General features: G+C 40.8%; 5 protein-coding genes and 2 long non-coding RNA genes across 23 annotated transcripts; 5 read left to right on the top strand and 2 right to left on the bottom strand.

Annotated features, from left to right (window-relative positions):
• The first annotated feature begins 26905 nt into the window (after positions 1–26905).
• Positions 26906–38960, top strand: taf5l (TAF5-like RNA polymerase II, p300/CBP-associated factor (PCAF)-associated factor). Of its 4 annotated transcripts, none has more exons than XM_064321525.1 (5): positions 26906–27117; positions 30151–30292; positions 33024–33128; positions 35337–36103; positions 36621–38960. In XM_064321525.1, exons 2-5 carry the CDS (start codon positions 30154–30156, stop codon positions 37419–37421), a joined length of 1812 nt encoding a protein of 603 aa, XP_064177595.1. In that variant the 5' UTR covers positions 26906–27117; positions 30151–30153; the 3' UTR covers positions 37422–38960. The 4 variants fall into 4 exon arrangements, with proteins under 4 accessions (XP_064177595.1, XP_064177596.1, XP_064177597.1 ...); XM_064321526.1 differs by lacking the exon at positions 26906–27117 and adding an exon at positions 27140–27873; XM_064321527.1 differs by lacking the exon at positions 26906–27117 and adding an exon at positions 27976–29138.
• A 12870-nt stretch (positions 38961–51830) lies between these two features.
• LOC135247735 (uncharacterized) lies at positions 51831–56680 on the bottom strand. Of its 4 annotated transcripts, none has more exons than XR_010328288.1 (8): positions 56241–56680; positions 54255–54354; positions 53566–53702; positions 53331–53478; positions 53055–53155; positions 52394–52849; positions 52184–52232; positions 51831–52064 (listed from the first exon to the last, which is right to left on the bottom strand). It is a non-coding gene; the product is annotated as an uncharacterized LOC135247735 (long non-coding RNA). The 4 variants fall into 4 exon arrangements; XR_010328289.1 differs by having other exon boundaries at positions 54266–54354; XR_010328287.1 differs by lacking the exon at positions 54255–54354 and having other exon boundaries at positions 53055–53158; positions 56241–56678.
• Positions 56681–56740: 60 nt separating this feature from the next.
• Positions 56741–84667, top strand: nup133 (nucleoporin 133). Its single transcript, XM_064321516.1, has 26 exons — positions 56741–57011; positions 57607–57722; positions 58273–58376; positions 58743–58847; positions 59240–59371; positions 60397–60567; positions 60733–60888; positions 62618–62688; positions 64166–64313; positions 64927–65077; positions 65844–66001; positions 67746–67840; positions 71341–71504; positions 73463–73557; positions 74884–75108; positions 75364–75486; positions 75855–75954; positions 77175–77426; positions 77971–78104; positions 80594–80752; positions 81662–81797; positions 82380–82498; positions 82921–83001; positions 83391–83455; positions 83784–83872; positions 84209–84667. Exons 1-26 carry the CDS (start codon positions 56881–56883, stop codon positions 84337–84339), a joined length of 3411 nt encoding a protein of 1136 aa, XP_064177586.1. The 5' UTR covers positions 56741–56880; the 3' UTR covers positions 84340–84667.
• Positions 84668–86988: 2321 nt separating this feature from the next.
• LOC135247733 (actin, alpha cardiac muscle) lies at positions 86989–91286 on the top strand. Its single transcript, XM_064321517.1, has 7 exons — positions 86989–87134; positions 88310–88449; positions 88751–89075; positions 89192–89353; positions 89636–89827; positions 89925–90106; positions 90750–91286. The coding sequence occupies exons 2-7, from the start codon at positions 88321–88323 to the stop codon at positions 90891–90893; spliced, it is 1134 nt and encodes a 377-aa protein (XP_064177587.1). The 5' UTR covers positions 86989–87134; positions 88310–88320; the 3' UTR covers positions 90894–91286.
• A 2231-nt stretch (positions 91287–93517) lies between these two features.
• Positions 93518–102347, top strand: LOC135247734 (centriole, cilia and spindle-associated protein-like). 10 transcript variants are annotated; one of them, XR_010328285.1, is made up of 7 exons: positions 93518–93599; positions 94401–94832; positions 95204–95502; positions 96257–96432; positions 98553–98645; positions 100894–100933; positions 101417–102347. XR_010328285.1 is itself a non-coding variant. In XM_064321523.1 (6 exons), the coding sequence occupies exons 2-5, from the start codon at positions 94454–94456 to the stop codon at positions 100898–100900; spliced, it is 861 nt and encodes a 286-aa protein (XP_064177593.1). In that variant the 5' UTR covers positions 93518–93599; positions 94401–94453; the 3' UTR covers positions 100901–100933; positions 101417–102347. The 10 variants fall into 10 exon arrangements, 5 of the variants coding, with proteins under 5 accessions (XP_064177593.1, XP_064177592.1, XP_064177589.1 ...); XR_010328284.1 differs by having other exon boundaries at positions 101342–102347; XR_010328281.1 differs by having other exon boundaries at positions 100894–102347.
• Positions 102348–109464: 7117 nt separating this feature from the next.
• On the bottom strand, positions 109465–119777 carry rab4a (RAB4a, member RAS oncogene family). 2 transcript variants are annotated; one of them, XM_064321514.1, is made up of 8 exons: positions 119643–119777; positions 118315–118395; positions 117999–118113; positions 117448–117510; positions 115746–115900; positions 114559–114654; positions 113940–114085; positions 109465–110061 (listed from the first exon to the last, which is right to left on the bottom strand). In XM_064321514.1, the coding sequence occupies exons 1-7, from the start codon at positions 119656–119658 to the stop codon at positions 113970–113972; spliced, it is 642 nt and encodes a 213-aa protein (XP_064177584.1). In that variant the 5' UTR covers positions 119659–119777; the 3' UTR covers positions 109465–110061; positions 113940–113969. The 2 variants fall into 2 exon arrangements, with proteins under 2 accessions (XP_064177584.1, XP_064177585.1); XM_064321515.1 differs by having other exon boundaries at positions 113940–114082.
• LOC135247731 (uncharacterized) lies at positions 111401–118930 on the top strand. Its single transcript, XR_010328280.1, has 2 exons — positions 111401–111710; positions 117712–118930. It is a non-coding gene; the product is annotated as an uncharacterized LOC135247731 (long non-coding RNA).
• Positions 119778–142528: the final 22751 nt, after the last annotated feature.

The raw sequence follows: 142528 nt of genomic DNA, 5'->3' as shown, positions 1-142528 counted from the left end.
CAGAGGATCATCAGACCCTACACACCAGCCAGACCTCTCCGTTCTGCCACCTCTGGACGCTTGGCACCTCCCCCTCTTCGTGTCTGTACTTCCTGCTCCCGTCTGCTGTCTGTCCTGGCCCCTCGCTAGTGGAATGACCTCCCCGTGGTGGTCAGAACAGCAGAGAATCTGACTACCTTCAAACGCAGACTAAAGACTCATCTCTTCAGGCTGCACCTCTTCCCACCCCTCCCTAGCCTATAGTTTAGCTCAATATACCTAGTTAGGCTAATACGATCACGTTAGTTTTTATTTGGCAGGATTGTTTTTGTCTGATTCTGATTAGGCAAATGTGATTTCAGTACTAGTTTGTACTTGGCAGGATTGTTGTTTGTTTGCTGAACAGGTTACTCTACAGGACTGGAGTCCTGATCTATATGGTCACTTCTGGCACTACGATCTTTACTTCACTCTAGTGTGTTTCTTTTGCACCTCTGCACCTTGAACTAATGCACTTGTTGTACGTCGCTCTGGATAAGAGCGTCTGCTAAATGCCTGTAATGTAATGTAATGTAATGCTATTTTCTCCTATTTTGCTATTTTTTAATTGCTCACATATTAATTAGGACTGCCCTTTTACAGACTTAATTGAAATTAAAATCTTCTAAATTTGCATATATATTGAATCTAAATTGTTCAGTCAAAATACTGAATTTTATCATTGTAGGCCTTTTCTTGTAGTATACAACTATCATTGTGTCTGTTGACAGAGTAAGACCCTCTAGTTGCATGTCCAGAGAAATTATAGCCATCTTAATGTGTGATTTGTGGCCAATTTGGGTTTTAAAATAGGCCACAGTGCTGATGCATCCATACCTTTGGAGGCTAGATGTGAGGCAACCAGAGAGTGAGGCAGCCAGTGCCTTCTGGTTGACTCAAAGCAGTCTTTGAAAGAAATCAGATGGCGTAACAGCGATGAGCGAAATGATTAGTGCATGGCACTCAAGGGGAGAATCCAAAGCAAGATGTTTGAGAAAAAACTGTTAAACAAAATTTACTGCCCATAATGTTACATATTTTTGTTGTTGTTGTTTTTTTTTTGTTTTTTTTTACAATTTCTTAGCTATCCTGGAAAGACATTATGGCCTCAATTCATTTCAAGATAAATCAGGTCTCCCTTTAGGGAAACAGGGTCACCAAGCTGCAGTATCCAAGACCTGTGCTCTGCTGTGTCTGAGGTAATTTGTGATTGGAAATATTAAGCTTCTCCTGTTTGTGCAAATTCACATATTTTCCTCAAAGCCAGACACACCCAGTGTTCACTCAAATTTGTAAAAAAAAACAAAAAAAAAAAACCAATCTAAATTAATTGGAATATAATAAGGATGTAAGTTCCCACTTATATTTATCATGGGCTATTCATCAGAACTGACATCATTACACTGCATTCATGCAGTAAATATGTTTTGGCCATGTCTCTGATTGATTTATTCTGATTTTTGATACTCATGATGGTCTGCTTTACCAGCATTTACACTTCTTTGGTTCACATGTTAAGAGACAACAGTAACCCCAAATGCAAATGCCACACCTAGAATCAACCTTAGACATTTTGTTAACTTTCTTGTGCATGAACTAATTATGCAATGACACACAGCTGGCCAAGAAACACCTGAGCAGCCAATTGTCCAATTTCTGTGGATCCCATTACTATATATAACTATGGAGAAATCATGTAGAAAAAGAGCTGTAATTCCTACAGAGTTCACTTAATATGGATGTAAATACCCCCAAATTAATGCTGATAGTCAGCACTTTAATCTTACGTTCCCAATTTCATTTCAAATCCAATGTGCTGGAGTACAGAGCTAAAATAACAAAAATTATGTCACTGCTCAATACTTGCACTGTATATTAATATTATTATATACATTCAATCGAACTTGTATTCATGCATCAGAGATTCAGTGTTTGTAGATAAACATACCATACTTTAAGCACAATTGATTAAACATCAATATTCAAATTGGCTGAAACGTACACTGCTTCAAAAATTACAGTACCATTGTAACAACATTAATGTCATTATATTCACAAGAAACAATCACTCAATTTTTTTATGATCTTCAACTACAAATTTTGCCAGGAAATTAAAACAACTAGGAAAATGTAGAAATTTTGAAAATAATCTTGTTCAGACAAATTCTTTCTGTACTTCTGAGTTAGCAACACATTTTGGAATTTTGGAAATTAATAATTTGTTATAGAATGTCAACATGGCTGGTACTGTATACACCTAGAGGCTTATACAGACTTTAGATATAGTAAGTATGTACAAATCAATAATCCAGCTTAATTCACTTCAAATCATGCACTTTGGCAGTTTAAGCAAATTTAGAGTTTGCTTAAACCAAAGTACAAAGTACATTGGTTTTTTTAATTTTTTAGGTTCAAGCTGTCATCCTCTTGATGTATGTCATCTCTAAAACACAATGCATTCATAAATGTATTACTCAAATGGACAAAGCACAATGTGGTCTGATAATATCTAAGATAAAACTGTATTTCCTGTTGGACCCCATTTTGACCTTCCCCATTCTGTTTCTGTTGCATTAAATCATCTGATGTATTGTGATGTATAGTACATGCTGTTGTTCAAGTAGCTAATTAAATTCCTTTGAGGAATACAGACATAAAGGGATATGTACAAAATTTATAGGTATGTCACAGTGTTCATTTAAAAAATGGCATCATGACAATGGGTCATCTTATTATAAGGAAAGTGAGATGGCTCTGTAAAAAAAATATCAGTGTAGGATGATAACCTTAACCAATATTTGGTCCTTTGTGACAAGTTGTACTTTTTAAGTGCATAGTATGTGGGCATGTTTCTGGCAGGGTTTAAAACATTTTTCAGTAAGCAGCAATATAATTAGGGACAGAGTCTGAAACAACTCCAACATATAAATGTGCCTCAAGGACATGATTTTGATGTGATGCACTTTTGATTTGGTGACCATTTTTTCAGCCAATAGAAAAGTAGTTGTACCCTCCACCCAAGCCAAACTCTATTTACATTACATCATAGCTGCAATAATTAAAAGCCTTATCCAGGGTGACTTAAACAACTCATAGAATATATTATATACATAGGTATTGTGGCAGACGGCAGGGAGAGGTGAGGGGAGTAGTAATTGAGGGCAGATACGTTGCCGCCCGCTGGCTCCACCCCCGAGCCTTATATGGACTTCCTGCCCCAACGAGGCAAGCCTGGGCCTAATTAAGCCATTAAGGGCAGAGGGATAAAAGGGGAAGCGAAGTGAACAAACGGCGCAAAGTACCGTGAGGGAAACGCGTGTTGTGGAGAGTAAGAGAGAGCGAAAAATATCTGTGTGATTACCTGTTTTGACCCGGACTGTTTGACTAACCCCGCTGTGTACCGAACTGTTTTGGCTGAGGACCTGGTTTTTGGATATCCCTGGATTACGGAAAAGGACAACGAGAACGGATTGTGGACTTTGGATTGGTTGCTGAATTTCCCCTTCCCCTCCTTGTGTAAATTTTCCCTAAATAAATCCCCCAATTTCACTCCAGTCGTGTTTCGTGTGATTGTTTGGTTATTGAATTGGTGACGTGGAAACCCCACACCCGTGAGCCTGCCACATATGGTGGAGAATGCGGGCACTACCCAAGCTCAATAACTAAACAGACACGGAGCATAATGGAAGCCTTAGTGAAGCAACTAGTGGAGACCAACATAGCGCAGCAGGCTATGCATCAGGAGTTGCTGGAGGAACAGCGTCAGCAGACCGCTCTCCTGCGAGCTGAACTCAGCCAGCTAACCGCCGCCCATGCTGCCGTGGCTGCAGGCGCAGCAGTCTCCCATCCTAAACCCAGTATGTTTCTGCTGAAACTAACAGAAGCTGATGACATCGAGGCTTACCTCCAAGCCTTTGAGAGGACGGCGGCTAGGGAGAAATGGCCCCAGGCGCAATGGGCCAGCCTGCTAGCACCCTTCCTGTTAGGCGCGGCACAGAAGACCTATCAGGATCTGACGGCTGAACAGGCGACGCATTATGAGGGGCTGAAAAAGGAGATCCTGCGCCGGTATGGTTACACACTGATCGGCCGGGCGCAACGGTTCCATGATTGGACGTATGATGCCACAGCGTCCCCCCGATCACAAATGCATGATCTGATTAGGCTGACCAAGAGCTGGCTAATGGCGGAACCACTGACGACCACGCCCCTCGAGAAAGTGGTCATAGATAAATTTCTACGCTCTCTCCCATTTGAAGCTAAGAAGTTGGCAAGCCAAGCTAACCCACAGAGCGCGGATCAGCTGGTGGAACTGGTGGAAGGTCAACAGGTGGCTTTGGAGGTCCTGCGCAGCGGACGACCACTGAAGGCGGAACCCTCCGCTCGCCCGAAAGAGCGGAAAAGGACGGAGGACCATGCCTGGACCACGACCAGGGATGGAGGGACCCGATGGTCAGCTCCCCGAGACGACGCCCCTTCCTGAACACAGACGGCAGGAAGTGCTACGAGTGTGGTGAGCCGGGACACATCGCCTGGAGCTGTCCAAACCGTGATGTCCAGATGCCTTCGGCCTCAGCCAGTGAGGTAGCCACCGGACGTCCCTGCGGGTTGCTGATGACATGCTGGGCGGAGAAAAGTAGTCCTACCCCTGTTACCCCGGTAAGGGCCAATGGAAAGGACACCACAGCACTTTTGGACTCCGGGAGTATGGTGACCCTGATCCGCCCCGACTACGCCCAGTCCCCGAACCTGACTGACACCGTGGCCATCACATGTATACACGGTGAAACTAAAAACTACCCTACCACACTCCTCCACCTACAGACCACAAAGGGACAACACACGGGACCAGCGGGAGTCGTCCCAAACCTACCGGTGCCGGTCCTTATCGGGAGAGATTCCCCGATGTTCCGTCCACTGTGGGCCAGTATGTCCGGAGACGTGGGGAGACGGGGGAACCAAAAGGGAGGAGGAAGCCGGAGAGGCGGGAGGGACACCAGAAGGGGTGATAGCCAGATGTGTGGATTCCAGGAAGTGGACCCCCAGGCGTCAACAGAACCCCTCTCGGAGGACGATGCAGATGATGCAAGACTGGAGGAGGGTGAGGCGAGTCTGGACAGCATATTCCCAATGGATCACGAGGTGGCACCAGAGCCCGCCTCTCTAATGGGCCGGTTTGGGACGGCCCAGTTGGAGGATTCCAACCTGGCCAGCGCTCTCCAGCAGGTGACAGTGGTGGATGGAAAGCCTATCGAGGGGGTAAGTCAGATCACATACCCTCATTTTTCGATAAAGAAGAAATTGTTGTATCAGGTGGTGAAGAAAAACGACGAATGTTTGGAATTGTTGTTGGTGCCCCGACCCTTTGTACAAACTGTCCTGCAGTTGGCGCACTCCCACCTTCTTGGGGCCCACCTAGGGGTGGAGAAGACCTTAGACCGGATCAAGGCACGATTTTACTGGCCTGGTGTGAAAAGGGCAGTGGAAGATTACTGCCGCAGTTGCCCGGAGTGCCAACAGGTGGCACCAAAACCACACTTTCGTAGCCCCTTAATTCCCCTACCCATCCTTTCAGTCCCTTTCAGCAGGATCGCAATGGACCTGATAGGACCTCTACCCAAGAGCAGCCGAGGTCACCAATACATCCTGGTGATTTTGGATTATGCCACCAGGTACCCAGAAGCCATCCCCCTGCGCACCATGGCTACCAAGGGAATCGCACGGGAGCTAGTCATGCTGTTCTCCCGAGTCGGCATCCCAGACGAGATATTAACCGACCAGGGAACCCCGTTCATGTCGCGAATCATGAAGGATCTCTGCAAGCTAATGAAATAACCCAGTTGCGCACCTCAGTGTACCACCCGCAGACCGATGGATTGGTGGAAAGATTCAATCGAACCCTAAAGCAGATGCTGAAGAAGGTGATGGAGGCGGACGGGAGGAATTGGGACCAGCTACTACCCTACCTGATGTTCTCGATCCGAGAAGTGCCCCAAGCTTCAACAGGTTTCTCTCCCTTTGAACTCCTGTACGGGAGACGACCCCGAGGACTACTGGACGTGGCTAAAGAAGCCTGGGAACAGCAACCGTCGCCCCATCGAACCATGGTGGAACACGTGGAAGACATGAGAGACCGGATGGCAACCCTGTGGCCCCTGGTACGAGAACACATGCAGGAGGCACAGGAGGCCCAAGCACGGGTGTACAACAGAGGGGCGCAACGAAGAGACTTCCAGCCAGGCGACAAAGTGTTGGTGTTGGTCCCCACCACAGAATGTAAGTTTTTGGCCCGATGGAACGGGCCATATGAGGTCCTTGAGAAGGTGGGTGAAGTTAATTATAGGGTCAGACAGCCAGGGCGTAGGCATCTGACCCAGATTTACCATGTGAATTTGTTGAAAAAATGGAATGCACGTGAGGTACTATACTCTATTCCCCCGAAGAAGGCTACTACAGAGACCAAGCCTGTGGAGGTGCCACTGGGGGAGCAGCTGAGCCAAGCACAGAAGCAAGAGCTGAGGGAGTTGGTCGGCCAGAACCAGGATGTGTTCTCCAGTGAACCGGGACACACCGATCTGGTACAGCACCGCATCATCACTGAACCTGGGAAAATGGTGAAATTGAGACCCTACCGCATACCAGAAGCGAGGAGAGACGCCATAAGGGAAGAGGTAAAAATGATGTTGGAAGCAGGAATCATCGAAGAGTCGAATAGTGAGTGGTGCAGCCCCATAGTGTTGGTGCCGAAACCAGACGGCACCATTCGCTTCTGCAATGATTTTAGAAAATTAAATGAAATCTCAAAGTTCGATGCCTACCCGATGCCCCGAATTGATGAACTAATAGAACGGCTGGGGACCGCCCGGTTTATCAGCACGCTTGACCTGACAAAGGGTTATTGGCAGGTGTCCTTAGCTCCCGAGGCGCGGGAGAAAACTGCTTTTGCCACCCCTGACGGGCTGTTCCACTACAGGAAGCTGCCCTTTGGATTGCACGGGGCCCCACCCACCTTCCAGAGGTTGATGGACCAGGTTCTCCGTCCCCATCGTGAGTATGCCGCAGCCTACCTTGACGATATTGTAATCCACGGGAACGAGTGGAGATCCACCTAAACCAGGTGAATGCAGTTTTAAGGCCTTAAGGGGGGCGGGGCTAACAGCTAACCAAAAAAATGTTGACTCGGCCTACGGAGGCTGAGTACTGGGTACACGATCGGGAGGGATGTGTAAAACCCCAGGTGAAGAAAGTGGAGGCGATTCGGGACTGGCCACGCCCCGCACCAAGAAGCAAGTACGCACGTTTGTGGGGTTGACGAGCTACTACAGGAGATTTGTTCCCAACTTTGCCTCCCGAGCCAGCCCCTGACGGATCTGACCAGGAGCCATCTGCCCGCCCAGGTGATATGGACCGAGGAGGCGGAGAAAGCCTTTCCCAGGACTTAAGGGAGCACTGTGTTCTGGACCCGTGCTGGTGACTCCAAACTTCTCCAAACCACTGGTGGTGCAGACCGATGCGTCCGAAACAGGGGTGGGGGCCGTCCTATCACAGCTACAAGAAGGTGAGGACACCCAGTCGTATACATTAGCCGGAAGCTGTTACCACGGGAGCAAAGATATTCCACTGTGGAGAAAGAATGTCTAGCGATCAAGTGGGCCCTAGAAACGCTGAAGTATTACTTATTGGGACGGCACTTCACCTCGTAACGGACCATGCACCACTGGTCTGGATGTCGCGTAATAAGGACAGTAACGCCGGGTCACCCGCTGGTTCCTGTCCTTACAGCCCTTTGCGTTCTCTGTCATCCACAGATCGGGTGCAGCCCATGGAAATGCCGATGCCCTCTCCAGGAGGGATGCTCTAGGGAGCTGGACCGCCCCTCCCTCCCGGTCGGAGCTGAGGGGGGGGGTGTGTGGCAGACGGCAGGGAGAGGTGAGGGGAGTAGTAATTGAGGGCAGATACGTTGCCGCCCGCTGGCTCCACCCCCGAGCCTTATAGGACTTCCTGCCCCAACGAGGCAAGCCTGGCCTAATTAAGCCATTAGGGCAGAGGGATAAAAGGGAAGCGAAGTGAACAACGGCGCAAAGTACCGTGAGGGAAACGCGTGTTGTGGAGAGTAAGAGAGAGCGAAAAATATCTGTGTGATTACCTGTTTTGACCCGGACTGTTTGACTAACCCCGCTGTGTACCGAACTGTTTTGGCTGAGGACCTGGTTTTTTGGGTATCCCTGGATTACGGAAAAGGACAACGAGAACGGATTGTGGACTTTGGATTGGTTGCTGAATTTCCCCTTCCCCTCCTTGTGTAAATTTTCCCTAAATAAATCCCCCAATTTCACTCCAGTCGTGTTTCGTGTGATTGTTTGGTTATTGAATTGGTGCGTGGAAACCCCACACCCGTGAGCCTGCCACAGTATTTAAAGTGGAACTTCAGGTTAAATTGCATGTTTGGAATGTATAACAGTAATTCATTTTCCATAAAGAATTTAACATTCAATATTCTGTCTCTGTCTAATCTCCTAAAAACCTTGGCTCTCATTTTCAGAATCTCTTAATCTGGAAAGATTCCCAGCTCTCCACCTAGGGGAGGGATGGCATTGTGAAATTCCAGTGTATGTTTCTGTCAGACATATTACACCAACAATTTAAAATTGTGCATTCTATATACAAATGTGAATGTATCATGGCTAGTGTAGACCAGAAATCAAGAAATAAGCTCATATGAATATTTATAAATTCATATGGTGTACCAAAGCAAGAGTAGGTATAAAATTATTAAATGAATAAAAGTTCAAGCCAATGTAAATACACCAACAAAGACAAATAACAATGAATTCCTTGATTCCAGTACTGTACGAATTCCAGTGTCAATACAACCATGAATAATAGCAAATCGAAAAAGACCAGAAATTCAATGCACTGTATTTTTGGGGAATGTGATCATGACGGCTGAACAGGCGACGCATTATGAGGGGCTGAAAAGGAGATCCTGCGCCGGTATGGTTACACACTGATCGGCCGGGCGCAACGGTTCCATGATTGGACGTATGATGCCACAGCGTCCCCCGATCACAAATGCATGATCTGATTAGGCTGACCAAGAGCTGGCTAATGGCGGAACCACTGACGACCACGCCCCTCGAGAAAGTGGTCATAGATAAATTTCTACGCTCTCTCCCATTTGAAGCTAAGAAGTTGGCAAGCCAAGCTAACCCACAGAGCGCGGATCAGCTGGTGGAACTGGTGGAAGGTCAACAGGTGGCTTTGGAGGTCCTGCGCAGCGGACGACCACTGAAGGCGGAACCCTCCGCTCGCCCGAAAGAGCGGAAAAGGACGGAGGACCATGCCTGGACCACGACCAGGGATGGAGGGACCCCGATGGTCAGCTCCCCGAGACGACGCCCCTTCCTGAACACAGACGGCAGGAAGTGCTACGAGTGTGGTGAGCCGGGACACATCGCCTGGAGCTGTCCAAACCGTGATGTCCAGATGCCTTCGGCCTCAGCCAGTGAGGTAGCCACCGGACGTCCCTGCGGGTTGCTGATGACATGCTGGGCGGAGGAAAGTAGTCCTACCCCTGTTACCCCGGTAAGGGCCAATGGAAAGGACACCACAGCACTTTTGGACTCCGGGAGTATGGTGACCCTGATCCGCCCCGACTACGCCCAGTCCCCGAACCTGACTGACACCGTGGCCATCACATGTATACACGGTGAAACTAAGAACTACCCTACCACACTCCTCCACCTACAGACCACAAAGGGACAACACACGGGACCAGCGGAAGTCGTCCCAAACCTACCGGTGCCGGTCCTTATCGGGAGAGATTCCCCGATGTTCCGTCCACTGTGGGCCAGTATGTCCGGAGACGTGGGGAGACGGGGGAACCAAAAGGGAGGAGGAAGCCGGAGAGGCGGGAGGGACACCAGAAGGGGTGATAGCCAGATGTGTGGATACCAGGAAGTGGACCCCCAGGCGTCAACAGAACCCCTCTCGGAGGACGATGCAGATGATGCAAGACTGGAGGAGAGTGAGGCGAGTCTGGACAGCATATTCCCAATGGATCACGAGGTGGCACCAGAGCCCGCCTCTCTAATGGGCCGGTTTGGGACGGCCCAGTTGGAGGATTCCAACCTGGCCAGCGCTCTCCAGCAGGTGACAGTGGTGGATGGAAAGCCTATCGAGGGGGTAAGTCAGATCACATACCCTCATTTTTCGATAAAGAAGAAATTGTTGTATCAGGTGGTGAAGAAAAACGACGAATGTTTGGAATTGTTGTTGGTGCCCCGACCTTTGTACAAACTGTCCTGCAGTTGGCGCACTCCCACCTTCTTGGGGCCCACCTAGGGTGGAGAAGACCTTAGACCGGATCAAGGCACGATTTTACTGGCCTGGTGTGAAAAGGGCAGTGGAAGATTACTGCCGCAGTTGCCCGGAGTGCCAACAGGTGGCACCAAAACCACACTTTCGTAGCCCCTTAATTCCCCTACCCATCCTTTCAGTCCCTTTCAGCAGGATCGCAATGGACCTGATAGGACCTCTACCCAAGAGCAGCCGAGGTCACCAATACATCCTGGTGATTTTGGATTATGCCACCAGGTACCCAGAAGCCATCCCCCTGCGCACCATGGCTACCAAGGGAATCGCACGGGAGCTAGTCATGCTGTTCTCCCGAGTCGGCATCCCAGACGAGATATTAACCGACCAGGGAACCCCGTTCATGTCGCGAATCATGAAGGATCTCTGCAAGCTAATGAAGATAACCCAGTTGCGCACCTCAGTGTACCACCCGCAGACCGATGGATTGGTGGAAAGATTCAATCGAACCCTAAAGCAGATGCTGAAGAAGGTGATGGAGGCGGACGGGAGGAATTGGGACCAGCTACTACCCTACCTGATGTTCTCGATCCGAGAAGTGCCCCAAGCTTCAACAGGTTTCTCTCCCTTTGAACTCCTGTACGGGAGACGACCCCGAGGACTACTGGACGTGGCTAAAGAAGCCTGGGAACCGCAACCGTCGCCCCATCGAACCATGGTGGAACACGTGGAAGACATGAGAGACCGGATGGCAACCCTGTGGCCCCTGGTACGAGAACACATGCAGGAGGCACAGGAGGCCCAAGCGCGGGTGTACAACAGAGGGGCGCAACGGAGAGACTTCCAGCCAGGCGACAAAGTGTTGGTGTTGGTCCCCACCACAGAATGTAAGTTTTTGGCCCGATGGAACGGGCCATATGAGGTCCTTGAGAAGGTGGGTGAAGTTAATTATAGGGTCAGACAGCCAGGGCGTAGGCATCTGACCCAGATTTACCATGTGAATTTGTTGAAAAAATGGAATGCACGTGAGGTACTATACTCTATTCCCCCGAAGAAGGCTACTACAGAGACCAAGCCTGTGGAGGTGCCACTGGGGGAGCAGCTGAGCCAAGCACAGAAGCAAGAGCTGAGGGAGTTGGTCGGCCAGAACCAGGATGTGTTCTCCAGTGAACCGGGACACACCGATCTGGTACAGCACCGCATCATCACTGAACCTGGGAAAAAGGTGAAATTGAGACCCTACCGCATACCAGAAGCGAGGAGAGACTCCATAAGGGAAGAGGTAAAAATGATGTTGGAAGCAGGAATCATCGAAGAGTCGAATAGTGAGTGGTGCAGCCCCATAGTGTTGGTGCCGAAACCAGACGGCACCATTCGCTTCTGCAATGATTTTAGAAAATTAAATGAAATCTCAAAGTTCGATGCCTACCCTAAGCCCCGAATTGATGAACTAATAGAACGGCTGGGGACCGCCCGGTTTATCAGCACGCTTGACCTGACAAAGGGTTATTGGCAGGTGTCCTTAGCTCCCGAGGCGCGGGAGAAAACTGCTTTTGCCACCCCTGACGGGCTGTTCCACTACAGGAAGCTGCCCTTTGGATTGCACGGGGCCCCACCCACCTTCCAGAGGTTGATGGACCAGGTTCTCCGTCCCCATCGTGAGTATGCCGCAGCCTACCTTGACGATATTGTAATCCACGGGAACGAGTGGGAGATCCACCTAAACCAGGTGAATGCAGTTTTACAGGCCTTAAGGGGGGCGGGGCTAACAGCTAACCCAAAAAAATGTTGACTCGGCCTACGGGAGGCTGAGTACCTGGGGTACACGATCGGGAGGGGATGTGTAAAACCCCAGGTGAAGAAAGTGGAGGCGATTCGGGACTGGCCACGCCCCCGCACCAAGAAGCAAGTACGCACGTTTGTGGGGTTGACGAGCTACTACAGGAGATTTGTTCCCAACTTTGCCTCCCGAGCCAGCCCCTGACGGATCTGACCAGGAGCCATCTGCCCGCCCAGGTGATATGGACCGAGGAGGCGGAGAAAGCCTTCCAGGACTTAAAGGGAGCACTGTGTTCTGGACCCGTGCTGGTGACTCCAAACTTCTCCAAACCACTGGTGGTGCAGACCGATGCGTCCGAAACAGGGGTGGGGGCCGTCCTATCACAGCTACAAGAAGGTGAGGAACACCCAGTCGTATACATTAGCCGGAAGCTGTTACCACGGGAGCAAAGATATTCCACTGTGGAGAAAGAATGTCTAGCGATCAAGTGGGCCCTAGAAACGCTGAAGTATTACTTATTGGGACGGCACTTCACCCTCGTAACGGACCATGCACCACTGGTCTGGATGTCGCGTAATAAGGACAGTAACGCCCGGGTCACCCGCTGGTTCCTGTCCTTACAGCCCTTTGCGTTCTCTGTCATCCACAGATCGGGTGCAGCCCATGGAAATGCCGATGCCCTCTCCAGGAGGGATGCTCTAGGGAGCTGGACCGCCCCTCCCTCCCGGTCGGAGCTGAGGGGGGGGGTGTGTGGCAGACGGCAGGGAGAGGTGAGGGGAGTAGTAATTGAGGGCAGATACGTTGCCGCCCGCTGGCTCCACCCCCGAGCCTTATATGGACTTCCTGCCCCAACGAGGCAAGCCTGGGCCTAATTAAGCCATTAAGGGCAGAGGGATAAAAGGGGAAGCGAAGTGAACAAACGGCGCAAAGTACCGTGAGGGAAACGCGTGTTGTGGAGAGTAAGAGAGAGCGAAAAATATCTGTGTGATTACCTGTTTTGACCCGGACTGTTTGACTAACCCCGCTGTGTACCGAACTGTTTTGGCTGAGGACCTGGTTTTTGGATATCCCTGGATTACGGAAAAGGACAACGAGAACGGATTGTGGACTTTGGATTGGTTGCTGAATTTCCCCTTCCCCTCCTTGTGTAAATTTTCCCTAAATAAATCCCCCAATTTCACTCCAGTCGTGTTTCGTGTGATTGTTTGGTTATTGAATTGGTGACGTGGAAACCCCACACCCGTGAGCCTGCCACAGTATTTAAAGTGGAACTTCAGGTTAAATTGCATGTTTGAATGTATAACAGTAATTCATTTTCCATAAAGAATTTAACATTCAATATTCTGTCTCTGTCTAATCTCCTAAAAACCTTGGCTCTCATTTTCAGAATCTCTTAATCTGGAAAGATCCCAGCTCTCCACCTAGGGGAGGGATGGCATTGTGAAATTCCAGTGTATGTTTCTGTCAGACATATTACACCAACAATTTAAAATTGTGCATTCTATATACAAATGTGAATGTATCATGGCTAGTGTAAGACCAGAAATCAAGAAATAAGCTCATATGAATATTCATAAATTCATACTGGTGTACCAAAGCAAGAGTAGGTATAAAATTATTAAATGAATAAAAGTTCAAGCCAATGTAAGATACACCAACAAAGACAAATAACAATGACATTCCTTGATTCCAGTACTGTACTGGAATTCCAGTGTCAATAGCAACCATGAAATAATAGCAAATCAGAAAAAGACCAGAAGATTCAATGCACTGTATTATTGCAGGAATGTGATCATTATTTTTACAGTGCCTTCGAAAAGTATTCAAACCCCTTCACTTTTTCCACATTTTGTTATGTTACAGCCTTATTATAAAATGGATGAAATTCATTTTTATTCTCATCAATCTACACACAATACCCCATAATGACAAAGCGAAAATCTTTGCAAATATATTAAAAATAATAAACTGAAATATCATATTTAAGTATAAGTATTCAGACCCTTTACTCAGTGCTTTGTTGAGGCACCTTTGGCAGTGATTACAGCCTTGAGTCTTCTTTGGTATGACGCTACAAACTTGGCACTCCTGTATTTCCCCCATTCTTCTCTGCAGGTCCTCTCAAGCTATCTCGGGTTGGATGGGGAGCACTGCTGCACAGTTATTTTCAGGTCTCTCCAGAGATGTTCGATCAGGTTCATGTCCAGGCTCTGGCTGGGCCAGTCAAGGACATTCACAGACTGAGGTCCTGAGCGCTCTGGTGCAGGTTTTCATCAAGGATGTCTCTGTACTTTGCTCCATTCATCTTTCCCTCGATCCTAACTAGTCTCTCAAGCCGCGTTTCCACCGCAGGAACTATACCCCGGAACTAGGAACCTTTTGAGGAACTCAGTGCGTTTCCACCGCAGGAACTAGGGTCTAAATTTAGTTCTGGGGGCTGTGTTTTACCCCCCAAAACGTTCCTGCTCGGGGGGTAGTACTTTCCGAAAGTACAGGAACCTTTTGGGTGGAGCTTGCAGCGCTGACCATTTCTGATTGGTCGAGTACTCGTAGCATTTGTGTTGTATTTATTTTCCGCCATTACCCGCCATGTTTGAAAATATGCAGCGGCAAACCAATTTATTTTCATAATAACAAATCAAACTTGTATGTTATGCGGCGCAGTAGCCTACTTTTGGTTATAGCCTGTCAACGTCTTGGAATTATAACGTGTGCTCTTCTGTTCTTTTCTTGCTTTAGTATTCGTTTTATAAAATGCTAAGCATTCGTGCTGGGACAGCATATTACGTAGGCTACCAAAACATTCAAACGGATTAATTCGGTTGCTGAATATTTTCTTCCGGATTTTCTTTGTTAGCCCGTTGTAATTGACTCAAAACGTTTGATACAGTTATGTGAGGTATGCGGTAGTTCTGCATAATTAACATTGGTGATACAGTACAAGCAAACTGGAAATCACCTTCCGCACTTTTTATCCGGGTAAAATAACAGGTTAATTCTAGTAATCTTCCCTTTAGCTTTTTCAGACTGCCGTAATTTTACTCAATTTTACTGCCATTTTTCAATTCCACGAAAAGACCAGGAAGACTATGGACTCATTTATGGTGCATGGTTCGCATCTGGAGGGCACACTTCGCTGCTCGGCTAGCAGTAACTTCGAAGGAAAGCAAACGGTGGCTGTACCACTACTAATCTACATTTTCACGCAAGTCCGAGTTTTCGTTCTGTTCTTGTCATTTTGCGATTAGCCTATATGGAATTGACGACGAGAAAGTAATAAAACAGCAAATTGTTTACAACGTGTGCATGTTTTCTGCTGTTAATGAATGTGTTTGAGAGGATATATGAAAATCAATAAATACAAAAGTAACCATATATAGTCATTGTTGGTAACCCGTTGTATATAAGTGGAATAAACCCCTCCGGGCTGTCCCGGTTATTAGAAAATAATGTAGGCTACTTCGGTGGTATTATGGGGTTACAGAAGAAATCATATGACAGATGGACCGACGACAACGTCAGTGGGCTAATTTGCCTAATCTTCGCGGTACTTTAGACCCCGGTGGAAACGCAGACAACCATTGGCTGAAGGAACCTTTTAGTTCCTGGTAAAGTAGTTCCTGGGACTGAAAGTTCCGGGTAATTTTGGTGGAAACGCGGCTTCAGTTCCTGCCACTGAAAAACATTCCACAGCATGATTCTGCTTCACCATAGGCCAGGTGACGAGTGGTGCCTGGTTTCCTCCAGACGTGACACTTAGCATTGTGGCCAAAGAGTTCAATCATGATCTGAGATTCCTTTAGGTGCCTTTTGGCAAACTCCAAGCGGGCTGTCATGTGCCTTTTACTGTGGAGTGGCTTCTGTCTGGCCACTCTACCATAAAGGCCTGATTGGTGGAGTGCTGCAGATATGGTTGTCCTTCTGGAAGGTTCTCCCATCTCCACAGAGGAACACTGGAGCTCTGTCAGAGTAGCCGGGTGGCCAGCTCTAGGAAGAGTCCTGGTGGTTCCAAACTTCTTCCATTTAAGAATGATGGAGGCCACTGTGTTCTTCGGGACCTTCAATGCTGCAGAAAGTTTTGTACCCTTCTCCACATCTAAACCTGTTTTTGCTTTGTCATGGAGTAATGTGTCTAGATTGATGAGAATAAAAATGAATTTAATCGATTTTAGAATAAGGCTGTAACGTAACAAAATGTGGAAAAAGTGAAGGGGTCTGAATACTTTCCGAAGGCATTGTATGCTATGTAAGTTATTTAGAAAATGTTATTTTATTTACTGTAGTTTCGCAATTACTCAGCTACTAAGCGCTAGGTATGTTTTTGTGGGCATAGAAAGGAATCGTGAATGACGCAACTTAAATGCTATGTAGGAAACATTGGGTAGCATTGATTAGGAATACAGCTTGCTTAATTTGTGTGAGCTAAGATAGCCAATATTGTTTAATGTAACTTGGCGCAATTTTAATATCAATACTTAGGTATGAGTGTGCGAGTGAATGGTGTGTGTGCCCTGCGATAGATTGGCAGCCTGTCCAGGGTGTATTCTTGCTTCTCACGCAATGCACGCTGGGATATGCTCCAGCAGCCCCTGCAACCCTGCCCAGGATAAGTGGGTATAGATAATGGATGGATGGATGGATGGATGTAGGCTATGACAGACATGCATGAACATAAATGCATGCCTACATTCTAAAAAAACACACAGGCATTGTTTTTTGTAACTTGGTGCAATTTTGATATCAATACTTTAAATGGCAGGCTGGATTTGAATGAATGACTTATACACAGTGCTTTGTATATGTGAGTAACTTGGCATTTTTGTACGTGGAAAACGTGTTGTTCAACAGATATTTCTTTTTGTAATGTGTTTGTTATGAGTAAGTGATAATAGTAATCCATATAAATGTAGGCTATGAGAAACACGCATACACATAAATGCATGCAAACACACAGCCTATATTCTAGTTGAAAGAAACACAGGCATAAATTCAATCATTATTCCTTTATGATGAATGACAAATAAATGGAAGTGTATGTCATATTTTTAAATGGAATTGTTTTTAATGGGCTATTGTACACAAGAGACATAGTAATTGTTTGTATGTTGGTAGGGGATCTGTAGGGCTATCTAACATTAATTTAGAAATGTGGCGTTGCAGGGTAGCTACAGTAGCCTAGTTAAAAGTAGTTATCGGTTAACAGGCGCAGCAGTGAATATGAACTGTTTTGACTTAAAGAAAATCAATATAGGCTATCTGGCATGAAAAAGTCATTACCTTGAGGCAGTTTCTATACAACTAATAACGATACCTACCGGAGCAGACCGAATTTGGAATGCAGATGTTGCTGCTTTATTTTGGATGGCATCTGTACTAATGTTATACAGGGAAAAATACTGAAAGCGGAATTGCATAAATGTGGGTGTATTTTATTTGGAGTTTCCCATAAAGATTGTACAGATTCAAAAACAATAGTTTAAATGTTTTATTTTTCATTAGCTAGCAAGCCAATGTAATGAGTCAGAGGTTCGCTTGAGTCCAAGCAGGATTTGAACCCGGGTCTGTCACTCATCCAAAAAGTGCACTTGCATATATACTATATGTCCATTTTATGTGTGTATCCAATGTTTTTTATTGGCTGATGTACCTAAATGTCCAATGGGGAGACATATTCTTTGTTAGGCCTGGAGCATTTATGATGATATGATGATAATTAGGCAGGAAAAAGAAGATGAAGGAAAAAACACAAAATCCCCTAGGTTTGGAGCTTTATTGTGTGGACGTGTGAAGTTGTTTGTAAATTCAAAACAAAACAGCACAAAATAGAAAAAGTAGTTAAAGAACTACAGAGTGCGGTATTTTTCTTTTTAAAGTAGTCATTTCTTTAGTCACAGACTGCACACAAATTGATTACATTTCATCCAGTTTTCATGTAGCCTATTCAGTTTATTCAACTTATCAATTTTAGAGAAAAACTAAATATATTGTTAATGGTTTTGCTTTGTGTTACATCAGACTTCTGAGGCCCACTCTTCGTAATATAGTATTTTTTGTTACGATAGCTTTGAACTTCAAGTGCACTTCGAACATCATATGGATTGTGATATTATTATGTTATAAATACACTTGCTACCATCAAATAACCTGGAATAGTGTTTAGTATAAAAATCTTAAAGAACATAAAGAATTTAAAGAACATCGTAGTGATTAATTAAAATTGTACCAAAACTGTATCTCCAATACCTACAAATCGCCCTTTCAATTAGTATTGTTAATATACTTTCATTTTGTAAAAAGTAGCCCAGTTTAGTACACTTAAGTACAACTAGTTGTAGAAAGGTTGTACAAAAGTACAACTTTAGTGTATTTATATTTAATATTTACATAATAATATGGGGCGACATAGCTCAGGAGGTAAGACCGATTGTCTGGCAGTCGGAGGGTTGCCGGTTCAAACCCCACCCTGGGTGTGTCAAAGTGTCCTTGAGCAAGACACCTAACCCCTAACTGCTCTGGCGAATGAGAGGCATCAATTGTAAAGCGCTTTGGATAAAAGCGCTATATAAATGCAGTCCATAATAATATATAATATGTTTATATTTAAGTGTGGCCAATTTAATATAAAATCTGTACAGTTAGTACACAGGTAATAAAAGTATACTTTAAGTGCAAGTTATCTGTGCTAACCAAGAACAAATGTACAAATTTAAGACTACATCCATAACAAGCCCAAAAAAGAGAAAGATAAAATCAGATATTTCTGACCTAAAACAATTAAATACCATAACTTAAATTAGTATAGAAGGTGGGCGTACTATGGAGTGAAAATCGGAGGGGAGGTGGGTCTTCACTTTGTGTCAGAAGATGGCCAGTTACTCTGCTGTCTCAACCATTTAAGGAAGTTAGTTCCACTTCAGTTGGGTCAGTACAGACAGGCATCGTCACTGGGAGAAGCAACCATGCAGGGAGGGACGAGGTTGTGGAATCAAGAGATCTGGCTGGAGTGTAGGATTTGAACACTGATTGGAAGATTGGTGAAGCTATTACATTCACTGCCCTGTAGGCTAATACCAAGGTTTTAAATTTCATGCAGGCTCTAACAGGTAGCCATTGAAATGAGATGAGGAGTGGTGGGACATGATTGAGAGGACTGCAGCTGTGTTCTGTATTAGCTGCAGGGGTTTAGAGGTTAAGCAAGGAGACTGGTGAGAAGGGGAATGCAATGGTCCAGGCGTGATAATATCAGGGCCGGGACTACGAGCTGTATGGAGCAGGTGGCAATGAAGAGGAGATTCTTCCCCCCTTCTATATGTAATAAATTTGCTGAGTGTGAACTACTGGTATTGTTTTTTTTCTTTTGCCTCAAATTATTAGGACTGTCAATGTTAATAGGTCAAGTTAATGTGTCAAAAATCTTTCATGTCTAACGTGTCAAACTTTTTTAATGCAATGAATCCCATTTTCTTATTTAGGCTTAGTTGAACAAGTTAATGAGTTAATGTTGACAGCCATAATTAAAATACATATTTTTCCAGGTCTTACATCCAAGACCAGTTCACAAAAAGTCCCTGAGTTCTGGAAGGTTCCTGTGGTAGAAAAGGGAAAAGGAGCTATAGGCAGTCGCTTAGGGCACTATCCATCTTGAGGGGCATCAAACAAAGGGGTTGGGGGGAGGGAGGACCCACCTGTGGTGTTCATGATAAGCCGCGTTTCCACCGCAGGAACTTTACTTTACTTTTTTTGGGGGGGGCTTTATTTTACCCCCAAAAAAGTTCCTGCTCGGGGGGTAGTACTGTCATGTTTAAAGATTTGCAGCCGCAAACCAATTTATTTTCATAATAACTTCAAATCAAACTTGTATGTTATGCGGCGCAGTAGCCTAGTTTTGGTTATAGCCTGCCAACGTCTTGGAATTATAACGTGTGCTCTTCTGTTCTTTTCTTGCTTTAGTATTTGTTTTATAAAATGCTAAGCATTCGTGCTGGGACAGCATATTACGTACCAAAACATTCAAACGGATTAATTCGGTTGCTGAATATTTTCTTCCGGATTTTCTTTGTTAGCCCGTTGTAATTGACTCAGAACGTTTGATACAGTTATGTGAGGTATGCGGTAGTTCTGCGTAATTCACATTGGTGATACAGTAAAAGCAAACTGGAAATCACCTTCCGCACTTTTTGTCAGGGTAAAATAACAGGTTAATTCTAGTAATTGTCCCTTTAGCTTTTTCAGACTGCCGTAATTTTACTCTGCCATTCCAATTCAATTCAATACTCTGCCACTTCAATTCCACAAAAAGACCAGGAAGACTATGGACTAATTTATGGTGCATGGTTCACATCTGGAGGGCACACTTCGCTGCTCGGCTAGCAGTAACTTCGAAGCGGTGGCTGTACCACTGCTAATTTAAATTTTCACGCAAGTCCGAGTTTTCGTTCTATTCTTGTCATTTTGCGATTAGCCTATATGTAATTGACGATGAGAAAGTAATCAAACAGCAAATTGTTTACAACGTGTGCATGTTTTCTGCTGTTGTTGCCAGTTATATTGGAAATGTGAATGCATTCTGTCGCCTCGGATGTCAAGACATGAAAGTGAATGTTCGCATAAAAACATAATTAAAGTGTTTGAGAGGATATATAAAACAGTTACAATCTGACTATTGGCCTGTTATATCCTATTTGTTGCATAACAACGGTCCAAGTTCAACTACCAACGACAGTTTTGCTTGACAACGGTAAAATATGCCCAAACGGCTGCAGAAGAATATTTCAATTCCAGGTGATTAAATCTATAAAAATCAACAAATACAAAAGTAAGCATATATAGTCATTGTTGGTAACCCGTTGTATATAAGTGGAATAAACCCCTCCGGGCTGTCCCAGTTATTAGAAAATAATGTAGGCTACTTCGGTGGTAGTATGGGGTTACAGAAGAAATCATAGGACAGATGGACCGACGACAACGTTGCTTTTTCATACGTCAGTGGGCTAATTTGCCTAATCTTCGCGGGACTTTAGACGGCGGTGGAAACGCAGACAACAATGGGCTGAAGGAACCTTTTAGTTCCTTGAAAAGTAGTTCCTGGGACTAAAAGTTCCGGGTATTTTGGTGAAAATGCGGCTATAGTCAGAACCCCTACCATCTGCTCCCTCCCCCCTCTTCGTGATCCCAAACGGATTTAAAGGAAATACCCTCAAATTGGTTGTTGTTGAACGTTTCCCTATTTCAATCTACATACTGTATCATTTTATTCAAAATGGATAAAAGTGAATCAAAAGGAGGACAAAAGAGAAAACTGGTAGATTAAGCTTTTGTGTAAAAACAATTTCTCAGCATCCATCAGCAAAAGGGTCCTTGGTTTCGAATCCGGCCTGGGCCTTTCTGTGTGCAAACAAATACTGAGCTCAAGCAAACACACAGAGAATGAGAAACGTAAATACAGGTGAGCTTAATAAACCAATAAAACACAGGTGCAACCGATGATTAAAGCAATATTGACTAAGTGGTGACCAAACAGACAAAATAACTGTCATTACCTTGCAGCAGTTTCTATATGACTAGTAACGATATTAACTACAAGAATGTGTTATACATATTTTAGTAATTACAGTAATGTGAAAAAATGCACACCTTCTTTAAATTATATGGCTTTACATATTAGAACATACAGTAACTAACCCTAACCTAGTCCTTGCCAAGTTCTAACAGTAGATAAATCTAACCTCATGTGACTCATAACACACAAACATTTTACTTCGTCATTATTTATTCAACCAAAAATAAGCCAACATGTAGAAAATGATCCGAAGCACACAAAGAAATCTGCAAATAAATGGCTAGAAATTGTAAACCAGCTGTAACAAATTGTTATTATTAACAGAATATTTGTGTACCCAGGACCATAGTTGTTGACAGGGATGTTGATGGGAATCCTGGGCCTCTTGAAAATATATCACACTGGGTTGCTTAAAAAATATATTCATGACATAAATAATATTCCAAGATAAGAATGGTGTTTGTGGCAATAAATTTGTGAAAGCCCCTTGTCTGCCCTAGGGTGCTCTGATTCTGGCCTACCAATATGGTTAAATCCCTCCCTCTTGTGGCTGTTTAGCAGCCCTGCACAATTTTGGCTCTGACTGACAGCACACAGAAGCTGCCTGACTCAGTAAATGTGCCAGCACAAACAAAACTGTTAAACAGAAATACTGTACATGTAAAGAAAGAAGACAACTTAAGGATTCAAACAAACTAATCCATCACAACAGGACTTGAACTGAGCAACAATAAAATCTATGCCTATAAATGTCTTGGGATGGCAGGTATGCCATCCGCCAAGTTATGCCTTGGCAGGGAATGGCCCATACCTATATAGCACCAAGAGTTTGGCACTTTTCAGGGTTTCCTACAGAAATAACCACAATGACCACAAACTCTCAACCCTTAAGAACATAAACTTCTATACCTTCTGACCTCATGTAAACACACAGAATTCAGATATAATTTCACACGTCCACACAGTAAAGCCCCTAACTTGGGTTGTTTTGTGTTTTTTTTCTGTTTTTTTTTTTTTTTGTCTTTTCCCTGTGATTTCATCATCACAAATGCTACATCTGTCAATAACAGCATCTGATCAAAGTCCTCTGTTAACGATTGACTGTTAGCAAGTTATGATTGACACTGCAGCCCACCGATCACTACTTAGACACTTCTAGGTCTTCAGCATCATTATAGCTGATAGTGGAACAAAAATCTTTTGTTACAAGTTACTAAGCTTCTTCTGGAGATGTTGTTGGGGAACCTGCAAAACAGACACATTCTGAATGTCTGGGGGGAAGGGAGGTGCTATTTTTATTCCATTCCCAAAGCCGAAGACAAACTAGGAAAAGTGTCTGTTGTGGATACAAATCTGTGGACGACCACATTCACAGCTGAATGCCAATACCATAATCTAGACAGACACACATACATTTGCTCAAAGGTAAGCTATAATTCTGCCTATTAATAACATCAGACAACATATACTCTTAACCAAGTTAGCCAAGTGATTAAAACAAGTTTATTTGTCAAATGCTCTGTTAACAATACATCTAAATAAATAGGCAGTTGTTAACTGGCAACGAAGTATTAATGCTTTATTGTCAGCTAACAAATAATTAATGTTAGCGTGTGAGTGTCCTTGTCTTTTCGAAGGGAAAACATAATAAAACAATATAAGAAAAAATAAACTAAAATAATAAAAGATAAGAAAGTAAATAAAAATAGAGCTGGTAGATATTGCACAAAATTAGGCAAAGTAAGTTCAATCTCCCACATCCGTGTATCATAATTGGGGCATAGCCATATAGGTAGCAAAAGTTAGACCAACATTAGGTCAATCTAGCTCTAGAAGCATAGCAAATATTAGCATGCACTTCTTGAACTACATTTTTGGCAAACCTTTTCATAGTATTGTTATTCCGACCACTATTGGGTAGCTAATAGAAGATAATATTTTCCAGAACTTTATTATTGGAAGTCCAGAAGTTACCTTCCCCTACCATGTGGATGTAAGGTGTATGACTGAGACACCATAAAAAAAACTTAACCCTGCTAAAAAGGTGCATAATCATTTTCCGTTTGCACAGTTTCATGTTTTCCCTATTTAGACATTATTTAGACTGTAACAAGCCAAACTACTTTTTGAAGATACTTTCGAGATCTTATAATTAACTTTCTAAACTTTCTTACACCTTGTCAGTTATCTGTGATATTCAACAATTTTGCCATGACTGCTCCACAGCTTCAGCCAATATTGTCAGTAACAAACACCTAGCTTTACAGATCAGTAATCTGTCATATTTTTTTCTGCCCTAATCCAGACCAGCATCTGAAAGACTTGGATTCAGTATTGCCAAGCTACAAAGAGTAAACCTCACATCAAATTAAAGAAATGTAATTTCTGTAACAGCAAAATAAACTTCCTGGGCCATGTAATTTCAAGAAAAGAAGTTGAAATTGACCCTGTGAAGCAGTGACAGAGTATCCAACACCAACTGAGCTCAAGATTTGCTGTGACTCTTCCCTCTAAGGGGATAAGTGAACTCAAACCATGCCAGGAAAACGTCATCCACAGCATAACAGAGCCACCGGAAGCCCTCACTGTAGAGGTCAAGCATTCAGGTTCTCTTGGTGTATGCCATACATGCAATTGCCCACTTGTCGAGAATATGGTGAAGGATGACTCATCTGACCGTATCACTTTTTTCCATGTCTCTGTAGACCAGTGACTATAGTTTTGCATCATTGAACTCTCAAATATGCATTTGCCTTTATAACAAGGATTTTATGCACTGCAACCCTACTATAATATCCCTCTCTATGCAGTTGTCGACTGACTGTTCTTGCTGACACAGTCTGATCACATCCTGCATTGACTTTCTCAGTCTTCTGCGTACATACACTAATGCATGAGCATCAGTCATCAAACCACAATTTCGACCACAATTTCCAAACTTATTAAAGGTTAAGTTTTACTTATCTCACAAAGGAGAATTGTCTTGTATCAGAGAGATCCTACTGCATAAAAGAAAAGCTAGACATCTCACATTTCACATTCACAGTTCATACATTAATATAAACAGCTCTCATTTGTCCGTGTCGCCAGCTGAGCAGCGCCACTTGCTTAACAGAAATTCCCAAATTAAGTTTAGAATGTCACTTGAACAGGGGTACACATCTGAAATCTCTTTACAAGTGCACATCTGAAATCTCTGACATTCCTCTGACTTTCATTCAGTTAGTCATGGAGTAGGCTTCTGTTGGGGCATGACTTAAATAAGTAGCTTATCAAAATATTAAACCCTTAAATAAGCTATGTTTATTATTTATTAATATAGTGCAGTTTATTATTAGTAGGCTATTCATTACCTATCTGGGTCTCTGGGGAAGCTGAAAAGAGACCTGAAGCCTTTTTGAAGCAGCCCATGGCTACTCAATTGTAGAAAAGTGAGGAGTGATGATTAGGTTGCTTGCTTGATTTGGTGGTAAAGTGATGGTAAATGACTTAACACAGAAAGCATTACAGCCATTAGGATTCCTTAGCAATTAACAAATTGTTCACTTAAAAGTATAGACTACTTAATAGTATACAATAGGTGTCTGAGAAATAAGGGACAGCACATGCATTTTGATCTGATAAAATATGTAGTACTCTTTTAAATTATAGTCTCACCCAGTCATTTATAAGGTGCTGTACTTACTGGTGGTAGGTGGTGCCTAACAAGATGTGGGGTGGCACATCTTCTCTCTTGTATCGTTGCTCTCACATTGAAGGACACAGAGGGCAAATCTGGTATATCATCAGCAATTATATACAATTTAGAGGCCTGAATTCTCTACTACATGTCCTTTTGATACTATTAATCTCCCTGTGAAGCTGGCTACATTTCATAATCAATATTTGTTGTTCTGGTCACTAATATAATAAAATAGCACATTTTTTCCCAACTTTTTATGGAACAATAAATACATCAAGGACAGACATATTTTTTTTTTGTTTTTTTTTTGTTGAAAAAGCAGTATCAGCATTAAATCCTGCTAGTTAGTCCACTGATGAAATGGTCAGCAATATTCCTACAATGAATTTGTACATAAATATTCTCTGCCGATTTCTCATAGATAATATAATATAATATAATATAATATAATATAATATAATATAATATAATATAATAATATAATAATATAATATAATATAATATAATATAATATAATATAATATAATATAATATAATATGGTCTTTGGCTGTATACCAGATGGGATGTGGATTTTGGTGTGGTTCCCTGATTCTCCCAAGCAATATTGCAGTCCCAAATATATGGCTATGGCAGTTGTTAATGGAATCCCAGTCATAATAAGAAATTCACACATTATTTTATTAGAAACTCTTAGCACATGAAAGCATTGCAAGCAGTAACACCTAAATGGTCCAGAGTTTATCAAATTGGAAGCTTGTCTGGTCTGTGCCCTATATGTAGGCCTATATTATTATGAACAAAGTAAAAGAATATTCTGCAAAACCATATACCAGTACAATTCATGTGATAAGCAAATTGCAAGATATATTCCTGGTGTAAATGTTAGCTGTGTCTTGTGCTACGTGTTCAGGAATCCATTGAACATTTATTTGTCTCTTGCAATTATACAATAGTATTTTGGAATGATTTTTCCTTATTTCTTAGCAGAAAATTTTATGAACCAATTATATGTGACCATCATATTTTATTGTAATACATGGTACAACAAACATGAAAATGTTTGCACTTATATCCCATTTATGATTCATTTGTTGATATTACTGGGCAAATACCACATTCACAAAATTAAATTCCTGAAAAAGAAGCCACACTAACGTGTTCCTTTCCTAATTGAACTAAATACTTGTCCCACCTCTATAATTGGCAGTCAAAATAGTAAAAACTGTTTCTATTCTTAAGCAATTTGACCTTTTGAAAAATATTTAACCTTCTAGACTTTTCTTTATTTTTTCCTATTTATATTATGTTGTAAATTATATATGCATTTAGTTTAGACATTTTCTTCCTTTGTGATTTTGGACACTTGCTTTCATTTGGATTTTCTGTTATCCTCTGTAGTAAATGATTGTGTCAAGTGACTGCTCTTGTTTTTTGTACATATTGTGTTTTCTATCAACATTAATTTAATTAATTAATTAATTAATTAAAAATACAAATAAAAACCTAAATTTAAAATAAGAACGACGCACGATGTGTTGCTGGAGCAATAAACTTTGACCCCAACCTCCAGACAGCACTAATCTACACACAAACGCTGTCGATTGGTTAATCTTGTTAGAGCAGGTCTGTCAGAATGGAAACGAATGATGGAGTTCGAACAGAAGGGAAGAAACAAGCTGCAAAAAATCTTCAGTATTTTTGTGAATTTCTGACTTTTTAAAATTGATTCTATCAACGGGAGTGAGTTGACAACCCGATATGCAGTAAGTGGGGACGCAGCTACATTATTTCATAATTTAAAAACGTGCTTTTATTTTTAAACGTGATGCAAAAATATATATTAGATTGTAGAGCGCCAAGATGTTAGCTAGCTAGGCACGTAGCTAGCCAGTTAAGAGAGGCCTATGGTATTTTCATATGATGAACGGAGGCTTGAGGGAAAGTTAGCTATGCAGCGGTTTAAATACGAGCAGTTTCTTCATTGTGATAATATATGCTTATTTGCTGAGTCTGATAGTGTAGTACATCCCCCTTTATTTGTGTATATTACTAACTAGCTAATACGACCGCTTAGCCACGTTACCGAACTATGAATTCATTGGCTAACTCTAGTTTCCTTGGCACATTTCTGGAAGCGGGCCTAGACCAACGTTACGTTTCTGATAGTTAGCTAGCACTTGCTAGCCAGATGATGGTAGAGCAGTAACATAATTATTTTAGTTAACGTTATCTTGATTCAGTCTAGCCAGCATTGAAATTCTTGTTAGCTGTGAAACGGAAACGTGAGAACGGTCAAAAAGATAACGTTCGGTGAAGTAACTTTAGTTTCCCCATTGGCTTGTTAGCTGGATGTCATTCCAACAGATGCTACTCAACTAGCAACCTAATTTACATTATCATTGGGCGGTTAACTAATGTCGTATGGTACTTTCTTGCTACGTTGCTCCGCTTTTATTCTTGGTTTGGTCATTGATTTATCTTTTCTGTAAGAGGACCTGCCATCCAGTGAGCCAGCCTAAGTGAGTAAGCTTGCAAGTTAGCTAGCTCTTTTAGCTTTTGAATTTCTACCCTACTCTCCCTACCTACCTACCCTGATCCTGGTGTTGGTACCTTAGTGAAATTAAGTTATTTTGTTTCTGAAAGTTAACAAAGAGACTATACTTTTTTGTATGAGCACAAAATCAAAAATCAAAACACGTTTCAACATAAACAAGTTACTCACGCCAAGCTCCGTCTATTAATTAATCATTAAAACTTGCGAAATCTAGGCCTGCCTTTGAAAGTATTTGATACCAAACTGAGGGCAATTTACAACACACAGTATTGGCTGTCTTAGCGCACACAAATTAAACGAGCTTTATCCCAAAGCAGTGCTACCCAATGTTTCCTAAATTATTTTATGTAACATGGCCCTGTGTTTTTTCATTTTATCATCTGAGAAAATGTCAAAAGTCTATCATTTATTGTGCAAATAATCTGCAATTCTGCTTTGTCGCACCCAAAAATGTGTAAAATGACTATAGTATATGTTTGCATCCACAATTGTCTGCATCCAGTGCATTAGGTATATGAAAAGCACATCATGAATGAAATGAATTATTGTTAGTATGTTTACAACTAAGTTTAAACATATTGATTCTTTAATGTAAGTTTGTCTCAGCTGTTTAAAGCATTCATTTAAATGATGTCTTCCATGAGACCATTTTTTGTTATTTGACACTTTGATGTGACACAAATGTTGAATGACCAGATTCTCTTCACACGGTAAAATGGAAAAAACACAGGGCCAAGTTACTTAAAATAATTTTGGAGACATAGGGTGGCATTGCTTTGGAATTGAGCTTGTTTGATTTGTGTGAGCTAAGATAGACAATATTGTTTGTTGAAACTTGGCCTCATTTTGAAATCAGAACTTTTGTTGATGTGCCTAAATTTTGCAAGTTTTTATTAATGACTTGTAGCCAGTCATGTATTTGTTGCCTTCATCATGAGGGATCAGCAATCAATACTCCTAGAGCTGATTTTTTGACTATTAAATATAATTGTATATTATATATGCATATGAATGAAAAAAGGAAAAACAGCATGTCACCACAGGGTGCTGATCTGACAAGATACAAATAACGTGAACCGCACACTTGGAGTAAAAGGAGATTGTATGGCATTAAAGACCTGTATTGTTTAATGGCTTAGGATGCAAACGGCGTGTTTTGATCATCGCAAAAATGAGGCCGATGCATGCTAAGTTTTTAGATCTCACTATTGAGCAGTAGACCAGTAGCCTGTAAGTAACCAGTGTTACCTAGGCCAGTGGTTCTCAAATTCGGTCCTGGGGGACTCCTGTGTATGCTGGTTTTCATTCCAACCTCAACAGCAATCCCAGAATTTTAACAAGCTGCTAATTTTTCTTAATTGGGGGCTTTTCATGTTTAAGAGCTGGGGTTCCAGAAAGGGCCAGTGTGGGTGCACACACGTGATTCTACTAATCAATCACTAGAGTCAGTGCTAAGCACCTTGATTAGTAGAATCAGGATCAGGTGTGTGCACCCACACTGGCCCTTTCTGGATAAGACTGGGGACCCCAGCTCTAAAACATGAAAAGCACTTGATTACGAAAAATTAACAGCTTGTTAAAATTCTGGGATTGCTGTTGAGGTTGGAATGAAAACCAGCATACACAGGGGTCCCCCAGGACCGAGTTTGAGAACCACTGACCTAGGCTACAGCTCTAAATTAGTAATAGAGGGGGTGGGCGGGGCTTGTTGTAATTTGCTTTAACGTTACCTACTGTCAGTTGAAAAGATGGCCAGCTTGCAGAAGAGTGCCATGTGTAGAATGATTTTGAAAAGCTCAATGAAAACACTGTTTAAAGAGACAGTCAGCTTGGTGTATGTAAACTTTTGACCCACTGGAATTCTGATTTCTGGAAAGCTGAAATAAATCTGTCTCTAATCGATTGTTTTAAAATTACCTCTCATGTGAACAAAGTAGATTCCCTAATTGACTTGCCAAAAGAAATGTATGGTAAGATTGGTAACATGAATTGTGCAGAGTTGTAAAAAACTAAGTTTGAATATCTTTAGCCTAGGTGTATGTAAACATTTGGCCTCAAATGTATGTTGGCAGTACTCAATGAATTGAACGATTTAACTGAATAAAAACATGAATTAAGGGCAGACTAATGCATTTTATTTCATTTTATTACTTTAGCACTATTTTAAAATTAATAGTAAGTCATCACACAACCATCAGCTTTGACAACGCTTGTCTGTGTGTCTGTGTGTGTGTGCGAGAAGGCAATGAAGAGGGTGCGGACTGAGCAGATCCAGTATACAGTGGCTCAGTACCTGAAAAGGCGGCAGTATGTGGACACTGAAAGTTCCCTGAAGGGGGCCAAGCTTTCCCAGTCTGCCGAGGAGATGGCAGCTAACCTCACAGGTATGTGCCCACCCGCAACTTTGCATTCTACCCTTAGTCATAGTCCTGGAGATTGGTTGGCTTCATCATCAATTCCTTTCCTTGATTAGGTTTGTTTCTTCTGAGTGTTTCTAACTTCCAGTGTGGAGCACTGAACTCTATGGTATGGAACGGACATAACCGCTGACTTCTATTGCCAAAGTTGCAGCAACCAATATAGCATCCAGTGCACCGCACCTCTCAATTTTCGCATAGACTGCCATTTTATACCAAACTAAGGGGTCATTATTTCACCCCAGTTATACACATAATCCATTTAGGAATAGAAATCATTGCATGATTGTTCTTGACAGTCAGTGGGTTTACATGATGTTTGAAAAAGTCGATTTATTGTTTTAGTCTGGCTAAAACTGGACTTCTAAAAATCATGTAAACACTGTAGTCCGACTGAAATCGCACAAATTTTTTCAAAAGTCGGACTAACATGCCTAGATAATGTGGTTGGGGGTCGATTTACTACGGCATGTATACGCTTCAATAGGCTTCAAATTGGCCTAGGCGTTCTGCACATGTTCCGTAATTTACATAGCAACTATACGCTCACGGTGGCCAAGCGGAATCGATAACGTTTCAGAAAATATATAACTTTAAAAGATTTAATTCAATCTTCTACTGGGTCTTTTGCTGTTTATTGAGGGTGTGATGGAAAATTTTGGTGCTGCTGACTATAATGGAATGTTTTTCACATTTACTGTTCGATTGAGCAAGTACCATTCAACGTACATTGTCATGGGTTAGTGCTGTACGATTGTGCTAGCTACTTCACATTTACCTTACGGCGATCAATAAAGGCTAACAGCACAGTATTACTTTTATTGTCACTTCTATCACCACTGTAATGAACTAAAAAAAGGCGTCAAACAACCTTTTCTGTGAGAAATGCGTTGTCGAGCTCACGCGCATACACTGCTGGCGACATTCTAAAGCTCCGTTTTGCCCTCCCTAGTATCATGGCGAAAAAACACATTTCTGGACGGACGAGGAGACCAACTTCATGCTATCGCATCTAAAGTTAAATATCCTAAAATACATGGATGTAAGAAAAACGCGGAATGGCGAACTATTCAAAAAAGTTGCGACAAAATTGGAGGAAGAAGGATTTATAAGAAGCCTTCGTCAGACACACGTCAGTCAATAATTAGATTCTTTCCGAGTCATGTATATTGGCAATAATCCAATTAAATCTCATCTTTGGCCAAATTGAGCTATTAATGTAGATCGATTTCAACTGTGCATGTAAAGGCACTGAGTGTGAAGAGCACTGATTCTCTTTTCATTAGTGTCTGTGAATCCAATCTGTTCAGCTCTGTATTTTTGTCTGAGGTCAGTGAAGTAAAGTTAATAAATATCAAATTCATGGGCAGTGTATTCTGTGAAATGTCACTCCCAATGTGTCTTTCGTATACTTTTGGGTTTGAATGAGGTACGTATGCAAACCTGTAATAAAACAATTGTAATAAAACCTAGCATGGTGGATACACGTATAAACCTAGTGGTTTTTCATTAAACCCCAAAAGCAAGCTAGAAGGCGAGGTATTAGCTTGCTATCTGGGGAAAGTGCCTACTTTGCTATCTCCGCATCCATTCATCTTTAGCTAACTGCTTATCTTGAAGTGCAATAACTTAAGTGGCAGGGCAAACTAGTAACCGCAATAATTATGAGAATATGTATACTTTACAATGACGATGGAACTGGAATTAGAGGCTCAGTGATGGTTCAGGGGGAGCCAACGGTGTACTTTACATACCCCTAGTCCAAGTCCCACTCTTTAGTTACTGTTGGTAATTCCATCAAGCTTTCGCTTTGGAAAGTAAGTTTCCAAAGAAACCCCATTGAGGGGATCTGTCAGTTATATTTGATTTGTATTTGTAGATAAGTTATCAAATTGAATGCACAATACCTTCTTGTCAAGCAGCTCTGGTATTTTACAGTGCACTGCATTCATTTCACGATAATCTTAAAAAACAAAAAACAAGAAAAAACAACAGCAGCTTTATTTTCCTAAGTAACGGAGGCTCCAGTTACTGTATTCAGCCAATAGTTAATTTATTTGCTGAGTTTGACCAGTTGACACTATGCAACCAAAAATGCATCCAGGTAATCAAATGAAATAAGTTGTAGTGTCATGTTTATCTCCTTAGAGGTCAGACTTGTGTAGGCTACTTTTCTCCCGGTACTAGTCATGTTAAGTAGGCTAGCCTAAGTTTACGGTGCTCCATAGGCAAGATTGCCAGGTGCCTCTTTCTCCTATCATTGACTCAAAATCCCATAATCAGGCATATGTTGAGTGATATGTTGGCTAATCAGTGTCTATTGTTTGCACACAATGAATAAAACAACTCGCCTGTAACTTTGTTAACATATTGTGTCAAGTAAAATCATGCATTTATTCTTGGTCTATAGGTATTATGGGTATAACTGGGTTGAAAATATGACTGTAAACCCCTTACTTTGATGGGAAAAGGCAGGAGTTTTTCTATTATAGCCTATGGGGAAATTGGGAGGTTGTGGTGCATTGGACGCCATATTGGTTTCTGAAACTCCTGGCTCCTGCCTCTCTAGTTCCTATATACGCTCTATGGTGTGGAGTGATCTAGCCCACCGCAGACATGCTGCCTCTCATAAAGACTAAGGATGTTTCCATACTCTGTACATCCGCCCTAATTCTAGTCCTTCTCTTCCTCCTTGCAGTTCAGACGGAGTCTGGCTGTGCCAACGTGGTCTCTGCAGCTCCGTGTCAGGCAGACCCGCAGCAGTACGAAATGCAGTTTGCCAGACTGCGCAACTTCCTGTCCGGTGAGTGCCATTTTGCAGTAAAAATGAGACCCCCTGTCTCCATGGTGTTTTTCAGTGTATAAAATGCATGCATTAAAGTTCCCTTTTTGTTACTACAGTAATTATGGGTACAGTGCTGTGTCATACATTCTTAATTGGAAATTTACTTTAAACACAGTGCAGTCTTGGAGGGTACTACAGAGTTCAGGTTTATGTTTTGTTTTTTTGTGGGGGTTTTTTTCAGTGCATCCATTCTTCAGTCCAAATTCCTTTAATTTATCACCTGCAGTTTCTTACACATATATAATGAGTAAAAATAAAAACAGAAAACAAGATCTTAGTTTTAGAGGCAGCTAAATTCAGAACTATAATTGACAGATAACCATGTATCCATCCACTGGGCGCAGTGATTAGTAACTCCACTGCATGGTCTGAAGAGTTTGGGGTGGCCAGATATCAGGGATGGGTATGAGTAATGGATTGATCAATTACTCATCGGATATGTGCCTTCAGTCTTTTTTTTATTTTTTCATAAATGCTATGCATGTAACTATGTGTTGGAACTTGGCCACATGTATTGATTCGTCATACAGGAGCCTAAGTAAAAAAAAAAAATGAAAAAAAAGAAGTAGAGCATTAAAATAGAGGATATTTCTTCATCTAATATGAAAAAAATAAAGCTGATATATATTTTGAATTGCATATTTTGTTTGCAATTCTGCTTTTTGTTTGTAAGCCATATAAGGATAATGTCCCGTGCAGCATTATGCAGTTTTAATGCCCTGCGCTGAGGGAAATTATCTGAGGCAAATTTACTACTTCCATCAACTGTAAATGAAACATGCGTTTCAAAGAGATTCCATTGCAAAGGAAACATTACTTAGGCCTAAGTATTTAAGCTAATATCCCATACCCTATAGGCTATCACTTAACAACGAACACCACACCTTTGTAGTACCTCAACCGGGTTACCTAATATTAAAATTCAGTTTTGGTTTTAAGTCAGAATGGTTTCACAGCATATTTGTTATCATGGATTGCTAGCTAGCCAACTGCTGAATTGTATTCAAAACGGGGGCTAAACTATAAACTCAGTCAAGCTATAACTAGACAAGCTACTCCAAGATGACTTGTAAAAGAAATACTCACAAAAAAAATGTGGGGGCTTTTAGTTAGGGAACCACGATAGTATTGAGATCATGTCAAATAAAATGTGTATTTTTTTCTTCTTGAGTTGACATCTGAGCTCATCTACTTCTTCTATGAATGTGGAAACTTGGTCACAAATTGCATTTGTTCTGTAATTTTAAAACGAGCATCAGCATCGGCCAATATGTCCAGGCAAATATCGGCACCAGAATTTCCACAGCGCGCATCCCTAGCTTTAGTGTATTGTGTGGACAGCACTCAGAGATTGTGTTACTTATTCTCAGTTATGGCCCACATATAATATTGAATCTTACTAGACCGGTAAACATGTGGATTGCAGCATATGACCCCCTTTATTTGTGCCTTAAACAGTGCCTACAAACAGTCTTTAAATGCAGTCTTTAGCATATTAACTCATTGGCATTGAAACTAGAAAAGTAACCATGTGATAATTGGACTGAATGGTGCTGTATATAGTTTCATGATCTGAAATTGAATATTTACGGCTAGATTCTTCCTCAAACTTTAGTTGGCATATAGGTCACAAAGCAAGGGACTAGTTTCCAGTTATAGAAATTAAGTCTTATTCTTGAGGAATGTCATGATCCTACATCCTGCTTAACATTCTTTTTTGATGCATGACTGATGAATGGATGTTTGGTACAACTGTAAACCATGTACATTACTCGTTGACATTTCTTGAGATTCTATGAGGAAGTGATTTAATGCTTTTTCCCTTGGGCACAAATTGGTGAGGATCCTCTGTATAATATGAAACTATCTACGCATGGTGTATGTGGTTACCAATCATCTGAAATGCATGTAAAGTAGAAGTTTACACAGACACAATCCAGCTTCCTGTGGGAAGCTTAGACAACGGAGATACAAACTGAGCTGTGTCCTCATTGTACGCGGTTTAAAAAAAAAACGTGCTGGAAGGGTCACAAAGGGGTTTAAAGTCTGTGCCCCAGGAGCATAATTAAATGTGAGATCTTAAAGGTCATTACACTGCAGATGGCACCCCAGTATTTGTGGCTTGTGTTGTGACCGTGGTGCTGAGTGGCCCGTTTGCTCCCTCAGAAGCGGAGGTGCCGTGGAGCCGGGAGGTGAGCGGCGTGCTGTACCCGCTGTTCGTCTACCTGCACCTGGACATGGCGCGCTGCGGACTGAAGAGCGCGGTGGACAGCTTCTACGGCCGCTTCCACGGGCTCTTCCTGCAGGACGCCGAGCAGCGGGACACGGTGGAGCAGCTGCGCCACGTCCTGTCCTCGCCGGACGTCTCGTCCAACGCCAAGCTCTGCGCCTTCCTGGACCACAAGTACGTGGTGCGCCTGAGCGACCCGGCCTACAGCTACCTCCTGCGCTACCTCCAGAGCGCCGACAACGCCGCCCTCTGCCGGGTGCTCAGCGCCCACGTGCAGGTGGAAGTGACGGCCGTCCGGCGGACTGACTACCAGCTGTACGGGCCGGGCGCCTGGGGCTCCTCGTCGTCCTGCGGCCCCGCGTCCTCCCAGAGGGGGGCGGACCCCGGAGAGGGCCTCCTGGACCCGGGCGGCGCGGCGCCGGGCCTCCCGCCGAACGAGGCGGCGGCCGAGGCGCTGCAAGACTGCATCAAGCGGGTGAAGGACGGCCCGCCCTCGCTCACTACCGTCTGCTTCTACGCCTTCCATCACACCGACCAGCTGCTGAATGCGGCCGAGATCTCGGCTGACAGCAAGCTCCTGGCCGCCGGCTTCGACAACTCGGCGGTGAAGCTGTGGAGCCTGCGGGCGCGCAAGCTCAAGGCGGAGCCGCACCGCGTGGACGTGTCGCGCATCCGCCTGGCCTGTGACGTTTTGGACGAGGAGGTGAGGTGCTTTGGCCACCAGGGGGCCTCATGCTGTTTGCAAAAATGATAACCTGAAATTACATTACATTAGACATTTAGCAGACGCTCTTATCCAGCGACACAACATTTTACACAGCATTTACATTGTATCCAATTATACAGCTGGATGTATACTGAAGCAATGTGGGTTAAGTGCCTTGCTCAAGGGTACAACGGCAGTGTCCTAGCAGGGAATCAAACTTACAACCTTTAAGTTACAACTCCTTACCCATTATGCCACACTGCCACCCGAAATAAAGCTTTTAAATTGTTTTTTTTATGGAGTATACACCTCAAACAACTGTTGCTACAATTATTTTAATGGTGAATTTTAGCGATTGATCAATTTATTTAGAAAATGTATATTTGTCTTAACTATATAGAAATTTTTCTGTTTTCCTGGACTTTGGTATTTGGTGTCTGACTGCATATTTGTAACTATCGAGTCTACGGAGCCGATGTTGAACGCAGTGACGGTGTCTTTCTCTCCCCTCCAGGCTGACGACGAGGACAGCGCCGGCAGCGAGATGAAGATCCTGCGGGGCCACTGCGGACCGGTCTACCGCACCACCTTCCTGACGGACTGCTCGGGTCTCCTCTCCTGCTCGGAGGACACCACCATCCGCTACTGGAACCTGGGCAGCTTCACCAACACTGTGCTCTACCAGGGCCACGCCTACCCGGTGTGGGACGTAGACATCAGCCCCTGCAGCCTGTACTTTGCGAGCGGGTCCCACGACCGGACGGCGCGCCTCTGGACCTTCGCCCGGACGTACCCGCTGCGCCTGTATGCCGGCCACCTGGCCGACGTGGACTGCGTCAAGTTCCACCCCAACTCGAACTACCTGGCGACCGGCTCGGCCGACAAGACCGTGCGACTGTGGAGCACCCAGCAGGGGAGCTCGGTGCGCCTCTTCACGGGCCACCGGGGCCCCGTCCTGGCCTTGGCCTTCTCCCCCAACGGCAAGTACCTGGCGTCGGCCAGCGAGGACCAGCGACTGAAACTCTGGGACCTGGCCTCGGGGTCCCTGTTCAAGGACCTGCGAGGCCACACGGACACCGTCACTGGCCTGTCCTTCAGCCCCGACAGCAGCCTGGTGGCCTCCTCCTCCATGGACAACTCCGTACGGGTGTGGGACATCCGCAACTCCCACGGGGGGAGCGCCCCCACGGATGGCTCCTCCAGCGAGCTGGTGGGCCTGTACACCGGCAGCACCAGCAACATCCTGAGCGTTCAGTTCATGGCGTGCAACCTGCTCCTGGTGACAGGCACCGCCCAGGAGAAACAGGAGCATTAGGGCTGTGTTTTTGTGGGCTTCCTGGGGTGTGGGGGTGGATGGGAGGATCCCTGCGGTCAGGTAGGGCAGAAACCTTCCTCTGCACTCTGTGTCACAGCTAGTGGTCCGACCTGGTGGTCATATTTCAAGGTTAACCTGATGGCAAGTCACATCCATGTGGTAACTTGAACTTCATCACTCGCTCAGTCACAGACATTCGCGTTTATAGGGCTGGCCCCACTGTTGCGGTCCAGCCAAATATAGTATGCTTTGTTAATAACATGACTTCAAGAGAAAATGTAATTATCATGATTAAAAGAATTTAAGTGAAGATCCTAGAGATAAAAGGTTTATTTAACAGTCACAGAAATAGCTTTTTCATAATGGTCGCATCACTCCCTGTTGAACATTAGTGACGGTGGTCTTGAAGTGGACAGCCTGTAAAAACACTGGCAGGTCTTGTGACCTCGGGAAATGCCTAGAATAACCAGGAAGGCCGACACCAAGGGCAGATCAGCCAGGCCATTTGGTGTCATCTGTGGAAACCTCGCCAGCAGAGCCATTACATGAGCCTGACAAAGGGACAGCTACCCCCCATCCAGCACACACAAACCACAGAGCAAGGTCATATTTCCATTTAAAACTGAATGAGGTGCCAAGCCTAAGCATTGTTTGTCTGTTTTATTAGGGAATTTTTGGTTGATTTGGAAGAATGTTCAATATACAAACTATTTTACCTTGTGGACATTTGTTTATTTTTTTTGTTTTGTGTTGACACATCCCTTGCTTGTGATTTCAAAAAGAGCTACAATTTCAGGGGCATGTCACTAGACTAATGTAATATTGTAGGGTTATATGGAAAATGGGTCTGAATACAAATCTTAAACATGCATATAGCACGATTAATGAAGCTACACGCCTACAGCTGAAGGGATAATTCCCACAAAAACTGAATGTTGTTCGTTTTCTTACCTAGAGAAATATAATTTGACTCAACGGTGTCAGCTCACTACATTGTTTTATTTCATTTTTTTCAAGATACTCCATGAAAAGGGTTTGCAAATGAGTCTATGGATGAGTAAGATCCATTGGGTTGGGTGGCAGTCCCATTTTCAATTCACTCTATTCATAAAATTAATTGAAAATCAAATCACGCACTGAAAAATTGCCATGGAACTTCTTTTCTTCCGAGTCCTTAATTAAATTTCAATTATTTTTGTGAATTGACCGATGTAAAGTAGAATTAGCCCCCAACCCAGCAGCTTAGGATTTGATGTAAAAATCGAATTAAAAATTAAAATGACAACAAAAAAAATGTTCTTGGAGATTTTAAAGCATAACTGTTGCTGGATCTTCCTCATCCATTGTAAATTTTTTGTAGAGGCTGTTGTATGAACTAAAAAAAAAAAAAGGGTGAAAGCTGTCAAGCAAGGTGTTTCTCAAGCATTCGCTGTCAACCTGAACATTCCCCTTTAGTAGTTAATCAGAATCCAAACTGAGTTCGACTGTACTTTTTGTTTGCTTACAAAATAAAATAAAGCTTAGCAATGTTTAGCCTCATTAAGCTAGTCTATTTGATTTTGCAGACGACTTTCATCTTTAAGGAATCGGTGCATACACAAAACGAGTTTGAGAGAAGTAATGCACTTATAAAGGGGCTCAGATGTGATTGGGTTAGGTCAGAAAATGCACGTTTGGTTGAAGTGCACTTGTATATACGCCAAGTTTTTTTCCATAAAAAGGACAAGTAGGAAGTATAAAAGAATATTTTTGTTTTGATACAAAATTTAGTTCTAAAGTATAGGCTAAGTATAATGTATGAGATGTTGAAGAAATGGCTTCTGTTTTTTTCAGCTGATATGGAATTACTGATGGAACTTTTAGTGGGTTACATGAGTTAATGGTGAATGTGGCACTCGAATTAGGCCTTACACTGCCTAAGGAACTCCTAAAAGTTAGTCTAGAGGAGTGGTTCCCTAACTCCTGGGGAGCCCCTGTGTATTCTGGTTTTTGTTTCTAGTCTCAATCCCAGAATTTTAACAAGCTGTTATTTTTGCTTAATTTGGTATGTTTCATGTTTAGAGGGATTATTTACCCTCTTAAGCCACATTATGTAAGAAATAGCTGCACATGCCATAAATAATAAAATTTCCATGTTCATATTGTGCTTATTGTATTGCAGACAATTACATAAAAAGTAAGACTTCAAATTAAAGGCTGGGGTGAATCTGTAAGCTCCTAAAAAGTGTGGACACCTGGCCAGTAAAACTAACCATCTGGAAGATAATGAACAATTCAACGACAAAGCAAATGATAATGAGTTAAGTTTAAGGGAAAATAATGAAATCAAACAGATGTTCAGCAAAATTATTAGGAGGCTATTGATTTACAATGCAAAGCTATTTCAGACACAATATGGCTTAAGAGGGTAAATAATCCCTCTAAACAGGAAAAGCACCTAATTGCAAAACATTTTCAGTTTAAAATTAAAGTTAAAATTATGGGATTGAAATTGTGCTTTGAATGCAGCATACACAGGGGGCCCCAGGACCAAGTTTGGGAACCTCAGGTCAAGAGCAAGCTTTTCCATGGGACTGCACTTGGGACTTCAGCTGTTTCTCGTACTATATTAAAGCATTACTCACGAGCATAGTTCACATCAGCTTTTGCAATGGCCGCTGTTTCGAAGTGTTATATTAGTATGTAATTTAAGTCCTCCTTGTTCATTGTTATTATATTGCTCAATGAATAATTTTTAATGAGCAGATCATCTCAGGAGATAGGAACCATGTGTGGGGATATGGTAGAATAGTATTAGTATGCACAAAGCCATGCCATGCAAGTTGTATAAAGAACAGACAAACAAAAACCAAATTAATATCTGTCAGATATACCAAACTTTGTGAAAACTTTTCCACCATCTTGAACAAATTGTTGTTCGAGACTGATAATTGTAAATATATTTTTGACTATTTGACTCCTTTTTCTGTAGTCCTTTTTTAACATACCCTATTCCATGTCTTGATGGTAAAAAGAGGTTTTGGTGTACGGTTTCAAAAACCTGTTTTAGTGTCAGTGGCAGTTATTCTTAAAGTTCAAATTGGTTTTGCTTGTTTTAATTGAGGATGTTTTGTAATGGCGTGGAATGTCGACTTGTTTCTCTACACAAATTTGAACGCTACAATTTTATTTTGATAAATTGCAAGAAAAGTGGATGTCACAAACAGGTGTTGAACAGATTGTGAAAAAAACTTCAAATAAGGGTCTCTTGGTTTTTACATTGGGGGAAAAAAATATATTTTAGTGATTTTCTTTAATGACATCTCATCAGTCCAAATCATACATCATTTTCTCTTGAAGGTCTCTTGAACTCAGTGTTATAGGAATTAAGAAGAGCATTGTGTACTTGTTCAGAATAAATGTAATTGTAAAATAATGTCTTAAAGGTCAGATGTATATGTAAAGGTCAGGTATTTCTCTTAAGAAAACATAACTACAATTGTAATTTAACATATCTAATGAGTCTGCAAGCACTTGAAGATTAAGCCCAGAGTAAATGGTTGGCTGTGCTAAGCACACACCAAATAGCTAATTCATAAATCATTGGTACTGCCAGCCGATTTACATGAATTGTTTCTGTTGAAAGTTATCAACACGAAAAACTTTTCCAGTGATGGCTAAGCAAAATAAAATTCCTGTTCTACATATATTCTAAATATGCATGCTTTTAGTGTCTTTCATGCATTGCAAAGGAAAGTGAATTGGCTTTTGTTGAAGAAACAACCTTCAGAACATTGCAGTGAACTATTCCATAGCGCTTCCTGTATCTCAACCGTTCTGAATGAGTAGATTTGGTTTGCCTAGTTTAGTGTTGGCACATTACCCATTTGGACACTGACTGAAACAATCAGGCAACAATTATGGAAATCAGTCATGTTTCTCAACCACCTCTCCATGCCTATTGACCAATAGTATAGGGTGAAAATGAGCTGTGCTTCTTTCTACTATATAAATGCACTATTGAACATCAACGAATGTAGGATAGTATGACCTTTCCTTCTATGAAGACAACTCTAGTACTGCGTTGGTGGTTTTTTCTGAAAATGAAATGAGTGTTATCACTGTATAGAACCTGACTGAAATGAACATGTCTCCTGGCATTTATCAAACTGTTCCACTCTCAAATCAATTTAGTTTGAAATCACCAGGATTGTTGGAACACTGTTGCTATTTTATTGCTGTTAGCTATGCTGTCTACTTAGAACTTGTGTTTTGAAACAGGAATTTGTTATGGTATGCACAGGCATGAAATGGCGGCTGTTTTCTAAGAGATGCTGAATATGGGTCAGCTGAACTTCTTCGCTAGTTGAGACAAATGGATTTTGCACCATAGCTGCATGTTATTTGAATGTCAGCTCAACCATTTTGTGGACATTAAAAATGGGCATGTTTGGTGTACAGAGCAATATTTTTGGGGATTGTTCAAATGCTACTTTCTTACAGCTGGTTGTGTATTTTTTCTAAAGCTTTTCATTCAAAAGTTTTTGTTTTGTATCAAAGTTTATATTAAAATATCTGTGTTTCAAATGAAATAATGTGTGGCCATTATTTAAGAGGGTTGCATTGCTAATGGGCAAACTGAAAAATTGATCAATCAAAGTCCATGTTGCTGATAAGATCATGTATTTCTTTCTCCAGTTTTATCATTTGAATGCCTTCGCATCACCATTGGAAAGTGTGGTTGGTTGCAGGGATTTAGAAGTTTGAATTTCAACATGAGTTAACATATTTATGCTTTTGTGTCATCCTTACTCCAATGTAGTCAACCATTTTCAAATGGATGTGTAACCTTGTGTATTTTGTGGGTACAGAATCGGCCAAGGGCTTTTGTCTTCGCTCTAAGCTGCTCATGGTTTTCTTAAGATGTGAAGATATTGCCTGTGGTTGTGAACACCACTGCCTGGAAGGCATCGAAGGAATCATCTGTGAGGTCAAAGTATACATTGCACAAAGGAATAATTGCTCCAAAAGGTTGCAGTGACATCAAACTTCCTCAGATGATTGTTGAGAATACGGTATGCTAAAACAAATGTAACTCCCTACTGCACATAAAATTAAAAATAAATAATCAGGATTCGGTGCATTCCATGGGCAGAGATGGCAGACTGGCAAACTTCCTTTCAAGAGTTCAGTTGTTGACAATGTCAAGTGCTAGCTCTACCGGGGACTTTAAAATACAATTGGCCAGATTTACTAAGCCTTTTGCAACTAGTTTCAGGCACAGATATGACTCATTCTGGCCCAGAAAGATGCGTATTATGTATCGAACAGGCACATGGAGCTGGAAGTTCAGTACGCGCATCACCTATGCGAGTCATCGCAAGGTGCGCTTTTCTCTTTAATGCATATCCATTTAAGTTGGATTGTTTAAATAAAGGGCAGAGATATAAGTGTGATTGATTATGTATTCTATTGAATTTACTAAAGTTCGCAAAATTAACGATTTTTTGTGAAATTTCTCCGCAGGCGTAAATCAAGGCACAAGCAAGACAGAGAGGTAGCTATAGTCCTTGAATATGCACTGAGAGAATCTTTGCAACTACAATCACTAAACTTCTCGAGCAAGAAATCATCAAATGGTACAAATGAATATTATGAATTATTTATTAATTATTGCAGCCAAACAATAAAGGCTGGCTGTTTGTCACAAAAAATATTGGCTGCTCACAGAGCATCATGGCAAAGTTGTTAAAAATCATGGAAAACTGAGAAAAACTGCAGCAATAGGCCTACAAAGTTGATCGGAATTATAACTGCCGTACTCCCAATTTTTCAAACAGAAGCGCAACTGAATCTTCACTGCATTCAAACTGTAAACATTAGCCTACAGAAGTAGCCTACAACATTAAATTTAACGTAGCTTTATCACTCACAAGTTAGCAGCTACTGTACAGAGCCTTGCTAGCTAGCTTCATAGCGAATACAGCATACAGCCACAATGGCTACGTAGCTATCACAAGCTAGTATAAAATATTGTAATGGCACACTGCCAATCTTTTAAAAAAGTGCAACCAAATGATGGTGACCAGCAATATTGATTATGTAGCACTTTTTTCCCATCAGAAGACATCCAAATACTTAGAAATAAATGAATCAGTTATCATTTGGTGGTCCTGCCTTAATTTTCTATTATACTCATGCTTTCTTGAGAGGGCACTATTTTGGACAACAGATCAATAAGGATTCTACTCTTAAGCCATCTGTTGCAAAAACAAACCTTATAATAACAATGTTGAAACATTGAATATTGTATATAGAGTATTGTATAATATCACAACTACAGTTGTATAAGTTATTGAATAAAACATGAAGTTGTCTATTATTGTTTTTTGATACTACAAAGCTTCGGATTCAGTCAACAGATTTTATGCACAGAGGTACATTTTTTCCAAATTTATCGCAAGGCAGGCGGATTACAGAAGCGAATGAGAATTTGTAACTTCATTGTTTGATTAGTGTTTCCAATATTGTAGTTTTGACATCCATACAGGCTTAACATTACCTCAAGAAAGTAAGGTACAGTATATCTGAAGAAAAAAATTCCAATTCCAATCCATCACAATAAACAATATTGGCTATCTTAGCTAACACAAATTAAGCATGATGTATTCCAAAGCTATGCTGCTATCCAGTGTTTCCTAAATTATTTCAAGTTGGCTCTGTGTCTTTTCTTTGTACCATCTGAAGAGAATGTGGTCATTCAAAGCATATGTCACATCAAAGTGTCAAATGCCAATAATGTATAGTATGAATAATGTTGCTGAACAATTTAAGCTGTTTTACAACCTTTTTTACATGTTTTTTAATGAGTACACAATATGTTTTAACAATTGCTTGCATCCAGTGCTTTGGGTGTATGAGAAGCACATGTTGAATAAAATGCATGAATAAAATAGTTTTGTTTTGGAAATTATATTCAGAAATAAGATATTTTATTCTTTTACATTGTAGAAGAAATTATACTATTGTACTTATTTGGCGAAACTTCATTGGAATATCAAGCCTATAGTACATTATTGGGGCAAACATGTCTGGATAGTTTGTAAGATTCAATATTTATTTCATAGGCCTACATATTTCAAATTTGTATATGTATATATAATCTCGGCTTGGGGCCTTTCTATGTGGAGTTTGCATGTTCTCCCAGCATCCACGTGGGTTTCCTCCAGGTAGTCTGGTTTCCTCCCACAGTCCAAAGACATGCAGGGAGGCTAATTGGAGACTCAAAATTGCTCATAGGTATGAGCATGTGAGTGAATGGTGTGTGTGCCCTGCAATAGATTGGCGGGCTGTCCAGGGTGTACTCCTGCCTCTCGCCCAGTGCATGCAGGGATAGGCTCCAGCACCCCCCGCGACCCTGCTCAGGACAAATGGGTATAGATAATGGATAGATGGATGGATATGTATTTATGTTTTCCCTAGCCCCCCCCCCCCCCCCAAGTCTATACGTTCAGTGAATACAGTCTATACATTCCCTGAAAAACCAGCTAGATTTGGTCCACAAGGATCCAGAATAATTGTACAGTTGCAAAAGCAATAGTTTAAAAGTAATACACAAGTATTATTTAGCAAATAAGCATGCATAAGATCTACCTGAGCCTTAGGTGGGATTCAATTCTCAGCCTCAACGGTCTCACGGTAATGACATTAGCAGTGAGCCACCAACAAAGTAGCTGTGAATTTTCTTGGTGAAAAATATATATGCCCATTTTGTATGTGATGTTTTAATTGGCTGGCGTAGCTGAAGGTCCAATGGGGAGACACATTGTTTGCGGGCTTGGAGCATTTGTGATGATGTAACCAGGCAGGACAAAGAAGAAGGAAAAAACACAAAATCCCCTAAGTTTGGGGCTTTATTGTGTGAATGTTTGAAGTTGTTTGTGAATTCTTTTGAAATGGGGTCAGAAGGTACAGAAATTCATGTTTTTAGGGGCTGAGAGTCTGTGGTCATTGTGGTTATTTCTGTAGGGAACCCTGAAAAATGGCAAACTCTTGGTGCTGTATAGGTATGGGGCATGCCTCCCCGCCAATTTGTAACTTGGCAGGATGGCATACCTGCCATCCAAAGAATAATCCTGAATAACGTCCTTACTTCATTCAATCCCATGCTCTCAAAGCATCAATTTTATTTTTATACAGTTCAGTGAACCAAAGCTTGTGAAGATCTGAAAGTAAGCATGCACTGCGCATGCTGAGGGCGAAACATTGGAGCTACCATTAAAATGAATGGGGAATATCTTACATTTACATTGCAGTTATTTGGCAGACACTTTTATCCAAAACGACGTACAATAAGTGCATACCGATGGTCATTGAAGCAACTACAAAGCATGTCCCATAAGGTACAATACTCATTTTGTACAGTTATTCATAAGCCATGAACACATTAAGTCCAGTTTACATAGTAAACGCAAACATCACTCTGACATACCTATGATAAATCAGACTAGGAGGCACAGCAAGCTGCAACATCAAGATAATGATACAAGGTAGCTACAATAGGTAAGATAATGTTATATGTTCTATATATATAGTCGATAATGTTATATGTTTCAAATATTGTTTGGGTCTTTGTTGCTTTTCTGTTTTTCAGCTTGACTAGAGAATCAGTCATGAGAAGCAGAAGTGTTATAAAGTGCAATTCCCCTTTAATATCAATTAGAAATAAGGTGAAGTTTGGTTTTCTATTGGTCCATTTCATTTTATGTATATGGAATTTGCCAAAAATTATAAACAGTTGGATTAAAAAGCTAACATTTTTGTCAATTGAGTTATTTTCAAAATAAATTTAAATATCACTACCATAAAGCATGACCATTTGACCTGTTTTTCTAGATAGAAAGTTTTGCATATCAATCCAAAATATTTTGGAATACATACAATGGAAAAATAAGGGAAATCGTTTCTTTGTTTAGACCACAGAGATCACAAAAATAATTAATATTCAGTTTAAATCTTTCCAGAATGTGCTTTACAGAATATATTCTATGTAAAATTTTAAATGACACCTCTTTCATTTTATTGTTAATATTTGTCTGATATTCTCCATGCCTTTTTCCAATTCAAGTGACCATAAATAGAAGACCAGAACATTTGCATTGGGGGAATATTATTCTCTACAAGGGTATTCTGGATTTGTTTATTACTACATTTTTTATTTAGGACATCTAAATCACCAATGAAGATATTCCTTCTCCAATCTGATGACTGAGTTCAGGCCATCACGCATATGTTTGGCCTGTCCAGGTACTGCATGCTTATACACACAGGGCCAAGTGACTTGAAAGAATTGAGGAAATATTGGGTAGCATTGCTTTGGAATGCATCTTATTTAATTTCGGTGAGACAAGATAGGCTATATTGTTTGTAGTACCGTAACTTGGCGTCATTTTGATATCAATACTTTTAATGCCCTGGATTTTGGCAGTCTGAATGAAAGAGTTATAGACGGTGTATGTCTTGTATGTGTGAGTAACTTGGCATTTTTGTTTGTTGAAAACGTGTTTTTTATGAGATATCATTTCTTTTTGCAAAGCGTTTTATTATGAGAGTGAGAAATGCGAAGTGACCCTGTAAGAAACGGTTGTGGATTATGGCTATCCTTGTGTGAATTTGTACAGTGTGATGAGCGTGTACCGTTTAGCAGTTTTGGTTTGCTATATATGTAAAACAGTGGTTGTGACAAAGGGTGCGGTGGCGTAAGTGTAAACGCATCAGAAACGCAGGTGAAATATGGCCAGTGTATGTACTCACGGATTTGACGGCCATCCAACGAGCCTTGATTGACAAAAGAATCAGCAAGCCCGTAGAATTAGAGCTCCCTAGGTCGCAAGTTGTGTACCCTTCTGTCCTGCTCCGTTGTCTGTTATTTTGTGGAGATGCACTTTTAGTGTTTGTAAGCTTTATAAGGCATTTTGATAGGCTTATCTGCAGGTAGGAATCCTCTTCACTGTTTTGCTAAGCTAGAACCGGAAAACTTGATAGTGGAGAATAGGAGCAGACGCATATGTCCCAGCAGGCTTTGCATATGAGAAAATAACAACAGTGTGAGAGAAATTAGGAGAAGTGATGAAATAGCGTTGTTGAAACAGTATGTTTTTAGCAGAATGGGCATGTAGGTGAAGGTTGACATGATCATAGTCTATAGTGCGAAGTAAATGAAGTGACCATGAGTGAGCTTAGTTTCCTTATCGAACGGTATATATAACCGTCTGTATAAAGCATTAGTTGTTAAAGTGGAGGGTTAAGTAACGTGTGGAATGTATTGCACTGATATGCTCTTCTCACGTTCAGTACTAGTAGTTATAATTATGAGTGAGTCATGATTTTAAATGCAATGTTTTAATGGGGAGTTGCAGAATGTACATACGTAGTAGTTGTTTCTATGTGGCTAGATAGAGAACAGGGCAAGGTAACATGAATGTAGAAACGTGGCGTTTGCTGATAAGAAGGTTTTGTACGGTAGCCAAGTGAAGAAATATAGTTAGTAGAAATGGCACAGTGGTGAACTGGTGTAACTTTTTAACAAAAGGAACACATTTGCTGCCATGAAATGCATATGGGTGGCTGTGAGTGAGTTTTGGTAAAGCAAATATAAGCGTAAGAAAACGTTAGTGTGGAAGAGGAAATTATCTGCCTGAGGGCGAGGCGGGATTCAATCCTTCAACCGGAGGTTTACCAGTCTGTGACTTTGTTAGTGCAGCACCATGATATAGCTATGCAATGCGTGAAATATCATTAGCAAACCTGTCCGTGGTTTTAAAGAAGAGCACAGGCCAGTAAGCACAGAAGAGCTCCTGTTGAATCCATATGGCTTTGCAATATTGTAGCCGGTTAATAACTGAACATGCAGACGGTACGTCATAATGCAGTGTATACGTTCGGTGAACAGCAGGTAGATATGGTGTAAAAGCAATAATTGAGAAGTAGTAGACAATTATTAGTGAGGTTGAGAGATTGAACCTACGAACCCATGTTCCCAAGACTGTAACCTTGCCCACTAGGCCACAGGCTATTAAAGCTGTTCAAACTGGAAATGTTTCAGAATAAAAAGGTATGGGTATTTTGCGTGTGTATGCGAGTTTTTGATTGGGTCGTGTAGGTGAAGATTTGGCTGGTGTCAGTAAAATGTCCAATGGGGAGACATGTTGTTAGTGGGATAGGTGGCAGGAAAAATAAGAAGAAGAAGAAGAAGAAGGAGAAAACGCAAAATCCCCTTAGTTTGGGGCTTTATTGTGTGGACATGTGAAGTTGTTTATGAAATCTGTCTGTTGAAATGGGGTGAGAATGTACAGGATTTAATGTTTTTAAGGGCTGTTGTGGTTATTTCTGTGGGGAACCCTGAAAAGTCCCAAACTCTCGGTGCTGTAAAGGTATGGGGCATGCCCCCGCCATCCCAATAAGGACAAACTGAGTTTGTGAAATGTCCACAAGCAAAATAATCCACCTTCCTTCATCAACCTCATGATTTAGAATGTGACCTTTGAAATTACCTAGAAGTACAGCGACCCCTGCTGACCGACTGCTACCATAAGAAAACCAAATCTCTTTTGCCAAAATTTCACATCTTCCGAAATAGAATGTGTTTCTTGAACAAAATAAAAATCTGCATTTTTCCCTGCACAATATAAAAAGATAGATTTCCTCTTCAACACATTACGTAATCCCCTGGCATTGAATGAAAACACTGAAACTGACATTGATTGTTTACCTTGTTTTGTTTTGTTAAAACGGGTTCTTCACACAACAAATATTAGTGTTGCAATCAAAGTTTTCCAAAAAAAAAATTTATGTAATCTTAGGAGGTCATTTCAAATATCCTGGAGCAAAAACAAAAAAAAGTTAATAATAGGCTGCTGTCAGATTTCAGAAGTCAGAAGTCCAAAACAAAAAAACCAAACAAAAACAAAGACCCCCTGTTCATGCGTCCTTGTCCTTTCTTTGAATAAAATGTAAAAATGTAAATGTAAAAAAAATTAACGGCATGTCCTCACGTTTCAAGGTTGACGTTACTCTTTACACCAGTTACCCCTAGTCTGCTCCTTGGAGCAGAGATGACGATCAGAAGAGCACAGAATCCATATCAGTCAGCGAATACTTCCTGCTTGTCTACGAAGGCTCGATTCCCGAGGAAGAAGGCAAACTTGCCCTCCTTTCTTGCTTTATCCACAATTGGCCATAGATGGCTCTGAGTGGCCTTGTCTGCAGCTGTCAGGTCTTCTTTGAAGCGAAGGTGGTTGGTTTTCAGATAGGTGTTTTTTGCAGATCTCCACATGGTGTCCCTCGCTGTTCTGGAGATGAAATGCAGTATTACCGGGCACGGTGTTGCATTTTGGCCTCCCTGGGATGTCCAAGTCGGTGAACAACATCAATGGCAGCAACAACATAATTTTTCTCTGCCTCAGGAAGCACAGCTCTGCAAATTTCTTTCACTTATGAATGAATGTTTTCATTCATTTTCTCTGTGATGAGCCTCAGGTTCCATCTTCTGCTGTATCTATCAGTTTCATTGACTTATTTTCGATCTCAAGAACTTTCCTCACAAGGCCATTGCACTTACTTTTCAGTGTGGCGTTTCCTTGTTTTAGATCAGATACCTCAAGAAAGCAGTGGTCGATTGATTTTTTAAGGCCCTCAATACTCATGGTATTTTTTTTCACCATGCGTTTAAGGTCATTCACACTCTCGTTGATTTCATTAGTTTTGGTTGTCAGGACACGAATAATGTTATCCTGTACTTCACTTAGAGATAACTCATAATCAGGATTCATCTTTGCTTTCTTTGTCTTAGCTGATCCGTTCTTGGCCGGTGTGTTAGGGTAAGAATCACATTCGTCACCTTTGTTGGATTTGCAGGAACAGGAATGAGTCATACTTATGTTCCTCTTTTCTCTTGAAGTGTCAGTTTCCATTTCTAGCATTGGTTCTTGTACGATGGATGTTTGCTTTTGGTCTTCCATTTTTAAGCTAATGCTACTTTCAAAGAGTTAGCGCCAAGACGTATTAGCTACAAGAGGAGGAAGGTTTTCCAAAAAATACAGTAGTGGTAGTTGTTAACTGGTAATTAAGTTGACATGAGTTCATGTATTTGCAACTTAAATAAAGTTTAACAAAATATTAGTGAGGAAAACCCGAAGTGTCGCTTCTCAGCTGAAGTTCATATGACAGCTCACACCAGCGCGATCTTGGCTCCTGGGAAAAAAAACTTGGTATTTCACCCGGGGGCGGTGCCTTACGTCCTGCGTCACAGTGTTGTGTGCCTGATGCACGTTCTCGTTGGCTTGCATTGGGTCATCTCGTCACTTTTCGAATAAGATAGCAAAACTAAAAAGTTAAAAACCTAAAAAGTTGTTTATTAACCTAATCTTTGCCTTAACCCCAAGGTTAAACCTACAGGAGACCTCACGCCTAATTGTAACTTTAAACAGAGATGATTTTTTTTTTGTGATCATTGATTTACGAAGATACTTCTTCTTGTACCGTTGGCACGGCTGCAACTGCGATTAGACTTCCCTGCAGATTTTCAAATGACTTTTACTTGACTGTTGATTTATTCTCTAATTCACCATCCTGAGGTTATACTGGAAAATATGTACAACGTAAATGTAAATAGTGCTAAAATCTATTGACATTTAGATGGACTAAATTATGTCCAACAACAAAACTCTACTCAGATGGGGGGTCTTACATCAATAGATGCCCAGCCCAAACAGGCTTAGAAGGCAGACTATCAATTTCCATGTACATAGGTGTGAGACCAAATATACAAATTATAGGAAAACATGAATAGTATATTCTGTATGCCTTCATACTTGACATGCATCAAATAAACTGATCTCATATTGTATGCATGTATTATTCAGTCTAGTTTGCCTAATTTTCCAAGCTTTAGAAATAAAACTAGCCCATACTTTGCCACTCAGTCCAAATTCTCATTTACATCAAACCAAAATAATTCAGGATTTTTGTTCTGCATTCTTACAAAGGTGCACGCAGGTTATCATATAAAGTAGCCTACAATAAAACTAAGTGCAATTTACTTTCATTATCTCCCAGGTCACAGACCAAATACACTCTACCTTCCTCATTTACCTACTTCTATTGCCAGGGGTAGGATACCTCTTCTCAGGTGGACATAGCATAGGGTTCCACACCAAAAGGTTTCTGTTCTATCTATTTGAGGGTCCTTAGCATGGAAAAGCATGCATGTTGCAACTCCTTGGGTCTCATAATTTGGATATATTAGTGTTTGTCAAAACATGCCATTAAAAGTAACTGAGGGCCCTATCTTACATCAAGATGCTCAGCCCATACGGGCTTACAAGACACACACAATAATTATTTCCATGTACACAGATGCGAGACCAAATATACAAATTATAGGAATAATTTAATAGAATATTATGTATACGTTCATATATGACATACATCTGCACAAATAACCTATTTCATATTGAATGCGTGTATTATTCAGTGTAGTTTGTCTGATCCCCCCCCCTCAAGACCCCCCATATTTCACACCCTGCCTGTATGAAGAATTCACTGTGTGTGTGTATGTAAGCACGTGCATGTCTCTCTCTCATACTGCTGCAGCATTTCACCCATCTGTGAGAGACAAAACAAAAATACAATCCATTAACTGAATAAAAAAAACACAAAGGCAAAAAGGCAGGTGGAATATCTGCATACATAAAGGTGAATTCACATTCTTATATATGTTCTACCTGACAGATTTCGGCACATTTTGGAGAGAATCAGATTCACATCCTTGGGCTGCAAGACAAGAGAGGAAACATCTGGGTCAACACAATTCTATGCTAGATATTTTCTTCCCTGGTTATGCCTACCATGTATTAATTTCAATACAGCTCTACAATAGGCTAATCATGTTGTGCACTTTAACAAATATTGCAAGCAGAAAAATTACAACATACCCGGGTTCCAATTCCGTTTTTTGGTTTGTTTCGCCCTTAGTTTACTAAGTGGCAGAGCCCGAAGAACTTCACGATCATTTCTGAACATAACTATTTCATGTTGTTTATTTAGCACGAGGCCATTTTCTCTCCTGCACTGTTACAAAGGATTTTCTTAGATTCGTCAGTACTTCAGTTGATCTTTCAAAAGTCTCCAGGTCTTCACATAAATATGAATCACCAGTTAACTTCTTCAGTTCCTCTCTGAATGCAAGTTTTGCAGATTTGATGCGCTGTCTTGAATAGCAACGTCCTGAGTTAATGGTGTGGTTTTGGTGAGCTTCCACTAGTGGAATTTTGACATGGATAAATGTTGAGGTTGATGGGTTTGTTTGGGCCAATTCTTGCTTTAGCCTCTTCATGGCATCTTCTTTTCTGGCTCTGGAGGCATCTCCTTTGACACTAAATGTGTCATACCTAAAACAATTTCAAAACAGAAGTTTTGCAAAACATCCACACCTTACCATGCTTACTCTTACAGTGCACTGGAAACATTACGCCTTGTACTCCAATAATTCACAGTAGAAAGATAAGCCTGTAATACACAAGTAGGGCCTCATCTTTTCAGTTTTGCGGAAATCACATACGGAATCAGGCTTTAAAAATAAAGCTAAAAACTCACCTCTTCACATGCCGAATAAACAGTTCTGCTGGACAGAACAACATCTTCCCTTTCTGGACATGGAACCTCTTTTTGGTATATACATGTTTCAGAGAATGCTCCTGCTAGGCAAGATAATCAATGATTGGTGCAGCCGCACAAACTTAGATTTGCAAAATATTTAAAATCTAATCATAAACCTGCAGATTCGAGTCTCTGATCAGATATACGTATTTAAATTCAAAAGGTCATTGTTCATTAGCCTTACTATATCTATTATATTGTTTGCCAATGTACCTTAGCTGTAGAAGGTCTTCTACAAGGTGCTTTGCCATGTTGACTGGACAGAATGACTCTCTTTGTAACACAAAGGGGGATATCTTCTGAGTAGTCCTCCACTTGCCAAAGCTGTCACAGTTTGCTAGAGTCTTTCAAGTTGTCAGACCTAGGAGCATAAGAAAGGGCCATTTACACACATTAACCTAAACAAATTGAAAAGAAAAAATTCCAGAAAATGTCATTTCATACATACCACTTGTTGAAGGAAGTGTGTGGCTCTTTTGTGGTTTTCCAGCAGGGTTCCCAGTTCTTCTTCAGAGTTCACAATTCCAGAAATATAGCCACCGCTTCTCTTCAGTATTTGAAAAGATGAACGCATCCAGGATAAATCTATAAAACGTTAACCCAAAGAGCAAAGATTAACGTTAATGTCCGATCACACTGTGATTTTACTTGACTCACTCTCACACACACATAATACACTCATACACTCACTCGCCGATTGTAAATTGACCATCTAACGATAAGGTGCGATTCACTTTTAATTTGTTGATCTGGTGACGTTAGGGTTATATAATTTAATTTCAGAAGATATTTTGTAGCACTTTTTAAAGATATCTGATTAACCTGATATTCCTGCTTTGTTACCCCCCGATGGGTGCAGGTTAGCCCAGACTCGGTACCTGCTGGGTAAAATGTCCAGCAGTCTACCGAATTGGGGCGAGGTGCAGATAATGCATAATCCATAATCAATAAACATACAGCCTAGGCCTGCTCGTCGTTTTGTGACAGCAAATAAACTGACATGACTTTGAAAAAGTGACATTAGTTAACGTTGTAACTGTGCAGGTTAGATTCATACGGGCTAATATTACATTAGCATAGTTGGAAGTTTAAACAAAGACATTTTACGAAGATTGTTGAAGCTTGATATACACACACCATCATCATACCGAAGCTCAGTTGGTATTCCTCTCCACACGTTGTCTTTGAAATCATTGTCTTTGTAGTTCTTTTCCCTTTTATCATACAAAACGGAGTTCTCTGAAAAAAGACAATCAAACGATCCGCCATGTTGAATGTTTTGAATGTGACGTCAACAGCATGCATTTTCATTGGTCAGATGTGTACATGTCGGAAGCGAAACCTCGGAAAAATCGACCTTGGTCCGAAAAAATAAAAGCCGCAATATCGCTCAGCGAAATAGTACCGTGAAATGAGCGACCGTGAGCGACAGTAAGACGTCAGATTCGTCGGAAATCGTTCAAAATAAAAGTTTGCCTGCGCGAAAGCAGAAACGCGTATCTCAAAGTTTATTTTCTAAACTAGCGACGTTTTGACATGTAAAAATACTCCTTCGTTATAATTATAATGCCAATTAAAAAGGCAGTGTATTTTTATAAAGCCTTTTTTATATTTCTGCCATGTTGATTCGTGGAAGTGCAGTAAGTCTAAATATGAAATACCATGATCTTGCTTTTTTAGGAGAATATAAAATTGATTCCAGCATATTTGTCATAATTAATAGGTCATGTTACCACTGAGGTGTTCTAACAACTCTAGATGATAGTTTATCCTATAACAATTAGCCAGTACGCTATGTGGCATGGGTTTGTTAGTACACAAAATGTCCAGTGCAAATTCAACTCTAAATAGATTTGGACCCACATTCCAGAGTCAGACCAAAAGTTATCTGTTAAGACTTGAATTAACAATGGACATTTACTGCATACAGCCCTTCACTAAATTGATATGATGACAAAGATATGAAATAAACATGATAGAACATGATAGGTCCAAGGTTTTCAAAACATCCCCATATCATTGAGACAACATGTTCAAACCCCAGCCACATTTTCTATGACGCTTATTTGGTATGTGACACCATATCTGAAGAGTGGAGGGTCCAAGGTTTTCAAAACACCCCCATATCATTGAGACAACATGTCCAGGGGAGGCAGCAGCGCATTATATGTTATGCTATCAGAAAGCAATTGAGATTTAATTGAATGAAATTCGCCTATGTACTGCATGCCTATACCCCAGCCATGATATTGTGTGTGTAATGTTTTCATCTTTACAAACAAGTGTTAATACTGTCCTATTCTCCTTCCCATACTAGTGCAATATGCAGCCACATTTTCATATTCATTTGTTTTAAGTTGCATAATTGATGTTACAAGGTAGCACAGAATGTTGAAGTAATGCATTTTAAATTACTCAAATTCTTCCGTTACCATTCAGTTAAACTCATGTACTGATGTAATGTTGTATTGGATATTGCAATAATAATTAAAAGCAATGGGTGTATTTTATCTTTAATTCTCCATTTAAAATTTTGCATTGTCATTGTTAAAAATGTAGGGAAAAAAATAGAAAAAAGTAAGACATATTTGTTTGTAATTAATATCAGTGTTGTGAATAGTTTTACAATGCCTGTGGTTAAAATCGAAGTTGTTTTAATATTGTACAAATAGAAAACTAATAGTTCATATTTTAAAACAACTGCAGTCCGATTTTTCCTTAATTCATTTCATTTTGCTGAACGTAATAGTGGTTTAATCGTTGGACTTTTATTTTAAAATTTTCAGACCCGCGCGAAAGTCCTTACTGTCGCTAGCTTCACACTGCTCAGCGAAATTCCTTCGCTGATGTGAAAGCTTGCATTGAATGGATACAGATTCGAAAAATATTATTAACGTGCGAATTAATCGCAGGAAAAAACGAGTCTGGTGTGTAAAGACCTTTAGGGTTATGTTAACGTAAATTTAGCTTGTTAACAGTTAGCAAGCCAGTAAAATTCCATTAAATATTTTCATGGCACATGATATGGGGGAACATTCTATGACATTCTAATGTTAGCATGACAGGATAGTGCAAATTAAAATTAGTAACCTACATTATTTGTACAAAACTAACGTAACTCACCCTCCATCGTGGAAAACTCGTACTCGTACACACTCAAATTACGGGCTGAGACGGTCACGGGGCCAAAAGGGTCCAACTGCAGCACCTCAGACCTCCCTCCTCAGGCCTCTCTCATACAGGTATTATCGCCCCCCGCTTTTTAGTACTTTTATCATTTTCAGAAAACGATTTAACCAGTTATAGATATGCTAACCAGGTCGCAAATTACATCCAACATCAAGTTAGCTAGCAACTTTCTCAAAAAATAGTTAGCTAGCTAGCTCGTTGCATGTAATCTCGTTTGCTCTGAGCTGCAAACCATTATTGGGTAAACCGGGTTCAATCGGAATTACAGATAATGTAATTTAGCACGTGCTAATTGTTCAGATTATTCAGATTGATAGCCTATTTCTGCTAAAACTGAACAACAGGGAGTCGCCTTCACCGCCTGACCCTCCCCAGTTCCTATGGTCGCGCCGTGCGTTTATACAAGTTTAAACCAATGAAGTTAATTGGTTTATGCGTGGTGACGTTTATACTATGCGCCCTACCTATCAATGTGCGCGCCTCGGAACCTCTAAACTTGGAGCGTACTGCCTTCTTAAGTATCGAGAACCCTAAATGAACTGTACTAAATTAATTTAACCTTTTTCCAGTAATAATGTTCTCCCCTCGTGCCACCGCTGGCTCGGCCCGTAGACAAGCCACAAGGACAGCTGGTAGAAAGAGTCTTGTCTCCACACCAACGGGACTTCTGTTTTCTCCAGTTCGTAGGACTTCTTTGGCAGCGCGGTGAGTAAACTGCTGAAATGTGTGTACACTAATCTACTGCACTGCTGTCGGACGATTCGCAGTTCCGTGCTCTTTTGCCGGCCCACCTTTAAATTAAACTTGATGTGACATGGCCTACTTTAGTAAAAGGACATAATACAGTAAAAACATTTCACAACGAGGAATACTATCTGTTTTAAGAAGTGCCTCCACATCCTGTATATCCTGTCCTGTACACTAAGCCTATTTTAGTTGTCTTTCTCCTAAAAATCAGACTGCCTCAAAATGGACACTTTTGTATGACAGACCAAGTCTCCGTATACCTCTGAAATGATTTTCATGATTGCCTTTTCCGTGTGGACACTCAAAACCGTCTCAAAAATCTGACACTTTGGTGTAACTGTACCCATGTAAAATTATTTAGGATATGAAATTTCAGCATTTTGGATTAATCCCATGCCAAAACTGTTTCAGCCATTGCAGTAATATAGATTATGGCAGCTATGGTAGTAAATAGGCTAATATGTATTGAAGGCAACATTTCAGTTAATATCAGTCTATTCACTGTTGAGATAGTTTGGGTGTTTAATTTACTCATGTTTTTCCTACTTGTCAGGGCGACTCCCACGAGAGTGCAGAGCCAGACTGCAACAGAGGCTGTTAACTATGATGTACAAACCTTTGGGTCCTCGCTGCCCGTCAAAGTTATGGAAGCTTTGACAATGGCAGACGGTAGGCAATTATTTTATATCAATGGGCATATCTCCCTTAAATAGGAAAAGTTTTGGTTAAATGGCAATGCTAGAAAAATGTACCTGGCGATCTAGACCTTATTTACTCAATGTAATGTGATATGATACTTTTGGTGTCATCTTCAAGCTTCTGTGTTCTGTTGCCACCCTGATGAAGTTACTCACATCATACTTGAAAAGGGAGTAATACTCAGCACAACACAAAGATAAACAGCACATTTTATGAGAACATACTAAAGTGAATGATATATTTTTGTTCTGTTTGAGGTGATGTATGATACAGTGCATGAACAGTATGTTGCTATTAGCACTCTACTATATCTGTATGTATACATATGTATTCTTCTTGTACTAAATTGATCGTGGAAAGGATGAATTCTAAACAGATTTTTTTTTTGACAAATCATTTCATTATGTCCTTCAATAGTTTGTAACATGTTAAGTACTGTAGTGTCGTAAATAACTCTGGATCGGATAATGGATGCTTTCCGTAACTCTCACTGAGATGTCTTTTTTCATTTTCTCTCAAGCTGATGATCAGATATCAGTGAAGGTAGAAGAGACTGGATGGGCATGGATGGTGTGTGGTGAGAGTTTGATTGTATGGAAGATTGGCCAGACTGCTGTGGCCAAGGTATAGTATCTTATGCTAGCATATGCTGTTTTTGCTTTTCAATGATATCAATTTAGTTGGAAGAGAAATGATAAGACTGAGGGGTGTAGTTCCCTAATAGAATGTTAGCACTTATGTTTTTCTCATACACTTTGAAAATAATTAAGATTGCATGCTCAACTCTCAGATTCAAATGAATAAGTATGAGTCAAATGTATTTAAATGCAATGTAACATTATTTAACCAGTAAAATAACCAGATCTTTTGCCCTTTTGCTTTTAATGAAATACCAGCCTTTAATTAGTGTTTATGCATTAAAAATTATAGAGTGAATAGTTTATTGGAAATAAAATGTAATTCTTGATCAGTATTTTATTTCTGTTTCAGCTGTCTGTCTGTAAAGACCTCCAGTTGCCCTCCAGTGAGTTTACCTACTCAGCAGATCTGATTGCCTTATCATCTCTGAGCCCATTGGAAACTGCTCCCGTTCAGGTGTGTTCTGAGTTCAGTTCTAAAAAATTAGCAGTGTTCATTTAACTATGAGGCTATGTAAGTCAGATAAATATTGATTTAACACAGAAAATTTAGACTTAAACCTACCGTAGACTCAAATATTATATTCTGATATTTTTTTACAAAATTATTGCCTACAATATTGGTATGATTTTATTTGCTAAGACAGCCAGTTTCTCTCATACTAGCATGAGGCATGAAAATGTCCCCCACCAAACTCCTACCACAACCCGTATTGCCACGGAATGCTTCTTTTAACCAGAGGATCCATCAGTGCCATACTTGACATTTCAAAACTGGATTTCCTTTGTACTTTGTACCAAGCTGGGGATCCATGCATGGCTGAGATCTAGGGTTTTATTCCTCCACAGTCTATCTCAGTAATGGCGGTGTCTCCTGAGGGAACAGTTCGGTACTGGCCAAGTCTGGCCCATGAAGGCACCTTCACGGAGACTGTGGCAGACCTGGGAGAGAACCTGTGCAACTTCCTCACTGCTGTGAAGGTAACCTAGCTGGAGGACCACTCTGGAATTATAAAGTTTGGGGAGCCTTTACTTTGTTATCTCTTAACAAGTTCTAAGGCATCACCTTTGGGGCACTGTCTAACCACCACCAGGGAAAGCATGTCCTGTCATCCTGAGCATTACTTACAGCACTGACGGCACTTTCAAGGCCCTGCAAATTCACCCAGTGAGGGTGAATCTCAAGGCCCCCCCACCTCTCTGTCTTACAGAAGATCTTACATTACATTACATTACATTACATTAAAGGCATTTAGCAGACGCTCTTATCCAGAGCGACTTACACAACTTTCACATAGCATGAAGGCACATATCTTGGCACATAGCAGGAGTTTTTTATTTTTTCAGTATTAAATATTGCATTATTTTTTATTCAAAAATCTTTGTTCAGCTGATGGATCAAGTCAGTTAAAACAAACCAAAAATATAAAATGCTGAAACATGAGTAGGTCGTTTTGGTCCCGTAAGGATCTTTGTCAGGTAAAACAAATACTTGTGTTTCACCTGTATGTATCGGTGCGACAACACATGACAACAAATATAAACGCAAGGTTTTGCGACTGTGCGTGTACAAGTGCATACCATGCAGTCGATACACAAATAGATTAATATATATTCTGATAAGTTAACGTTTACAGGTGAGATGCCAGTATTTATTTTACCTTACTAAGATCCCTGTGGGATCAAAATGTTGTCTCTGTTTTCAAGTTTCTGTAATAAATATTTTTGGGAGCATTATGCATTGTGCAGACATGATGTTTGGGTGATTTTTCCTGCTTGCCATTTTCTACCGTCCACAGCAGGTAAACTGGGACAATAGCTGTGCCCTGTGTTGAATTTTAATCTGCATTGTTCCGGTTTAGTTCCCTAGCTGTTATTCATTACCTGTTTCCGTAAAGCTTTTTCATGAATGACAGACTTGCAAAGAGGAGTTTGCAGTGTTCAGCACATACTGTATTTGCCTTTTGATGATGCTGTGTTTTTTTTGTTTTGTTTTTTTTAAATAGGGGAACAGCTTTGTCCTCTCCTCCTACAAGAACCAGCTGCTTCGTCTGGGAATGGACATTTCCGGAAGGCTCCAGCAGAGGCCACTGCAGCTGGGACAGGGCATGCTGTCTGGGATTGGCCGCCGTGTCTCCAGCCTCTTTGGCATTCTGGCCCCGCCCACCGACGTCACTGTAAGTGTCCGTCAAGTCACTCTGTGATGGGAAGGGGGGCTCCTGGGTGTGTATTGTGCATACGTTCTCCTTCCTTATGCTTGTCAGGCCTTTCTATCAGGATTATGGTATTCTGTGTTCCCTCCCCCAATGAACCTGCCGCCTGAAGTATTTTGCCATCCTCAGCTGCACAGCATGCTGTGGGTGAGGCAGGCGGGTTGCCTCTACACCCTAACCAGCTGCAGCCTGAACAAGTGGGATGTGGAGGAGGGCTCCGAGCACCAGGTCTTCAGCTGGGACACAAGCAGGAGCCTTAGGGACAGTATCTCCGATGCCATCTGGGTAAGGCTGGACATTAACCTCCCTGGTGAAAAGTGTGTGTCTGATGACCTGGGACTGAAGCTCAGAGGTTTCAGGTTCAAATCTCAGGTGGGGTACTCAGCTATAGCTCTGTTTCTTGAAGTCTTAGCACATTTTCTGATGCAAGTCCTGACTTCTCCAGTGGAAATTGGAGGAATGGTGCTTGTCTGTTGGCCATTCCAAATTGTGGGAAACAGCAAGGAAGACGGTGATGTTCCCCCTTGATTGAGTAATGATTCAAGGGCACTATTTAGATTGCAATGTTGGAAATTTGTTTTCCCCTTCACTGATTTCTTTTTTCTGCCTTTAGTTATTTTTGTGGTCACTTCTCCCAATCACCAGTACTGTCTGCATGACCAGCAGCAGTCACTGTTAAGTACTTATAATCTAAATTCCAGTTCTGTTATGCTTTTGAAGTAGATGCCCTTTTTATGAATTTGAAGAGATGGTTTTTAAATGCACCCTGGTCTTGGAAGTTGGAACATACTGCGAAAACAAGTAAAGATTGATATTCCTGTTACATTGACAGAATTCAAATATTTGCTTCAAAACAAAAGGTATGTCCATGTTTCTAACAACAAAGTGCATTTTTTTACCCGCTGTTTCCTGTGTTTATGCTTATAATTTTGTTACCTCTTGACCAGGACACCCTTCCAATAGCAGTTAATATGTTAAGTGGGACTGGTTCTGGTAGAATGAAGGATAAATGAAAAAAAACATTTCTCATCTATTTGTGGTACATCTAAGAAAAGGTGCATATTTCTTGATAAGCCACTTTGTCATTTTGCAGGAGCTCACTGCCTAAATCGTGGCACTTTGTGGAAACAGTGATAAGCATATTGATATTTATGATTAGTAGCACAATCACCCCTCCAAAATCGAAAGCAACCTAAACTGCTAATATGTGGTGTGCAACGCAATGGAATGCTCTGATATTTTAGTATATTTAAAACAAATAGTTCATTTTCAACCATGAATTAAAAATTTTTGATTTTCTTCAAGGCCGAGAACTTATACTTTTCCCTTCGAAAACTGCACATAGTAAATTATGAATGTAACTTGTTACAATAACAGACCTTCCTGAGGAGGTTTATTTATGTTTTCACCCTTTATATTGAACTAAATACAATGAAATTGCAGCAGCATTTAAATGATGACAAACACAAAAGTGAATTTCAAAATCCAAGCTTTGTTTTACAAATTTCAAAATAGTACAAATTTGTTCTGCGTATGATATGAAATGCTTGACAATTTTAAATCACTGCTTATGCTTTTTGTTTCTTCTAGAGTGCTGGTTTTTCAGAGCATAAAACTCTGTTCAATGTAGTGGACTTGTTGTGATTATTGAATTATTGAATACATCTGAAATAAGAGCAGTTTGAAAAAAGCCATGAAGGGTAACATAAATTGTTTTTGTTACCCTTCATGGCTACCAGTGTATGGGCTCAGCAATTCATTCCCGTATCCTGCAGTAAAATGTTGGTTCTATTTAACTGAGGTTACTTCAGTCTGTTGGGCCTGTGCTAAGTTATTGCTCTATGCAACTGTAGCCGCTTAATGCAGCCGCTTAACATTTAATATAGTAAAACAGACAATATTCAACTTGAATGTGGAGCTTAAAAGAATTCTGCCGTAATTAACTGTGATCACACAGCGTAATTAAAAAATGGAATTTGACGGACATGCCCTCTGCTTTATCTCTACTATCCAGGGCTCTGACAGCAACTATGAAGAGATGAAGGAGGGAGTGAATATCACATACCTGGACATGCAGCTTGGGCAGTGAGTAGCTCTTTTCTTCAAATAAAACCGGTCTTCTTCCCAGAAGGAAAATGATGTGGCCGTTATATTAATATCATATTTGTATTATAAATAGTTCTCCCCTTGCTTGTTGTCCTGATTGAAGGGTATAGATTGACTGCAGTTTGTTTTCCCCTTTACCCATTTTGTTGTGGTTGTTTCTCCCGGTGACAATGGCTGCCTCTACTGGCCCCCAGTGGTGGAACACACTTCCCCACTCTGGTAGGAAAAGCAGAATTATTGGCTTTTTTAGTCTTTCAGTGCGTACTGAAGACCTCTGAAGACTTCATGTTGGTTCCTCTCCTTTCCCCACTACCTAGCAATTCCACCTTTTGCATTAATCCCGATTAGGAATTTTTATGGTGTTAGATTGTTTTTTATGATTTTCTGTTTCTTGCCTTTGGACTTATAGGGATGCGATCTGCATCTGTTCAGAATTTGCTTCTTAGTTCTTGGTCTGTGCAGATTTTGGTGGCCCTAAACAAGAATGTTGTCGAAACCGATCACAAACCAGTGAAGGGGGTGGTGTTGGTAGCAATCGCTGATGGGGGGGTTATAGGGGGCTCGCAAACAAGGGAACCGATTGCCCCAGACACATAAATAAGAGTACCGTACATTTAAAACGTATTTCAAATAATTTTCTTACACTTGGAATTGTGCTGCCCGAGGATGGTTGTATCCCCTAAACAACTGCATTGAGTGTTTATGCCTGCTGCTGGTTCTACTTGCTGGTCTTGGGATGTTGTTAGCCAGGTCTGGCACTATTTCTCATTTTTGTGCCAGATGTCCTGCAAAATATTCTATAATGCATGCCTCGTCTCCTGTGCAGACAGCTGCCTCTCAAGGACCTGGGCACTTGACTATTTTCGTGGCTTGATGATTTGTTTGTAGCATACCGTTAACTGACATCATTATAGTGAGTCAAATAGTTCTTACCGATGTAGACTTAATGTAATCGCTAAGAGTTTGTTGTTGTTCACGGGGCTATCATTTTATATTTTCTCTGTGGTAAATAAAGATGAAGGGGCTAGATTGTCTTTGAGTTTTGTGATGTAAAATTCATGTTTCCACTTATAGACAAACTGTGCAGTTATTCAACCTCTGCTATTACTACAGTATATGTAGAAAGGAGTGATGCATACTAGCTTCAAAAATCAGACTCAAAATAGGGCTGAAGTGGTGACTGAGGTCAGCCCAGTTTTGCTGCCACCATCCATTTGACGCGCTGTCTCCCTATATTTAGCTACATTTTGAATGTAAAGTTCTGGTCCTCAAGAGACTACCACAGTGCATTTATATGTAGGCTATAAAATATGTGATAAGATGATACATGAGCTTTTAACAAATAACTAACTTTAAACAACTATGTCTGCCAGGGGATGCACTTCCTCCTGCTAAATGAAACCCTAGCCTGGATGTAATATGCAGGGACTATACTGTACTGTGTGTGTCATTGAAGGGATGGGCTGGTGGTCCTGGCAGCAGCCTGGCACCCATCTGACACCCCCTGCCTGGCCTACTTCTGCCTGGTCACCCTGCTGGATAATGGCCCCAACATCTCAGACGAGGTCTCTGTGGAGGTCACAAATCACAAGCCACCATTTCAGGTAACCGTAAACCAGGCAACCAGTAGATTATAAGGCCTCTTTATACCAACCTCTTTACAGGTTTCTGCGTTTTTTTGTTTTTGTGACATTTGTTTTCTCTCTATCCTGGTTTACCTTATTTTGACACTCACACTAATGTTAATAACTAACCATGATTTGGTTTCTTTGGGGCTCTTCTGAGCAAGCATGGAGCACAATTTGCATGAGGGGAAAAAGTGTAAAATGAATTGAGAGAATGCTCATTGGAAGGGTGCTTTTCATTTACTCAACAGAAAAGGAAGGAGAGGAGCTGTAATGACTCTCCCTCTAAACATTTGCCAAGTTGTTAATCTTCAAATGTTTCTGATCATTGCTTTTCGAGTCTTGTAAAGATGTGGTCCACAATGCCAGTGAAAGCTGAAATGATAACTTTGCTATTTGAAACCGAACGGTTGTCATTCAACTTGAATGGCTGATGCTGCTGTCCACCAGCAATTGAGAAGCAGACGAAGAGGGGAAAAAGCACCCTCTGAGTAGTGTAATTGAATGGGGTGCAAATGGCATGCGGTTTGATGACGTTCTGAGGAGCTGCTTGGTACGGCCATCATGCTCACCCTGTGCCTTCTCGGCGTAGACGGAGGACGACCTGCAAACCGTGCGGCTGGTGCTGCCTCCCTCCCCTGGCTCAGCGGCGTACCTGCACAGCGAGGACCTGCTGTATGCCTGCTCCACAGGCACCGGCAGGAGCAGCCTGCCCGAGGAGAAGATCCCTCTCAGCTCCCACGGTCAGTGCCACAGCCCCGTTTGGTTTCCAGCCCTTCAGATGTTGAGAGATCCCCTTTTACTTGTTCTGGCATGTTTCATGCTTTCCCAGAACTATCGGGCATTCAGTATGTGAGCGTAAGTGTCATGTCCATGGCTTTTGATTTAATGTGAGGTTTAACATTTTATTTGATGTTATAGTCGATTATTTTGCTGTATATGTTTAGTAGGGTGTGCACATGCTCTTTTTGTTGTGCTCGATCCCATATTCACGGTGGCACAGTTGGTTAGCAGTGTCGCTTCACAGCAAGAAGGTCGTGGGTTCGAATCTCGGCTTGGGGCCTTTCTGTGCGGAGTTTGCATGTTCTCCCCGTGTTCGCGTGGGTTTACTCCAGGTACTCCGGTTTCCTCTCACACTCAAAGACATGCATGTTAGGTGTGCTCCTGCAGTTGCCCTTGACCAAGGCACTGGCCTCAGAACTGGAGTTGGTCCCTGGGTGCTGCACTGTGGCTGCCCACTGCTCCTAAGTAACTAGGATGGGTCAAAATGCAGAGGACAAATTACCCCACGGGGTTCAATAAAAGTATATCTGTCTTATCTTATATCTTACGATGTCCGCTCGTTCAAGATTTAAGGCAACTCTGAATTGATGACAAACATTTAATCGATGTTGAGCCATCAACACACCGTTTTTATCAAGAATGGTCCCTTGAAAACTTTACAATGGGATATTATCTGTGGTGTTTCCTTCATTGTGGCAGTTAACTGTATGTTGTATCTTCGTGCAGGGGATCATCTCCTTGGTGCCGGCTGCTATGCGGACCTGCCAGTTTTCTTTTTGAAGAGCAGTGGCCTGGTGGCAGTGGTTGCCCGGGAGAGCGCCTCTGTGCTTCCTGAGACCATGGAGGACTCGATCTGCTCGTCCCTGGCCGGAGCTGTGCCGGAGGTGGGGCCCAACTACAGATCCTCTTGAGCAGGGGTGTCATGCTCCAGTCCCGGAAAGCCACAATGTCTGCTGCATTTTTAAGATTTTCTGTACTTATGTGCTTAAATTTAATGAAGTCTCTGGCTTGCAAAAGATTCCACAAACTTTGTTTCCAAGGCCTAAACTGACTGCTGATTGACAGGAAACCACAGAAACATTCAGTCACCATGGCGCTCTAGGACGTTTGACACCCCTGATCTAGACGGTCTGGTCCATATGCTTAACAATAAATATTCTGTCTGCTCCTGTTGAAGCTGAAAGATTCCAATTTGATTCCTGGAGGAAAAGTCATGAAAAATTTTAATTTCCTAAATGTCCTGGAAAACAATTAGTTATCCTTGATATTGTTAGTCTAATGTTTATGCCAAAACCACTGGTACCCTGATTTGCAATCGAAATCTGTTCTCACTTTCCCATCTCCTTGCACACAGGTGTCAAACTCCAGTCCCGGAGGGCCATAGTGTCTACTGATTTTTGGGGTGTTCTCGGCACAAGTGTTTCATTTAAGCCATTGATTGCTTAAGGACTCCACACACCTTGTTCTCAAGGTCTTATTAGCAGCTGATTGAAAGGAAAACGCAAAAACCGGCAGGCGCTGCGGCCCCCTTGGGAATCAGTTTTAAACCCCTGTCCATGCATCGTGGTTCTGGTGTTAGATGCAGAAATGTGCTTCTACCACAAGGGGGCTTTGTATTTGTTCTCAGAAATTCCAGCAGTCAGTGAGTGTTCTTGTAATATAATACTGCAACTATGCACAAGTTAAGTCATCTATATTAGGAAAGTCTAAATCTACTTCACAGCTGCAGCCCCTGTAAATGTGCAGAAGTGGCTGGTTTAACATTTTTCTTTTTATATATACTACACTAGACTTCCTCTTTGTTTTTCTTCAGATTTCACCCTTAAGACCTCTAAATGTTGATTATCCAGACTTGGGTCAAATACGTATTTGTTTTGGATTCAAATACTTTTCTGTGCTCTATTGATCTTGCCTGGTGTAATTGAGCCTGCTAATATGACCAGAAGGTGGGGTTTGCACTTTTTGAGAGTATTTCATTGGTTCCAGTACACCGGTCAAGATCAGTAAAGCATAGAAAATTATTTGAATCCACAACAAATACGTATTTGACCCAGGTCTGAGATTAGTTCTGATGCCCTTATTTGACACATACATTGACTGCACTGCATGTCTTGCGAGTTGTTTAGAAATCCATGCATCGAACACCCCCTTGTACAAGTGAGCTGGAGAGGGAAGAGGTATCCTGACAATCTGAGTCTTATCAGGGATGTGAAGAATCGCTGGGTGACCGGAGATTGACAGTAGTAGATTTAGGGATGATGTCCTACCTCCTCAAACCCCCCCCCCCCCCTGAACTGAGCCCTGTTAAAACATTGAATAGCATTCCTGGAATCTGTGTTTGTTCTGCGAGCACAGTTCATCTCAGTCCTGCAACAACTGAACTGCACTTGGAACATTGTCCAACTGGTACATGTTCCAGCTTGTCTTGCATATGAGGGTGCTAATGCCTTTTTTGGGGACCAAACCACTCCCTTGCTGTCCAAGTTCATCTGGATCTCTCCCTGTTTGTAGACATTCATCTGTTTTGCAGGTCTCCTAAAAAACTTGGGGGACACCTGCAAGGGAGGATACGGTATAACATGTTCCCAGTTTAATTGGTATATCGTTTCTGTGTTATGTCATTTTAAGGGGTCGTCTGCTATGGAAAGTTCGTTACGGCTGGATACCGTGGCTCAGGACGACAAAACCAAACTTTTGAAAGCAGCTTTTTTGCAGTTTTGCAGGTAAGTCTGGGGCAACATATCCCTCGAACATTCGTGTCTTGGGTTTGAGTCAGGAGCTGTTTGCATCGCACTCACCCGCCCCTAACCTACGAATGCCGGCAGGTTTAATCGTCAAGACGGAATGAACAATTTTGTGTGATTGGTGAAGGGTCTGCACTGCCTTCTGCATCGGCTGCCCTCACGTTCCTCACTACATGGAATGCCAGCTATATATAGCCATAGGCTTGTGTCATGTGAATCATCTGCAAACTTTCAGCACCAGGGTGTCGGCATCTGACTCCAATCAGTTCCCTGTCATTTAAAAATGGTTTAAGTGTCCACTCTGGAATTCGAAAGACTCTGGTCTTTCATGTTCCCGCAATAAGTGAACGGGAAAGTACTGCAGGGAATTGGACCCCACCCCATTATTTTCATTTCCTTTTTTTTGAAGCTTTCTGTCATTCATCCTCATTGTCTGTCTGTCTGATTGGCAAGATGCCCTTTTCCTGAACGATGGACATGTTGTCTTTCGTCTGCCGTATAGCTGGCAATTCAGCTCGGTTTAAAGGAACAGACTAAACCTTGCCAAGAATAGGCCCATGATCTTCCTTGCTGTCATGTTCACAGTGGTCACATTAATGCAGGATTCTGCTTTTTTTATGCGGAATAAAAAGGGGGGAAAAATATACTGCGTTCTATAAACGCAGATAGTCCAAGGTTTTAAGATTACAATGGGCGGTGACCCATCTGCCGTTTCAAAACCAATCTCAATGCCATCTCACAGGAGGACTACAATCGCCATGGGCTCACCGAATACTGATTTTGGTATAGTTACGCAACACCGTTACTGTGTTGTGTATGCCTGCTAAAACATTAGCGTAAAAATTGTGACTTTTTTGTGCAAACATAACTCCGTTTAAATGCAATGGATCCTGACACAAGACCATGCATTCTATTGGTCATTTTGAGACATACATGGTTTTTATTTTTTCATGGCTGTAGACTTCATAAAATTTGAATGAGACTTCAAAATTAGAAATTTGGACGCTTAATTGTCTGTAGACTTAACATAGAGAGACATAATGCAAACTTACAAAATCTCCAAGTTTGAACAATTCCATCCTAAAATTCTAAACAAACATTACAGGAAATCATTATGTCTAGGTCACAGGCAGCAGATAAGCACACCAACAGTAGTAGCCAGCCCAGTCAGTCATGTAGCTAGCCAGTTCTGTTAGTCTAACGTTAGGTATGGTATTGTCTTTGCTATCTGTTAGCTAGGAACAGCTGGAGTGACTAACGTTACCTTTTTTGCAAGATCTTCCTGGCAACGTTTATGTCTAGCTAGCTAGCTAACTGTTTAACTAATTTGATGTAGCCAGCTAACACTAATGATGAATGTCAGAGCTACCTAATAAATTCCCCTTCACAATTAGTTTTGTGTATTTAAATTGTGTTACCAAATGTGTTTCATTGATTTTATGCTATAAATCAATTAAGCACTGTAAACACTATAAATGGTATAGTTAGCTTTGAGTCTCACTTTACAATTTTAGCTAACTAAAGGCATGGGATTTACATACTCGCTAACATGTTATGGTTTCAGATTGTTTTGCTAGCTAGTTAGTTAGATGTAAATAATGTAACATATATGGTGTAAATTCATATTTTTGATGTCTTCGCCTAGGTTACTTAATGCATTTAGCTAATTGTATGGTTATCATGAGAAGAGCTAAGTTCTGTCCAGGAATAAAACTGCTACTGTTGCCACCGTATTGCTACCCTGTATCCCTGTTTTTACCAAGTTGGACATCTGGACATCTTCAAGTATTTGTCTCTAGAATGTATAGGTTTAAGTTACTGTGAGTTTAACATTGTTTTGTGTAACATACTGTAGAAACATGTCTTTGTGAAGAAGAAAATTAACAAATGTGAATTCAGTTTTTCTTAGTAATGGGAAATTCCATTACATTCCATCAAAGAAAGTAAAATGCTTTCCTAAATGAGAAATTCAAAGTATCGTACATGTGATTGATTGGTTGTGGAAAGTAACGTGGTGGGTGTTAAATGGTTACTTTGTGCCACATGGTATTGAATGTCGGCTCATAGGCACAGTATGTTTGGGAGGGATATTTCTCACACTTACGGTGCTATACATTACATTACATTTATTTGGCAGACGCCAAAGCGACATACAAAAGTGCATTTCATCTTCATGGACAACTGCAAAACAGGTTCAAATACGCAATGTGCTTAGGTATGTGCAACGATAACTGCCATATAATCTATATTTGATACACTACCATACAATCTAATACTTTTTTAAGGAGGATTTTATTAGATTTAAGATGATTTTTTTAAAGGTTACATGCATAATAATACCAAGTATTATATTTTAAGTGAAATGTTTGCTTTTGCTGAAAGCCTCAAAAGACAGGAAATTAATTGATCAGCCCAAATTCTAACGTTCGCCTGATCTCCAGTAAGGTGTATCGGCACAGATCTTGGACAACTGCTACAGCCCTGTATATGTCTACTGTACTTCAAGCAACATGTACTTACCACTGGGCCAATTGCTTAAGATTCAGACCTTCTCTCCATGAGCCAAATTCATTCTCTTCAGAGTAGTGACAACCATATAAATGTTTGCACTGTGAAGAATTAAGACTGATGTTAATGTTGTTAAAGATAATATTCCCAAGATGGTGATGATTGCATTTGAAATGGCCTAACTGTACAGGGAATCAATAAATGTCAATAGTTTTTATTTAGTTTGTGCAGAACAAGACTTAATTTTCTATACCAAATTGTTTGGATGGTATTAAGATAGCAGCATATTATTACGTTAATAAATTCAGCACATGACAGATGAACTGGACCAGTGCAATATACATATATAGATTACATAATGACATTCTTTTCCCCAAAAAAGTGATTTGTGGGTAACTCTTATCATTGAGTGACTGTATGCACAGTAGTTAGCCATGTTTAATTGGTCAGTTACATGTGGCTGACTGTATATATGTATATATTTACTTCATAGCAGACACTTTTGTCCAGAGTATATGAGCATTGCGTGATTAAAAGAGAAAGTGCTTAATTTGAATGAAAAGCGTAAAACGAGGTTACGCTCTAGCCAGCTTTCTCAGCATGAGTAAATTAAAAATGAAATTGCTCCTGGAGTTTAATATTATTAGCCTCTGGCAAAGATTTTTTTTAATCAGAAAGCCAAAACATTATTTGTAGCTTGTTTCATCCCAGTGCTTCATTGCGTCACTATAAAATAATGAATGACATACATTCATTGTGTTATTATTTTGAGTTGGCATATTGCGGCAAAAATTGTTATTTTTATCACTATGCAAGTGAATTAGTGTAAAACACAGATATTTCAATGTCCTGAGCTCTAAAAATGCAGCATTCTATGAGCTAGCATTTCATGGTCCAAGTAGCTACTCTGCTCTGCTGTTCTTTGTGACTGTTAAAGGGTCCTGACTGGAACTCCCTGCTCTTTCCCCTAGGAAAGATCTTTTGGGGGCCCAGGCCATGACCGATGAGCTCTTTCCACCTGATGTTGAAGGAGAGAAGGACACTGAGCTGGACAGGGCTGTGACGCAGATCGACCTGGACCTGGTGGATGACTACCCCGCCTCTGACCCGCGGTGGGCTGAGTCCGTGCCGGACGGTGAGAGAGACCACTCCACCAAATCTAAAGTACAATCTCACAATTTAATTTATTGTCATATACAAGGTTTCCATTTGTGCGTTTTTGTTTGGCACCACACGGTAACAACCTGTTTCTTGTGTTTGTTGAACTCTGAATTGCAAGAAAGCAATTGCAGCAGGCATTATGAAATGAAAACCAGGGTTTGGCTGATGTCATTTTAGACTGGCTGCCCTCCACTCCAGTGGAGTCGTCACTGACTCCACCCTTTTTACAAGCTTGTTTCCTGATTAGTTTTGGGGAAGGTTGAATGATCAATATCAGATAGTACTGTGTATGCATTTATACGGTATAAATTTTGGTTTTTATAATGATCCCAAATGAATACACTACCTACTAAAATTACAACATGTACAGTGTTATAGGTTTATAGCACCATTGAGTGAAGTGTTGATTGACTTCACCAGTGCAGGCACATTTGTCTTTCCCAGGTAAGGAGTGCTTCCGTCGGCAAGATGTTAGATCGCAAATCCTGGTTGTTCAGGCTACGTTCGTGCCTGCACTGCAAGTTGTGCAGAGTGAAGACAAGTGGCATTTGGCTCAGATCACACATCTTAGAGCATTATTTCTGTAACCTTAGAGCACACAGTCTCGACCCTCTAAAAACTGATAGAGCACATTGCAGAAGTGAAATGGGCCTACAATTATGGTTCTGTATTACAACTAAGGGAAGATAGAAAAATGGAGATCATTTCAAGTATTTGGTGTCTAACTCAAAGAGTCTAGCTATTAATACTTGGCCAATGTCCTCTCTCCAAATTTCTTTGAAAACAAGTTCCACTTATTGACACTAGACCCCCTCTCCACCTCTGGGCAATAGGCCTTCCAGAAATTTGGAGATTGCCCTTTGAAATGCATAAGGTAATTGAGTTCATAGAATAGTTATGTAAGCTGGACCTAGATCTGACACATGTGGCCAAGAATGTAAAAGTATACCAAGTGGAATTAGTGGCTCATCTTCCTACAATTGAGTGTGAAACTGGCTTCTTCCTGTCAATCAAACCATCATATGTGTTTGTTTATTTTATATAAAAATTATATATCCCTTTTATATGTTGCATAGAGAAAAGGGCTTGACTTACAGGGCAAGTTCACCCAAAAAAAGTTAATACGGTCAAATGTGGTGGTCAACTTTTAAACTATATACGAATCAATCTTGGTAAATTTCCTTACCTTAATAACACGTAGGCTTACCAAATTTCATTGCTGTACTATTGCTGTATAAACACACAAACATAAAAATAATAATTAAAGAAACTCTAACCATCTTGTTAGGGTTCTAGGACCTGTGGTGCACCCTAATAACTTGTCTTGTAGACATTTAAAACTTGCTGTAGTGATCAACTTCCTCATCTGGGACATATATCTGTACCTTATTGTTGCCGCCATCTTGGATTGCCTCCATTTTAGAAATTCCATTTGCGATTTTCCTCTGTTCCTAGTTTTGGCCTGTCCACATGGGTGAGACCTATGAAACTTGCCACAGTGGTACAGGGTACCCTGCGGATGTGAAATTGTTTCTTTCTTTATTGTACTGTGGTTAATTTAGCTTGTCTATGGTTGCATTTGAATTTGAAAGCAGTCATAACTTAAAAAACCTGAAATGCAGTATCATTCACAAGAAAATTGTGCCAATAAATTCATGGACCATTTCAAATTGTTTTATGGGTTTTTTTTCTCTTGCGCGATTTATCCTATAGGTGGCTGGAAAAAACACAGGCGGCCTGCCTAAGATATTTCAGTGCAGGAAAAACCCTGTTGTAACAGGGTGTTGCTGTTGATTTCATCACGCTAAGGGCACTCGCAGCAAAGGGATAACACGATAAAGTGCAGAGGGCAGATATTCAGGAAGAAACCAAGGAAATCCAAGTTCAGATGTTTGCAGGCTTTTGATTTGTTTTTTTATCATTTTGTTGTAGAGAGTGGTGGGTTCTCCCTCACATCCCTGATTCTCCTACACCAGCTGGAGGACAAGATGAAAGCCCACTGCTTTTTCATGGACTTCCTGCAGCAGGTAAGGAGAATGCTTTTTGGGTGCGAGCACTTGTGGTTAATATACCAGATGCCTTTTCTTGAGGTTTGTGTTCAGCCAAGTGGCACCTACACAGGGTTTTTCTGGCTCAAATTGGGTTTAGGTGGTGACATTGTGTGACCGTGACTGCGGTCAATCTGGCTTTACTTGATGCATCGTCTCCCTATATTTAGCTATGTTTAGAATGTAAAGTTGTGGTCTTCAAGAGAACACCACACTGCATTAAGATGTAGGCTATAAAAAATGAAACGCGTGACAAAAATAAATAAAATTGGAACATTTTAAATATTTTTTGAAAAGTTACAAATTGTAAGTGCCGTAATTGGGGCGATATAGCCTTTACCGACGGATTTGCTCATTGTAAGGGGGTCATTCTACAGGAATAGTGGTATTTGGAATTGTAATATGCCTTGAAATTAGTGTCATTTTTGTTTCTCAAAACATAGGGTACAATATTAATTAACCTTTTAACTTAATCCACACAAATGCTAGCCTACCGCACCATCCACTTTTTCACGGGTGTTACTTGTACCCTACCACAACATTAAAGGCTTTTCAGGATTTTATTTCTCAGTTTGCACAGAAAGACAGAAACAGTGTATGATAATGCAGTAGAATCAATTTAAATGCTTAAAGGATTATTGCATAATTCGGGTATTTGCATGGAATTACCATATCTCAAACCATTTTCCATTTATTCTATTATAAAGAGATATTCATATTCATATTTTCATAATCCATTAGCACATATTTCAGATATATTCATGGAATTGTGTCCAATTACATTGCATAATGATCTATAAAGACACAAAACTGCAAAAATTTAGGAAGGTAGGCAGTTTTGTTTAAAAATCACACCAATAGCCGACACCTGAGTGGCAGGCACAATCGTCACCACTCTGTTTCATTCTTTTATGCAATTAAAGGGATATTTCACTGTGGTATAAAGAGTCATTTTTTGGAGCTTACCCCATTGTATTTGCATAGTGTGAATACTAGCAAAATCAGCTGTCCCTGCTGACCTTAAATGGCATCACTGTTCCTCCTGGTTGACCAGCTCCAAATTCACTCCCATTCATTTTCGGGACCTCGCCAAAATTAATAGTTTTAAAAGCATAAACTGACCACGGAGGGTAATACATTGATAAAAGAGAGTAATAAAAAGGATTCTACTGTAGCTGATTTAGTGTGTCTAAGATTGCATGTAAACCTAAAAGGAATCAAACTTTCAAACAGCTTTTAATGCAATATCGTTCGGGACAAAATTGCATTGTATCTCTGCACTGACAACGCTCCTCCGCCCTCCAGGTCGGCCTCCTGGAGCGCTTGCGTGTAGTAACGGTGCGCTCGGTTCCCATGGCGACACGGCTGCTGCTTTGCGAGCATGCCGAGAAGCTCTCCGCTGCTATTGTGCTGAAGAACCACCACACCAAACTGCCCGAGCTGGTCAACAGCGCCATCCTTGGCGCCTTGAGGAAGAGTGGCACCGATATACCCACCAGCCTCACGCCTGCCGACGTTTTCTTCAGAGAGGTTGCCAGATGCAGTCATTTTCTCCCCTTAGAGTTTTACAAAATGCTTGAATATCTTTAGTCAACTTTTTCTTCTGAATGTTACATATGTACTGTAATGCTTTTGCCACTGTCTGCTTAAAACCAAATTACAAGCATGTGGGTGCATTGTTCTAATGTAACACTAAGGAAACACAGTGCCCTCTTGTCTTAATTTCATGATGCGGCCGTTAAGGTGTCTTACTGTTGCCTGAACTTGATGGGGCTGGTTTCCCAGGTGTCCCAGATTTCCACCATCTTTGAGTGCTTGCTTGAAGAGGAGGAGCGGACCCTGAAGGACCACCCGGTGGATTCCGTGGAGTGGGGGGAGGTGGTAGTCAACATCAACAACATTATCAAGGTATGCGAGGCAGAATGCCATAGAACCCCAGCCTAGCATTAGCCAGTTACGGTTATGAACGTGCAATTTCAGGTGATCAGTCTGGGATTTCCCAGTCTTGGTTACAGATTCTCTCAAGGGCAGTCTCGATGTTGGAGGTGTTAGTGTTGACCTGGGCAGAAACGTTGAAGCATTAAAACTACCAAGTCTGAGGACACCAGTAGCAGTACCATTTCAAGTTACTTCCCCGGCTTTGCTGTGCATTGTATGATCCTAGACTGTAGTGCTGTGAGCTTGTGTGATTAGAGAGATGTCATAGGTAAGAAGGATGCAGGGAAACTGTGCCTTTACCGGTTTTGTGATAGTGAGAGCACCCGTTTCCCCCTCAGGACATGCTACAGGTGGCCTGCCATTACAGGGAGACTAAAGCCTGTCTGTACAGAGCGCCAGAAGACGGCAGAGCTGAGCCAGAATTCATTCCCTGGACAGGTACGTCACTTTACGTACAACAACAGCACACAGTCTGTTTCTCAGACGCCCCCACAACCGCAGCCAGTCCGTTCTGTTTGTGCTGTCAGCCCAAATTCCTGTGCTGTGCTCAACTTATTGCAAAATCCGATTCAGTTTAATTCCAGGTATGGAATTCAGATGGGAATAAAGAATAAGATACATTTCATTAATCCAAGTCAGGCATTGAAATTGCACTTCCAGTGTATAAGAGTTTAAGCTGTTCTATGTGTCACTTGAAGCTGGTTTGTGTGGAAGGAGCAACCAGGCAGCCAGCTATCCTAGCTTGCTTCTGGTAATACCTGGAATGACTCCTGTGCATTTAGAATGCTTTTTCCATCCCTGGAATATAAAGCTCTGCTCTAACGCCTGATTTTTGCTTCGTCGCACAACCGTTTCATGACAACCCTTTCGAGTGTCGCTCAACATTTTTAATTTACACTTTGGCGAAAGCATGCTGGTAGTGTTCTGTTGTCTCTATGGTAACAAGACGCCAAGCTACTGATGTTTCCATTTGTGAAAGTGAAATTATTGAGAAATGGAGGAGGAAGAAAATATACTATAATATAATAACAATAATATAATTTTAAAACGACGTTAACAGAAAAAAGATGATGGTCTGTCAAGGTGACAAGGTGAATATGTTCTAGTTAAGCAGATGTTACGTGTTGGATGTAGACAGGCATTTCAACGATTTTAGGATGTCAGCTGACCGGTTCAATGACTTAGCCGCACCCGTCCCCACAGCGGCATACAATAGCCTACATCATTATTTATTCTGGCAGTGTTTCCTCTGTCCCCTGCATGTTTATCAGCACCGGTCAAAACCAAAATAATGAAGTGGAGCAAAGGCGTCCTTGACTATTCATTTTGGTGTTCCATCAGACTAACCAATTACACTGTGCAACAAATTATGACTTTGTCTTGGACATCATAAAATTCTAGAGGTGACAGAGAAACTATAATGTGCTCACTTTTTAAAAATTGAAAATGCGTCATTTTTGTTGCATGACTCTTGTCGAAAGAGTCATGCTACGAAGTATAATTCAGCCTGAATTGTGTGTCTATCCCTGTTTTGTAAAGTTCTACTCCAGCACCTTCTGTTGCTAACCCCATTCCAAACAGCAACTCCCACATTGGTAATGGAATTGACTCATACTGCCTGCTCTCAACCTGCAAAAATGTGCGACTCCCCCCCCCAGCCTCCAGCGGCCCTGGGGGCGTTCGGACGGTCATCATTCGTCAGCACGAGATCGTTCTGAAGACGGTGCACCCGCACGCGGACACCGAGCTGCGCGCCTCCCTGTGTGAGCAGCTGGTGGCGCTGCTGGATGCCTACCTCGGCGGCTATGTGGCGCAGCTCACCTCGCTCAACCAGCCCGGCCAGCAGGAGCACTACAATGCCCTGGAGATGGAGTACACGCAGAAACGCTCCGAGCTGCTCGCCCCTTTCTGTGAGTCAGATGTGTGACGGCCTTTCTCTCAACAGCGTGCACCCAGTGCCCATTATTCCCAAAACTGTGGCCCAGGAGGTCAAAGGGGCAAGCGAATACAAGAACACCAATCCTTTAAAGAATATTTAGCTTATAGTGCCATATCTCAGAAATGATATATTTAGACTTAAAATATGTATTAAATAATCCTGGTTTACAAATCAGGTCTGATTCATGACAAGTCTTTGGTCACATTTATATCATCATAATTGTTTATCATTTATTTTGTGCAAAATGCATGTTTTGATTCATAGTATATGATGCTATGTGATAGTGTATGATGTTTTTAAAAAAACTTGGTTTTATGAGGGCATCCGTTAATGGTGTAAAGTTATTTATGTGGATCTTGGGTTGGGGAACAATGCAGGGTAGACTGAAAGCTTGTCTTGAACTTCATTGATATTGATGACGAATGTATGCTGGTCATTTATCAGGGCAGCATAGCAGATGCTTCTGGCTGCAGTCCACCAGACTGTTATTAAATGCTGTGATGTCTGCCTCTCAGTGGAGCTGGGCCTGTATCAGTGGGTTGCCCCTCTGGCTGAGAAGTACTGCGACTTCGACATCCTGGTGCAGATGTGCGAGCAAACGGACAACCAGAGCCGACTGCAGCGCTACATGACCAAGTTTGCACACCAGGTAACTACATTTTCAGCAGACACCCCAATGTCAGCTTAAGGCTCGCACAGCCTTCCCTCTCCAGCCCCTTTGCCTGCCCCCAGGGGAACTGAAAGAAAAGGATTACAGTACAATCTTCAGACATGCAGTGCAAAAAAACAGAACCTTTGGTGAAAATGGGCATGTGGGCCATTTAGCCATTTAATTAATGTGCGGATGGAATTGACAAACTACAAGCATTGTTTCTCCTGATTAATTTTCTTGTTGAACTCAATGGAAAAAATATTCAGGAGAAACAATGCTTGTAGTATCTACTGCATATCTGGCAGCAGCACAGTGGTTTGAGGCTCATTTGATATGTAGGACCCTTGATGACTTAAAGCCATTCAGCCAACAAATGTGTTCCATACTGTATCAGCATAATTTACAGCTGAATCTAGTCCCACCCCCCAATTCCCATAGAGATCCATTCAAATGCAAAGAGTTTTTGTATCGCTTGTAGGACAACCTGAAAATAAGATATCCAGGCTCTGATGGTGTTGATAGGTCACAGACATCAGGAAGTCATGGAATGCAAATGATATGCAACCAAATACAAAACATGACTCTTTTATTTGACATTATGTTAATTTGTCTACTGTATAAGTGAATTTCCCTGTTTCTAGTTTTTCCCCAAACAGTTCACTGCAGCAAAAGTAAACGAGCAAATGGTGGCACTGGAGGTCTCAGGAGTGCATTTGTTTAATTCTGGCTAATTTTCTGACCAATGATTTGTTGTTAAGACCATTAAAAGCTTAATATTTTGCCATTTTGGGCTTGGCCCATTTTTTTTGCCCAGGAGTATATGCTAAAGATATTCAAACTCAGTTTTTCACAACTCTGCACATTTTATGTTACCATACATTTCTTTTGGCAAGTCAATTAGGGCATGTACTTCACATCAGAGGTAATTTTAAAACAATTGTTAGGGACAGATTTATTTCAGCTTTAATTCACTATATCTGAATTCCAGTCGGTCAAAAGTTTACATGCACCAGGTTGGCTGTCTCTTTAAACAGTCTGGAAGATTCCAGAAATTGATGTAATGACTTTTTAGAAGCTTCTGATTGGCATAACTAGGAGTTAATTGGGAGTTAATTGGCACCTAAGGGCCTACCTTTACAGCCACTGCCTTTTTGCCCTTGATACCATGGGAAAATCCAAACAACTCAGAAAAACAATTGTGGACCTCCATAAGTCCGGTTCCTCCTTATGAGCAATTTCCAAACAACTGAAGGTAACAAGAGCATCTGTACTAACAATTGTATGCAAATATAAAAATCTTGGGACCACACGGACACTGAATCGTTCAGGAAGGAGGCACAAATTAACTCCCAGGGCTGAACAACCTTTGGTCCGAAAGGTTTAATTTAAGCCCAAGACAACAACAAAAGGTACTGTTGAAGGAGTTGGAGGCATCGGGTACCAAAATATCTACATCCCCCATTAAGAGATTCCTACATCACCACGGTCTGAAAAGTTGTTGTGGAAGGAAGAAGCCCCTACTCCAAGACCGGCATAAAAAATTCAGAATGAAGTTTGGAGGTGATCACCAGGATGAAGACCTATCCTTTTGGAGGAGTGTTCTTCAGATGAAACAAAAATTGAATTGTTTGGCCATAATGATCAGCGCTATGTATGGAGGAAAAAGGGTGAGGCTTTTAGTCCGAAGAACACAATCCCAACTGTGATATATGGAGGCGGCAGCATCATGTTGTGGGGGTGTTTTGTTGGAAAAAGGACTGGTGTACTTCAGAACATATATCTAGAAATACTGACGCAACACCTGAAGACATCAGCTAGAAAGTTTAAACTTGGTCGCAACTGGGTCTTCCAGCAGGACAATGATCCTAAGCATACCTCCAAAGTTGTAACAAAGTAGCTTAAAGACAACAAAGTGAAAGTATTGGAGTGGCCATCACATCACATTACTTACTTTTTTTTCTTCTTTAAATAATGTTCTGTAATTGTATGTTTTTGATGAATGAATCCCATAGAAAATTTGTGGACTGAACTGAAAAAGCAAGCAAGGAGGCACACAAACCTGACTTAGTTACACCAGTTGTGTCAGGAGGAACGAGAAAAAAATCCATAAAAGTATTGTGAAATGCTTGTGGAAGGATACCCCAAGCATTTGATTCAAGTTAAGCAATTAAAAGGCAATTCCACCAAATTCTATCAAAGTGTATGTAAACCTTTGACCCACTGAAAATCTGATATAATACATAAAAGCTGACAAATCTGTCTTTATTGCTATTATTTTGAAATGACCTCTTATGGAAATAAAGTAGATACCCTAATTGACTTAACACTAGAAATGTATGGTAACATGAAATGTGTGAAGTTGTGAAAAATTGAGTTTGAATGTCTTTAGCTTAGGTGTATATAAATGTTTGGCCTGAACTGTATGTCGTATAATAAAACCCATTTTAGGAAGTGTAACTTGCTCATTGAGAATTTTCCTCCTGTAGAACTTTGCAGACTTCCTGTTCCGCTGGTACATGGAGAAGGGCAAGAGGGGGAAGCTGTTGTCCCAACCCATTGCCCAACACCAACAGCTGGCCAGCTTTCTGCAGGCCCACGAGCATCTAAGCTGGCTGCATGAAATCAATGTCCAGGACTATCAGAAGGTAGGCCCCAATACTTGCACAGCCCTGCGAGCCATAGCTCCCAGATTCAGGTTTTTCTGTGGGAGCAAAGCCAGTTAAATGGAGCTCATGTGGAAATGCTTCTTTGTAGGAAACTGCAGGATAGATGCTTTGGTGCCAAACAGTTGATAATTGTGCCTGCTGATAGAAAAACTACTAAACTGTTTTGAAGTGCCCAATATTTTTAGGAGTTGAGTTCTATTTGACCAAGAGGAGCCATAAATTTTGAAGCCTGTACAGGTTGCGTATTGCACTGGGCCACATGCTTGTGTGGGCATCAGTCACCTTCAAGAAGTAATATGCTGAGATTGTGATATCAGCAGGCTTGCAGTATGGTTCTCAGACTTAAAACACTTGTTTTAAATCTTTGACTGTGCTCAGTTTTTATAAAAAATAAAATCTGGGGGTGTCCAGATGATAACATTCTTGGAATTTGGGGCAAAAGCCCCACTGGCAGCATGGGGAAGAAAATTGAAAAGGCCATTAGGGAATGTGCAGTAGAACAACAGGGAGCAAAGTAACAGGGGTGTGAATTGGGGATTACAAAGTGGCCCCACCAGGAGTAATCCCCCACCAGGAGTAATCTATAGCTGCATAGCTACTAAAACAAGGATTGAGAACTCATGCAGTCATGAGGGGGAGACAGCCATACCCGCCTATCAAGAGCCAGCCCATGTAAAGTGGGGTCAAAGCTGACAGGTGACAGTAAGGAAAGGATGCCACCCCACAATACTTTATGGCTGCAGGTTTCTCCCACCCGGTCTCCAGACTATAACTGATTATAAACCTGAGCATAAAGGTACGTTTTTAGTCTAGATTTATATATTGAGGAACCCTGAGTGCCAGAGACAGCCTGCATATATTACTGGTGCCACCCATTTTGTTTTGCAGGCCCACCGGACCTTGTATGGGCTGGCTAACATGGAGACGCGCTACTTTGCCAAAAAAAAGACCTTGCTGGCACTCAGCAAGCTGACTGCTCTGACATCTGACTTCCCAGAGGTGGTTATGCAGAGGAAGCTGGATGGTAAGTTTGTTGCGAGTTTTACCATCGGTAATCACACTCATAGAGCCTGTTTCACATATCTTAGTCCTGGACTAAAAAATTGAATTTAGTCTAGGACTAGGCTTAATCTGTGTCTGTGAATCTGGCTCGTTGTCTCACGGTACTTCTTTACAGATTGACTTGATAATTGGGTACATATTGCTCTGAAAAAACAATTTACACTGTCATATTAATTTCCTTTGCATTCATTGTCATTTGGGACAGTCTTAGTAAATCCCCTACCCAGGCCATTCTGTCTTCAGATTTTTGTGATTTTCACACTGATGAACGATTTTGGTTACCTTTACCTGGGCAACACCCTGAATTTGTAGGAGGATGACAACAAAAACATCAGAGCATTTTTCTTATCAGTGCAAACGTACCAATCTGGTATGGATACCTAACTGCTGTAGGGAGGTTGAGGAAATTAATAATTTGTTTGTGGTAATTTAGCATAAAACTGTTTCTCGGGAAGGACTTCTCCAGAGTGGTTCAGTCCACAGTGAAATTAGGGGCAGATATATTTAGCGCTCCCAACTAATACTTGCTGTTTCCTTGCTGCAGACATTTTGGAACAGGAGCGTTTCCTCCTACACCAGGAGACCTTACCCAAGCAGTTGCTGGATGAGAAACAGCTGAACCCTGACACCATGCCACTGCTCAGTGCCCATCACCTCATTAACGTTAGTGTTGTCTCCTCCACCCATCACATACGCACACTCATGCACGCACACATAAACATGCCTTGATAAAGAGTTCTTTTCATGATGAAGTGAAGAGGAACTTTATTGACATCTAACAGATTTCCCTCACTGATTCCCTGTAGCATGTGTGACTCACTTTGGTAACTAGCAGTTTCACAATGGAAAACGGTAGAAAGTCCATCTGAGATGAGGGTGAAGGTCTGAATTATTCAATGTTTTAACCAGTTTTACATTTAGCAGCCTGAGCTTTGTTTCTGAATTACATGTAGGGATACGCTTAAGTTGCTCCTCAGGGTGCTTTGATCGCCAAATATTATATGCCAAACATTTGTCGCATATTTTTCACAGGACTGTGGAAAATAAGGGGAATCCAATTCTGAAAATGTTTTTTTTTTCCACAGCTGTACATCTCTGATGACAACAGAAGGGCAAATGAATATGATTTCAAGAAAGCCCTAGATCTGCTGGAGTACATCAACCAGGTATTCCTGTGAAATTCTACCGGCCTTTTATTAAATAATGGCTCTGTCACACAGAGAACATAAATGCTTGCAAGAAACAGCCCAGAAGTATTCAAGCTATGGCTATTGCCTACAGCAAGCTATAGGCATGTCTTTCAGAGTAAATGTGTCCTGTATGTTCACTGAGTGAGAATCCCATTTGATCAGGGGATTTGGTCATTTTGGAAAAAATGCTCTTTATTTCAAGCTTTGAATCATGTCTGTACTGTATGTTTTGAACATAATGGGGTTTATTTATGACAGGTAATTCTTACAAAAGGCCATAAGTGGGTTTTTAAATGTTAAAACATGCGGTGGGTTGATTGTATTAAATTTTGCTACTGTCTGGTAATGATATGCATCTGTTTTAGGAGGATGAAGTGGACATTGAAGGGCTGAAGTGTGAAATATTCTGCAAGGCCCTCAAAAAAGACGAGTATGAACATTTTTTTTGGTAACAAGGAATACAGTTAAATTGGATGGTCTCAGGCACTGAGCATTTGAACTGATCTGCAAGCCATGTATTGCTCATTACTTGTGAAATGTAATAATGACAAAGCATGACCTGGCACATTTCAAAGTGAGATAGAATTACAAAACAAGACCTGTAGTACGCATAAATTTAATCCAGTCATCATAAATTAATAACCAGAACACGTAAGACAGGTATTCTACAACAATGACGTTTTATTGTGCACATACAGTATGCTCAAATAATGCCAGAACTCTTAACACATTTTTGGTTCTTTGAATGTTGTCTGCAGCTGGTCTTCTGCTGATGGAAGTGATGACCCTTTGGAAGCGGCAAAGGACAGCATATTTGTGAAGATCTTGCAGAAGCTTATTCAAGAAGGTAATAACAGACACATTCATTCAGAATAGAAGGAAGTTGCATATTTCATGTTGCATAAATGGCTCATTATTTCTCTCAAAACATAAAGGTTCTTGTAATATTACATAAAAAATAAGAATCTGCATTTCCACAAGTACTATTGCAACTACTGTCAGACTTAGTGATATCAGTGTTCAGTTGAACTGAATATGATGTGGAGACTTGAAGCTCTGTTTGCAGTAGCTGTGTGTTGTAATTTCCCTCTGTACCTAGTACCTATCCTGCACTGCGTATCTTGTATTTATTCATAAGTTTTGGTATTGACCAATGAATGTTTTCCCGTCCATTTAATTTCAGGTGTTCATCTTCAGACTTATTTACCAGATGTCAAAGACATTCTTCAGAGTGAGGAGTTGGAAAGGCTGAAATCAAAATCTTCCTTTGAGTTTCTTCTAAGGGCCAACTATGAACATTACCTGCAACCATAGATATGAACATGTTGAGTCATTCTCCCTCTTCATTATGTTTGCACTTCGGGTTTTTTTTGAGGGGGGGTTGCATTTTCTAATAAACTTTCAATTTTTTTATCTGCTTCTGTTTCATATGCACATTGAATGCTGGGTTTTTTTAATTGATAAGGACATGTTACATTCTTGAAGCTTAAATGTATGTCTGTTCTCATATGTTGCTCTATAAAAGAGTGTCTGCTAAGTTTTTTTTTCAGATGCACAAATATAATAAATGTAAGAGGGTGTATGGGGGGGGGATTTGAATTGTATTTGTCAGATGCACATAATAAATGTATTGTTCTGTGTGTGCCTGAGAGAGATTCAAATATTTGTCAGATGCACAAATATAGTGTAAGGGGGTATGTGGGTGTGTGTGTGTGTGTGTGGGGGGGGGGGGGGGTTACATTATTCAGCACTAAAACTTCCCTAAAGCAGTCAGTTATCTTAGGAATGTACTTAGCAAACATGTGACAAAAAAAGATGAATTACATTTTAGAAGAGGAGGCATCTAATATAGCCTCAGGTTGTACTATCATGTCCTGTGAAGTTTCTGTGTACTGGTTATGAGCCAATTCCAAATGCCTTCATGAAATCAATATCCTAAATACTGTGCACTTCCCTTTCAGAAAGATTTACCATAAGTGATTTCACTTTTATAACTGGATAATATGTATTTAGAGTGAGTTTTTTATTGGTTTCTACCATAATCAATTTGCCCCTGATTTTGAACAGAGTGCAATGTTACTGGGTATTTTTATCCTTGATAGCAGATTACAGTACACGGTCACATTTAATGTTTTTCATTCTCTTCTGTACATATGTGTGGTCTGGTTTTCCATCCATGAGATCAAACAACTATATTGTTAGTGTATTCAACAAGGTCTTATGTAGGTAGAATCGTGAGTATAATTGGCTGCAGATGGCTGCAGTCCACCAGGACCTGAGTTTAACTGCCCTGTCTGCAAACGACAGCTAATCTGGGAACACCAGTGGAGGGAGCAGATGGTCGCTGTGTCTTCAAGTTCCTAAAATAGGAAAGGGGAGTTAAATTGGGGACATCCACAATAAATTACTCTAACTTTTACAGTTTTTCCTGTGACCCTATAAGGGTGTTTTCCAGCACAAAATGGGTGTTCATCTTGCTTTTAATAGAATGCTTGACACCTGTAGCTCTGGATTGTGACCTCGTCAATAACATAATGATTGCATTTTGAAACACTACATGGTGGTTTGGAATTACAGTGTTACTTTGAAGGGGGCACCAAACCTGCAATGTAGTGTAAAGGATTCTTACCACCTCCGGTTGTAAAATGTATTGCAGCTCTGCAATTCTCAAATTGTCAGTTTTCCATGCAGCCCGTCTAGCAACAATATTACATAAAAATGCTGTTTCACAAGTGAAAATGCAGTGGGTTAAGTGAAACAAGCAATGAAACAACTAAATTTGTGCTCAGTTATCTCCTCCGGTATCAGCAGCTGCTCAGATGTGTCCTATAGGGTTACACGGGGTGGGGGTTTGTTGTGGGACTTCTATTCACCCCCTTTTCGGAATTCTGAGTATTAGCACTATGGTAAACACGGAAGTTGGGGGTGACTACTGGGGGAAAAATCAGTTCCACCTCTCCATAATTTAATTTGAGACAACTCCGTCTATTTAGCCCCGCTGAATAAATACTGGTTTATAGCACTAGCACAATGTGTGAAATATTTGCATGATTTAAAATGTATGACAAATGCAAATTTGACACAAATACGAGTTCACCATTTCAAATATATCCCAGCACAATCCGTATAGTCTGCATGGTATTCGCTCGCATTTTTACTTATAAAAAGTAAAAATCACGAGTTCATATGCATTTTACCATACATATTTTCGTTGTGATTATTCTATTGGCTTCCAGGTTTATTTTCTCATAGTCAACACAATATACATATATAGCCAACCCAATAAATGTGCATATCTGTCCCCCACATCAAAAGTTTCATTTCAAGGCCAACTTTAATTGTTCATCTCAGAAGTTGAGACAACGGCTAGCCTAACCATGCACTTGCCTAGACAAACAAGTAGTTCCATAATAGTTATTTTTGACGGAATATTTCAAATCACTGGTATGGTACATCTTTATAGAAAATACCCATGCCACATAATTTCTAGCAATAGTGCAGCGCGTTTAACTCCTTGTGTTTCTTGCCCGGTACACGTCAAAGAAGAGACGAAATAACCGTATGCCTGGATGGATTTAAAACAGTTAAATACCTTGTTTCTTCCTGATGCGTAATCCGCACTGTGATATAGGACTGGTGTGAAAAAAACCATACGGTTAGTGTAATCCCTCGCAGCCTGAACAACGCTCCTCTGATAAGGCAAGGGTTTGGAGATTGTGGGTGGGTGGTCCTGGAGACAGTTGCTACCGTGTTTGATAAGCCATGAAGGAAGAAGACGGGTTACAAATCTCGGCTCTCCATATACGGACTGAGGACCGTGGTTTGGATTCGGGACTACCGACCCATATATGGACTGCCCTGCGCGATTCGACCCGGAGCGCTTCGCAGTTTGAATGTGAAGTACCCTCCGCTCACCCTCCAAGAACCAAATATGGATGAAGACTAGGACAAATTCTTGTGGAATACATAGACATTCCAAATGGCTAACAGAAAAAGGTGGAAGGCAGTGAATATATAAGGTTCAGGGTGGTCCGTTTCGCATTGTAGCTGGAACCCGCAGCGGTTGCGTTCTGCACTCTGAGCTTCTTCCAAGGCAGGCACCACCAAAGGTAAGGACACTGGAACAGGACCAAGCAACTTGAATGAGGGCAACTGCAATGAGGGCAATTCACGGATCGGATTTTGTGACCACATGGCTTCGAATGGTTTACACTACCCTGGAATAACCGAATTGCGCAAATTAAAGATATCAAACAGGAAGATATCAATAATAGGACTTGACTGCCAACTGGCGGCACGACTTCATAATTAGATTTAATACTGGAAAGAACAAGAAAAACATTTTTCCACTGATCAGGTAGATATTTTTCCAAGGAAATTCCCTTGACACATAGGCTACAGCGTTTCAGACTTCAAAACTACTTTCAACAGATGTGTTCAAGATGTCACAATGGATTAGATACACAGTTAAAGATTAAACATCCGGGGTGCTCAGTAAATGTTCACTGTTAAATTAACTATTTTGGACTATGTAGCTACTCTGTTAGAGTGTAATTAGCACTGGATATTTTACTGTATGTAAACAAAATTCCTCAATATCAAAGGTCATCATTTCACAAAAATCACTACGAAGTCAGCAAAGAAATGCTGCCCAAATCCTTGTGAAAAATGTTTTTTAATTAAATTAACCCGAATACAAAAATACTTTTACACCTTATTATATTTAAATTTAAATTAAAGGGGAGATTTGAATGAAAGCTTAAATAATGTGTTCTTAAACGACACAATGAAACGAGATAGTTAATAAAAACACAACATAGTAAAATATCCAGGATCATCAAAAATCTAAAACCAAATTTGAATTCGTACAGGTTGCGGTACAAAGGCGCACAAAGGTTAAGGCAAACAGCTTCTTTCTATATTGAAAATTACTTCAGTAAACTCAAAAATAGATATAATAAAAGTAATAGAAATCTGCAACCGGATAAGCAAGTGTATTGCTGAGCCTGTGGAAAACCATATAAAACTGAAAGCCCTTGAGATGTCAGCGGTGACGATGTAACGACGTTGCAATTAATTAATGAGAAAATTTGGCAGTTAGTTTTCTTGGTTTTCCATTCAAACACTGCCAGATATACGGGTAGTCTACTTTATGTACGGTTCTGTTCGGTCATTTATGTTTTTGCTTCTGGTGGTAACTATAGTTTCAATGTTATACAGCCTATTTTAAACCTTAGCTGAGATATGTGCGAAGAATGAGCGGCGTTTTATTTCATTTTTTCAGAACCCACCAAGATGTGCGACGACGACGAGACCACCGCTTTGGTGTGCGACAATGGATCAGGCCTGGTGAAGGCTGGCTTCGCCGGCGATGACGCACCCAGGGCTGTCTTCCCCTCCATTGTCGGTCGCCCTCGTCACCAGGTACGTAACAGGTGTTTGTTCAAGTATAACCAAATTGAGTATAAATTAGCATTTCCGACAGCAGCGGTTATCACCAACAACATGCTCTATCAAGGTTCGTAAAATGTGTAACTGTGGAAAAATACATTTTCCAATGTTTCCTTCTTAAAGAAAATCCAACGACGAATGCTTGCTTGGTAAATACTAATTACTTCATTGAAGAGGTATTACTCGCAAGTTTCCAAGGAATTAGTTGGTCACGCTTTCTTGTATTTATGTTACAATCTTCTTGTCTCTTAATGCGCTTCTTTTCTGATTCCAGGGTGTGATGGTGGGTATGGGTCAGAAGGACTCCTACGTAGGAGATGAAGCTCAGAGCAAGAGGGGTATCCTCACTCTGAAGTACCCCATTGAACACGGTATCATTACCAACTGGGACGATATGGAGAAAATCTGGCACCACACCTTCTACAATGAGCTCCGTGTGGCCCCAGAGGAGCACCCTACACTGCTCACAGAGGCCCCACTGAACCCCAAGGCTAACCGTGAAAAGATGACCCAGATCATGTTTGAAACTTTCAACGTGCCAGCTATGTATGTAGCCATCCAGGCTGTGCTGTCCCTGTACGCCTCTGGTCGTACCACTGGTGAGAAAAAACTCGCCCTTGTATTTTGACGCAAATTTGGAACGATCATACTGTGAAATTATCTAGTCCAGAGTAACAATGCTAGTGATGTATAAAGCGTGTTTTTATTTCTTCAGGTATTGTGTTGGACTCTGGTGATGGTGTCACCCATAATGTCCCCATCTATGAGGGTTACGCTCTGCCCCACGCCATAATGCGCCTGGATTTGGCCGGTCGCGATCTGACTGATTACCTCATGAAGATCCTGACCGAGCGTGGTTATTCTTTCGTCACAACCGGTGAGACAATGTTCCGTACTTTCCCTATGTTTCAGCAGGCCTATTATCCGCGCGTAAAATACACCTTTTTTTTCACAATTCTGACTTTGGTGTTGGTCTTAAATTCATTCGTTTACAGAGGAATATATACGATTTCTCCTGCGCTATTGTTTTTATGTTAGCATTATAATGTATTGGCATTCCATTATAGCCTACAAAATTTAGACTTTTACATGCCAAAACGTAGGCATGTGATGCTTCCTGTTAACGACCGGAGCACTAATGTAAAATTATCCATCCCAGCCGAGCGTGAGATCGTGCGTGACATCAAGGAGAAGCTGTGCTATGTGGCTCTGGACTTCGAAAATGAAATGGCCACCGCTGCCTCTTCCTCTTCCCTGGAGAAGAGCTACGAGTTGCCTGACGGCCAGGTCATCACCATCGGTAACGAACGTTTCCGTTGCCCAGAGACCCTCTTCCAGCCTTCCTTTATTGGTACGTATATAGATCAGAATCCCCCCAAATTTCCAAAATCCCTCCATGCAGTTATTTAAATATTGTCTTCCTAAACCAACCATGTAAATCTATCAAGGTATGGAGTCTGCTGGTATTCACGAGACCGCCTACAACAGCATCATGAAGTGCGACATTGACATCAGGAAGGACCTTTACGCCAACAACGTCTTGTCTGGTGGTACCACCATGTACCCTGGTATTGCTGACCGTATGCAGAAGGAGATCACTGCTCTGGCCCCCAGCACAATGAAAATCAAGGTAATTTACATATAAATCTAATCATATATATATATATATATATATATATATATATATATATATACAGTGATCTCCATAATATTTAGGACAAAGACGAAGGTTTTCCTGATTTGGCTGGGTACTCCACAGTTTTAGATGTGGAATCAAACAATGGAATGTGGTTAAAGTGCAGATTCTCAGCTTTTATTAAAGGGTATTTTAATACATTTGGGTTCTTCCACATAAAAATAACAGCACTTTTAATACATAGCCCCCCGTTTCAGGCCACGACAACATTTGGGACAAATGGCACAGGTGTTTCTGATTAGTCACTGGCAGTTTCTGGTGTAGCATAACGACCAGATATGCCAATGAAAGTCAAGGAAGCCATTGTAAGGCTGAGAAATATGAAGAAAAAAAAACAGTCAGAGACATAGGCCAAAACAGTTTGGAACATCATTATGAAGAAAGACCACAACTAGTGCCAGTTCTTGCCTAGTGGGATAGGCAAGAACTGAAGAATTCCACTTTTGTCCCAAACTTTATGGAGCTTAGTATATATAAAGGAAATTAATAGAAAACTCATAGATCTTCAGAATATTTACTTTGTGAAGGGAATTTTCTCATCATGGCTATTGCGCATTTTTATTTTCTTCTTCTCTAGATCATTGCCCCACCAGAGCGTAAGTACTCTGTATGGATCGGTGGCTCCATCCTGGCTTCCCTGTCCACCTTCCAGCAGATGTGGATCAGTAAGCAGGAATATGATGAGGCAGGCCCCAGCATTGTCCACCGCAAATGCTTCTAAACCAATCGCCATCGCCTGCATCTTGCTCAGGAACCAAGCTGTAGCAGACCGCATCGTTGTCATGGAACAGCTCTGTACAAATATCATTTTGTAACAATGTGTTGTTACTTTATGAAAATGCTGCAAAACAACATGAAAACTGCATCAAAGAGAAGAATGAGAAAATGGCATGTTATTCAACATGTGAATGTAAAATGTACATAAATATTAATTTATTGAAGTCCATCATTGGGTATTTTGAGAACAGTCTGCTTTATAGGAAAACAGATCGGGCAGAGGGTGACCACAGTGTCATTTCCTCTGTTTACCCAAAATCGGCTCGGAAATGCATCAGTCTTGCCGAAGACAACACAATGACATCAGGGGAAATAAAATTTTTCAACTATTTTCAAATGTGTTTGTTGATATTTATTTAAAAAGCGTTTTACTTCATGCATTATGGTTAACCACTTCTAAGCAGCTGACGATTTACACAATCACTGACAAAAGCCAGGCAGATGTAATTATTTGACCTCCTAGCACAGTGGTTCTTAAACAAATACGAGGCTGGTCACAGTCAGTGAAATTTGTGCCAAGGAATTCCATTCAGTGAATGGTACTTAGCAGGATGCAACAATTGATGTGATACAGAGATTGGTTAATAGTAGTGATCATTAAAAGATAATGCTGGAGAAATGTGCAAATACATTTTAAAGAGGCAACAGCTTTTTAATGTCAACTCTTTCTGGTATTCATAATATCAAAATAAAAACTGATATATTTAACTCAAAATATGAAATTACCATAGCATTAAAAAAGAAGTAAAATGTTTTCTTAATATATTGTCATTATATGGCTATGGCACCACCACTTTGATTAAAACTCTCACAGCATCCTAAACACTGACATGACAGGACAATTTGAATATATAGATTAGTTGTGGTGGTGCGTTGCAAGAAATATGGCAAAGAAGGAGTCAGGGACATACAGGGCAAAGTAAACATATTGTGGCATAAAGTTATAACCAGTGAGAAATTTTCAGGTTCAGTGTTCACTACATACTCAGAAGGGTCTAGCTGATGGGCAGTGATGTTAACTGGAAAAGACCAGGAAGATCAAGAGGCAGAAGACAAATATCTTGTGTTGCCTAGCACAAGATCTCTCCAACTAGAGATAAAACATTTTCCTTGCTTACAGTGAAACGGTGGCTACGATCTGCTAGTCTAAATGGATGTGTATCTGGGAAAAAGCCCTCGGTACATGCTCTTAACGAGAAGACAAGACTCCAGTGGGCCAAGCACCATCAACACAGGACAAAGAAAAATTGGGAATAGACAGATACACTTCCTGTTAGACCAGCAGATCGTACTTTCCATTTCACTTCTTCACTTCTTCCTTATTACTTAATGTTATTATCATTCAATAAATACTCAAAAACAAACTGAATTATTTGCTACCCAGAGGCTTATATATATATATATATATATATATATATGCCCTGTGATGGACTGGTGACCTGTCCAGGATATATTCCTGCCTCACACCCAATGCACGCTGGCATAGGTACCAACACCCCCCTCGACCTTGCTCAGGATAAGCGGGTATAGATAGTGGACGGATGGATGGATATATATATATATATATATACACTCACCGGCCACTTCATTAAGTGACAGGAGTGGCACCCGATGTGGTCTTCTGCTGCTGTAGCCCATCTGCTTCAAGGTTTGACGTGGTGTGCATTCAGAGATGTTCTTCTGCATACCTTGGTTGTAACAAGTGGTTATTTGAGTTACTGTTGCCTTTCTATCAGATCGAACCAGTCTGGCCATTCTCCTCTGACCTGTGCCATCAACAAGGCATTTTCGCCCAGAGAACTGCCGCTCATTGGATATTTTCTTTTTTTCGGATCATTCTCTGTAAACCCTAGAGATGGTTGTGCGTGAAAATCCCAATAGATCAGCAGTTTCTGAAATAATCAAACCAGCCCGTCTGGCACCAACAACCATGCCACGTTCAAAGTCACTTAAATCACCTTTCTTCCCCATTCTGATGCTTGGTTTGAACTTCAGCAGATCGTCTTGACCATGTCTACATGCCTAAATGCATTGAGTTGCTGCCACGTGATTGGCTGATTAGATATTTGCGTTAACGGGTGCAGTTTGCAGTTGAACAGGTAGACCTAATGAAGTGGCCGGTGAGTGAATATATATATATATATATATATATATATATATATATATATATATATATATATATCAAAGTCCAGGAGAAATATTCCAGGAAAACTTGTGCAAACTCCTTTCTCGGATTGATGCAGTTTCTGAGGGTGGGAAACTAATCTGTCCCTTTCTCACCTTTTGAAAGAACCAGTGTATACACACAAGTCGACGACTCACAATGTAATAACCTATGAAATTTTCGAAGGAAAAATATATTTTTGGTTTGCAGACCCGTGCTCCACGGTCATTTGTATAACCAGTGTTGGGTACAAAACATATAGCCTACAGCAAAATTAAATCGCCTAATTCTAGACCCTGAGTAGCCTATGTTTTCCCGAAGATAATTCTCCATTCGTGAACAACCCGGCTGTAGGCTACGCGGTGTTTACAAGATGTTATAATCTGCCCAATCCTAAAGCACCAGGAGGAGTCATGACGCAGGTAGAGTAAAACCGCGTCAAAATCGCCATTTGCACGGACTGTTTTTCTTCTGTCACCTGAGCCAGTGAGTAGGTTACTTCTACCATTTAAATTTATATGAGTGTTTTGTGTGATCTCAGACACATGCCGTTTTTAAAATATATGGTATGTTACCATTTATTGAAACAAGCGTAGGCTAATTAAAATGGTACCACGGCCATCAAGAGACAGTTTTGCATGCTACGTTAAATCGGATCACTAATATCAGTCACCAATCTAGTCATTGAAACAGTAGAGGTGCTGCTCAGTTTGTTAGACATTCGATTTCGCATTGGAATTTTTACTATGGAAAACTTACACAAGTTTTAAACGTGAAATGTGTTACATGGGATGATTTATTATGTAACAGGAATAAATAATGCACATACCCTTGACAAAACAGTATTTTTCCGTATATCTTATCACATCGCACATCCGTAAAGCTTTTGCACGAATAGCGGTAATAAGTAGGCTTATTATTTATCTATAGTGTGCTAAGCTGCTACTTGTCACACTAATTAAGGTTTTAAATCGTCCAAACGCTTCTCGGTGCATCTGCTACGCCATATTCGGAGTAATGTTAGGCGGCGAGGTATTTCATGTGCACGTACTCTATAGCTACTTAGATTAATTTCTTTTAGAAGACCCTCTCACCAGTGTGCATGTACATTTTTGTTTGATTTCTGGCGGATAAAGGTACCACCTGTGACCAAACTGGACGCAGCTTCACAGCTCCTACAGTGTAGTGACAACAGCATCGGCGTCGGTATGCGCTGTTGCTTAGCAATATTGTTTATGTAATGCATTGTTGAGTCAATAATGTGAACTCTTCCCTTTCCTCACACAGTAATTACGCGATCTACCTGGGGAGCTGGGATCAGGCCAAGCAAGTCGAAGAAAATGGTGACAAAGAAGATTAGGACGGAATATATGAAGAAATTTAAAGACCCAAAATGGGAAACGTACTCAAAATGTTACGAAGACTCACTGAAATACAGACTGACTCGAAGGCTCTTGGAACAGGCTCATAAGCCGTGGTTCTGGGAAGGTTGGGACAGTGGATCGGAATCGAGCGGGAGATCCACTCCCAGAAACAGGAATAAGGTCGAACCTTTAAATCTCCCTGTCCTTAAATCTCCTACGCCGCATGAAAACGAGACCTGTGAACCGCTGGAACAAAAAAGTGTACTTAAAGATTCGTCGGAGCCGAACGGTACTTGTCTTGAAATAGCAGAACCGCCGGCAGAAACTGACATTTCACACCCCCTGCTTCACACAGGTATGTTGGCATGTTACATTGTACTTTGGTTCATGTGATTTCTATTAGGTGCTGTGTAAATGTCGCGTTGAGACTGCTCGTCCATATGTATTAATGAAGCAAATGATGTCAAAAGAAAGTAATGTTTGAACAAACCAATAATCTATCTTTGGTTTTCACATTTTATTTCATAAAACATTGATTTCAATGCATTGCCCTCACCCAGATTAAGAGAGGATCACAATTCTAGGAATTTAGGAAAGCTGCCTTCTGCAGGATCCTTTTTCCATCTCATCACCAAACTGCTCCAAAATAAAATTTTCCACAACCGTTCTTCCTCGCCATACTAAATCCATAATATACGTAATTAAGAGTTTACTGTTTTTTAAAAGATGCTATTGTGGAAGGGGATTCAACTGAGGAGGACCAGAGACATGGGGAGGAGAAAGAACACACAGGTAGACCCCGTGGCGCACGCTCAGAGCCAGATTGCAGCGGTCACGCACCCTCCAACTCCCACCTCCGGCGAAAGCCTGCCAGGGCCAAAAGCCAGCCTCCACGGGAGCCCGTGGAGAAACAGGCCGAGAAGGAGAACAGACACCCCTTTGTCCTCTATGGCTGGGCTGAGAAACAGGCAGAGACAGCAGTCAAGAAAACCCACAATGTGTGCTCGTCTGCTTCAGCAAAGGAGGTAAGCCCTTAGTGTGCATAAAGTAGCGCTATAGAGAATCAGACATACAAAATAGTTCTCACACAGGGACGTTCAGTAGCTTACATCAAGATGCCTGTTGAATGTCGCTTTTTTTTAAGACAAGATAAAATAAATCTAATGCACATGTCATATCCAAGTGGAAAATTAATCTGTGAGAACAGTCTTTATGTCGACAATGTCAGGCTCAGAGAAAAAAGAAACCACATGTGTCCAGTGTCATACATTGACCTACTTACGCTTTTGTGTTTATAATGACTTGGCTAACAGTTACTCTTGATTTTAAAATGTTGCTTTTCTTATATCTGGATGATATGAAGTATTGTTGAATTTCTGTAATGTTACTGCATGTTTTGCCTGGTGTTCATTTGGATGCCACAGAGTGTACTGGAAGTTTATTCTTCAGCCTGCACATTTACAGGGCCGTCTGCAAGATATAAAAGTTGGCCTGTCAGTGCATTATTTTTCAACTTTGTACCTCTTGAAATAACAATAACCAAAGCTTCCATTTATGAGATTAAAATGGTAACTGAGAGGAAATTCAACATTCACAATGGAGCAGCCCCCGTGGAGTAGTTTGATACTTCCTCTTGACAAGCAAACCTTCAATACCTGACATCAAATACTCTTTGGAAACTCATGAATGATTAAAAGTGGTTGTTTTGTTATACATTAATGAGGATCTGTCTTCGGGGCAGATTTTCTTACCTGGAAAATGGATGCTTTTCTGCCTCAGATTTACCTGTCAGCTTTGCGAGCCAAAACCAGACGGGAAGCTGAGAAACGGGGGAGAGCACTCGACCGCAGGCGTGCACGGTCGGCTGATCTGGAGAAGATGCATAAGGCCAAACTAGATCCTGTGGATGACCCTTGGATGACCGAGTACATGCGCTGCTTTTCAGCTCGGTCACGGTAGGGCACGGATGTATAACCCACCCCAGGCCTAATCTACATCGCCTTTCCTTACAGGACACTGACTAGCATCTGCTGTACACATGGCTCAGCAGATTCACACTTCCAATGGTGTTGGAAGTAGAATGTGTGGCTTTTGTTTTTTCACAAAATGGTGCTGTATAAAATGGCAGAGGTTGAAAATGGGCAGCAATTGTCTATGGGTCAATGACGTGACCAAATTAATTATTTTCCATATTGTATTCTGTATTTTCTAGTTAATGCGTAAACATATTATGTGACGGAATTGTACTCCCTTAACTGAACCACAAAATTGTTTATGGCTATATAAATTCAGGGAATTTCATAATGTATAAAAATGTCATGCAGTTTAACTGTATGAAGGAAAATCCAAACAACACAACCGTTATTAAAACGGTAAATTTTTTTGTTGTATATACAAATTGCCTGTCAGATTTGTTTATACAACAGAAGTGAGTCAGTGTAAGCACAGTTATCATTCCATGTTATCGTCATTCCAGTAACAAGGCAATTGATGGTTACACAAACTATTAAGTGTATATTAGTCTTTATTTTAGGTTATATATTTAAAATAAAATAAATATATTATGTGTATGCTGAATATGGCTGTGGGCGATGTAATGACAAGGGTATTAAATATAATACTGTGCTGTGAAGAAGTATTTGCCGTCTTCCTGATTTTCTCTATTATTGCCTATTTGTCACACTGAATGGTTTCAGATCCTTAACCAAAATGAAATATTAGACAAAGGGAACCTGAGTATCCACAAAACACACTTTATGTAAATACATTTTATGTAAATAAATTATATTTATTTAATGGAAAACGTTATTGCCCCATTAAACTTAATAACTAGTTGCACTACCTTTAGCAGCATTAACAGCAGCCGAACACTTCCTGTTTTGATATTTGATATCAGTCTTTCATATTGCTGTGGAGGAATTTTAGCCCTCTCTTTTTTGCAGAACTGCTTTAACTCAGACAAATTGGTAGGTTTTTGAACATGAACTGCTTGTTTCAGGTCCTGCCACGGTACCTCTATTGGGTTAAAGTCAGGATGTTGACTAGCCCCCTCCAAAACTTTTAACGGATAGATGACCTGACTATCTCCTTTCTGGTACAGTTCAGAATTTGTGGTTCCTTCAGTAACTGCAAATTGTCCAGGTCCCGCAGCAGAAAAGCATCCCCACCACCATGTTTGGCTGTTAGTATGATGTTATTACTGTCAAATTCTGTATTTATTTTATGCCAGACAATGAGACCCGTGTCATCCAAAAGTTCCACTTTTGACTCATCTGTGTAGTCTGTCTCAAGGGGGCAGTTCATTTTTTTACATGAGTGATATGGGTGTTTAATAACTTTTTTCATGAGATGTTAAATAATTATTTTAAAATGTGTTTTGGGTTTACACAGTTTCCATTTTTCTAATATTTCGTTTGTTTAAAGACATGAAACCATTCATGCAATAATAGAGGAAATTATGATAGAGGCAAATACTTTTCATGGCACTCTATATACAGTATATATACAGTATATACACACACACACACACACACTACTCTTTTTGCATCAGTAAGGCACATGGTTTTCATTGAATGTTATTTTGGAATATTGTAGGTGTATGTTTTTAATTTTAAAAAATTGGTTTATACTACTCATGGTTATATGACTGTTTAGTTTCCATATAGGAGGTTGGTATTTGGCGAAAGTATTCTTCGTATTTTAATTTTACAGTTTTTAAGTGTTATATATTTCAGCCAGACATTTTTGGGCAGGAAACTTCAATCAGTCTTGTATGAAACACAGTAGTATATTTTCCACCGAACGAATGTGAATGCTTTGGTAATATCTGAGGGAACATTAGAATAATTTATTAAATTCAAACGTTTTCCCCTTTGAAAACCTATTTGTCATTGACCCTATAGTAAGTGATGTGTTTCTGTATCCAAAGTTTGCTCACATTCAGTTGTTGTATTCTCTCATTTAGATTTCTTTAAAGGATCTTTTCTCCATATTTAGAATGTTGTTATTACCCAGTTTGTTTGTTTATAGATGTAATGAGTGGAATTTATTTCCAGTGGTTGTTTAATTCCCACAGTGCTTTGATATAGCCTACGGTGGAGTTGTTGCTGAGCATAGGGGGAAAGGAAGAGCACTTATGCAGAAGGTGATGGTGCACCATTGTGAGGAAGTAAGCCGTACTTTGTTTAGGCATGTGTGCTTGGGCTTATAGACAATACTGTGATTGAATTAACAATTAAATAACAAGAGCAAGAAAAAAAAGAGTTTTTTTATTAATCCCAAAAAAAAACTACATTTTAAGTTAAATGTTTGCATTTTCCAAAAGCCTCAAAAGACAGGAAATTAAATTGATCAAGCCCTAACGCTAACATCAGCCTGCTTTTCATTAAGGTGTATCAGCACTGGTCTTTGACAGCTGCTACAGCCCATGTACTGTAGTTCAAACAACATGTAATCACAGTAGGCATGGCTAGTTGCAATGTCTACTGTACTTCAAACAACATGTACTCACTGCTGGACATATATGTTGGATTTAAATGGAGTTTGTGCAAAAAAAGTTATGCTAATTTTTTAGGTGGTATCCATAACTGTGGTCAGTGTAATATGTACAGTAATATATACAGTGATTTCCAAAATGTTTGAGACAAAGACTCAATAAATGTAAAAAAAAGAAAACTTTCTTGATTTGGCTCTGTACTCCACAATTTATATTTGTAAACAAACAATTCATATGTGGTTAATGTGCAGATTCTCAGCTTTTATTTAAGGGCATTTTTATGCACTTAGGCACTTTGGTAGAAATTACAGTACTTTATATACATAGGCCCCCTCCCCCCATCATTTCAGGGCACCATAATCTTTGGGACATATTAATGTTAAACAAATGAAAGTACTCATGTTTAGTATTTTGTTACATATGCTTTGCATACAATGACTGCTTTAAGTCTGTGACCCATAGACATCACCAGGATGTCTTCTCTGGTGACGCTCTGGCAGGCCTGTACTGCAGCCATTTCAGCTCCTGCTTGTTTTTGGGGTCTAGCTGCTTTAAGTTTGCTCTTCAGCACATGAAACTCATGTTCAGTTAAATTCAGATTGGGTGACTGACTTAGCCAGACTTATATGAAACACCTGAGAACCTATTTGTTTGGTGCCCTGAAATGGGAGGCTATGTATAAACAGTGCTGTAATTTCTACATGGTAAAACCAAGGTATATAAAAATACCTTTTGTTAAAAGCTGAGAATCTGCATTTTAACCACATGTGAATCGTTTGATAACAAATCAAGTACAGAGCCAAATAAAACAAAAAGAATACAATATGTCTGTCCCAAACATTATGGAGCTCGCTATATATATATATATATATATATATATATATATATATATATATATATATTATTTATTTATTTATTTATTTTGTCTGTTGGTTGGATGTAAAAGGTTGTGTTCTGTCCTAAACTGTGACTAAATGCAGCTGTATTGGACAATCTGTCACAGTAGCTTCCATTTCTGCTAAATGTAGGCCTAGATTTAATCTAACAGCAATACACTTTTTCCATTTGTCCATGTTTTGCTATTGGCTAAGATTTTCTGCAAGAAGGTGAAATACAGGAGTAAAAATTAAACACATTTCAGTCAGCCGGAATCTGTGTGATAGTTATTAATAATCAAGAAAGGACTTAAATTTACATTTATAAATCCTGGGTGGCACTGTGGCACAGTTGGCAGGTGGCAGGTAGCGCTGCTGTCTCACAGCAAGAAGGTCCTTGGTGTGAATCCCAGCCAGGGCCTTTCTTTGTAGACAAAACATGCACAAATTTTGCATGTTCTCCTTGTTTCCGTGCAGAGTTTCCTCCCACAGTCCAATAACGTGCAGGTTAGGTAAATTGGAGAATCTAAATTGCCTACGAGTTCATGAGTAAATGGTACGTGTGTTGCCTGTGATGGACTGGAGACCTGTCCTGTCCTCTCGCCCAATGCATCCCAAACGGGGATTCTTTCTTTCCATTACTCATTGTGTATTAGCGTTATTTTAATACAGACCTAAGAAGACAGTGTCTTAAAATCTGTCTTGTGTGTTATCATTAATAAACGGAACCTTTTTACATCTAAATTTCAACAACTCTGTGTTGTTTGAAACCCTTAAACTTCACCGTTGGTGTTTGTATATTTTCTGCACCATATGATGTTTGTAGGTGACAGATTGAGACTGTTGGCATGTGGTTTGTCATTGAGGCTATAGTTTTATTGTCTATAATGCTTTTCTTTGTTTAATGTTCAGATACTTCGATTTTTTTGCTTTGTGTTTTATTGTCATCTCCTCTTCATTTATGAGTTGTCAACACTGAGGATATTTAAACTAATGAGCATTTAAGCATTATTTTTTTTAAATAAATGCTCTTCTGAATTGTACAGAGCTTGACCGGTCATCACAGACTTGCTGCTGTTTCACAAAGTAAGGTTTTCATTTTTCTACTTAATCCAATAATCACATTGCATGCAATGATGTTTCATTGATCTTTTATTGGGTTTTCATATTTGAAAATTGTGCTGTCCAGTATTAGTTTTTTTTCTTTCTTTTTTTACAGCAGGTTTAAGTGGTGAACCAATTTTACTTGCACTAGTATTATTCCTTATTTGTTATATTTTAATGAAATTTGTGTGCAGTTTTCAATCTTTTCCCCAAATTAAATATTCTTTTATAGTTGCCCATTTGTTGGACTGAATGTTGTTTGCACACTTGCAATATCCATTGCTCTCCTCTGAAACCTACAGCCTTTCCCTAGAGAATGTTTGAATTTTATTTCAAGAATGTCTCAGAATGCACCATTGACAATCTGATGCATGCTTTAATTTCTGTCAGTCATAAAGGGAGGAGAGGTGCCTGGTTCACTGGCAAATGTATGTACAATCTGATGAAATCCATCATTTTGGCTAGGGAACCAAACATGTCGCCATATTGGACGGCCGAATGAGAAGAGCTGAAACCGAACCCGTCACCAGCAGCCGGTGTGCACGGTCCTCACTTAACAGAGACTGCAAAACTGTTTGTATCACATTTCAGGACATCGCTGTGTTGGATGGCTTAGACTGTACTGTGTAATGTACTCTAGCTTGTTTCCTTGCCACAGCTCTTACTGAGACAGCCCAGTTGTACACATACATAGACTAGTATCTCAAAAACACATCCTCTCAGGAATTAATGTATTTTTTGTATTTTCTATTTTCAAAGAAGAATGACCAATGTAATTGATTTTAATGGTATTTATAAAGAAAAGAGTAATAATTATTTACTGGTAGCTTTGGCATTATAAACGGATAACTTTTAGTTGGCTAATAATGACTTGCTGAATTCTATTCTGAAAGGACTGTTTATATAATGTTTAAGAGCTTGGAGCATGGCCTGTTTATACTGGAACAGTCAACAGCACATTGCAGGCTAGTAGAGATGGTGCTGAGAGGAAGTCGTTTGTGTGGACACGGGTTGAGGACTCACTGTTATGTATGGCAAATATGTTTTTAAGATATATAATATGAATTTCCTTGTATTGTTTGTTGAAACAAAAACAATTTTACCTTTACATTTATTAGGTAAAAATTCTTCAACGTCATGTCTTGTTGGAAATTTTAAACACTTTGGTTTCTTGTTTTCACACATTCTTCCATGATGAGAAAATAAATCTAAAAATTAAATTTCATACCAGTTGTGCTTATAAAGTCTCTGTTACACACATGAGTCCAAGTGCTTGTTGCAACTATGGCAGCTGATTTTTAATCCATTAATTTAAAAGCAAGATTTTGTGACTGTCCTCCATAGCATGCTTTACTGATTCTTGACTCCACAATTAAACTTGTACCATGCCAAAGAACCAACGACTGAAGAGTCCTTTAAGTCTAACACCTGCTAAAGGTCATGAAATAAACAGAACATAATTGGGGATAAAATTCAGTTGACTGAAGTGATGCCTAAAATAAACAGGTCCCGACCTGCTGTTGTAACATTGTCCTGGGGAGTGGCATAATCTTTCACCTGCCTTGGATCAGGATGAATACGCTCAGTGTAATGGTCACTTCCCCTAGTGTAAGACAGCCGGTCGAATTTCATTCTTTACACTCGGGTTCAGTGGTTAGAACCTGGCCATGTCAAGGCTGCTTTCCAGTACTGAACTATCCCAATCTTCTTTGGAAAGTTGCCACCCCTTATTAGGGGAAACACCATAAAAGCACCACTCTCACCCTTGAATCTATCAATCAAATCAATAAAATGTTATTTATGTAGCACATTTTTACAAATGATTTGTCTCAATACACTTCATAGTTTGCATTAGCCTAAACCCCACAGAGCAAGCCAGAGGAAACAGTGGCAAGAACAGACTCCCTGGAAGACATATAGGAAGGAACCAGTCTCAGTAGGGGGGATTCTCTGACTATCTGAGGATGTGGGTTCACAAGTACAAAGTCTGTCAGTTTTGGACAGATTCTATGAAGCATATGAAAGTAGCGGTGTAAGGGTGGGGTGGCAGGCTGGAGCGGTGGACATGCGGGGGACAGACAGCAGGCTTTGGGGTGACTCTAGTAAAGGGACAGTTGCCCAGTTTCTGAGAGTGGGAAACAAAGAAAAGAAAGTTGGGGAAGAGCTGTGGGCAGAAAACAGAGCGAGTAGAGTGGGAAACACCCCCACCAAGGAGTTTACTATTGCAACATAACTACTAGGACAGAGAAAGAACCCACATGCGCATGAGGAAGGCAAGAAACCTACCAACCCCTAAGAGCATGCCTGTGTGAAAAGGGTCTCAAATGTTGAGAGGTGACAGGAAGTAAAGTTTGCTGCCCTGTAATACAATCTGCCAGCATGCTTCTCCAGCTCTGTACTGTATTCAGACTATACCTGGTTATCGGCTTCACTGAAAAGGTACATTTTAATCTGGGCTTTTATTTTGGAGTGATATAAGAAAAGGCAGTTGCTAAGGTATTGTTATCCTTGTCTATGTGAATGTTGAAGACACCAAAAATCAAAACTCAAGGTGAACTGAGGAATGCAACTCCACTGCAACCTATAGGTCCTTCTTCCTATGGTGTTGTTTACTGTACAATTACATTTTCCATGTTTGTTTTTATATTTTATATTGATTTATTTGGATTTTTTAACCTAAACAATAAAATATGCCAAAGTAGCCTACTGCGAGACAAACATTTTGAGTAATGCCAGGATGCAACAATGAACCTAAGTTAAGGAGAGCTCTGTTGTTAATTTCACACATTCAATAACTATATGGCCTGGGCATAGAAAAGATGGATAACAGGCTGGCAGCTGTAAATGTACTGCATATTAGTTGTGAATTAAGCCAGCAGACTCAGAAGAGTGACATGCTAGATAAGGAAGGCTGTTATTTTGCAGCTATGGTGCATGAATTCCTTTTCGTAATACTGGATCCAGTCTTTGCCTTCTCTTATTTAACACAGGCTATAAATATCCATGTGTCAAGAGTGTGAAGTATTGTCCTTTCACTGTGACAGCTGTGTTTGTATGCAAGTACATTGTCCAGAGAAGCAGAAGCCAGGAGAGGTATCAGCTGTATGTCATATCTCATATTTGTTGTAAGAGGTTTGGGGCAACCTCCACCTTCCATTCAGTCTCTGGTGTCAACTTCCTGTAGCTTTATAGATACCTTTGAATTAGCAACTGCCTATGGTCAGCAGGTGACCTGACCTCCTATTTAAAGATGAAACAAGGAAGAGAGAAAAAAATTTGGATGAGAACCAGAAATTAGACCTCCCACTTGCTCAAACATATATACGGCCCCTCCTCTTTTAAAACCTTTCAGTTGAGTAATGGCCTGTTGCATAATACTTCCACAGGCTTTATTAAAGTAATTTCTTGCTAAAGAAATAATTGTTGAGAGATCAACGGTTTCCCATTGGGATTCAAAATGCCAAAAAAAAAAAAAGAAAACCCTAAGGAATCCTAGCAGTATGAAATACATTTCTGTCAGGACCACTGTCATCAAAGTAGATCCTTATAGACAATAAAGACAATACAGTTATGTTTGGCGGTATGGCTCTGTTCTGGAGCTCTCCCGCCAACCACGCAGCCCGCGTGGACAAGGCCGGGAGGCCAGCAGCCAAACGCCAAAACAACCATATGCCAACATGCTATTAATAAGTGTCTCCGGCTGATGTGATGACTATGTGTACGACCACCTGGAGGAAGCCCTTCGTCCAGTCAGCTTGAGGCCGCCTATTACGTGGATCAGTGGTTATGTGTACCAACAGCATGTTGGACGTTCCCCTGAGGCCAATAGTTAGATTAATTATTAATTAATAAACCAGGGGAACAAACTATGTGATATGTAATATTGGGCTACGTGTACCAACAGCTTGTCGGTATTTCCCCTCGAGTGCCGAGATTTAAACTAAACCGGGGGAAATATACTACTACCTGCATCAGTGTAAATGAATCCTCACTCATTACCATCCATACAAGCATGCATGGATAAGACCGAGAGGGGGCAGCAGCAAAAACCCCCGAAACAACCATACACCGACATGTTGTTAGTAGTTAGTCTCCGGCTGAAGTGATTACTATGTGAAACACCATTCGGCTATCGGAAGAGCCCTTCATCTGGTCAGCTCGAGGCCGTTCTAACATTGTGGGTCAGTGGCTGTGTGTACCAAGCTTTTTGGCCTTTCCCCTGAAGCAAGAGTAAAATTAAACCAGGGGAAAATACTATTTGTAATGTTGAAGGCTATGCCTATGTGTATGGCCTTGGCTTCAATCAATCAATTTATTTGTATAGTGTATTTTACGGCAGTCGTCACAGTGCGCTTACAGACAACCCTCGCCTGAAACCCCACAGGAGCAAGCCTAAGGCGACAGTGGCAAGGAAAACTCCCTGTGGCAGATAGGAAGGAACCTCGGAAGGAACCAGGCTCAAGGGGGGAACCCATCATCCTCTGATCAGCTCAGGGTGTTGATTGTGACAAGCATGTCAGTCAGTGTCTTAGCTACCTCGTAAGCCCAAGGCCATTCAAACTAATCACCAAATATTATTAGGCTATGTGTACCAGCAGCTTGTTGGTATTTCCCCCCAGCACTGAGATTTAAACTAATTAGAGGGAAATATACTACTCATCCGTGTAATGAATCCTTGTTCGGTAGTAGTAGCAGCAGCAGCAGAAATAAACAGCAGCAGCAGCAGGAGCAGTAGCATCAGCAGCAACAACAGCAGTAGCAGTAACATCAGCAGTAACGCAGCAGTAGCACCCAGCAGCAGTAACAGCAGCAGCAGCAACAGAAACTAACAGCAGCAGCAGCAGCAGCAGCAGTAGTAGCGGTAGCAGTAGCAGCACTAGCAGCAGCAGGAAACTGATTATAGAGGACACATTGGCAGCTGCGACACCGGTACTTGCCAATAGACAGTAGCAGCCGTGCTCCTATACTGCAAAGCTCATAGCTTTTGAACGGAAATTATTTCAATGCCAGCGGATGAAAGAAGCACATGTCCAAAGCCCCGTAGCTTCACTGAGGATGCCAGGAACCATCACTGCTGTCGTTGCCGCACTGGAGCAGGAGTGGTGGTGTAGAACTCCGGAATGGGGACCACATTGCCAATAAGACGGAGGCGGACGGCAACCGGATTTCGTCATGGCATTTCCCAATAAAGGCTCCTCAGGGCTCGCATGGGGGCGCCACCACAGGTACCGGGTCATGGAGGAGAGGATGGAAAACAGTGCTAGTATGCAATAATGACACAAGTTCCTTCATTTTCTCAGATTAAAAGCTTGAGGTGTATACAAAATATAGCTAATTTAAGAATATTTGCCATGGTGAGATCACAAAGAACCATGAAGCATAAGGAAATGCCGTTTCCAACAGTGGGTACTTCGAGGTTGAAACTCTTGCCTTAAAAGAGAGACCAGTTGTGAACGGAGTTATGAGGCTGAAGAGTCTATGCATCTTTTAAAAATTGGGGGGGAAATGAATTATGCAGAGATAGGATGAACATGTTACTGCTTCTGCCCATCAGGCATCACGATGAGGCTAATCTTGCGTTGCACTATTGGGAGCGACTCCTGCCAAATGGATACGCTGGAAAACATGCATAGCCCGGTCCCGATTGGCGATCGCGTGTTTGAGTTTTGCTTAATTCGCTGACATAAGGGCCACTTCGGGCAAGGGCAGGCATCGAAGCAATAAGGTTTGAAGAATTATTTCTCAATACGTCACTATTTAAATATTATTTAACAGTTGGGCACAGTGGGCTGCTTTAAAGCGCCACATTGCATTACTAATATGCTTACCGAATGAGTATATTAGGAGAGGAATTGGAACCAGTCTCTTTTTTAAATTTGTTTTTTTTTTTTACCATCGTATTGCACTCTTTATTTAAGACGAAAATGCAATGTACTATTAAAGAAAACTATGACAAAGTTGCGAAAGCACATGCTACAAAGCTGCCTGGAACCAGCCATAATCGGGAGCAGATGCAATGGATGACGCGCAACGCCATTCGCGTGAGCATGCAATTGTAGAGACAGCGAGGCCAATGCCTAGGCTATGCGGAGCATGTCCGTACCAGGAGGTATAATTTTTCCTCGACATATGTGCTCAGTCGTGTGGTCACATGCCTGATCACATGCACAATGAAGAAGAGCAGTGACGAGGAGAAGGCTACATCAAATCACTTCTCCACTGTGATAAGCCGAAACGCCCGTTTAAGTGTCATGGAATACAACGATACACTTATGAATGCGGAACGTAGGCCTACGCATTCACGGCTTGCAACAGCACGATATTGAGAGAACCAGTTGGACGAGTCAACATTAAGCCTAATTTGTCTCATTTAAAATGGACATTAGCAATCCCTAAACATTCAGCATCGTGATCTGACAGCTAAATCAGATAGCCAACCAAATTGTATCCGCGCAGATTTAACACCGATATGAATTTAATGTTTTCGTTTTTCTGTCGCGATGATTGGGTCCCGATAGGGAACCGGCTTTTTACGCGCAAATCGTGAATCAGTGAAGAAAACTTTATCTGGTTCTGCAGTTGAAAGCCGAAAGCTGGTTTGAATTTTACAACATTGGCTGTAGCCTACTTGCCGGTAACAGTCTAACACTCCTTGTAGTGTAGCGATTCAGCGAACAATTTAGACGACTCTGCATCTCTGCTCTTTGCAACACGACCTGCCGCCCATGTTCAATCTGCCAAACCTATAACAGCCAGAGTTTAACTGGCCATCTCGCAGCCCAATCCTCCCAGAATAACGGTTTACACCAGGAAGTAGGCCATTAGCCTACAAATACACAAACTATAGCCTAGGCCTGTGTGAGACATGGGGGCTATCTAGTAGCTGCGTAGTAGCAACTGCCCATGATACACTCGCCATTCACAATGAACAAATATTCTTTATCGATACGCCTACTTTTCCATCTCAGCCAAGCGTGAGAACATTGGCGTTTCCCAATTCAGACATTTCCGCTTAGATTTACGTGCGCGAATCCCAAATTCGCGTAAAACGCTTGATTGGAAGACCCCGCTCTGATCAACTAGGGGATGTAGCCTACGACCCAATTCTACTGCGTTCAGGAAGGAAGCCGAAAGCATTGAAGCCAGGGATTCTTTAGCAGTGAGAGCATCTAGCGTTGACTCTGATGGTGAGAAACTCGACAATAAGCATGCCATTAACTTGTGCCCGCATATGTTGGAACGTTTCCGCTTTTAGCGAAAGACTTGTGATATTCGTGAAACCAGCCCCTCTGTGAGACGTCCCCGCAATCAAATATGTATTCGGTGTTGTCAATTTAGCGACTTTTAGAAGAGGCCATAGCTACTTTCCATAGAAAATAGTTGGCAACACTGTGTATATAATGCGTTTACCGCTAGACTCAGAGCTCAGCAGAATTTAAATAAGGTTGGTGACATTACCCGGCTAGAATATGCAGCTAGCAGATATGGACGTGGCAGCAGCTTCCAGGTTTGAACATGGCGTCCTCCATGGAGGGTCGGCGGCCGCCGCAAAGCAGCACTCCTTGAATGAAGCTCCCTGGCCAGTTAGCAGTGAAGACAGTGCACCGGTATCCTCAATATCTGGAATATTGTCGCTTAAAACAACGCTTTTCCTGGCTGGCCCCAAATGGATCGCCTGCCTGCTGCAGCTATAGAGCTTAGAGGTAAGGAGCAATGCAAATAAATGGCAAGACTTCCTCATAGTGCCTAGGCTGTGAGCTTAGACTAGCAGCGAACATGTAGCGAGCAGACATGGTTTAGACTGGCAGCATGCCGTAGCTGGATTGCAGGAAGAAGCACCGATTTACAAAGTAACGTGCAGCAGCTTGCATGCAGGAGGAGCAGCCGAATGAGTAGGGGGAGGCTGTTTAAGTAGACCGCCCTGTTAAGTGAATGTACTGTGATAGGCAAACATCACTCAGCTGAGCCATCATCTGATTCAGCCGGAGCGCTTGACTATCGTGGCCTGCCAGAACTACGCGATGCTCCAGTTTTAAAAAGGTGTTTCCTTCACGTGAGGTTTTGGTGCATATTATTATCTCTAGGTTCATATTCACTATTCACTGAGGAACCAGTTGATTTTTCATTGAGTTTTGTCAATTTACATATGCACACTATTTTATCTGGACCAAACAGATCTCAATGCCTCAATGCAGATGGTGTGCTTTAGAAAAGAAATACATTATGGCAGACTGCAGTTTTGGTAAGCTGAGTAGGAAGGAGAAAATATGTTTTTTTTTACTTATCTGAGACAATTCTTGTATCTGCAAGATAATAATTACAGTATACACTGTTGCATGCATACTACAATAAGGGCCAAAGGTTGAATTTGTGTAAGTAGCCTTAATGAGTTGATAGTCTCTACCACCAGTTTCAAATGTATTACACATTATATGTTCATTTATAAATGAGCAAAGCAGTTGTCTACATGTACAAATGAGGTAAATTTAACATGTACAAAATACAGGCAAACACACATTTCAGTGCACTTTATTTACAAAACAAAATCTTCAAAGTACAAATGAACAATTCATGAGTAACAGTCATTTACTAGAAAATAAAAACAAATTATGTAACCTTAAAAACAAACACAAAAAATATGTCAATGCAAGCAGCATGAGTGATAAAAGCTACAGATAAAATATCCATGGAAGACTAAGACAGGACAGTAAGATATGTCAAAAAAATTATGAATATTTGCAGTCATTAGCCACTGATGTAATACTCTTGTTTTTCAGTCCATAAAACATGCTTTATGAGATTTACAGTGAAATCCATTCTATTTACAGAAACTATGCAAGTAAGGGGTAATGGGGGCTATCAGTAACGTGGTGAGTGATGTAGGATCACTCTGGTTTAGGGTTTGGGAAGGAAAAGGAAGGGGTGTCCTCCACTTTAAAAAGCCCTGGAACAAGCTGGATGTCCAAGAACGAGCCAGGGGTCTGGGTACTCTCTGGGGCCCTCTGACAGTGCCTCCATTTGGAAGGGAAAGGAAGGTCAGGGAAGAGTCGCTCCGGCTCGCTGGGCTCATCCTCACATTCCCTGCGTCTGTCCTCCTCGTCTCAGCACACCTGTCATGGGGCAGGGATGGGGGCGGGGTTTGGAGCACAGAACAAATTAGCCACAGGTCTAGAGGAGGAGCCCTGCATCTGGCAAGATGATGACAGGACTGTGAGGTTCTAGGCCTCATATACTCCACAGCAGGACAAGCTGTCGTAGCCCAGGAGTCCGGTTTTATATTAATACATTAAATTAGATCCTAGCCAAGACTAGTTTGAATGTTTGAAAGACTGCAAAAGAACCATACTTCTCAAACAGATCAGGAATTTACATTAACATGTTTATCAAATAGAATCTTCAATGTAAAGCTTTTATGGTTATGTTTCTAGGACTTGGAAACGAAGTGAGCACACATGACATCCATAATTTGGAAATGTTAGACTCCATTTTGATCACATTAAATGCTATTTAAATGGCTTAAAATAACTATTAGTAGACCCTCAGAAACAAACACACAGGAAGTTGTTTGAAACTAAAATGTTCAAAGTTGAAAAGTGAAAACAAAAGGTCCTATTTTTAAAAATAGCCTATTCTCACTGAGTAGCACCAATTTTTCCAATGTCAACTTTCCAAATAACATCTTTTCAATTACCCAATATATTTGGCCTCTTTTGTGAATGGAGAACAAAATATAAGAACAAAATCAAACACGGCTAACTTTGACCACATTGTTTAATTAAGGAAATGTGCTAGAATGCGTGCCTTTTCCTAATATGAATATTAATGAATGGCAATTTCAGTGCATCTTTTAATCAGTGGAAAATATGACTTGTTTTCATTTTCTGTTTGCACTTTTGCATCACAATTTTGCAATTATTTATTCTACTTCTAGTTTTGTACCCCTTTAGCTCAAAGGCCAGTCCTGAACTGTGACTTCAAACAATATATTTAATTAACATTCATTTCAGCTTAACATTTGTGTCTGCATGCTTTACTTCGAGTGATTCTGGGCAGGTGCTCAAATCCATCACACCCACTTATTGTGGCCTTCCCCTTTCTACCTGTATTTGGCAACAATGTCTTGAGTTCTCCAATTCTCCAGACATCTTACTCCTCTATTTAAGTCCCAGGCATTTTGAAATGCAGCAAGAGCCAAACATGGCACTTCCGAAGACCGTTGTTGGCTGGGGAAAATGTGGCATTTGGGTTAAATATAAGCATCTCAGTGTCTTGCCATTGGCCAACACTTTCAAGGTTTAGTCAAACTTTGACCGACGCACTCTCCCTTGAATTGTGTGTGTGTTTATGTGCATACGTGCACAGATGGGGGGGGTGCCATCGCAGTCCAAGCATGCAGAGGCAACTTTGAGCACGATTTGGGGGTGGAGGGACCTCAGAGTGTGACTGAAATAGCCCCTCATTCTAAGATAGGGTTTGGAGGAACTCCCCCTCTAGTCCTGAGAAGCCCCAAATACAGACTGCAGCTGTCATGTGTTGTCTTTTTCCTGTCAGGAGACAATGAATCTAAGGAGCATAGAAGCTGGGTAGAAGGGAATCCGTCATGGTGGCATCTCCGCAAAATTCTCAATCCATTCATCAAGTTTTCATATTGTACTCTTTGAATGATAACCACAAAGCAGTTATGATATAATATAGGGCTCCAAAACCATGATCCAGAAAACCTTGAGGCATTCTGTTTTTTCCCCTGAAACCAGATGGGGTGAGCAATCAACTTCCTTAATCGAGCCATTACATTTTAAATGCTGAATACTAATGGAAAGCAGCATAACCAGAGGTTCTCTGGGACCAGATCCGGGAACAGCCTCCGGGCCCCTATAACAGGTGAAAATCTATTAATCGGGAAACAATTGTATAGCTTAAGGGTATGGACATGAATGCTACCTCGCAGAGCACATGATAAACTTAGCTCAGAGGGCCAGTATGCAAGAGGCAGAATAGTCTGCATCACGTTTGATTGATTTAATGTTCACCACGCGCAACATTCACATTTCCTTATTATTCATCATTTCATAAACATATTTTAATTTTCTACTCATATACTCTTTTGAGCATTCTGTCAGTAAACAATTCGTTTTCTTCGTTCTGGTGACAAAACATGGCATTCCCAGTTAGTCTATACTATATATCTTAAAAACATCTTCACTCAGCAGTATTCTTTCCCCAACTACTTGAATTTAGCAATAAATCTGATTGACACTAGGACTGCAGATATTTTATGGAACAAATGGCCCAGAAACACTTTAAATATTTAAATTTTAAATTCTATGGAAGATGACTGATTTGCATCAAATTACAGCCTACATTTGTTTCAGCAGGTCAAGAGACATTGGAACGCAAATTAAAAAATATTTAAAATAACATTTTTTAAAGATAAAATTACAGTAGGTCACCGTTTGTTCTTTGTTTTTAATTTCAATAAAAGCAACATTTCAAATATATTTTATGCATTGACTGTAACTAAATAACTCTTTATATGATGAATAAGGGCAAAGGTAGGCTATCAATGATTAAAGAAAAAAACATCCTGCTGTAATTCCTTGGTAAGACTGATACCTCCGTCTTGTTTTATCAAAACCATAAATCTAACCAATAACTACATTTTTAAATTTCACTTGTCATAGTGTAACCAAGCTTGCTGTTTACAGAGCATTTCCTGTGATTCCACTGACTCGTCCTTCTGACTTTGAGGTAGCCTATGTAGCAACTTTCATTTAACAAAAATATATCAGACTGGTCAACCGATTAAGTGGTTTCAAATTAATGCATTTGTGATAATGTGAGTATGTAGTTACTGAATTTCACCATCAAGTGGCGCTAGTTATTTTTACCTTCCATTGTTTTCTACCCGAAGGGCAAGACTCAATACAGCTCTTTGAGTATGCAGCCAGTTGGCACGGTCAACTCTCCCAAGGTTAACATAGAATTATTGTTAGCTTCACTTTTCATGAGAACTGGATGTTCTGTGTATTTCCCTTTTTGTGCTTGGCCCTTTAAGAAGGTCACAACACAAATGTTACCCCACCTTCATTGGCACATCTAAATGAAACTCATACATATAAAAACTAGTAGAAATTGAATTCTTGATACCAAACATTCCCATTTGAACTAGTTAACTAGCTAAGTAAAAATCTCTTCTTACTGTAAATAAAATCATACATCGTTTAAAACGCTACCTGTCCTTGACAGGTCAGTATGATTTTCGGAGTGTATTTTGGAGATTCCTACCTTGGAAGGCTATAACACCGTCTCCCTATTGTCTAGTCAGGGGGGGGGGAGGGGGCTCTGACCACAGAGATACAACAGATACATTGATCATGTGGACAAAGTCTTGCAATGAGTCTTGAGAAATTACGAGGTGGACCAACTGGAACATACAGTAGGCCTTCATAATTTCATTGGCACGAAGAGCGCACGCTATTCATTCTGCTGTGGTAGTGCTTTCCCTACAGCGTCTGGCTTTTGTTGTTGTTTCAATAATATCACTGAAACCCGTTTCCTCAAATATCTTGGTTTGAATTAATTTATCGTCAATTTATCCATGGTAGCACAATAGCCAACAATGTGAATATAGTTTATTCAATAAGCGAGTTTAGTTTGCACTTTGCCTCACTAGATTTTAGTTAAATGGTTTTAGGGAGGTCAAACCCGTTTTGGTGATTTTTCAGCAAATATATTTTGAGTTTATTTTTCATGTAAAATGTCATTATAAAATGTCATTAAATTTCTCTCTTCCGCATCGTCCTCGATGCGACTTTTAGTGTGGGGTTGCTTTTTTCCAGCAACATTAACCAATGTTTCCTTGGTGTCAGCCCATGCCCCGGTGTAAATAAAAGAGAGTGGACCCCTGTTTAGAGTTAGGGGCTAGGGCGGTCGTATGAGCTACCAGGCTTGGCATGAGGCCCAAGATGGCCGCTGACAGTTACCTTACCTTGGTTCTTGAAGTGTTGACGCCCGTTCACTAACAGCCGCATTCCTGGGCGCTCTGGGCCTGGGCCCGACGGGGGGAGCGGAGCTGGCGCAGAGCCGCGTCTCCATACTGGATCCCTGAGCCCATGCGCTCTGGGTCCAGCTCTCCTGGGGACAGAGGAGGAGGAGTGGGGTCACGCCGGCTGCACCCAACCCCAGAGCCCATTGATTTGAACAGCTGAGGAGACCTGGAGACACGCGAGTGTACATCACTACAGCCTCACAGCTAAAAGTGTGGACTGACAGTGGCAGAGAAGAATAATGTTTTTGGAAATGGGCCCGCAGGATCACATCACAGATACTGCCACTGTACTAAGGACAAGGTACTTAACGTCAACTGTGTATATCCAAATGTAATAATAGATAATATGCATAAAGACAAGTTGTGAAATCTGCTCTGGATAAGTGTACTCGCTAAGTAAATGTTTAATAATAGTATCATCTGTAAAAACAATTATCATCATCTTAATCATCATCATCAACATGATCAGATCATCATAGTGTTTTCAGAACTATACCACTGTAAATTATTATTTATTTATTTATTTTGGTGTCAAATTCAGCTGAGGAGGCCGATATACCTGACTCAATTTTGTTTAGGATTTTCCTGGCACACTGCACAAAGGCCTCTTCCACATTCTCCCCCGTCAGAGCACTGGTCTCCAGGAACATCAACTCTGAAAATGCAGTCACAGTCCTTGGCTCACCAACAGTAGATTTTGTCTGCCTATTTGTATGGGCATGGTGTCAAACATCCATGAATAGTAACTTTAAAGGTGATAACAGGCAAACGACAACCTAGTCAATCAAGACCATGTGGACACTAGGCGTGCATCTTAACCAAAATATACTTTTCAGAAATGCACCTTCCTAAGCAGGCAAAAGTGAGCATTAAACAGAAAATGAAATGACTGTGCTGATTGAACATATACAGACATAGATTCTGTACACACCCCAAGCCTCTACACACCCCTAGTGGACACCTAATCTTTAGTTTTGCGTGGTTATTAAAATAATAATGTAACACTGACATCTGGTGGTAGAGTTACAAGATAGCCTTCTTTAGTGCAGGGATGGTCACTTTTTCAGTGTACCTTCACATATTTTTATTGAATTGTCTTTGGCAAAAAATGTGAAAGGTTCAATAAAAGGGAAGGGGGAAGAATGCAGAAAGGAATAACAGCTTTTGCAGCGCACAGTAGTTAAACATTCCCCTTCCTTTACAGCATGGGTGTCCAATCTTATCCAAAATGGATGCAGGTTTTCGTTTTACCCAGGCACCATTGCATGTACATATCCAGGTACAAGAACCCAAGTGCTAGTGAGATGCCGTTGATCTACATCACTATACATTTAAGGTGTACAGAAAAATGGAAGCAGGAACCAATATAAAAATGCCATCTACACTTGGTGAAAAAAGAAGGAAATGTAGCTTTTTGGAAATAAAAACTTCACAATTCAACAATATGGTAACATTGTGCATAATAACAAAACACAATGGATTTTATGTGCACTAAAGCTTACATCTCCTCCTTTTTCACACCAACCGTGGCTAGAATTTTTATGGCAAGTACAAAAACCCAGCCAAGTCATTTCAGTCTTGACAATCGCATTAGGTAGGGCACAAGCATTCACTGAAAACACACTTCCTAAAGTAGTCTTTCTTCCGAAAACAGGGACCATGTGAAATATTAGCTGAACATAAAAACACCACAGCACCTGCCTGCTTGTGCATTCCAACAGCCAGAATGCAGCTATCCGGACTCACCATTCTCTTGCGCGAAACGAGATGCTTCCAGGAAGGTCACCTCTCTGTCCCCATCCAGGTCCTTCTTATTGCCGCACAAGATAATGACGATGTTTTGGCTGGCCAGCATCCTAGCATCCGTCAACCAGTTGGTCAGAGCGTTGTAGGTTTCCCGACTGGATGTGTAAACATGACGGAGGTTGTTGCGCAGACAAAGAAAAAGAGAGAGAGAGAGAGAGAGATAAGGGAACACACAAGACAGATTTTACATTACATTACATTTATTTGGCAGACGCTTTTATCCAAAGCGACGTACGAAAGTGCATTTCACGGTCATAGACAACTGCTAAACACAGGTTCAGTAAGGTACAATACTTATTTTGTATAGCTATTTCTAGCCAGGAACACAGTTTAGTTCACACATTGAACACTATTCAGACCTAACCTCTGCAAAGCCAACTAGGCAGAAGAATAAGCTACAGTATTAGGACAAGTACAAATTACCAAAAAGTGCTGGGATGGGGCAACATGTAACAAGTGTTATGAAAAAAAGGGGGGGGGGGGAGATTTAGAGTGAAATATACAGCGTGGTGGTGGTTAGTCTAGGTATAGTCTGAAGAGATGAGTCTTCAGGCCACAGCGGAAGATGGGTAGTGAGGGGGAGGTTCGGAGAGGGACGGGGAGTTCGTTCCACCACTGGGGAGCTAGGGTGGAGAAGCTCTGTGATCCCTTTGGGCGGGTGGGAGGGGTTACAAGGCGCCCTGCTGCCGCAGAGCGGAGTGGTCGCGCAGGCACATAGAATCGAGCCATGTCCTGCAAGTAGATGGGGGCTGTCCTGTTGGCAGCAGTGTAGCAAGGGTCAGGGATTTGAACTGGATCCTGGCAGCGACCGGTAACCAGTGGAGTGACCGCAGCAGAGGAGTGACGTGGGAGAATTTTGGAAGGCTGTAGATGAGTCGGGCAGCGGCATTCTGAATCATCTGTAGTGGCTGTATGGCACAAGCTGGCAGGCTTGCAAGGAGAGAGTTGCAGTAATCAAGGCGAGAGGTCACCAAAGCCTGGACGAGCAGCTGGGTGGAGTGCGTCGTCAGGTATGGTTGAATCCTTCTGATGTTGTACAGAAGGAATCTGCAGGACCGTGATGTTGCCTTGATGTGCTCCTTGAGGTCCAGTTGGTCATCCAGGACCACCCCCAAGCTCTTGGCAGAGTGAGAGGCAGTCACTGTGGTGCCATCAACCGTGATTGAGAGCTCACGAAGTAAGGAGGTCTTGCAAGGGACGAACAGAAGCTCAGTTTTGTTGAGGTTGAGCTTCAGATGGTGGCTGGCCATCCAGGTGGAGATGTCAGCCAGGCAGGAAGATATCTTATCATTGAATTGAGATTTATCTCACATTGCAGAAATAAAATAAGGTCTTACCTGTACTATACTTTCAACATGGGACTGTGGCTGACAATATTAGTTCCTGTACAGTACAGTAGAACATACAGTATAGCAAACCATTGCATACTATTGTATAATAAAGAATGGTGTTGACAATGACCGTTTAACTGTTAATACAATTTTAACCAGCATCAATCTAACGTCTTCTGGAACAAGCGAATAAGTAGATACATTTCTCAAAATTAACCCTTGCAGTTGGTTAAACAAAACATGCAGCATGTAAACATTCAATCCAGGAATTATACTTAAATGCCTAATGCATGCAATCAAAAATCACTTGCCTGGTGATGTCATACACAAGGAGAGCCCCTGCTGCTCCTCTGTAGTAGCTTCGTGTCACTGACCTACAAGAGAAAGGGACTGGTCAGCCAGTCATTGCCCTCCCACTGCACCACAAAGCTTTATCTAGGCATCAATCTTTAAATGTGTGGCGTCATTGATTTTACAATAGCAGCCTTGAATGACCAGCCTGGGTTGAACGGGTGCCAAACTGAAGCATTTATTGATCTGTTGAAATAATTATACAAATGTTTTTTTCTCTTCAGATCTCGGAGCCCTGTGCTGATTATAGTGAATCCGCAGAGGAAAGAGGCAGCTGTCAGCTCTTGAGCTAAGAGTACTTTTGCAATTTTGTTACACTTCAACAATGTAACCACCTTTCTGTGATAATTTGCATCCACTGAAACCACTCCGTGCATTTAATGAATTCTGCATCAGACACCATGTTGGAGACAGCAGAAATGGACTTAGATTGAACTGAATAACATTACACTGGAAAGAGGGAGTGAATCAGATGATAACACCGCCTGGAGAAGATGCATTAGCTTCCTACCTGAATCTTTCTTGGCCTGCAGTGTCCCATATTTGGAGCTTGACAAATTTATTTACCACGTTGATTATTTTTGATCCAAACTCCACGCCTATGGTATGATTGGAGTCGTCTTTGACTAGTCAAACAAATGGTACACAATTGTGTTACAACCTCCGAAAAAACACAATTTAAAAAACACAATTTAAAGCAAATTAACAGACATGCACGCACGCACACAATGCTAAACTAGTGCTCAAGCTTTTTAAAATTAATTCCACTTAAATAATACAATACTTGAAAGTATAGGGACCATGGCACCACAAAAGCCACAACTCACATTTCTTTTCTATAAACTGGTGAAGAAGACATGACTTCCCCGTCCCTGCATTCCCAATCACGAGAAATTTGAACAAGAAATCTGAAGGGGAATTAAGGAAAAAGCGTTACCTGCATAGTGCCAATTCCGTTGTTATTTTTCAACTTCCAGCACACAGAACTTTCAAAGGACAGCCATTTGAAAGCATCTGGACAGCATCCACTTTAAGTCCCATGTTCAGTGTACAAATAAATACATGATTTATCCCTGTAGTTCTTAACATGAGATGACCAAAGTGCATGTGTATGTGTAGAGATGCCAGGGGAAGGGGTGAGTAAAGTTAATCAAACCAATATTTAAAGGCACCGATGACATATTCGTAAAGATCGAGGACGTGTCTATCTAGTTTCACGGTTCGACTATACGACCGAACCCAAGGTGCGCAGAGATTCACGTAACTAATAGCCTACTGGTCTGAAATATTAACTGTAGCCTACTGTGCGCCCAGTGATGCGACTTCGATGTTAGGTTTTTAAAGCACGAATGAACAGCGCTTTCAACTGTAACAGCGACACACGTACCCAGTTTATGAACAAATAAGCTTCTCCATACAGCTATGGGGTAATCAAAAAGATAGCCGCTGGGCAAAAAAAATGCAGACTACGTCATCTCACGATATTAAGTTAGACTATGAAATATTTAGTCAATACGAGTTCGGGGCACGTTACCGTGTAGCTAGCCTGTAGCTACGCAATGACAAACATAGAATTTAGAAAACCTGCCACAGAACGTCTCTTTATAGGCTACTCTTTTTTTCCTTTACAAAGTTTAATATTAGACTACAATTTCTCATTTACTGACACCTTATTTAACCTGGCTGTATATGTTCAATAAATGTCCAACAACATTGTTTCCCGAAAAATATAACAGAGAAACTAACAATATAGGCCAATAATAAAATATACTGACAATATCGAAACGATATTAGAAATATTGACTATAGGCAGGCTATATGTTCATTATTTCGTTTCAAGTGTACTTACACATACGTAGCCTACACTCGGATCTAAGATAAACGAGGTGGTGTGGCATAAACGACAATTTGCATTGGAATATGATGAACAACAGCAGAAAATATGAAAACAGAAACCAGGGAAACGGGACATATTGGTTACATATGGCTGCACTTGACTTCAGAAGGCCTATTTGTGTAGCTACTGAATACCGCAACTAGTATTACGCTAAACAGTGGTCTCCATCGATTAACAGGATTTTCACACACCTGCTTCGTCCACAAATATGGTTTTAAAATCAGTGTAACATAAATCGTTACGCTATAACATGCCTACCGTATGTCTCCGACATGGCCGGCGATTGCTGGAGAAAGCCCTGTTGTTTTTTATTTAGACACGGAAGACAGCAGTATAAATGAAGGAAAAAATCCCTGAGAGATCCATGAATCCTGAAACCCTTGCAGGACCTCGCCTCGTACTTCCTGTTGAGGGCTTTTCAAAATAAAAGCCGCGGTTAGTTTATGTGCTAGTAAGCTACATCAACTTTATCTGTCTGAGTATTGTTTTAATTTTTTTCTTAAAGAAAACTGTGATGTTTCTAGGAGGTTGTTTCAACAAGGTCTTTATACTTAATTCAATGTTCATTCATCACAGTATCTAATATAATTAATAGAGAGCACTGAAAATGATTTTTTATGAGTTTAGGCTACTTAAATCAGTAAATCATAAAGGGAGATTTTCTACTGCAAACAACTTCAACAGTAGTTTATGCTCAAAGTGTCCTTTGCTTACAGGCATATGGCATGAATTTAGGCTATGTTTGATATTCCAGCATGCATTGGACAAAGAGCAGGGACAACCCCTGGACAGGTCACCAGTCCAGCACAGAGTGAACAAACATACGAGTGACAAATTGCAGGAAAAACCAACATAAAGGCCTTTGCAAGGCATTGGGCCATCACAAGCCACCAGAACAGCTTCAGTGCACCTTGGCATAGATTGTACAAGTCTCTGAAAATCTACTGGAGGGATTGAACACCATTCTTCAAAAAGATATTCCCTCATCTGGTGTTTTGATGATGGCAGTGAAGAGCCATTGGTCCAAAATCTCCCATAGATGTTTATTTGTGTTGAGATCTGGTGACTGTAAAGGCCATACCACATGATTCATATCATTTTCATACTCATGAAACCATTCAGTGACCCCTCCTGCCCTGTGGATGGGGGCATTGTCATCTTGGAAGAGACCCCCCCCCCCCATTGGGATAGAAATGTTTTGTCATAGGATAAAGCTGATCCCTCAGAATTACTTTGTTTTGATGTGCAGTGACCCTTCCCTCCAAGGGGACAAATGGCCCCAAACCATGCTAGGAAAATGCCCCCCACAGCACAACAGAGCCACTGGACCCTCTCACTGTAGGGGTCAATCATTCAGACCCTTCTCTTGGTTTACGCGACACATGCACTCGCCCACTTGTCAAAAATATGATGAAGGATGGCTCATCAGACCATATAAACTTTTTTCAACATCTCTGTAGACCAGTGCCTATGGTTTTTATACCACTGAACTCACAAATGTGCATTTGTATTTGTAATGAGGTGTTCATGCACGGCAACCCTACTATAATATCCCTCTGTATATAGTTGTCAATGGACTGTTCTTGCTGACACAGTCTGATCACGTCCTGCATTGACATTCTCAGTCACATGATGAAGAGTTGCTCTTCTAATTTTGCTTACATATTGTACTAATGCACAACCATCACGTTCATCGAATACACGCTTTCAATTACAATTTCCGACCCTATTTACTGATGTCTTTGCCATAGATCTAAATGCAGGTGTCACCTTAATCACTGTTCCTATTAAAACACAAGCCAGTTGAGCAGTCTTTGAGACTGAAGCTCCTGCAATTCGTGCTACAATAAGGAAACCTCTTTCAAAGTCACTTAGGTCTTTTCCTCTTGCCATCTTGTTCCAAAATCAGGGTCAAGTGGGCCTGCTCAGCATTTTTATACATGCCACAGAATATGATAAGATGTCAGTTACTTAATTGTATCATACAGTACACCTGTATGGAAGCATCTGCATTCGTTATGTTTCTCCACTCATTTATTCAGGTTTTCCTTTAATTTGTCACCTGTCTGTATACATACACACACAACTAATTTTGCATATCCAATTCACCTAAACTGTATGACTTTGGACTGTGAGAGGAAACCAGAGTTCCCAAAGGAAATTCACACGAACATGGGCAGAACATGCATACTCCATGCAGAGATGGTCTGGGCAGCCCAGACCAAACCCGGAACCTCTTTCTTGCAAGGAAATAGTGCTAACCACTACACCACTGTGACACCCAGCTATCTTTTTACGCAAGGAAAATATATTTCCATGTACAGAGAAATATGCTGTAATACATTGAATACTTCTGAATATATGGAGGCATACAAAATATATTTCCCAGGTCATTCCAATATGTGACCATATTGCTAAATATATTTTGTTGCTTACATTCACATATATCCCACTGGGACTAAAATAGAAATAAATACAACTTGCAATACATTTCAATATATTATTCAATACATTTCTCAATACAAATGACAATCTACTGTACAATCAAATTAACAATTTCTTCAGTCAGCATGATGTTATATATTAATATAAAACCTTACCTTTCATGGTTGTTGATGGTGCTGGACCTAGCCTACTGGGCAGGGGATGGTTATGAGACATCAAACTACAGTGGGATGAAATTAAGCATGTCACAGCAGAGCGCCTGTCATTACAAGAAGTGCTTGAGAAGCACAGTGAAGTCTTTCAAAAAGAACTGGGCACCTTAAAAGGCACCAAGGCTAGGATCCAGGTCTCTTGGGATGCTAAGCCATGCTTCTACAGACTAAGATCAGTTCCATTCGCTATGAGGGCCAAAGTAGAACAGGAGATAAACCGACGACTGAAGAATGATGTCATTTCTCAAGTCAAATATTCTGACTTTGCAGCCCCAATTGTGCCCATATTAAAGCCTGATGGCATAATAAGGATATGCGGTGAGTATAAACTTACCATCGATCAAGTCTCATCTCTCAAACAATACCGATACCCCATGTAGATGACCTTTCTGCAGAGTTAGCGGGAGGAAAGCTGTTCACAAATTGGACATGAGTCACACAAACTCACAGATCCTCATAGAGGAAGTGTCCAATAAATATCTTACAGTTAACATGCACAAGATGTCATTTACCTACAATAGGCTTCCATACGGAGTCTCCTCAGCTCCTGCAATGTTCCAGAGAGCGATGGAGAGCTTGTTGCAAGGTGTACTCAGGACCGTAGTGTACCTGGATGATATCATGATCACTGGAGTGGATGAAGAGGACCACTTACAGAACCTAGACAAGGTCTTAAAGAGATTGAAGGATGCTGGCTTGTGACTCAAAAGAAGCAAATGTGTTTTTCCTAGGATACATTACTTGGGTCATAAGGTGGACACTCAAGGTCTTCACCCGGTGGAGAGCAAGGTGCAAGCAATAGTGGAGGCCCCCTCTCCTATGAACATGAGTGAGCTTAAAGCATACTTAGGCTCAATTATTATAACAAGTTGCCCAATTTAGCTACATTACTAGCTCCTCTGCATCAGTTATTGTGAAAGGACATTAGTTGGGAATGGAAAAGACCTCAGGAGGAGACTTTCCAAAAATCAAAGTCTTTACTTCAGTCAGCGGAAGTGCTGGTTCATTACTCTGCAGACACGGAATCCTCTCGTGTGACACGTCACCCTGTGGGGTTTGTGCGGTATTATCGCACCGTATGTAGGACGGCAGCTAAAAACCCCTGGGATTCATGTCGCCTAATTCTTGTCTAAAGGACAAGCAGTCTAACCACCTTCCTAGAAACACTCTTGAAAGAAAAAGAGACTTTTTTGTTTAAAAAAAAAAAAGTTTTATTGTTTAAGAAGTTACGTAGTTAGGCGATACCTGCTCCTCTTAGTCTCCTGTTGATTACTGTTCAACAAATTCTGTATTGTAGTTTCTCAGCCTAAATGAGGGGGATGTAATATATTGACTATTTTCTAGTGTTGTGCCTAATAAGGTAGTAAGTCATACTCACCTGTAGATGGCGCTTATGTTCTTTAGTTTTTTCAGTCCTGCATAGAGTACACAGAAACATGGAAGCTCAGAGATATAGCTCCAATGCAACAGCAACGTAGAACTTGTAAGAGAAACAGAGACATGTTAATAAAAACCCCCTAAATGGCTAAATACAAGATGCAGAAATGCCTCCTACAAGCACTGGCTCTGTACGTTAAACAAACCACTGTCTATTCTATTGTGACAATTGCATTCAAAGTAAACATCACATTGATCCTGAAGCTCCACAAGCCATACAAGGCATCGGGCCCAGAGACAGATCCCCACCAGATTCCTTAAAGAATGCTGTGCCAAGCTTGCAAGCCACCTATTTCATCAAATGGTGTATTCCCAAGCCAGTGCAAAATAGTCTTCATAACACAATACACAAGAGGGCTCCAAATCAGACGAATCCAAATTTGCTATCAAATTTGGTAAAATAAACAGCAAGGTTATGGAAGCAGCAGTGAACAAACAGTTACAAAGGTACATGCTAAACAACAACCTGATCTCCTGCAGACAGTTTGTATTCAGACACCCACAGCATAGCACACCTTCTGAACATCTTGTGCCAAATGTGGGACAACACTGGGAGAGGTCTACATTATAACCTGAGTCCTAAATTGTATTCCAAAGGGATGTCTGGAATGCTGCTCAAATGGCTGCTTATCTTTCAAGAGTTTTCCTGGCAGGCCAGGCCTTAGAACCCTGTTCCAGCTATGGTTTAGTACCACAAGGCTCATTCCTAGGTCTACTCCTCTTCTCAATCTTCCCTGATGACTCAACCCTGTTTTCCCCAGTAAGACTTTCAGCAGAGAGGAATGCAGTGACAGCCAGCCTGAACAGGGATCTCAATCAAATAAGTACTTGAGCAGACAGATGGAAGACATTCCATCAAAGCTGGACCTTTTCCTTGAGAGCGGCCAGCTTGCCACAACAAAAGAGCTTGACATCCCAAAGTCACAATAGAGAGCAAGCTGTCATGGCCCAAGCATTCACCAACATCTCCATCAGCTGCTGGCCTAAAACTGGGAGCACTGAGGAGAGTTGTCAGACTCAATACCAAGGGGCAAGCCACCATCTACAAGGCAGAAGTATGTAGTCCCATGGAGTAGTCTCACTCAGCTATAGGAATGCCTTACCCTACCACACAGCCTGCTTGATAACATCCACAGGAGGACCTTGACAATAATCTCTGTGAGAAAGTAAACTGCCCATGCTCAACTCTTCATCCTGCTGTTATAGCCCTGTGCAAGATACATACTGACTATTGCTCCACAGACCTCCAAGCTATGCTTCCTTCACCATATATAACACACTCCACCAACCACCTAAGACCAGCTATGCCAGGCCATCCCCTCACCCTTTCAGGAGTTAGAACACGCTCCCAAGACAGAAGCTTCATTATGAAGGTTTTTTGTTGCGAAATTCTCAAATCTGTTAAATGGATTTACAGTTTTATAAATGGGGTTTCAGAAATCTGTAGTATTTTCTCAAGAAAAATACCTCCATAATTCAAACACACTGCAGCCCAAGTTCTCTGCGAGCATGTTGTTAGTGACATCATGCACACGGGCCTTCAGGCTTTCACATGCACAATGCATGGACACCTCCTGACCATTCTACTGACCCTGAGCTGCACTGAACCACATGGTCAGTTGGATGTTCTACATTTGACTTTTGTTCAAAACTTCAGCAATTGAAGTTACTTGTTAGCCCCGATCATCCCAGCCATCTAAGAGTTTGGGCCTCTGACGCACATGATCCTGCTGCTTCTCTTCAATCTACTGTGCATATTATTGGCTGTGCAACCATTGTGCCAGGGGAAATGTTACTTATGTGGCTGGTGCAGCAGCTAGATTGACCATTGGACTTGCTCTTCACATGATTTGAACTTTGGTACATTGTTTTGTGCATGCGTGCATACAAGCTACTGGTACGTTAGTTCACTTTGTAGCCTGTGTGTAGCTGGATTAACTATGAAGGTAGCTAACAAGGCTTTGTAGCTAGCTAGCTGCTAACTTGCGAGTGAAAAAGCCATATTAAATTTGATTCAATTCATAGCATATCAGCCATTCCAGCCTTTCTATGTTTCACTTGTTTTAGCTAACTATTCGACCATCCATACAGGCCTCTCTTCAGTTCACTTGCTTTACCTACGGTAACTACTTAGCTTACACCCAGTAAGCACACATGGTCACCAAAACATCTTCACGATGTAATCAAATTTATTGGGATGACGTTATATTTTGAGTGTTTGCTCACTAGTCCTACATCCCTGCTACGCCACTGTTAGAATGCTTAGTAGCTACAGCGTTTGCTCGCTGGCCATACGTCACCTGGACAACTGGTTGATGCTTCAAACAGCAACATAGTGGGGATGTTGGGCAAGTGAGGAAGTGTACGTCCTCTGCAAGACTTTTTGTACGTCGCTTTGGATAAAAGTAATCAATAAATGTAATGTAATGTAATGTAAGTGCTCAAAAACAATGTCATCCCAATTAATTTGATTACATCGTGCAGACGTCACAGCGACGTATGTGTGCTTACAAGGCAGCTTATTAGCCAGCAGGTTGATAATGGTAAGTCTGTCCAACCCAGATCCTACATGAATAACCACATAGTTAAACAAGCTTTGTTTTCAATAAAGGGTCGATACCATTGGTTGATACATATAAATGACGCCACATCCACATCCACATTTTTAATCTTTGCAACAATATGCTGTACCAGAAGAACTATGGCATGCTACTCAGGCCCTAGTTTATCCATATGTTTAACTGGTATAATAATTGTGATTGTTTAATCATTGCCAAAGATTGATTTAAAATGGCAATATAGGGCCCCACTTAACATAAATTGCCATGTTGTGTTTTAGTCACACGACAATAAAAGGGTGTTCCTGTTTTAATATTTTGGTCAAGTTTGAAGACAGACACCATTTTCCTATCAAGTGTTATGATATTAAGACCCTAGGGGGCAGTAATTTCTAAAAAAATATTTTCCCTCATACAGACTTGGAAGACTCAAACAATGTGGTAAACAAACTGTCTTATAGCAGTAGAAAGATCAGAGGCATAAATGATAATATATGTTACATGCTTGCTTATAAAGCTTAACAATATAAATGGAAAGAATCAGAAGAAATGTCATACCATTTCACAAAGGCACAAAGTGATATGTGATTATCAATGTGTGAAGAAAATAATTTGAATCATGATTACTTTAGCATCTCTTTGAGCATGACCTCCATGTTACCTCATAACACATCAAATGAGCACACCTTATGTGTCCATGTTTCATGTGTATTTATGAGGGAGTAATATTTTTAGGAGCAGTCAAACACAAGAATGTAGTCTGAAGTTAGAACCAGGGCTTCACATCAGTTTTTTTCTTTTTTTTTTTTTTTAGCTCACCAGCCACTGTGTCTAGTGGTTTTCCAAAGTCAGTAGCCACTCAGCAATTTCACCAACCCTCTCAACCATCTCCCCCCCCCCCCCCCCCAAAAGAAAAAAAAATGAATTAATGACTTACAGTGCTTTGAATGTGTGAGCAACTTGGCATTCTTTTACATTCAAAACATGTTTTTCTTCAGATAAATGTGACTACACCTATGTAGCTCACGCACCGTGTTCCACCGGTTAAACCGAACACTGCAACAACCAACTTTCTTCTTTTTTTGTGGTGCTAAATAAACTGAAAAAAACTTTTAAATTATTCTGCCTAAGTTTATGGTCCTGTCAATCACAGCCTCATACTTGTTCATGTGTGGGTGTGCACATCTGAGCAGGTGCACACACTGGAACGTAAAACTATGCAGACCAAATTAGAACGAAATAAATGTTTTCTTCTGTGGGGCTCAGAAAAATTGCTACCAAGAGTAATTAGTCCAGTGTGAAGAAATTTTGTTAAAAAGTACTATCCAAAATCATTTAATTTGGCCAGGGTAAATACGTAGTTTTGAATAAACTTCAATGAGGAAATTAGTTTTTTGGCACCAGAAGCTTACTAAACTGCAATACTTCACAGAGAATGGCAATCCCTGGTCCCGTGGCTATGCCTACACCCAGCTTGACTGAGTGAGGTGTCACTGCAAAACCTGTTGCCTGCTGCAATAACAGTTGCCTTCCTCTTCTGGTCAGTTCCAGAACTAGTTTCACGTGTATGTATTCATCTTATTGGAAACAATGCTGAGCATGCATAACTATGAGGCTATTCATGAAGGATCTCGTTTGGACAGTTTTACCATTATTAGCCTGCTGGCTAAAGCACTATAAGCTAAGTAGTTAAAGCAACTGTAGAACGGCCTGTATGGTAGGCCTAATGCAAAAATGAAGCTGGCAGTACAGCAATACTACCACAATTATAACTGGCATACTTCCAATCTTGCAAACAGAAGCGCAACTGAATCTTCACAGTGCATTCAAACCGTGAACATAACACAAGTACGACATTTCCGTGATATGAATTTAACCGAATAAATAGCCACATAAGCCGCATAAACCAGTAATGAAATTAGTCCCGTGAAGGTTGAATTGTTTTGAGTTTTCTTTCCCTTTCTTTCTCGTTTCTTTCTTGCTAATCAAGCTAAAATAAATCAGAATAAAGCAGTGTTAAGGTGCTGATCAGTGCCGTACAAAAACAAAGGAACAAATTTAGATTTCAAGACACATATTAGATCTGCACTTTTGATTGACATGAGGTTGTTTTCAGCAACAACTCTGTATGGACAACTCCCACCAGCCTTGCCATGTTTCCTGTTTTGTTATAGTCTTCAGGCTGTGTATGCCATACACATCTGTTTGACATTTCACAGCAATCTGAGCTTACAGTGCTTCATTCCTGCACTTCCCCTGCTCCAGGTTGAAAGTAGATAAATATTGGTGGACTTTTTTTAGTCTTGTGTTTCAATGACCTCCTTTACCAATGCAGTGTATGTGGGCATTGCTTGTGTATAACTGAACACAACACGAAAGATGTCCTCCAGTAATGAGAAAGTCATACTGTGGCTAAATTCTGTTCACCTGATGGAAGTTTGTCTAATTGCATTCACTGCTGAGTGGGTTATTCAGAAAAAGAGGTTGCACTATAGCCAAGATAGCGGTTAAAATCGGGGCCATTCATTTGACTGCAGTCAGAAGTCAACAGTGGCAAGATACAATTGACTTCCTGCTATAAGGGTAATGCAGGCTAAAGTTGGCAAGGGTTCCCCAGGATACAACTGCCAACTTGCCTGCAAGATTCAAGTTGTCACTATTGAGAAATGCACCTCTCCTTTAATCAGCAGTAGGTGGTCTGTCATGTGCTCTGTGACTTGTATGTGTGATGCAGGGCTGGGGAGGGCCTCAGCATCACCCGGTGAACAGGAAAAAATCAGGTCAAAAAGGTTGGCTGGCCATCTTTTACTGAGTCGCAAACAGAAAACAGCATAATCTTCCAACACAAAATATGGAAATAATCCCAGAGTCAGTCCTTAGGGAAACAAAGGGCAGGCAAACAAAACAGGTGGCAGAACAACAAAAGAGCCAATTAACTAGAGTTAGAAAGTCCCCCAGGTAGTCCAGGGGGCAGGCCTCCACATCCTCCCCTGTATAAAGCTGGTGAGGAGGCCGGTTGCCTCACTCTTCTGTCGGCTGTGCCTTGTTCGCGGCATGGTTCACAAAGAAGAAAAAAAAATCTATAAAAATTGTTTTAATGAAAAATTGTCTGTCCACCAGGGGGTATTATACCCCAATTCTCCACCACTTGTGATGCAAGTCTGGGGAGGGCCTCAGCATCACAAGGTGAACAGACAAAATCACGTCAAAACGAAAGTTAGCTGGCCACCGTTTAATCAGTTGCAAACAGAAAACGGAACAATCTCCAATACAAAATATGGACCCTAAGGAGACCTGGAGTAAGTCCTTACGGGACAAAGGGGAACAGAAAACTGGTAACCAGAACAACAAAAGAACCACCAAACAACCAGTCCCAAAAACAGTCCTTCAACTCTGCCCCAGGCCTCTTATAGAGCTCATAATTAGGTAATGGGCTGCAGCTGATGTGATTACAATGAACCAGAGCTGTACCTGTCTGTAAGGCCAGTGCTGCTCCCTTGCGGGCAGCACCCCAATTCATAGTATGCTTTTAAGGTTATCTGCCTAACTAACCAGTGAGGTAACTATAGATGTTCAGGAACTGAAAGACTAATGTATAACGGGTCAAATCTGGTAGCGAACAGTACATCTTGTTTCTATAAGCCAGGATGTTTATGATATAACTATGTTGGTAGCTATGTAATCACTATAAGAAGTAAGATTGTTATTTAGCGACTGTTTTTTTTTTTTTTTTTTTACCAATTCGTCATGTTACTTATTGCGGTATGCTCGCTGGATAGCCAAGTTAACGCTGTGTTACCTTGTTCTATTGGAAAGTAACATGATTACTAACAAGTTAGCTGGCTAGCTCAGGGAAAGCTCACCAAGGCTTAAAACATTAAATACATAATTCCAGTGTATTAAATAATTGAAATGTACTTTTAGATATAACTACAACAAATTATTGAGTTCACTGTATATTCACATTTCTACCACTTTGCTGGTTTAAGCCTCCAATAATCTAACGTAAGTGAGAAGCCTGATGGAATCGCACAGACCTACGGGATGCATCGGATGTTGCCTTCGAAATGAGGTACCTTAGAAGGATGTGTTCTTTGATGACTTCGGTTGGGGACATGCCTCTAAGGCAGCTGACTTCGTATTTTGAGACACAGCCATTGTGAGATGGACAGTTCTATGATATAATTGGTTCATCACAGTCCTCCTATATGCCCTATCACGGCTGACAGGGCCCAGCAAGGGTATTCGCTTTCTTCTTTTTAATTCACTTCAGTATAGATTTGTAGTACTGTTGAAACATACATTTTGTTTATAGTTCCAGGTACTGAGAACCATCCCCATACCCTACTTAAGAGCGAAGATGTTATTGACCAAATTCTTTTGCTTTGTGTATAGAACAATACCCTTTTAAATGCCTTATTTTAAACTCAATGCAAACTTGAGATGGCTTTATTTAATTTCTTCTTGTGACTGCTATACACAGCAGTTGTGGACTGGCCTGAATATTGTTGACTGATGGATCTTTCCCATCTCTGTCCTTGTTGTCCTCATAGTGGTCTTCTTAAGAAGCTCACTGATTTAGGCAGTGTCAGGATGGTGTGATACACTTTCCTCCTTTTAATAATAGACTTAGACAGAGATATTCAGTGAGCCTTCTTTTCCTCTTTGCAATTCCAAATTTTCACCCTACAAGTAACTTCTTTATCTTTATCTTTATTATCTATTATTTGCCTGTACTTACAGTACGGTATTTCTGCATGTGTTCATGCACCATTTAATGGCTTTTGTTGTCTTCTAACTTTTACATTTTTTAGAAAAATCCATGTATAAATTGAAAGCTGAATAAAGCAATTAAAACTATAAAGACTAAAACATTTAAATATTAATAAGTTATCTACAAGAGTTTCACAAAAATATAGCCAAAGGTGATATGGTCTGTAGATCATGACATTATTTTCTTTGGTATTGTTGTTTTTGTCAGAATAATGTTGGATAATTGTTTTATTAAATCATGATGAATTGGCATTATACTTTTACCACCTGAAAGATTTTTAATACCAGCATGCTTGGCCCAGCATATTGACTTTTTCCCAAAGACAAATGTTTCTTTACAATACTTTCCAATGCATTTATATTAATGTTTCTGGTGTTGCTATAGATACTTCGTAAAAATCCTCACACTGGTTATATTTGTAAAATGTTAAAATGTCTTCATGCAAGAACTCACTCTGCCTATTTCAATGGACAATCATTAAATGATAACCTTTTGCTTTAATGAACATGTTTAAGTTCAAAGAGCAGAAAAATCACTGATACTAAGTGAAGTATCACTTCTTTCAATGTTTAGAACATTGAAAGAACTTTTCTTGTTAGTCTTGCATTTGCATATGTAATTTTCAGGTCGTGGAAATAAATAGATAATAACAGTGGGGTTTATAGGCTTACTGCTCATCATATTATGGAATCACAGCCTGTGCTTATTGCTGTTGCTGCTGAATAGAATAGTTCTGTGTGTACTGTCTGATAATGCACAATGAAATGTAATACAAGAGTGAAGCAAATCCACTGAATGGCCTTTTTGTGTGTCCACCAGTTGATTTGTCCTTGTGTTTACATGAATGCTCTTTTTTGGGTGCCTAAAGCTCGTTTGACAATAGCAGATCCGCTTAAAAGGCATCACAGAGCATGTTCTCAGACTTTACATACATGTACACACAGACACACACACATTGTGAAGGTAGCAGTTTTTTGGCATATTGGTTGCACCTTGTAGTTTTCATTACACACAAAAATAATTATTATCTGATTATTATCCTTTTTTTCTAAGAGTTTAAGAATCTCCCTGATAGTACTCGCTTACTTGAGTAAACAGTTCCTATTACTTACACTACACCTGTTCATAAGTTTTTTTAAAGCCAAATTAGCACCTGTGAGCCCGCATGCAATAATGTGCCAATGTTGCTGTAATATTGTTGCATGTTTCAGTAGCCAACTACACTCTGTGTTTGCTATAAATGCATTAATAGACCAGTGTACTTTGTAAGAAGTGAAACCTTTGTATTTGATTTGTTTTTCTCATAACAATACATTTACTTCAAAACTCATGAAACTCCAGTATGTGGATTGATGTTGCAAGCAAAATCCCTTCATGAATTTTCTTCTGTTCCAAAACTTCATGCTATACATAAAAACATTAAGTATCAATGTCATGCATCATCACCATCATCATCATCATCATCAGAAGCAATGTCACAGTCACCTGAATTTCTGTAGATCACATAAATTTAAACTATTTTACAATTAAAAGTACTGTCATGATAATTTGCATGAAACTGTAGTGATCTTTGGTGTGTTATGCCCTAATATACCTTGTGATTTGTGACCACGAATTGGCAGACATATGAGATTTGACTGTTCCGATACCAGGCAGTCAATAAAATAAAATAATATCACCAGGCAGGTTCAACATTTATGGGAACAAAAACTACCCACCACTGATACTGATTTAGCTTATGCTATAGGGCAAGCATTTTATCATGGGCAGTCCAAAATGCACTTTATGCACACTAAAATGTGGGATATATATGACACCACACAGAGAAAGAAAAGAACAAAGAAATGGCCAAGAATACTCCAGATTTTCTCAAAGAACAAAGTTGAATGCTCTCTTTCAGTCCTGATGTCTCCACAATTCTCCATGGTACACAGAGTTTGGCATTGTTACCCCCACATCAATACTGGAGACCGATGGCCTTGAAGGCCACAGAAGGATGTGGTGGGAATGAAGCAGGGATGGAGAGGGGGAGGAAGAAGGTGGAAGGTCTTGCCTCTTTCTGACCCCTCTAGATTTCCATAAATATACACACAATGGGAGTTGGGATCACCAAGCCAGTGCATTGTGGGTCATTGCGAATATTCAAGGTCCTGATGGGAACCACCTGAGACTGCTAATCCAGTGATCATAGAGCCATGGTTTGGAGACCCGGGAAGGTTCCGGAATAAACATAGCAGCCAAATTCTGGAAGTTTTTCCTGATGAGGTACCCGAGTCTCTTGAGCAGTTCAGATTATCTTAATACATATTGCATTACGTCCATAATCAGAGCCTGAGCAGGTTCATCAGTGTGCCATTAGTGAACTCAAGCCTCACAAATAATACAAGCCTATTTTTCACTCCCCTTTTTGTTGAGTTAATGGTTTATTGGATCATTGAGCAGCGATTGCATTAGGGGAGTTTGGCTTGTAAATGTTTGATAGGTGGGGCAGTGTGGTCCGGTGACATTGTGATGAATTGCCTTGGTTGTTGACAATGCGTATCAGTTGAATGTGAGTTGCTTCGAGTCTGATGCACTGAACTAATGCCCGCCTCCCTGCCTAGGCCTGAATACTAATGAGCTGACTGCAGCTGTCAGCTGCTGATACACCAGTCAGTTGTTACAATGAAGGTTGTACCAAGCCCCCAGGGGACCTTTTCATGCAGAGGATCCACATGCAGAAAGAAACAGTACTCTTTCACTGCTATGGGAGGCAGATTATCATCACATGGGCACAATATCTGCTGTCAGCTGTCAAATGTCACAAATTATCATAAAGAAGAGAATCAAGAATAGTTTGTGCACTGATAAGGGTTATTTAATGGTCTTTGAAAGGGTTTAACCTTAAATGCAGGAGCTGCAGTTTTGCCACAAGGTTTCAGCACCAAAAATATGAAGGAGGGAGAGAAAAACCTCCTGTTCCTAAGCACTGAAAATGGTGTATTCCATACGTCAGGCCCTTGCTGTAGTTGTCTTTGCACTTTGCCACACAGTTGCACAGATTCTGCCCCTAGCAGCTAATTAGCCCTGAATAAAACCAAAGTTTCCACCCATCTAAAATAACAAATGGCAATGGGAGCTTCCTTGGCAACAGAATGAGAGGATTGTTTAAATTTACACATTTACACAAAGTAATTGGCAAAGTCATTTGTAAAATGATCTAATTTTACATATCTGAGTGGCTTAAAAGGAAAAGGTATAGTGTAGTTTCACAAATCAGCCTTACTTCTGAAGGGCAACATCAGAAAGCCTTTGGTGCCAGGTTGTGTATGGAGGCTCCCCAGAGTTCCCAGCCCTGGTGGGTGGTGTGTGGGGGAGGAGATCCCCAGTGTTTTTTGTTTTTTCTCTTCCTTGTAAGGAGAGCTGTGGTGCACATTCCCGAATGGGTTTGGTGGGGGGCGTGCTCCTGTGGGTTATCAGTGTGAGTGACTAAGCTCCCAAATTGAGAGTGTGAGCGCAAGAGATGGAATAATAGCAATCCACTGAAATGATTAAGCTTTAACTTAACTGGATAGTTATCTTTCTGGGATTTTATTATTTCTGTCTTTGTAGTTGTTTTTGACTGGTGTAGACTATTTTTATGAGAATGAAACATATTCTAGAACAAAGGTTTCTGGAGGCCTTTACAATGGCTGGTATCAGGGATTTTGGGTATTTTGGTTCAAAGCAAGAAAATAAACTTCATGTAACTTCAAAAAGGGGCATGAACAGCAATTTTATGTCTCCAGAGGTTGTACATAAAAATATATTTTATAGTAGGTATTTAAAATTATAAACATAAATATGCTTTTATATCATGCTGACTGTTCATTTCTTCTCAGATTGCATACACCAGAGGAAATGATTCCAACCAAAATTAAGTTTAAACTTTTTTAAGCGTAATCAGATAATATACATGCATCCAAACAATGTTGCTGTACAAGCTGCTTGGAGTTACTGAAGTGCTTTTTTTTTTGCTGTGTACCATAGACACTGAATACTCCAATTCCAGTCATTGTACAGTAGCAGATCATGAAAACTGTGAATATTCTAAAATATTTCAAACAAAAACTTTCTGGACCAGTTGAAACAAAAGACTAAAAGTGAAACAATATCAAAACACTGAGAACATGTCACTTTAAGGCCAATTTATAAGCAGGGAATAAACATTTACATTCTAGGGTGTGATACTGTGCTGTATTTGTGGCATATCTTTGGAGCTTGCCTCAAAGTGAGCTGAATTTAAAGAAAATGGGCCGTTTTCATTTGTGTTCTTTTAAAGTTTCCTGCCAGCTGGCAACAGGCCATTGGCAGGAGAAGAAGACCTGAGACGCAGGGATTTAGTTTGATTGTTTTTGTTCAAAAGGTGAACCTTAGAGACTCATTGTTTTGGACAGCGGAAGGGAAAAAGAGACTCACAAATTTAGATATGCATTTGACAAAACTTCAAATGGAAAACTCAAAGACATCACAAACATGAATTTAGAAATAAATTCTGAAATTAGCAGAATTACAAATTTGTTGACTAAAATACCCTTCCTCAACTCCTGTCAATTCAAGTCAAGATAATATGTTATAATGGGAATAATAATGGGCATAATTTCACACAATTTAATATAAACTCAGCCAATAAAAAATAAAGAGGGTGAAGGGTTTGCCTTCTGTCTGGTTGAGCTGGACAGTACTGATATTGCCGTACAGTCCTGAAAACACATATAAAACAAGAAAAAAGCAAAGAAAAGAAAAGAAAGTCCTGGTACAAGATTCTATACACAAACAATATCTCTGTCAAAAAACAGAGATGCTGATTGAAGAAAGCTGAGGGAATAAATGCTTAATGTAGTGGTTACAACATGACCAAGAAGCTCTGGCTGAGGAAGCAGGAGTTGAGGAATTTGGCAGAGAGCAACGAGGAAATGGAAGCAAAAGTGTCCTTGATAAATGTCTGATGTCTGATTTAGACAAAAAACTAGGGGACTACAAGAACAAAATAATTGTCAAATAGCTTGCATGTGATATAACTGATTAGGGGTACAGTAAAGCCAGGGGATTGTATCATAGAAGCTTCTGGAGGGATAGGCTTACAATACCCAAGAGAAAAGGGATAACGACTTGTTTTGATAAATGTATGGCATTCTATTTTACAGCTCATGTTTAGAGGGAATAACACAGTCATATTTGGGCTGTAGCTAATGACTACTTCAGCCTAGCTGCATTTCTCTTAACAGACAATTAAAAAACTTTTTTGGATGCAATACAAATAGCCAACCTGCTGTGCAGCAGAAGCAGAACTGTCTGGGCTTGCCGCCTGTACAAGACATCAAGAAAAAAATAATAATTTACCATACCAAAATTGGGTCTAGGCTACTGTATATGGCTTTTTCAGGGCTTGGGTTTTCTCCTTCTTGCTTTCTGCTTGAATTTCTGCATTCATTTACTGGCATGATCTTGGTCCGTATTTTAACCTGTCACATCCCAATGTCCTATCAGTAGCTTTCAGCAACAGTGACTGAGCGCATGCAATCTTGGTTTGATTCTGTCATTGTTTCGCTGTTTCTTACCAATTATTCTTATGAATGGGAGACAGCGAAAGGGAAAGCCCTGTTGTGGCCATATCGATGAGGATAACAACACTTCCATGTTCACAAACAGCACATCCTTATTACTCGGTGCCTTTTATAGCCCCTTATCATAACGAAATTAGTACCCAATTTGATATTCAATCATCAAATCATTGTGTTTATTGTGATCAATAGTTTATTTGCCAAAAACGTATAGAGTACATTGGGCTAGAGACAAAAAGACACGGTCTGAAACAAAACATCATTGTGGTTTTAATATCATTCACTGAAATTAATTTAAGGGAACTGAGCCTGCTATTGAACTTTATTAGCAAAGTGTTACCCACCCTAGCCTCTGTCTTACTCAACCAATCAGAGAATGAACATTGCGGATAGTGGGCACTAGCAATATTTATTATGGTCCTGCATGGGTTCTCCATAGACAAAAGCATATGGCAAAATAAATGTTAACAAATCAATATGCAATTTGTGTATGGCGTGTGCTTTAAAAATCCTTAGTTCAACAAACATATGAGCTTCATGGAACATGTCAAACTTTTGAGCATGCCAAACTTATGGAGAGAATGTATTGCAAACATTATTAATTTAATTATTTCAGGTGTTTTCTTTGGAAGCAAGCATAGTATTGTCTTATTTTCTGATATGCAAATAAAAAAATTGACGTCGAACAATAACATACACAGGTATATTTCCAAGAACTGTCATGTGATGATGCATGTAACCGTAAACTAGTTTTAGCAGTGAAATTTTCTGATCAGTTAGCTACTAGGTAGTGGGGATGAAAGCAGAGAGGAGTCCTAGATAGAAAGAAACCTCTCTCTCCATTTTCCATCATGGTATCATCCAATAATTTGTCACGGATTGGGGAGAGAGTAAAAAATAAGAACAATACGATAAACAAAATACAAAGGATATTAATGCCAACTTAAATACCCCCCCCCCCCCCCTCTCTTATGGTATTGTCCATTGTTTTATCACACATTGTTACCGGAAGTAAAGACAGTTATGTACTAAAGTAGCTGTGACAATGCAGTAGGTAGCACTGTTACCTCACAGCAAGAAGGTCCTGGGTTTGAATCTCGATCTGGGCCTTCTGAAAGTTCTCCCCGTGTCCTTCCTCCGAATACTCCGATTTCCTCCAACAGTCCATGCAGATAGGTTAATTTCCCATAGGTATGAGAGTGTGAGAGAATGTTGTGTGTACCCTGCGTTAGATTGGCGACCTGTCCAGCGTCTATTCCTGCCTCTCACCCAATACCCGCTGGGATAGGCTCCAGCACCCCCCGTGACCTTAACCAGGATAAGCGAGTATAGATAATGGATGGACAATAATGATGGTTCATTATTAATATTAATATTATTATTAATATTAATACTCAACCTATTCTGATACATCAATTCTGCACAGGCAACTCTCTCAGTTCAACCTTTTTCAGATCGATGAGTCAATCGCAACCTCATAATCATTCACGCGTGGGTGTGCCTGGGTATGCAGGTAATGTAAAACCTGTGGTGTAAAACCATGAGGACCAAATTGGAATTAAATTTTCTTCTGTAAGGCTCAGAAAAAAAGTTGGTGCCTGGGGAGTGATTAATTCAGTGTGAAAAATTTTAGGGTTTAAAAGAACTGTCCAAAATAATTTAATTTCGGCCGGTTAAATTTGTAGTTTTGAATTAAGTTCAATGGGGAAATTTGTTTTTGGCACCAGACTAAACTGCAATACCTTGAGTAACCACTGGGATTTGCAAGCTTCATGGAGAAGTTCAATCCCTGGTCCCCTGAGAACACAGCTAACTGACTAGGGAGAACCACTTAAAGTAGAAAAAAGTCAAAAAGTAGAGGCACAACTAGTCACAACTAAAGAGTTCCCTGTTCCGCGTGAGTCTTTAGCAAGAAAGATTACCTTTAATTGGACGTTCCTAGTGGAGGGAATGGACAAACAATGCCTTACCTCCACTCTAGTCACTCAGAAAGATATGGAAATATTGCTTATTCCAACTGCTTGGCCTCTTTTTGATCTTGTGAAACAATGGCATTTTGATAAAGAACACAAAGCCGATGAGGGTATGTAAACCCTCGGAACATACCCCGTTTAGAAAATAGTTTGTCACACGGTCAAACTCCTTGTGCTATCGATGAACCTCTGCACACAAATCTTGGGGAAAGGTGAGTTTAACATCACCCTCCATCCATTTTGTATATGCTTTCTTTTGTGACTGTGACATCAGTTTCTTATCTCTGAACCGCAAAAAGTGGATCCGCACTGGTTTTCCCAGTTCTGGATTTAGTCGTAAAGAACACTGAACTCACTCCAGCTCAAGTGGGTGATCTAGGCAGAGTTTGAACGAACTGGGCAGCTTTTGTTGAATATACTGAACCAAAGTTTGGCTAACTTCCGTTTTATCCTCCCAGCTATTGACAACCAAGGCAGAGGTCTAAAGAAACAAGCAGGTGTCTGAAATGGCAACGGCAACCTGGCTCTCACTACTGTAGAAAACCTGATATACGATGATATACAAGGCAGCCAGCACCTCATTTTGGACTAAAGTTAATGACCTCAAGGGCCGATCTTGCAGACCGAACTTTGTGGGAATAAATGAGGATGAGGACAAAAGGTCATCCTACCAATTTCATCACAAAGTTAATTCCTCAACTCCATGGTGTAACCAAATTTCTGAAGCCAGTGAAGATTGACAGAGCAAACCAAGTATTGAGAATCAAGCCCACCAAGGGGGGCAGAGACCACATACCATCATAGCCAGACTGCACGATGACTGTGACAAAGACCTGATCCTGCAACTCTGCCATCAACAAGCCCCATTACAATATAAGGGGAATAAGGTTTTTATCTCCTCACATTATATCGCCGAGGTGATGTTTCAGTACCAGGCCTTCAGTGATGTGATGAAGTCCCTCTGGAGTGAAGCACGTGCTTCATGAGGCTACGTGTTAACTACAACTTGGTGAAAACCTTTGAAGGCCCAAAGAGAAGGTATGAGGTTCGCAAATTATTTGGCTATAAATAACTTGTTAACAATTAAGGTAGTTAGACTTTGTTATATCTGTAGGATAAACAAACAATGACAGTGTTGTGATCTGACTGAAATGTTGTGTGCAGAATCAGTATAGGTAAGCTGATCTGAGTGTTTATGCTATGTTTAGTCCATTATATGGTGTTAATGTTTTACTTCACTCAGAGAACAGAGAGAATGTTGGTATTACTTCATTAGCTTGATTAGGAGTTTAACAAGCTCTCATTTTGCTTTGCTGTCTTTGTGAAGATGTAGTTTTTTTGCGAAGTGGTGTAAGGTAGGTGTTTCAGTTTTTACTGTGCTTATGTTTTCTTTTATATTTTAACATTTTTTAAATGAATGACCAAGCCTAAGGGCACTATGGTAGGGGTAACATTGCATTTACTAGTTGGAATGTAAAGGGAATTATACATCAGATTATAAGGGGGAAGGCATATATATAATTTTCCTGCATGTTTTTCATATTGGGAATTCCATGTAGTACTTCCTGTGTTGTGTTGTGGAACACATCTGACGTTGGGTTTATTCCAAATTTCAGGTTGGTGTACCTCCATAGCCCAGTGTGTGTAGTAAAGGAGATGTACTTTGAATCTGGATGCAGCTCACGCTGATGGTATCCAGCATTCAGGTCCAGATACCATCTTTTTCCAGTCCAAGCTTTTGTTCCACTTTTTTAGGATATGGAATGGAATCCTCCTGGGTGGCTGTACTAGTGCTAGTTCACATTTGCTTCTGAATCAATAATAACCTCCACAGTATCCATAATAGGGATGCAAATTTAGTGTAATTCTTTCAATTGATCGTCGGCGCCCATTAATCGCTCAGTAATGTTTAACTTAAAATATACTATATGGCCTATAAAGAATGACTCAAAATAGGCCTACCAATTAATTAGTTGTATATATCAGAGAGATTTAAGACATGTCCCAAAAGTCAGGATTTTGCATTATGCATGAAAGCCATAATGACAAAAAACTAAATTATACAAACACAAATTCACAGACTGAGAAATCTGCACGGAGAGAAGGACTGCTGTCATTTGTATTACAGGTTGGTTGAACTGCCACCAGGATGCAGACAAATGGTATTGCTTATTAATGCTGCCTCTTAATGCCTAACTTTATAAAAAACAAATGAACCACTTTAGTAGTTTTCTTGTCTTTCTGACAACATTTTGTAGCTAACGTGATCTTAAAAAGAACACTTCATTGTGGAATTAAATGGAGGTTGTTCATATGTTGTCAATGATTTCAGCATTGCAGTTCAGTCATGCTGTATCCATTGAAATTACTGCATAATTTCATCTTGAAGTCAAGGCTTCTTCGCCCCCATTTTCTGGAAAGTTCGGCTAGGGTCTTTCCCAGGGGGCTGTTTATCAGACGTTGTCCACGGCAGCAGCGTGTAGCGCAGAGGCAGAGTGGTGAACTGTGACTGAGCGGGGCTCTGCAGCTGACAGGGGCATGCGGTTTTCCAGCCCTGCACAGGTGATAAGGGAGGGTTTCTTGGAGAGTGTGCAGCCCTGCAGTCCCCCCATCTGCTGAACCTGTTGAATGAACGGCTGGCAGCTTGAAGTGGTCCTTTTGTTTTTCTTTCCATTCGGAGTCTGTCTGGAGAAGAAATTCCAGCGGTCTGCAGAATGTCTTCCCGCTTATCATACTGACGGAGAAGGGGGGAGAGGGGGTGGGGGGGTGGGGGGGAGGGGCAGGACAAGTTGAAGGGAGTTGGGATATTAGGATGATAAGGTATCTGGAAATGGGGAGTGACAGGCTCTGAGGCATGTGTGTGACTCACTTTGTCATCCTCCCATCCCTGTAATGTAACCTCCTTCTTCCCTCTGATGTGTGTCCAGTGTCATTTTAGGAGTGACAGTCTTGCATAAAGGGGAGGAGGTAACATTCTTCACCAGCTGCTAGATTCCAGACATGTAGTGCTTGAATAATCTTATTGATTAGTGATATAGAATTCAATTAAACTGAAAGGGCAATTCCTCTTTCACAAGACAAAGCCATTAGACCAAGCCTCAAACAACATAAAATGACACTGAAGCGTGTCTGGCTCACTTGTCTCCTTTCAATCCTTATGAAGTTTTTTTTTTCATCACATCCAGGTAGTGCACTTCTCATGTATTCCGGAAGGTTACTTACATCAATGGCTTGTAGTACTTTTCTTGTGAAGAATCCAAGTAGAGCGCGTCCTCCATCCACACTTAATCTTGGCCAGGCAAAGTTGGGGGACTTTTTAATTGTGACTCACATTTTCTGACTGATTAGAACTGCTTCCCAAAATGAAATAGTCTAGCATATCTTGTTTTGTTGCACACCCTTTATTGCATCTGTGATTAAAAAAAGGAAAAATCTCATCCTCTCTCCATGTTTCTCCAGTGACAACATACAGTAGATGTCTTACCAAAGTCAATTTAATCTCCATCCACAAATGATCCCAAATAGTCGCATGGTTGCATGCTTTCATGTTGTAGCTTTAAAATTTTTCCCCAGGATGTCTTTCTGTGCCATTGCTATGTTTTGACACATTCCTCTTGGCAGGTTGACAAGCTATTGCACAAGTTCTACGAAATAACAGCGGACCATTAATATATAGTAACAGCCACACTGAGTTGGTGATGGTTTCCATAAACTACACAATTTGTTCTCACTCCTCTAATTGAATTCAAAATGCTTTTGTATTGGCAGGACAAAACACGCATAAAAAATAAATACATAATTCTGCAGATGCTTGGAGCTTATATGTAAATATCACAAACCGTTCTTTCATACTCAAGGCCTAATGCTGACTGATGGGCTGCTGTGTTGCTAATTGGCTCCCAGAGAAACACTTGGGAGTTTTGTTTCAAACTCAGTTACACACAGGCTGAATCCTTTAGCAAAAACCTACTACTAGGAGTTACCTGCAAATGAATGGTGAAACCATCCAGGAAAATATAAAAAGTATTGCATGAAAATTACGGATATGGGAAAAAATATTAGACCTGCGAAGGGGTTGCAACACATTCGAAAGGGACACTCCAATGCTTGGGTTCTAGTTCCTTCACAGTTGTGGGGGAAATCTATGTCTAGCCCCATAATTT

The sequence above is a fragment of the Anguilla rostrata genome, chromosome 2 (assembly GCF_018555375.3).
Source record: "Anguilla rostrata isolate EN2019 chromosome 2, ASM1855537v3, whole genome shotgun sequence".
Taxonomy (NCBI): Eukaryota; Metazoa; Chordata; class Actinopteri; order Anguilliformes; family Anguillidae; genus Anguilla; species Anguilla rostrata.
This window is presented reverse-complemented; position numbering and strand designations above follow the sequence as displayed.

Bases quoted from the DNA above. Each gene is read 5' to 3' on its own strand.
- taf5l (XM_064321524.1), top strand. From the start codon at position 29,516: ATGAAAACCAGCATACACAGGGGTCCCCCAGGACCGAGTTTGAGAACC. The intron at 29,591-30,150 runs GTAATAGAGGGG...GTGTGCGAGAAG, and splicing joins TAGGCTACAGCTCTAAATTA to GCAATGAAGAGGGTGCGGAC. The intron at 33,129-35,336 runs GTGAGTGCCATT...TTGCTCCCTCAG, and splicing joins ACTGCGCAACTTCCTGTCCG to AAGCGGAGGTGCCGTGGAGC.
- nup133 (XM_064321516.1), top strand. From the start codon at position 56,881: ATGTTCTCCCCTCGTGCCACCGCTGGCTCGGCCCGTAGACAAGCCACA. The intron at 57,723-58,272 runs GTAGGCAATTAT...TTTTCTCTCAAG, and splicing joins AGCTTTGACAATGGCAGACG to CTGATGATCAGATATCAGTG. The intron at 67,841-71,340 runs GTAAGTCTGGGG...TCTTTCCCCTAG, and splicing joins GCTTTTTTGCAGTTTTGCAG to GAAAGATCTTTTGGGGGCCC.
- LOC135247733 (XM_064321517.1), top strand. From the start codon at position 88,321: ATGTGCGACGACGACGAGACCACCGCTTTGGTGTGCGACAATGGATCA. The intron at 89,354-89,635 runs GTGAGACAATGT...TATCCATCCCAG, and splicing joins TTATTCTTTCGTCACAACCG to CCGAGCGTGAGATCGTGCGT. The intron at 89,828-89,924 runs GTACGTATATAG...AAATCTATCAAG, and splicing joins CTTCCAGCCTTCCTTTATTG to GTATGGAGTCTGCTGGTATT.
- LOC135247734 (XM_064321519.1), top strand. From the start codon at position 94,454: ATGGTGACAAAGAAGATTAGGACGGAATATATGAAGAAATTTAAAGAC. The intron at 94,833-95,203 runs GTATGTTGGCAT...GTTTTTTAAAAG, and splicing joins ACACCCCCTGCTTCACACAG to ATGCTATTGTGGAAGGGGAT. The intron at 95,503-96,256 runs GTAAGCCCTTAG...TTTCTGCCTCAG, and splicing joins CGTCTGCTTCAGCAAAGGAG to ATTTACCTGTCAGCTTTGCG.
- rab4a (XM_064321514.1), bottom strand. The intron at 114,655-115,745 runs GTGAGTCCGGAT...CTGCATTTTCAG, and splicing joins TCGTTTCGCGCAAGAGAATG to AGTTGATGTTCCTGGAGACC. The intron at 114,086-114,558 runs GTATATCGGCCT...CTCTGTCCCCAG, and splicing joins CCTAAACAAAATTGAGTCAG to GAGAGCTGGACCCAGAGCGC.